General features: G+C 46.3%; 3 protein-coding genes, 1 long non-coding RNA gene, 1 other non-coding gene and 2 pseudogenes across 5 annotated transcripts; 2 read left to right on the top strand and 5 right to left on the bottom strand.

Annotated features, from left to right (window-relative positions):
• The first annotated feature begins 13,556 nt into the window (after nt 1–13,556).
• Nucleotides 13,557–14,723, top strand: LOC136536355 (uncharacterized; annotated as a pseudogene).
• A 10,688-nt stretch (nt 14,724–25,411) lies between these two features.
• LOC136540970 (small nucleolar RNA R71) lies at nt 25,412–25,520 on the top strand. The gene has a single exon (XR_010780087.1). It is a non-coding gene; the product is annotated as a small nucleolar RNA R71 (small nucleolar RNA).
• Nucleotides 25,521–47,096: 21,576 nt separating this feature from the next.
• Nucleotides 47,097–73,901, bottom strand: LOC136536354 (alpha-amylase/trypsin inhibitor-like; annotated as a pseudogene).
• An 11,832-nt stretch (nt 73,902–85,733) lies between these two features.
• LOC136538490 (alpha-amylase/trypsin inhibitor-like) lies at nt 85,734–86,492 on the bottom strand. Its single transcript, XM_066530448.1, has one exon. It carries the CDS (start codon nt 86,440–86,442, stop codon nt 85,756–85,758), a length of 687 nt encoding a protein of 228 aa, XP_066386545.1. The 5' UTR covers nt 86,443–86,492; the 3' UTR covers nt 85,734–85,755.
• A 4,332-nt stretch (nt 86,493–90,824) lies between these two features.
• On the bottom strand, nt 90,825–94,847 carry LOC136522021 (uncharacterized). Its single transcript, XR_010775762.1, has 3 exons — nt 93,072–94,847; nt 91,816–91,877; nt 90,825–91,137 (listed from the first exon to the last, which is right to left on the bottom strand). It is a non-coding gene; the product is annotated as an uncharacterized lncRNA (long non-coding RNA).
• A 3,948-nt stretch (nt 94,848–98,795) lies between these two features.
• LOC136522012 (uncharacterized) lies at nt 98,796–107,454 on the bottom strand. The gene is made up of 5 exons (XM_066515798.1): nt 106,826–107,454; nt 104,340–104,454; nt 103,363–103,481; nt 99,787–99,848; nt 98,796–99,108 (listed from the first exon to the last, which is right to left on the bottom strand). The coding sequence occupies exons 1-4, from the start codon at nt 107,074–107,076 to the stop codon at nt 99,797–99,799; spliced, it is 537 nt and encodes a 178-aa protein (XP_066371895.1). The 5' UTR covers nt 107,077–107,454; the 3' UTR covers nt 98,796–99,108; nt 99,787–99,796.
• Nucleotides 107,455–123,397: 15,943 nt separating this feature from the next.
• On the bottom strand, nt 123,398–139,493 carry LOC136522002 (threonine--tRNA ligase, mitochondrial 1-like). The gene is made up of 20 exons (XM_066515786.1): nt 139,092–139,493; nt 138,570–138,807; nt 138,371–138,430; nt 138,173–138,262; nt 137,860–137,934; nt 137,615–137,743; nt 137,435–137,524; nt 136,855–136,943; nt 136,656–136,752; nt 136,481–136,567; nt 136,274–136,358; nt 133,731–133,825; nt 133,593–133,625; nt 133,258–133,344; nt 132,558–132,650; nt 132,199–132,291; nt 131,893–132,114; nt 124,086–124,157; nt 123,860–123,931; nt 123,398–123,706 (listed from the first exon to the last, which is right to left on the bottom strand). The coding sequence occupies exons 1-20, from the start codon at nt 139,412–139,414 to the stop codon at nt 123,611–123,613; spliced, it is 2,226 nt and encodes a 741-aa protein (XP_066371883.1). The 5' UTR covers nt 139,415–139,493; the 3' UTR covers nt 123,398–123,610.
• Between the last annotated feature and the right edge of the window lie 4,686 nt (nt 139,494–144,179).

Genomic DNA, 144,179 nt, shown 5'->3' with positions numbered 1-144,179 from the left:
TCCTCACTGGCCCTGTTTGTACCAGAATAGAGGACGCAAGGCTCACCGATGAAGTTGCCAATGACGACGCTTGTGGATGAAACAGCCGGAGATAAGAAGCGGGATGGGAGGTAGGATCAGAGACATGCCCTGAGGCCTCTCACCTTCTCAGGGACCCTGGACAGGACGTTGCTTCTTACGGCAAGCTCCTGATGACCTTCCGCGCGGTAGAGTGGCGAACCGGTAGCCTGACAACACTCTTCCGGTTTGTCAGAGTGGCACTGCGGCGGCAGCCTAGCGGCGTTGTGTTTTGGCGATGGTTGGAACGACAGCCTGACGGTGTTTTGGATCAGAGAGCTGGGGTCCTTGAACGCGCGCAGTAGTCTACTATTTATAGACACCGTGCGCTAGAATTTGAACTTGAGCGCGCGGCCTAGAGTCCGGAGGTCATGCAGTACGTGGAGATGACCTGGTCGTTGCGGCCGGCGCCGCACCTTCGTTCAAAACGCATGCGCGCCAAAAATTTCCCGCCTGGCATGTGGAGCTTTCATCCAGTCCTTTTCTTTTTATATGATTAATCAAAATGATCGGGATAAGAAAGAACATATTTATCTATTTCCTATCCGGACGCCATCATCATACGCGTATGCTTGTATCCACGCACGCGGCACGCCTGACTCTCTTGTTTTCCTGCATGAGCCAGTGCACGAAGGTAGGCAGGTAGCCATAGATGTATGCATTTCGGGCTTGACATGGCCTCATTTCTTACACGTGCTTCCTCTATTTCATCCATCAGTACGTCACTTGCATGGTGGATTAGGCCATCAAATCAATCTAACAAACATCATATATTCACGTGAGTATCTATATTCAATTTATACACAGGAGGACATATGTCGCATATACATGCCTTCACTCATGCATATTTGGGTATACCAAAATTGGTGTCAACACCTGGGTAAGATATAACAAAAAATTAGCATTCCATCGTAGTAACACGATCATCAAGGCATCATATTTTCCGCTACTCTAGTCGGCTCCATGATCTATCGTTGTTCCTATTATGATATACGTGGATACAACGCAGAGACGTAATTAATCAACGGTAACCGCAACTCTTAAATATACGATTACGCTCCGGAAGCTAATGAGCCAGATTTATTGAGTAACGTACTGGTCTACGTATCCTCATCGTTAAGTAAGGCTTTGTCTCCAGAAAAATGTTCTAGTTTTAAAATCCCAAGGTGCTTTGGTATTTTATTGATTAAATATATATTTTTGAACTAGGGCTCATTTAGCTACCCTAGCAAACTGATTATTATGGAGCTACAAAAATTACAGTGAGCACCTAATAATGTTAGGAATTTACTGTAAAAGTTTCAGAGCCAACACTATCACCAATTCATCACAAAAATTCCTATAAGTTTATATCTTACAATATTAAGCATCTTAAATTAATTAGACAACTCCTAGAAATATTATAAAACTATGTGAATAAAATATACTAGCAGATAGATTACAATTTTAGGAACCTAACAAAATTTATTTCACAATTTTTGGACATCTACATGATTTTAGATTAATTACACAAAACTAGTTCTTAAATAAAAATACAAAACTATTTCTAATTTTTTACTAAAAAGACGAACCAAACTGGCCCAACATGGCCCACACGGGGCGCGACCCACGCGCGGAGGCGGCCCACGGCGGGGAGCCCGTGCGCGCTGGCATTTTAGCAAAAATGCCCCTGAGCTACCTACTATTCTCGCAGCCACTATTTGTCCTATTTACTCAGTCAGCACTTATACATCAAAGACCCCGAGAGAAGCTGTCTTCGCATCGGGGAGGTCCCTACGACCCCCGCGCTCGCCGACGCATGCGTGAACTGGTACGGCCCCATTACACCGGCCAATCGAGACCCTTGCAGACCTAGCTATAGGACCAATACTCACCTATGGGCCGACGCGCGATGATGTGTGGTGGTTGCATGAACAGAGGTGAAGCAGAGCGGGCTCTCCCCGACGGCGGGCGACCTGCGGCGGCGACAACCGCGTTCCGGTGAGCCACAATGTGCAACAGATAATACAAGTGACGGGTAAGCATTAGTGACGCACCACGATCCTACCCGTGGCGGTGGCCTAGCCGGAGACGCCCCGAGCAAGTTTGGCCATGTGCGCGCGGTGAGCTCGACGGCGAACCGCAACGACACGGCCGTGTCAGCGATGTGGAGGCGGCTATAGGGCTCGACTTGGGTGCCCACGGCGAAGAGGGGTTCTAGGCGGGGCTAGTGGTACGGTTAATTTGATGCGAGATGGCAAGGTTGGAGCTGGCCACGCTGAGGTGGGCTGGGCCTTAATGGCGCGATGGCAGGAGCAAAGCTCCAAAATTGGAGCTCGGTCTGGTCGTAATCAAGGCGGGATGGGAGCGGTTGGAGAGGGAACGTGAGGGCAGAGCGGTGGGTGCATGGAATTGATGAGGGACGACCCCTCGTAGGCAGGCGCATTGGCACGGCTCGGTGGCGGCAGCAGAGAGAAGGAAAAAGAGAGAGAGACTGGGTGCGGCCAGTGACTCCATGAGGCGAGCCTTGGTGAGACGCGGTTGACATGATCGAGGGACCTATGTCCAAGCACGAGGGGATGAGCGCGAGCGTCCATGACTGGCCATGGCCCACGTGTCGCAGCGCCATTAATGTCGTGATGATGGAGTGCACGGCCACGTGCGGACGGCACCCAACCGGGCTGGGGAGGGGGCAGCGCGATGTAGCGAGCAGACACGAGTACAGGAGTGACACGACGGCAGCGGCAACGACTGCGACCGTGATTGTGTCATGACGCGCGACATGGAGGGTAGCAGCAGCAGTAGCGGTAGCCATGGTAGCAGTGGTGGTCGGGCGCAAATAGGGCCAGCGAGGCATGGCGGCCTACGGCTAGCTGCAAGCGGTGCGACCAGAGCGGCCAAGCCATGGCCAAGCCACGGCTAGACCAAGGGCAGCCTTGGTCGGCCGGTCTGCTGCCACGCACACGCGCGCACTACACAGCCACGCAGCGATGCAAAATGGCCACACGTGGTGACCGCACGCCCGAGCCCGGTGGCCCGAGACTGAGTACACTCACGAATTTTAAAGGGCCTGTAAAAACTAAACGATTCAATTTGGAACCAATCCATCTTCACTACTCTAAACAGGGCACCTTAGGCTATCAATAAGAGCTGCAACACGACACCCCTTCTTAACTGAATTTCATAGAATAATTTGCCAAACATGGCTTTGTCACACTGCTGCTCACCTTAGGAATTTTTCTGTCTTGAGCTAGATTTGTTTTCAAGTTCCGTTTCTAGACTATTAGAAATACTAGCTAGTAACATTATTTTTCTATAGCAAGAGTTGCATTGTCATCTACAAAGTTTATACTTTAAACTTTATTTAAGTGTCACACACATGTTCTATAGTATTTTTGCTAAATAAAAATTGATTTTAAACCCTACTTGATATACATGAGCTATTGCATCAACATTGATTTAACATTTTTATTGATTATTTTAGGCTACAAGAAATTTATCAACACCTTCTATCACATGCATTATTACACAAACACGATACTCGTGACATGATTTAGTAGTTGGTTTAGGGCATAACACCGAGGGTGTTACAACCTAGCTCTTGATTGTGCCTAATGATCATAGCAACTAGAATTATTGGATAGGAGGCTTGCAACCCTTGTAGAGGTAGAGCAAATTTGTATTACGCCATTTGTGTCACTAATCAAATTGCTCTAGAGTTTTTGTAGAGTTTGAATAGGCTATTTACCCCCTCTAGCCATATTAGGACCTTTCATAGGGGTGGCGGTGCCCCCGCAGCACCCAAAACACGTTTTCGCCCCTCTCTGAAAAAATATGGTGGTGCTAGGCACCAAACAGTCCAGTGACCATGGTGGTCCCACCTTCAGCTCAAACTTGATTTCCACCACCTCAAGCTTGTAGAGCATTTCATTAGCTTTCTGAAAAGTCCTAGATCATTGAAATTGGAGTTTGGAGCTAAGAGTTATGCCCAAAATACGAAAGGATGGTAGTGCTGATTTGGGCACGTTGCAGGGGGTGGCGGTGCAACCGCCCTTGGGGGTGGTGGATAGTGAAAAGGACGGTGCCACCCCCAGGCTGGGCTATGCGTTGGCTACAAGTTTGATTGCATTTTCCGACCCTCGGACAACCCAAACTTGCTCTTTTCTTCTCCTTTTCTTATCCAAGTTGATCCAAATCAACTCCAACAACTCCTCCTTTGCAAATGTGCCAATACAACCAAATGTCCACCATCTTGTGCATGTGTGTCAGCTTTTCATAAACATTTTCCAAAGGATTAGCACTCAATTCACCACGCCACTTGATCCTAGCAATGATGCAAAGTTAGATCACTCGAGTGGCACCAGATGACCGATATACAAAAAAAGTTTGCCCCTCTTGATAGTACGGCCATCTATCCTAAACCCGATCATAAACTTATCTACACACCTATGATCGGTGAAATGAAACGCCCTATAGGTTATACCTTTGCCTTGCGCATTTCATTCCATCTCCTTCGATGTTGATGCAACAGATGCACCAACCATATCACAAATGATATGATCCACTTCATATCATCATATGACTTTGTTGGTTCATCAATCTTGATCTCACTTGCTTTTCACCATTGCCTTCATCCATCGGCGCCAAGTCTTGCTCAAGCTTTACTGCCACACGGTCCATCTCTCCAAAGCCTCCAACTTGCCCTTCACGCTTGCAACCGGTCCATCAAGCCAAGTCTTGTCTTGATCTTCTCTACCTTAGTCACGTGACTCTATGTCATGTCTCATATGCAATGAGCTCCTTCATCACATGTGTGAGCCTTGCAACAAATCCAAGCCATCTTCACCGTCATGGCATGAGTTGCTCACATAAGTGTACCTGTGGATTAATCACCTGTGAATCTCACATTTAAACACATTAGTCCACCTAGGTTGTAACTCAATTACAGTGTTATCCTAAACGCTAAACAGTAAATAATCGGTCACCTACCATTTAGCCCATTATTCAGGCAAAACGGGTGTTTAAACAGGAAAAATAGCCGTTTAAACGGTCAAAACAACCGATTAAACCGAAATGGTGTACCACCGTGTAGCGTTTAAACGGTGTGTAAATGGGCTAAATGGTTGTTTAGGCAAACAGTGTCAATTACCAAAACCAAACAAGGACCTTTCATCAGCTCTTGCACTTGTGTAGCTTTTCTTCCTAGGTGTAAAACCTTAACCTTCTAGTTAGGCGACGGCGGCACTTGTTGCGTCATTCCCCTTGTTGGAGGCGTCGCTTTGGAAGCTCATGCTATGCCAATCATGGTGGTTGCCGACAAGGTAGAGGCCTAGTTGAGGATTCAGGGTCTAGTGTCCATGGCGTCAGAAGGTGGCTAGGAAGAGGGCATTGGCGTAGTGATTGGAGTGCTTGGCATCTGCTTGTTGGAGGGCGATGGTCTTGGAGGGTCCGAGCGCTAGTCACGCCTAGGAAGATGGCGAGGAGGCCGGCGTGGGCAACACCCACGAAGTTGGTGAGGTGGCCGACGTGGGAGGTGGTGGCTAGTAGATTTGAGTTGTCAAGGTGACCTACGTGGTTTGGCGGCGAGTGGTTCCGCTTAGTGGTGGCCGTTCTGGCGTAAGAAGGTTTTTCTGACTGGCAGCTATAGGACCCATGTGGCACTTCTACCTTTGATGAGGCAACTCAGTTGCTGGAAACTACAGTGTACACGCCTTGATCTAGGTGGATGGGACCGCCTTGGTGAGCGCTAGAGGCAGCTCACGTGTTGGTTTGGCAGCTTGCAGCGGGCTACGGCGGCTAGCCCTATGTGGTTGTGGCTAGTTCGATGTGGTACATCATCTTGATAGGCGGTGCAAGCGGATTCGATTGTGGGACGACTACATGGCTTGCAACGACCTACGACGACTAGTCCTACTTGGCTGTAGGCTAGCTCGGTGTGGATCATCGTCGATAACGACAGCGCAAGTGGTGACGTCCTTAGCGTCCGGGAGTTGGCGGTGCAGTTTGGTGGTTTGGACTTGGTGGTGGTTCTCTTTTTTTCTTCTTTTTTCTATGTTGAGCTTCATGTGCAGTTTGTGTCGATGTCCCAATCAGACCGACTAGAGTTGTTTTTTTCCTTTATGTTGAGTTTGTTTCTAGCATGTTTGTTGGTCACTGTTATATCATTGTGTCCACTTTAGACTTATCTTCTTTCTAATATAATTAGCAGCTCTCTTGCCTCGTTTAAAAAAAAGAACAGTTTAACTTTGACCATAACCTTTGGAAAAGAAATCCACACCATTTTCTGTATTTGGGGCATCTCATTTTGAATACTTTAGATTACGATGCATTTGTCTCGTAGACAATGTCTGGCAAGGAAAGACTTTATTCAAATAGGTCCTGATGAGTGCTTGCATGTCATGTGTCAGGGAAGTGCTACTCTCTCTGTCAACAAAAGAATACAATTATAAGAAACACGCCGATCAAATTAGCCTAACTTTGACCAAGTTTATAGTAAATAGTATTAGGATTTATGCCTTGAAATTAATTTATTAGAAAAATATATTCTATAACTAATCTAATGATACTTATTTTATCTCACGAGTGTTAGTAAATTTTCATATAATTTTAGTCAAAGTTGAAACTGTTTGACTTCTCGAAATACGAGAAATGTATTCTTTTGTGAACGGAGGAAGTAAAAACCAAAAATGCCTCTAGTAGACTTTGCGGTCGGATAACCATCATTTCATTCGCTCCTGCTGTTGTTGAGAAACTTGACATTTCCTGCCATGGAGTCGGTTGAGGCCTTGTTTAGTTCCTCCCCCTAAAGTTTACTCCCTATCCCATAGAATGTTTGGACATATGCATGGTGTCGGTGTTCGCCGCTGTCGTAGCGCCCGCCACAACGATGGTGGTAGTCGCGGCTAGCCTCCTCCCTCTCATCGCCGCGGGTACGCCTATGGGTGTCGAGGGTGTCCCGCGCGTCACGGTGGAGGCCAAAACATTCATGCACTGGGACCATGGCGCGTGGCCTACCGCCTTGCTGCGCCTGGTGGACTGACACGTCCCTATTGGGTTGCTCTGAGGCCGCGCACTGGCTGGTGTCGAGCTCAGGTCATCAGGACAGCGAGCTCTCGGCCCGTTGCGCCGCCGCACGCTCGAGTAGTGTGCGAATCTCACGATGATCCTGACGATCCTTGTGTGTTGCAAACCCCGGAGGCCCCCTAGAGCAAGGCCGCCGCAACAGCTATGTTCTGGTTTGCTTGTGTGAAGTGTGGAGGGCTTTGTCATCCTCGATGATCCTCTAGTTCATGTCGTGGGCCACGGCGCGCGCACGCCCACCGTCTCCATGGCGCTCAATCTCTCATTCGAGCTCCACGTGTTCCTGCTCGAGCTAGAGTCGTGCTTCCTCGAGCTCTAGGTGCTGGGCCTTTAGCTGCTATACCCATAGGCGAGGTGGGGCCCCTACATCCCCCTCGACCTCGTCATCGAACCCATTCGTTGGGGTAGCCTCTCCCTCGTGGATGCTTTTGACGTACCCCTCGGAGGTACCTGCCATGAAACATTTACGAGAGGGGTGATGGCTCCCCCTGCTGGAGTCAAAGTTGGAGGGCGACTCCGATTCTCCTGCGAGGAGGTCATGAAAAGATTCCACGATATATTCGGTCATCCCCACAAACTCGTCATTCGTGGGGGATGGGGGCGTCCGTTGCGCCACAAGGTGGCCAACAGTCTCGGCGGCGTTGCGCAGACTGAACAGGAGCACTGTCGGGGTGCTTCGGATAAGGTATTCCAGAGAAAGCGGCTCTCCTTCGGTAAGCTACGTCATGACGTTGGCGAACGAGAAGGTGAGGCGGCCTAAGTCCTCTCGGGACAATTGGGGTCCCAGGAAGGCGCCGAGCTGGCGTTCTAGCCTTCCGTAATTGAAGCCGAGGAGCTGGTCGCTCCTAGGGGCGTGGGCCTCCGGTGCGTGCAGCCGTAGCTTCTCAAGCGCCTCGGCGATCGCGTCGAGGCTGGCGGAGTGGAGAGGTTGGACGGCGACGGGAGCCTGCACCAACTCTCCCCCCATCGTGACGATGAAGTCTAGGTTCCCAAAGCACACATGCGCGCCTAGGACCTAGCTGACGCCATGACTAGCCATCTAAGGACTGATGTGGACGTCGAGATGTGCAAAAAGCCCCCACCTGGCGCGCCAACTGTCGGTGTTTCGAGTTACCAACTAGTAAATTTCTAGTATTACGCGTCTGGCTCAGATGGTGTGCTTAGAGGACGCGAGGTTTATACTGGCTCGGAGAGAAAGTCCCTACATCCAGTTTGTCGCTGCTGCTCGTGTTACTAGCACTGAAAGTTTGTAGAAGGGGTTACAAATGAGCGAGAGAGGGACAGGTCCCAAGTCTTTGATGTGCGTGTGCTCCTAAGGCGTGTTAGGGCGTGTGTTTTGATGTCTACAGCTGTGTAGAGTGGTGAACCGCCGGCCTCCCTCCTGGGGTGTCCTGCTTCCCCTTTTATAGACGAAGGGGAAGAGCGGGTTACACAAAGAGAAAGAGGGAGAAGAGCCAAGGAGAGGAAGGCTTCTAGGACCGCCGGACCTTTCTTCTCCTTTATGCGGGTCCCGTCGACACTGCAGATAGTGACATGGATGGCTCCACGTCGGGCGCCTGTTCGCCGCTGATGCCACGCCCCCGTGTTGTCAGCGGGTCGTGACGTCCCATTCCGTCCCGGCGGGCGACGCGGCGAACCATTGTGCTGGTCAGCGGTCGTACAGGGAGTAGGCAGCATAGTGACCACGCGTCCATCACAGTTGGTGATGTGAGTTCCCTGGAGTGACATGTCTTGGGCACGGGTCTTATTGAGATGTGTCCGTTCCCTGCACGATGCCAGAAGTGTGACCTTGGGTTGTAATTTCTGGCCCGTAGTGGTTGGCGGCGGTATGGGCTTCCGTCAGGAGCCGCACCTGAGGGGTCGGGCGAGACGGAGCCCCCGCCCTAGTGGTCGGGCGAGGCAGGGCCCCCGACCCAAAGGTCGGGCGAGACGGAGCCCGCCCCTAGAGGTCGGGCGAAGCGGAGCACACGCACCTGGGGGTCGATTGGAGCTGTAGTCGCGCTCTTGACTGCTCGGATGAATCAATGTTGATGACCATTAGCTCCTTCTCTTCGGATACCCTAGTATTGGTCCCCGACACATGAAGTATTAAATATAAACTACAAAATAACTAATTGCACAGTTTGCGACTAATTTGGGAGACAAATTTTCTAAGTCTAATTAGTCTATGATTTGACAATGTTGTGCTACAGTAATACATGTGCTAATGATGGTTTGATTATGTCTAATAAATTCGTCTTATGAATTACTGATGGATTTTGTAATTTATTTTTTTATTAGTATCGAAACACATACGATATCTCCGTTTTACACCGGTGTGAGACAACTTTAGGCCTGCATTTAAAAAGTCCTGAGCGCGTGGCTCAGAATTCTCTCTTGTTTATTTCCGTGGAAACTGCCGGCCGGCGGGGCCGGGTCTCCTGCACCTGCACCTGCACTGCACGTACGCCGCACGGCATGGCCCTGTACCAAGCCCGACTCGCGAGGGCTCAAGTCTCGCTGCCTGTTATGTCATGAGACCCGCGTGACGGAGACGGCCTGGACCTGGTGACACGGAAAGGGAAAATGAGAATTAGAGAAGTCACAACCTCCATCCATCTACTAAGGTAGTGTTTGGATTGGGGGATAGGGTGGGTTGGAGATGGGATGATCCCACTTTTTAGGTGTTTGGTTGGGAGTCACATGGAACTAGGATATCCCACTTGGAGCATATCCCGTGGAATATTCGCTGAAATCAGGGGCGACCCCATCCCAGAAAAAACCACGGGCAGGATCATCCCACTTCCACGCCGTCTTCGTTCTCGATCGAGCCGTCTCTGGGTGGATCCTATCTCCCCCGACGGCATTCTTCTTCCTCTGCTCTGACGGTCGGACGACCTACCTACGCGGGCATGGGGGCCACGGCGGTGACCTCCCCGCACGGGCGTTGGGGGCGCGGCGGCGAGGGCCCGCGCGGGCGTCAGGGACATGGCGGCGAGCTCTCGCGCAGGCGTCGGGGATGGAGCGACGAGGGCAAGCGCAGGCGTGGGGGCCACGGCGGCGCCTCCCACGCGGGCGTGGTGTAGGCGGCGCCCAGGGCCGCGTGGGCGCGGGGGTGTGGCGGCGAGCTTCCGCGCAGGCGTGGTGGAGGCGGCGGCGAGGGCGGCGCGAGCGTGAGAGTGCAGGGGGCGCGGCTCCCAGCGTGAGCGAGCTCCCCGGCGCAGGACTCACTCGCCGTGGGCGAGCTCCCAGGCTTGGGCTCCCCGGCGGCTTCCCGGATTGGATGAACGGCGCGGCACCGAGGTGGAAGAAGAGAAATGAGACTGGCAGGTGGGGCTCGCACAGGGAAGAAGGAGAGAGAGGGAACTGGCAAGTGGGGCCCATTAAACAGTAGCTAACGATGTCAAATCCATCATCCATTCCATTCCTATGTATCCCTTCAACCAAACACAAAATGGGTCGATCCCATCCCTTATCAACCAAACAAAAAATGAAGTCATCCCGTTCTCGTCCCATCCCAGAAATCAGAGATAGGACCGTCCCACCCCAGTTTGACATCCAACCAAACGCTACCTAATAATCTACAGTACGACCACTGTGTTTCATCGTGTGTCACGTTGCCGGCCAGGGATTCTCTACCTCGTCGACATCAGATAGTACTCAGATGAGTGCGTGCCAGGCTTTGTTTGCGTCCTGTTCTACCGGTGATTATAGGAACAAACGAAAAATATCATTACTTAGGAGTATATCACTTCGTGGTGACAGAATTTTAACACCTTTTATTTTGTGAGATGAGAAACAGAAACCGTTGGAGCTTGCCAGCTTGGATTGGATCAGTTGACGAATCACCCAGAGCCGGCCAGAGGTTGCTTGCAGTTGCCGCAGAATCGTCTCGCTACGCGACCAGCAACTGCCACCCGGTCCACAGAAGATCTCGTGATTCGTCAACGTACTCCACGAAATCCTGATTCTCTGTCAAAATCCACATTAGTTTAGAGGATCGCGAAGCATATTAGTACTTGCATGTATGTCAACCTGCCATCGTGTCTTTCAGAAAAGAGCACCACAACTGCCCAAGATCTTGTTCGGCTTTCACGCGCAAGCATGCGAGTATGTGACGGCCCGGCTTAAAAAACTGCCGTTGACTTCTTTTAACCACTTTCAGGAGCTTTTTTTTTTTTTCCCTTCTAGAGTTCCATTGCACAACATGCATTGCTAAAATAAGGAGAACACCCGGTAAACGCAATTGCATGTGTGCTATGGTTGTATGTTTATTTTCCAATTGTTCGTAATAGGTTCCATAAAAAAAACTTTTAAAAGGCTACGGTATTTAGGATTATGTATGTACGGAGCCCTTGTATGCATCGGCTTATCTTCTATTGCATTTCAAATGTTTAAATGTGTGTCATGGCGTTGTTGTATGCTATTTTTTTAATACTCCTATTAATGCTTTTGAAAAGCTGGCCGACATATTTTAAGATTGATGAAGTCACTGTATTAACAGGAATACACACTGACAACAAATTCGAACCAGTGTAGGTCTTTAGGTTAGGATGATAGAGCTCTTGAGTGATGGTATTTGATATGAAATCTTCATTTCAACAAATTTATGTCTTTACATTGGTATAAAATAGCCGCCCAATAGCTTTCAAGTTACATTTCTCTACGCGTAGTGATAACTCTTGAATACATTTGGAATCACGATAAAACCATCATTGTTATGATAGAACAATATGTTCCGTAGTAGCATTGCAATATGCATAGAGCAAATAATTAGCTTCAGATGTAGCTGGTAGAAAGGTAAGAGCTGAAAATAGCATTACAAATGAGTAGAACCGCATGTATGAAAAAAAATTTAAGCATGTCAATATATTGCACAACTACTTGTGCTATATAATACACCTATATTATACATACAAACGAGAAACTATAATTGTTTTGCATAGAGCAGAAACAGCGTTGCTAAACATTCATCTGTACCATATGTGGTGAGATAGGACTTAGTAATTCCTCAACCAAACTATATAAAAAGTTTAGGCCGGATATTATCTCTGTTGTATATTTTGTAGGGGCAATTTTGAGCAGACCTTTTTAATTGATGCCATAAGTTAGCTAATTGAAGAAATGATCCAATATGTTAGGATCTCTGGGGTTACCAAATAGAAAAAATAAGTCACAATATTAGAAACTACATTAGAACGTGAACCTAAGAACATTACATAACAAATGAAGATGACGAAAGGGTAATAGAAAGGTTCAGATCAGGAAGATATCTCTAATTCTCCGATGTACTATTTTATCTGGTCTTTTAGGAAGAAGTTTGAATTGATGCCATGAATTACCTACCTAAAGAAATAACTCAAATATGCTTGGATCTCTAGTGTTACCGTGTAGTATCAATCAATCCTTAGCACAACCATGCTTTGGTCAACTTTTTTCTATTCTGGAGTACACAACTCTACTATGGAGCTCACAACCTCACTCTTTGCACGAATCTCGGGAGCTTGCAAGAGAACAAGATTGATATAATGGTTAACTAGAGCACGAATCTCGGGAGCGTGGACGGTAGCACAGTGCGAACCATGGCGAATTGCAGCATCGAGAAGACACAACATGGGCCGGCGCAAGGTGACGCAACGCAAGCCAGCGTGAGGCGTGGTGTAGGCGGTGCAGTGCGAGGGTGTAGGTGGCCTCAGTTGCAAAGCCGGCCTACACGCCTCCCATCCCCTTTGATTTGGGGGATTTCCCATGCGGCATCATGGAGCACTCCGATGGTTGAATCCTCATGGAGGACGACTCTCAGTGGGAGCATGGCTCATCCTAGCGGCAAAGGGAGAGGGGCAAAATCGCCATTTTGAGAAAAAATAGTAGTATCCGGTCACAATGAATATTATGCCTAACAAAACTAATGGCAGTGGCACAAAGGTCACGAGCAAAATTTGACGATGGTATGTTAGGCATGACAATTTTCTGTAGTTGCGGTTATAGAATCTTGATCTTTTAGAGTGTCGTTTATAGTGGCGTGTAGGTAATTGATCCGATAACCAATGAGTACTGTGTTGAATTAAGAACAAACAAGAGAGCAAAGTTTTTTTTAAAAAAGTAATTTTTATTTGTTGTTGGCCCAAAATTCATCCACAAAATTCTAACTTTTAGAACTATTAACATGTTTAGGAGCGATAGGCTGATTCCATGTTCTTTCGACACAGCCACCGTGCTCTTCCACAACCGCTCCCAGCAAAACCATCCCAAACACGCTTCCCTTCCATCCATTTCAAACTTAGCCAATCACAAAAACCCGGCTCCATTTATTCTTTTTCTAAGAGCCCAAAAAATAAGAATAAGACAAAGAAAAGTTGAAAAGAAAACAAAACCCACTCGGCACTCGCGCTCGCCGTCTCCCCCACGGTCTCCGCACGCCCCAAAAGCGGAGGGGCTGCGGACACGAACTCGCTCACCCACGGCAACCAACCCAGAGAGGAGACAGCACCAAACTGCACCGAAAAGCCAAGAAACCCCTCCCAATCAACCTCCCCCCGGCCCGCGCGCCGGCGCTCCGTCCTCCTATGCTCCCCGGCGACGGGCGCGGCCGCCGATGCCCAGCCCGCCGAAGGACCGCCCCTCCGACCGCCTTGGCCGCCTCCTCGCCGCGCTTCGCCCCTCCCGCGCCGGGCCCCTCCCCGTCCAGACCGGCTTCCCCACCTCCCTCGCCGACCTCGTCGTCAAGAACCATCGCCTCCTTCTCGCTCTACCTGCTGGAGTCCGTGAGGTCGTCGTCCTGGCTGCCCCCCAGGAGGCGGCCCCGGCCCCGGCCGGCGGTGACCGAGAGGCGGCTTTGCCTGGAGGACGGCCGCGGGCGCGTCTCGCCGATCCGGGAAGTTGACGCGGAGACCGAGCCGTCGCGGCCGAGCTGCTCGGATTCCGACAGGGCAAGCGACGCCTGCATCCTGGCCGTCGAAGTCGAAGAAAAAGAAAGCAGCGGCGGCGTCCTCGACGAATCAAGCAACCCGAAGGCAAAGGCAAAAAAGAAGTCCTGGAAGAAGCTGCTCGCGGCCAGCGCCAAGAAGCTGCACAGAGGACGGAGGAGTAAGGAGGCTGGTTCGTCAGGTTCCTCTTTCCGCAGCGAGGGCGACCATGCGGACGATGCCACGGCGCGCGGCGGTGGCAATGCCAAGGCGGCGGATTCCTCGGGCTCCCGCCGTGTCTCCGCCGGTCAAACCGGTGTCGCCGCGGAGGACGACGCCGCTGCCAAAGAGGCGGATTCTTCGAGGGGTTCTCGCCGCAGCCAAGGCGTAGAAGCAGATGCTGCCGCGCCCGTAGAAATCGATGCGTCGGTGGACGACCTCATCGAGGAGGAGGAAGAGGAAGAGGAGCAAGCAGGGATCCGGTTCCCTGCTCTAGTTCTTGTCGCCATCGTCCTCATCGGCCTGGTCGACGGGAAGCTCCTGGCCTTGGAGCTCACGGTGCTCTGCGCCGCTTTCCTTAGCTCGGTTCAGAGATCGCCTTGCGAGCGAAGGACTCGCTGGCAGAATTTTAGTTTGAAGCTTAAAAATATTGTTCTGCTGAATTTTTGTGAGAAAAAAAATACTATTTTAGCTAAAAAAAAAAAGTCGAATAATAGTACTTGATATTTGTTCAGTGGCGTTGTTGCTGCATTCCTCGTTGCATCGGACCAACAAGTGCGAACATTTAACTTACTCTTCGCTAGATTCATGGTGATTGGATTAGATGTACTAAGGGGTGTTTGGATCCAGTGATACTAATAAAAAAATTAAATTACATAATCTGTTAATATTCCGTGAGATGGTTTTTTTAAAACCTAATTAATCCGTCATTAGCATATGTTAATGTAGCACCATATTATCAAATTATGGATTAATTAGATTTAAAATATTCATCTTGTAAATTAGTCGTAAATTGTGTAATCAGTTTCGTAATTAATCTATATTTAATACTCTATGCATGATGAGACAACGACTAAAATTTAAGAGAGGGAACATAACACAACATCCACTTGGTACAATCTGCTGGCATTGTGACGGTTCTTCCGTGCACGTTCACCCCGGGCCCGGGAAACCCGTACTCCAAAGACAAAACGAGGCTCTTGCATTGGATGTTAAGATGAACAGAGGCACGGACTGTTGATGCTCGCCTGCCTGCCGGGCTCGTTCACCCGACCGGCACCAGTAGCAGGCGGTAGGAACTGGGCCGCGTGCGTTGTTTGTTTGTCCGCGCCTAAACGTCGCGAGACTTTGGATTCTTCTCCCTTCCTGCCGCGGTTCCGCGCGGGCGCTTGCCGGTGGACCACGGCGCCACAAAGGCTGCAGACGAGCGAGCAAAGCCTGATCTGACCTGACCGAGTGGGAGGGCGCATCATTCGAGAGCAGCAGGAGCAGCGGCAGCGGCGGCACTGCGGAAGGCAGCAGAAGCAGGCCCAGCTTCCCTGAATCATGAAGCGTAGCGTTCTGCTGCGGCGTGCCCCCGCCGACCCGCGCTCGGGGGCCACGTGACCGTGTCGGCCCCCTCCGCCACGCCACGTCTCGGCTCGCCGACGAGGCCGCGTAGCCGCATCATCGATCCATGGACCATGCTACTCCGTACTCCAACTTGCACGGCGGCGGCGCTCTGACCTGCCGCTCCCAGCCGAACTGGAAACGGCATGGCCCTGTCCTCCTGCAAGTTTTGGTCTCGCCCGTTTCCGTGCATTCGGCGGAGTGGGGGAAACGCGTCCGCTTTTTCTGGCAGACATGGCATTATGGGGCCCTTTTTGGCATGGCTAATCATGGGACGGAACCAAATGTGCCGCTTCACTGTGGCTGTTTCATTTCATTGCCCTGGCAGAAATAATGCGCATCGCGGTTATGGTACTGGTGGGGGAACCTTTCTCCTGCTGCCCTGTGGCTGTGGTGGGCAGGGCTCCGGAAGATGAGACGCACGCGGCATGCGTTTGCGTAGTTCAAGCGCTGAGTTTGTGAGTGTGTGTGAGCGGGTTCACGACGGAAACTGAAAACTGAAACCCCAGTGCCCTGCCATGCCATTCTTGTGAGGAGAGGAGAGATCACTCAGCTCAGGGACTCAGGGGGTCAGTCACCGGCCTGCGTCTTTGAATTCCTCGCGCGGAACGCATCAGGCGCCTAGCTGGTTTAGAGCAAGTATAATAGCAGGTTGTAAGCCGACTAAATACTGAGATGGAGGAGAGAGAGGAGGAGAGAGAGGAGAAGCGGACTGTAAGCTTATAGCCGGCTTGGGCACAAAAACCAAGAAAGTCTGTGAGAGAGATAAGTGGGCCATATATTAACTGTAAAGAGCTAACTACTGTATGAGTAGGCTGAGAGAAGGCTGTAAGGAACCTTACAGCCAACAAGTCAACTGTATTATTAGCCTTGCTCTTAGTGTGAGAGAAAAATACTATTTTAACTTATAATGTACGATCGTATACAGGCTGTATAGCCGGTAAATTGAGCCGGAAAACTGAGTACGCCGCCGTAGGTGTACCTGCTGCATCAGTAGTTGTCTCTTGTAGTCTTGCTCTACTATTCCCAGAGCTCTACTATTCCCACTCTCCGAGACTGAGCTACTTGTAGGCTGCAGCCAAATTTCCTGCATTGCACGTGATCTGGTCAGACGCGCAGAGTACCTGTAGGCTGCTGTAGCCCTTTCGTTTTCGTGCAGTCAGCGCTTGTTTAGTTGACCCCAAAATTCAAAAAGTTGCTACAGTACCTGTCACATTAAATATTTGCGGCCTGTGTATGAAGCATTAAATGTAGACGAAAAGAAAAACTAATTGCACGGTTTGGTGGAAAATTGCGAGACGAACGTTTTAAGCCTAATTAGTCAATGTTTGGACACTATTTGTCAAATAAAAACGAAGGTGCTACAGTAGCCCCAAAATCCAAATTTCGCGAACTAAACGAGGGCTCAGCGTCTGAGCGAGCGGTGGAAATGCATCAACTCAAAAACTGTCGCTTTCCTTTCGAGTCATTGTCAGAATCAGGGTTAGTTAGCCTATAAAATTAAATCAAATACTAATCCAAACCAATGTTAGTTCTTACTTCGTACTCCCTCCGTCCCATATTATCTGTCGTTTCCGATTTTTATGCCACAAGTCTAACTCGATTTGTAGAAAATACGTACAACATTTGTATCTCCAAATAAATTTATTAAAAAACTAGATTCAAAGATCTTTCCAATGATACTAATTATGTACCATAAATATTAATATTTTTTAATATATATTTTATCAAAGTTGTTTCTCGGGAAGCGAAAGCGACAGATATTTTGGGACGGAGGGAGTAGTTTGCAACTAGCAAGTAGTACTGGTCCTAGTACAACAATTCAGCCAGAATAGTATTTTTCAGTCAGTTTCAGTCAAGATTCAGCAAGCCGAACGGGGTAGTTTCAGCCGTTCGGCTTGCTGAATCTTGACTGAAACTGGCAGAAAAACACTGCCCGTTCGGCTTGCTGAATCTTGGCTGAAACTGGCTGAAAAACACTGTTCTGGCTGAATTGTTGTGAGAGAAAAGCACTATTTCGGCTGAAAAAACAAGCCGAATATGGGATAAGCCGAACGGAACCGATAAGTTTTGATTTGAATTATTTGTGCGGTTACCTCAAAATAATAAAAAAAAGAATTATTCGACGAAGGCCCGTTGCTCGGCTAAAATTGACTGAAAAAACGAGGAAAAACACTGTTTCAGCTGAATTGTTGTGAAAGAAAAATACTGTTCCGGCTGAAAAAACAAGCTGAATAGTACGGATTATAAGGTCAAGCGAACGGCGCCGAAGTGCCTTTGTTGGTTCGTTATATGTTGCTAGGAAAACAGCTTCAATGGTGAGCTGTGTCAAATGGGACCAATTACGTAACAGGAGCCCTAACCTTCTTTTGAATAATAAAAAAAGAAAGTTGAAAATGATTAGCAGTAGGACAAAGGCTGCTGAAGAGCTTGTCAAATGGGGCCAATTACGTAACAGGAGCCCTAACCTTCTTTTGAATAGGAAAAAAAGAAAGTTGAAAAATGATTAGCAGTAGGACAAAGGCTGGTGAAGAGCTTGGTAAGTCAGTGGCATGTGGCGGGTTTTTTGTCACGGCGTGTTGGTGAGGAATCTGAATGACAGACGCGTCCGGCGAAAGTGCGGCGGTTCGCTTCCAAGACGGCGACGATGATGGAATAGGATGGTTTGTTTCCGCGGTGATGGAGCGATGGGTGGAGTGGAGTGGAGCCGTGGAGGGATGGAACGGAGGACCGGCGCCAAGAGAGCCCTCTGGGAGAACCCACCCAGAAGGGCCTCGTGAAACTAGGGACGGGCTCATGGCCGCCGTGGCCTTCGGATGAAGCAACGAACGGTCCATCAGTTATTCAGTTTGCTACCCATCAAGGCGTTGGAGCCCGGCCCAAGTAATACTCTCTCTTTTTTGAAAGGCGGCCCAAGTAATACACACGACTCCTCCGGTGCCCACATCCCACCTCACCCACCTGTTCTCTGGGCGAAAGATTGCGTCTACTATATAGAACAGCCGGCGTGGTCTCAGCTTGCATGGTCATGCGAGGTGGGATTATCCAGCAGGCGCACGAACGACACAGCAAACACTTGAGGTGCCAAGGGCATATGTTAGCCCATGGCCCATAGGAGAAACAGAGAAGCGTAGCAAAGCCCATGCACTGTTCCAAAAAAAGGAAAGCCCATGCACGTAGCAACATCTCTTTCTTTTCTATTTCCAGTTATTTTGTTTTCTTTTTTATAACTTCTATTGATCTCAATTATATTGCTAGCCGAACACCTAGAATTTCATTTGCAAAAAAAACAAAAAAATAACACCTAGAATTTAGAAACTTATGGATTTACTTACACCTGCTGTTATCAAACCGTGATGCATGGATGATGTAGACATGTAGCCACCTCTTTCATGTATATGTTTGTAAGTTTGTAATGACTAAGGCCCTATTTGGATGCGCATGTATTCATCTCAATCCATATGTGTTAAAATAGACTGGAGTGAAATTAAACTAAGTTTTATTTCAATTCACTCCAACATATGTGGATTGAAGTAGATACACATGCATCAAATAAGGCTTAAGTATATTATCTCGTATAATTAAATGTAGAGAGAATAACTTGTATGGCCTAAAAAACTATGACTTCCTTGTATGGTCTTTTTTTTTCTTTTGTGAAGTTACCTATAAGACCCTAAAAGGAATTTCTCTTACCTGTATGGTCTTCAGTCTATTTTAGCCACTTAACAGTATTAAATGAGGGGCAAAATGACGATTTTTCCTCTGACGGAAAAAATTAAAGTGCAGAGTTTAGTTTGTTTGTTTTAGATTTGTTTGTTATGGTCTCCTGCGTGTTCGAGAAAAAAGTGTTCATAATTGCATAGTATTAAAAATCTAAAATAGACAAACTAAACTTAGCACTTTAATCTTTTCCCATTTTACCCCTCGCTTAACACTGTTAAGTGGCTGAAATGGATGGAAGACCATCCGGGTAAGAGAAATTTGTTTTCGGGCCTTACAGGTAACTTCAGAAAAAATAAGACCATATAAGGAAGCCATAGTTTTTTTAAGGCCATCCAGGTAATTCTCTCTTAGATGTAGGAATGTGCCAACTCAAATATGGTCATGCTGTTGTGGTTCAGTTCTTTTGATTTTTTCAATTATAGATGGCCAAAGGGTTGTGTTGATATTTATTAACGTGTCACTTGTTTTAAGTAGTCATTCTATGTTGTTGACATTTCTTAGCATCTTTTACTTAGTTGTCATCCCTAGTGATGGTGCCAGAAATGCTTATTGATACTACCTAGAGCCACTTCTAAAATGACACTAAGAAGTACTTTAATATTTCACGTGACTAGAAAGAATATATATAAATAAAAATAATCTGCAAGCATAAATATAATATACCATTGTAGCACTTTACCCGAGATTATTTCATGTATCGTTATTTATATTTTTACCACAAGGAAGGACAGACAGTTGGAATATATTGATAACTTATACACATCATGGAAAAAATAAACCATAACCAACTTCTACGCACAACAGGGGTAAGTCAAGAGATAAATGAATATGAATGGTAAGTAATAATTAATCATTGATCACTCAGAGTACTCCTTTCTATGGCATTAGCATGGCTAAATAGAATATTAGAGGAATAATTCATAAGATTAAGAACAGAGCTTGTCTTCCTTCGTAACCGCATCCTACTTGTCCTATATTCAGGGAGTGGACTACAAAGGCCTCAACGGGAGTGTTACATCCACGATTCACCACATGGCCTGGAATATAGGGTGCATCCGTAGGTAAATAACGTACAAGCACCACACTTACACAATGTCGACCACTCACCCCGTGTATATTAGAGTGAGCGCTATACGAACTTATGTTTGAATATAATGATAATCTAGCTATACTAAGAGTATAATTAAAGTAAACGATGAACATTATAACTAGGAATATAAATGTTATAAAGAACATTGTCATAACAATTGTAGCAAATATATAAAAGTAATGAGAGATACAAACAAGAGAGGGGTACAAGAACTATACCAAACCACGCTCTTGACAAGATCGGGAATCCAAGCAAAACTTGCCTCCCTCTAGACCTAGCCTAGATAGCTATGCCCTAAACTATGGTAGAGCTCTGAGGATGATTAGGGTTTCTATCTTCTCTTGATTGAATGCAATTACTAAGGGAGGGGGTAGGGGCTGGTATATATAGGCCGGAGCGTCAATCCTGAGCTCTCGGATTAAACCGACTTGAAAGGACGGCGTAGATGCAAACCCTAAGGCGGTGGAGAACCGACATTGCAACGGAGAGCTGACATGTGGGCCCTAGGGGCCGACTAGCTAGCCCCACCTATCATCCACATGCGGTCTTCTTTGGTGTATTGCCTTCTGGTGTCCTCTGAAACCTTCTAGAGTTATTTTCGCTGCGGATAAGCGCGATTAATTATGACATATAGGTCCACCTTGATGGTTTTCTGAATAAACCCTTCTGAAAACACAGATTTACCAAAATTTGTGGAATTTGTGAGTTTAAACCCCTAAACCTATGTTGGCGATCATATTCATGCCCTTATACATGTTTTATTAATGGTTTATAATGTTTGTTATCTACCGTCAACAAACTCCCCCAAGCTTAATCTTTGCTCGTCCCTGAGCAATGCTAAACTCAGCAAATGGATCAGGAGTTGCTTCGATATCTCCTCAAAAGTACACATGCATTGAAACATGAATTGTCCTCTAGATTAGAACAAACTATTCTGACTTTCAAACTTATCCATATTACCTTCAACCATGGGGCTTCTTAGCCTTCTCTAGGTCTTGAGCAATTGAAAGACAGAACGATCAAGTCAAGCACTATGTCTCAAGTTCTTTGCTCAACCATTATTCTGGAGTTTTTATAGGTTTTCAAAACAAAACTCAAAGCTTCCTTTATATGGCACTCTCAAGTCTCTCAATGTATGTGGTATTTATAGATCCTCACCAAGGCAATAATGATGTTATGCCTTTCTCTTCCTACACTAAAGCTTATGTGGAGCTCATATGAGTGGAAATAGCATGAAAGAACATACTTGTAATACATATATTATAAAGTCAAACCTTGGATCCAAAGAGAGTTGAGTCATACAATCAAATCAAGATATGCATATGTATGGATATATATGGTGGCTAACCTAATTCTACTATGCTCTTTGAAAACATATCTCTCTTTTGAAACTTGGAAATATTTTTGTAAGAGAACAGGGGCTATCTTATTCATCTTTCTTCTCTCTTTTTTTCAGGCGGGCATCTGAGTACACATTGTTTTAAATATCTTGGACACTTGTCTATTTTTTTTCTCATTTCTCTTTTTTATGAAAAACTTTTGCATAGCCCCATGCTACTTTCTTTTACAACAAAACTTTTGAGAGATAGCAACAAAAACTTGGAGCATTTATTTGGTGAATGTCCTATTAAACATATTTTTTTGTGTAGGAGTAAAACATTTTGGGTGGATCTAGATGAAATGGCATGGTCTTACGCCTATCTCCAGTGTAGGAGTAGTGGATATGTGGATGGTGTGTACGTGATCATGATTTTAAGAGCATGACAAAGCTCTCATAAGGGTCAACAAAGCTTGACTAAACTCAATGCAAAATAAGCAACATATATGAGTGGAAGTTTTTCTAGTCTAAATATCATATATGGCTCTGGTAGGAATTCATCTTTGTCATACAGGAGCTTATCATGTAGAATTTTTATGTTGTCAAAAGATAAATCTCCAGAACTTTAGTATCACTTGAAACAAGATAAACAGGAGCTTAGACCTTCTTATATCATATCCATCAATTACCTAGACTTAGTTCAAGCATGTGCTACCAACGAGTTTCAAGCTCAGAGTAAATTCTTATATCAAAACAGTCTTATCCAAAACTCAGGAGAATTCAAGGCTAAAAACTAGGTACTATAAAGGAATTACAACAGAGCAACTATTTATCATTTCCATTTCAAGAGAACATCTTCAGAGTCCTTTTTATTTTAGCTCTTAAAAACAAACTTAAAACTAGACACGCATTTTTTATTTTGTTTTCAATTTTTAAGATCACACCTTTACAAATATATATATCTAACACAAAAATAAATTTTTATTTTATTGTTTTATTTAGTTATGCATCTTTTTATAAAGCAAATTTAGAATAGTAAAATAAAAGGGAAAGAAATACTTAGCTAGATACATGGGGATGCTCTTCCCCCAAGCTGGATGTTGTCGTGGTCGATTGTTGAAGTTGAGCGATCCTTCTCAGGGCAGATTTGCCAGCGGATGTCCTTCTCGTGCTGGAGTGGAGCGAGATGTAGTCGATCGGGTGAACTTGCTCTTGACCATCCTGCAAAAACTTCAACAAGAACAACAAAGCTCGTGGAACGGATTAGGATAAACGGTTAGTGGTCAACCGTCCAGGGGTTAGTCATTCTTGGAGTTAGAAAGATTTTTGATCTGGCATAATTTTAGTAGGATGTCTGTCTAATATATTTTTGGATTTTCTTATATAATTGTATGCATGGTATTTTTATGCCACCACAGTAAATATTCCTTCGGTTTTCACTCTGAGGAATTATTTACATGGGACTTAGGTTTTTATGATGCAATAATGAAATTTTTATTTTATTTTCTAAGTGTAAAGCAAATGCAGAAAGGTAAATATGCTAAAGTAAAAATAATTCATGCAATGCGGAAAAGTAAATATAGATAACTACCGATGTTACCTCTCGGCGAGTGTTTGGAATTTTAAGTCCTCCGGACAGGGCTTTTCTCCAGTCTTGTTCATTCTTTGGGTGCATCTATCGGCCTCGGAGATGTAGACCTTGATGGTTGCACCTCTTGTGATGGTGACCTTGATGTTGTTACCTTTTCCTTCCACACTTGCTTGGTCTGTGGACTTGACTTTGGGTAGAGTAGGTTTATCTTTTACAACTTCTTCATCTTCTTCCCATCCATTCTTTGGGGATTAATTCTTCCGACGTTAGGATGATCGACGTCTCCTCCTAGAGCAGGATTTCTTCGCCTGTTCATAAGTGGTATAACCATTGAAATAGCAGCGCACCTTTTCTCTAGGGAATTGGAAGTGGACTTGTCCAGATCCAACGTAGATAATCGCGTTTGTTGTGTTGAGGAACGGTCTTCTAAGGATGATAGGTGTATCATCTTCTTCTTCCATGTTCAGGACCATGAAGTCGGCAGGGGCATAGTGACCATTTGCTATTCCCTCTAGAAATCAGATTGATTGGTCCACCATCTGCAATTGCATATATGTAGGGAACAAAGGTTCATCACCAAATAAATATTTATACGTTACCTTGGACATTATGTTGACACCCGATCCAATGTCACAGAAGGTCTTGTGGAATATTCTTTGCCTAATTGTACACTCGATCATGGGTATGCCTGGATCGTCTTTCTTGGTAAGGTATGGTGAAGCGAGTAGGTGGTCGCACTCTGATCGAAGTGTGTTGATCATGTTGACTGATTCTTCTTATGGCTGCCTGACCTTATTCTTCCTTCTTCTTCTATTATTTTTCTTCTTGCTTACTATTGTCTCTTCGGGCGGGTACGGCGTCTATGGATGACCAGAAGATTGCAAGATGTGATTCTTCAAAGAAAACTTCTCTTTTTTATCCTTGATCGTGAAATAGATCTTGGCACTATCCGCGTAGATGATGGCTTTCATGGTGTTCAAGAAGGGTCAGCCCAGGATGATGGGTGCCCTTACATCTCCACCTATTTCCAAAACCACAAAGTCTACGGGTACATATGATTGTCCCACTCATACACAGATGTCTTCAAGAATTCCCTTGGGGTAGCAGAGTGACTGATCTACAAGTTGCAAACGCATATTTGTGTTCAACAAAGCATCTCTATTAATTTTATCATAAATTACCTTAGGCATGATATTGACACTTGCTCTGAAGTCATAGATAGCTTCTTGGAAAATATGAGGTTCAATGGCGATAGGGATGACATGTCTTCCTGGATCACCTTTCTTTTTAGGTAAGGAATAATCTATCCATCCTCCAGCTGATGTTTGTATATAGTAGTATGCTGTATTGTGAATGTCGACAAGATTTGTAGTTTTTAGATCTTTCGGTTGCCCTAGAATCTTACCTTTGTCGGTAAGAGGAACAGCGGCCACCAGCTGAGCTATTTATGATTATATCATTTTATTAAAGCTATGCTGGTTCTTAATGGCAGAGGAGAAGCTATCCATTCTATTATTTATATTTTCTAAAATTTTATCATTGGGAGCTAGTTTCCTGTATAAGCCCTCCATTATTTTAGCTTGGCCAGAAATTAACTCTCTCAAGGGTGATTGATTATTGAAATTATTATTACCTTGGTAGTTTGGCCTCTGTTGCTGATTCTATCCTTGATTCTGCTGAGGACGATAGTAGTTGTTGTTGACAAAGTTCACATCCTCATGGTTTTAGGACAATTGTTCCCTGAATGCCTAGTGTTTCCACACTCTTCACACGTCATGCGAGAATCATGAATGTGCATGACTTCTTGCTTTTCATTAGCTCGATCTTCGAGCTTCTTCATCAGCAGGTCCATCTTAGCAAACAACATGTCTACCTCCTTAAGTTGATGCATACCTCCACCTCTCTTGTGGGTCTAAAGATGTTCTTTATTCTAACCTTGGTTGGAGGCCATCTTCTCTATGAGAGCTGTTGCACCTGGGACTATGAGTGACATGAAAGCACCTCCAGTAGCAGCATCCATGTTCTCACAGGTACTATTAGTCAACCTATGGTAGAATGTCTACATGAGTAGCCACTTCTCCATTCCATGATGAGGACATTCTGATATGTAATCTTGAAAGCGTTCCCATACGTCAGGAACAGATTCATTGTGTTGCTACTAAAAACTTGAAATTCTCCCACATAGAGCATTGGTCTTACCTATAGGAAAGAACTTCGCTAGGAAGGCAGTGGAGCAGTTATCCTATGTAGTGTTTCTATCTTTGTTGGCATAGAACCATTGCTTCGCTTTCCCCAAAAGTGAGAATGGGAAGAGATGGAGTAGTATGGCGTCTCTGGTAACTCTTTTGATGGTGAAAGTGCTGTAGATCTCCACGAAGTGTTGGAGATAAACACTCATATCTTCATGTGTCTTTCCACAAAACTGGTTGGCTTGCACCATATTGATGAGAGCTGGCTTGAGTTCAAAACTATTGTCTCCGACATTGACCGCCGGTCCAGTATGGATGTTGGCCATAGTTGGAGCAGAGAACTTACGGAGGGTTTTGTTAGCCATGGCTTCAAAATCTAGAGTTAAGCTGCGCCTTATCTGGTTGTCTTCTGATTCTAAAGCTGAGACTGTCTAGAGTTTATCTCTAGTTCTCCTGATTAATGCTTCTAGATCTTCAACGTAATTTGTTGGAAGGTCAAAACCAATCATACATTGCCCTGCATAAAATACAAAAATAGACAGAACAAGGGTAAGACTGTTTGAGCAGATGTTAATAGTTGTCTCGATCACATCAATAAGTATAGGTTAATCAATATTTTCTTTGCCTAGCTACCTTCCTCGGCAACGGCGCCAAAAATGCTTGTTGATATTTATTAACATGACACTTGTTTTAAGTAGTCACCCTATGTTGTTGACATTCCTTAGCATCTTTTACTAAGTTGTCATCCCTAGTGATGGTGCCAAAAATGCTTGTTGATACTACCTAGTGCCACTTCTAGAATGACACTAAGAAGTACTTTAATATTTCATATGACTAGAAAGAATATATATAAATAAAAGGAATATGCAAGCACATAGAAAATATACCATTGTAGCACTTTACTCGAGAGTATTTTAGGTATCGTCATTTATATTTTTACCACAGGGAAGGACGGGCAGTTGAAATATATTGATAACTTATACACATGATGGAAAAATAAATCATAACCAACTTCTACTCACAACAGGGGTAAGTCAAGAGATAAATGAATATGAATGGTAATTAATAACTAATCATTGATCACTCAGAGTACTCCTTTCTATGGCATTAGCATGGCTAAGTAGAATATTAGAGGAATAATTCCTAAATCATTCTTAATTATAAGTCAAAGCATACGTTGATTAGTGCAATTACACTTATTAGTCATGGCTAAGATCAACTTCATATCTACATATAAGGGATATTACTAAGGAAGATTAAGAACATAGCTTGTCTTCCTTCGTAACCGCATCCTACTTGTCCTATATTCGGGGAGTGGACTACAAAGGACTCAACGGGAGTGTCACATCCACGATCTACCACATGGCCCAGAATATAGGGTGCATCCGCAAGTAAATAACATACAAGCACCACGCTTACACAATGTCGACCACTCACCCAGTGTATATTAGAGTAAGCGCTATATGAACTTATGTTTGAATATAATGATAATCTAGCTATACTAAGCATATAATTAAAGTAAACAATGAACATTATAACTAGGAACATGAATGTTATAAAGAACATTGTCATAACAATTGTAGCAGACATATAAAAGTAATGAGAGATACAAACGAGAGAGGGGTACAAGAACTATATCAAACCATGCTCTTGATAAGATCAGGAATCCAAGTGAAACTTGCCTCCCTCTAGACCTAGCCTAGCTAGCTATGCCCTAAAATATGGTAGAGCTCTAAGAATGATTAGGGTTTCTATCTTCTCTTGATTGAATGCAATTGCTGAGGGAGGGGGTAGGGGTAGGTATATATAGGCCGGAGCGTCAATCCTAAGCTCTCGGATCAAACTGACTTGAAAGGACGGCATAGATGCAAACCCTAAGGCGGTGGAGCACCGACGTTGCAACAGGGAGCTGACATGTGGGCCCTAGGGGCCGACCAGCCAGCCCCACCTATCATCCACCTGCGGTCTTCTTTGGTGTGTTGCCTTCTGGTGTCCTCTGGAACCTTCTAGGCGGTGGATTTTGTGAGTTTAAACCCCTAAACCGATGTTGGTGATCATATTCATGCCCTTATACATATTATATTGATGGTTTATAATGTTTGTTATCTACCATCAATAGGTTGTTCGACACAACTTGGCCCGGGCCCAGAAAAAGCACAAATCGATTTGACCATGGCAGGCATGGCACGAGCGTGTCACCGGGCCGTACCGAGCTCTCCCACGGGCTTCGTGGTCATCCAGGCGCAACACGTGGACAACCTGAAAAGCAAGGCACACATGGCAAGCTAGACCAAATCACAGCTCACCCATTCTGCAAGGACGAAGGGGATAAGACTTAATGAGCCCCTGGTGTTACGAGCTTGCTTAGCACCAAGATTTAGGTCTGAGAGGGATTAGCCAAACAAGTTTTCGAGTTTTAAAAATTTATAACGCACGTGAAATGATAAGTGAATGATATGTGACTCACTTTTGTGGACTCAAATAAATATCCAAGTTAACTTACTTGTTGCGTAAAAGTGCTAATGAAAATCCTAACAAGAAAAATGGGATAAGTCGTTTTAATTGTTTGGCACAAAAAATAATTTATATAAACAAAAATAAAATATAACTTGTGTGTAGTACTTAAGTAAAGAGGATGAGCAAGTGGTGTAGTTGAAGATGCAACTTTAATTTGTGAAAACCATTGTTGTTAACTAGTGTTCTTGAGAGCTCAAAAATCAAATTTGACGTTAAGATAAGTTCTTTTCGTTAAGTCGGAAAACACTTGAACTATTGTGTAAAATACCATTTTTGGTGAATTATATTGAGCAAACTAGTTAAATGGTGCTTAAATATTTTGCTCCTATGGGTTAGTATAAGGTATGGACTATTGCATGAAATACTTGTTGGTAACAGTTAATAGGGTTTAGGCCTTTTAAAAATTGTAACAAAAGTGTTAATGGCTGTTAGTTCGAATTGAACCTTAACTCTTCTAAGTATGGGAAAAGTAGTAAGACAATGCTATCTTGACATTTAAATTCTAGCTAAAATGTTTAAACACTAGCTGCATGCTTTGGTATTGTTGATTGCATCAAAGTGAGCACTTGAGCATGGCATAGGTGGTTGTTATGTTGGGTGTCATGTGGCTCTCATAAAAATTCTCCAAACTTCGTTGGAACGCGTTGTAACCCATGTCGTGGGTGCTCCGTTCATGAACCAGCGCTCAGCGTGATGAACCCCCATTGGCACCTCTCTATCTCCCTCGATGCTCACACTCCGGCCATGCTCATTGTTCGGACGAGAAGCCCTAAGGGTCTACTAGAATATTGAGCTCGGTTTTTAATCTCAACTGGGCTCTAAGCGGTTGGTTTTGATGCTTTAAAACTCATGCATAGCATGTTGTCTGGCCATTCCGCCTAGAGTGCGCGGTCACCGCGTTTCGGTGCCCGACGTGGCTGCACTTGGCCATGCGCATGAGGTCACAGGTTGGTGGGGGCCTCCCTCAGCCTAGCCACGGCGTGGTCGTGGCTTGGTCATCTCTGGCTGTGGCGTCTGCTGCTGGCCAATGGCCTCGGCACCCCCCTCAGCCGTCGCTACCGCCCTGTCACGCGGCTACCCCACCTGCTGCCCCCCTGTCGTGCGCACATGGCACACCTACGACACTGGCACTTGGCCATGCTCATAGCTACGGCTCCCACATTCGCATAACCTCGCCGCGACAGCCGTACCACCCCCAATGGCCCTCGCCTTTATGAACGTCATGCCGAGAGCAGGCCGAGGTGCTCACTGTAATTTTTGTAGCACCATAATAATTAGTTTGCTATGGTAGCCCTAGTTCAAAAATATATATTTAATCAATAAAATGCCGAAACGGCTTGGAGGCGGAGAAAGGTGGAGGTCTACGCACCATACTGAGACCGGGTCTCAAGTGTGGGGGCTTGGAGTCCAAGTTTGGACGGGGACCTGGACCCCTCGACACGAGTGGAATGGGTTGGTCTTGTTTATGCCTAGGGTACAAATGAGGCGTGTGTTTCGAGGTACCCAGCTGGGATACATTGATTCGTGAATCACCGTTTCTGTGAGACGGTACCGACTTGGCTATGGTCTAGCGCCGTAGTAAGAACTGGAACTTGAAAGGTTATAAAATAGTTCTGATTGCTTACCAGCTGCTTGAAAGTAGCATAGGTGCTTATATAGAATGGTTAGTTAATGAACTAATGATGACTGTTAATAAAATTGAATATAAGGATGCACGTTTAGTAATCCTTCCACAGATGCAATAACTCATAAGCCAAATAAGCCTTGCATATCCTTGGAGTCTTTTATTTTCCTCCAGTCGGGTAAGTCTTGCTGAGTACAATCGAGTACTCAGGGTTTTATTCTCACCGTTGCAGGTGATCGGATGATACTTAGAGCTGACTCTTGTGTGTGGAAACCTCCTAGTGGGCTCAGAGAGGATTCCTTCATGCTACGACCGTAGTGTTTATTTATAACCCACACTAAAGGTTTTTATAAGAAAAGATATAAAATCTGCTAGCATCTTTTGTATATAAATATTCACTACGTTAATGCTCCACTATGTCATTAAATTAATCTTAGCTTCCTCTATAACTCTGATAACATTGTTATATTCCACTGTTAAAATCAATTGAGTTAATATTCTACTATTGTAATAAAGTGATGTAAGAAATGACTTTAGAATGTTGTAAGCTTTATTCTCTCATTTACGATCCTGATGAAAAAATGTGAATTTTTGAGTTCTCCCTTGGGGTGTGCTCGACGGAACTGCATAGTTTAGTGTCCTCTCTTGAGTACTTAGTGTCTAATGGAAGACAAGTACTCCTAGGAGGCATTAGATTAGGCGGTGGTGGCCATGGTGGCACACGGGCCCAGGCGCAGCCTCCCTCTCCTCCGAGCGCAGCGCGGTGTCCCTCTCCTCCAAGCACGGCACAACACGACCTTCCTCTCCTCTGAGCTCCCGACGCAGATTTGGCCTCCAACCGACCACCGGTGGCGGATCTGGCCACCGGAGGTGGTGCGGGCGTAGATCCAGTCACCAGCAGCAGCGGATCCAGCCACCTGCGGCTGCAGGTGCATGGATCTAGCCACTGGAGGATGCGGTGGCATGGATCCAGCCATGACCAGCGGCGACTTAACTCAACCGCCTCCGTTAATAGCATTAACCGAGGTGGTTGCCTTATGCCGCCTGCCTCGGTTAAACGATTAACCATCTCGGTTAAGGCCACGATTAACCATGACCTTTAGACCAAGGCAGTTGGCTTGCCCACTGAAAGCATCCAGGCCTCTAGTTGGGTTTTGGTGATTAATGACAATACATGATTACTGTGACTAATGTGTGTTTTGCAGAGGCAATTAAGTTAGGTCACGGTAATGGAGATCGATTGGGCAATCAAGGTGGTCATGCCCCTACGATGGAAATCGTTTTGGTTTTCAAAGGATGGACGACAAGGTTAAGGATGGACTAGTTCTAAGTGTCGATTGGAGTTGGAGAGACACTTAGAGTAGTTTAGGACTTTGTTTTTCCTTTGGCCGTACTATTAAGGGGGGTATGGACGGGTAGCTTGACCTAGGTGAGTCTAGTGAGTTAGGTGTGGTGCACACTTGTTAAAACTAGCACTAGGTAGTTCCAAAACAGCCCTTAGATCCAATGGAGCAAACTTCATTCGCATATGATCGAGAGTTGGAAGTGAATGGAGGGTCAAATACTGATCGAACGCTGGTTCTGGGTTGACCGGACGCTGGCGCAGAGTCTGGTCAGTTCATTTGACTAAGGTGAAATCGTCTGGTACGATTGGACGCTGAGAGGTGAAGTGACCGGACGCTGAGAGCCTATGTCCGGTCGACTCCAGTAAGGTTCCAGGGAGGGAAAATCATGACCGAACGCGTCCGGTCACACTGTAATCACTGGAGTTCGGGGTGTACTGACCGGAGCGCCCGGTCAACATGACCGGAGCGTCCGGTCACCCCGTAGAGGCACATAACGGTTCGTTTTTCAGCCGGTGTTATAAATACAACCTCCACTCGTGTGTGGGGTACTTTTGCTCATTCCAACAGCTGAGAAACACCTTAGAGAGTGCCATGAAGAGCAAGGTCCTAGTGAGGTGATTGAGATTTGAGAATCCCAAAGACAGCCCTCATTAGTGAGATCAAGAGTAGCAAAGTGTGCATACACCCTTCTCATTAGGCTTGTCGTTGTCAAGTGAGAGTTCGTGCTTGTTACTCTTGGTGATCGCCATCACCTAGACGGCTTGGTGGTGATTGGGAGCTTGGTGATCATCCGAAGAGCTTATGGATGACCCAACTCAAGTTGTGAGCGGTTGTGGGTGATTCACCGCGACGGAGTGTCGAAGAATCAACTCGTAGAGAGCACTTGATCCTTGCGCGGATCAAGGGGGAGCTACACCCTTGCGCGGGTGCTCCAACGAGGACTAGTGGGGAGTGATGACTCTCCGATACCTCGGCAAAACATCGCTGCGTTCCTCCTTCTCTATTTACTTTGAGCATTTACTTTGAGTATTTACTTTGAGCAATTCAATTCTTGTCTTTACATTCATAGAATTGCCATGGTATAGTAGGATTGGAACTTAGGTTGCAAGTCTTTTGTGCGGTAGAACAATTAGAAACACTTTCTAGGCACAAGGGGTTAATTGGGCTAACTATAAGATTTAATTATTGCAAAGAAATTTAGAATTAGCCCAATTCACCCCCCTCTTGGGCATCTTGATCCTTTCAATTGGTATCAGAGCCTCATGCTCACATATTTAGGCTTGACCACCTAGTGAAAGATGTCTCACGGGGATGGACCTCCTCCTATCTTTGAGGGGGATGATTTTCCATATTAGAAAATTCACATGGAGGCATATCTAGAAGCTCTAGATGTTGGAATTCTTAGAGCCGCCTCACAAGGTTTCCCAAAACCTCGGGATGCCGCACACCCACAAGGCGATGAGTTGAACTATGAAAAATGGAATGCAAAGGCTAGAAACACTATATTTAGAGGCCTTTGTAAAGATGTGTTCAACCGGGTGAGTAACCACAAAGACGTCCATACACTATGGTCAGACGTTTGTGCGCTCTATGAGGAAACAAAGAGTGAGCGTGAGGAACGCTATCATCTTGTCATGAAAAAGCTTAACTCTTTTGAAATGCTTCCTAAAGAATGTGCTAATGAAATGTATTCACGTTTAAATGTTCTTGTAGAGAAAGTCAATGGGCTTGGACTCACTCAAATGTAACTATCTGATGTTGTAAGAAAGATCTTGAGTGTCCTCCCCTTTGACAAATATGGGCATATTGTGACCGTGCTACATCAAGGTGATCTTTCCACCGCTACACCGACACAAATCTTGGGAAAGATCAATGCTCATGAGATGTACATGCACATCACACCTCAAGATGGCTCATCCTCTACAAAGAAGAAAGAAAAAGACTTAGCATTCAAGGCTAGCCAAGAGAAGGGCAAAGCAAGACTTGAGTATGAGAGCTCAAGTGATGATGAAGTTGATGATGAAAGTCTTGCTCTCATGGTGAAGAAAACCGCCAAGATGCTAAAGAAGCTCAACAAGAGTGGCATCAAGTTTGATGGCAAGAAGAAGAAGTTCTTCACTAGTTCTAGAAGGAAGCCAATCTCCGAGATGGATTGCTACAATTATGGAGAACTTGGTCATCTAGCTCACCAATGCACAAAGCCCAAGAAAGATAAGTTCAAGAACAAGAACAAGGGCAAGAAAGATGACTCAAGTAATGAAGATGAAGATGAGAAGAAAAAGAACAAGCCATACAAGAAGAGAGATGGTAAGAAGAAGGACTTCCACAAGAAGAAGAAGAGTGGAAAGGCTTATATCGTTGGTGATTGGCTCACGGACATTGATTCATCTAGTGAATCATCCGATGATGATAGTGACAACGAGAAGATGGCCGCCATTGCTATTAACTCATCATCTTCACCGCCACCACCACCATCATCCTCTACACACCTATGCCTTATGGCCAAGGGTGAACGCAAGGTATCAAATGATAATGATAGTAGTGGTGATGAACATGCTAGTAACGATGATAGCGATAGTGATGATGATGAATATGAGTCACCTACTTATGATAATCTTGCTAGATTGCTAAAACAATACACTAAGATCATTATAAAGACAAGAGCTAAAAATGAAAAGCTTGAGGCTAAAAATGATGCACTTTTAGCAAAATGTGATATAGCGGAAAAGGCTAGTGTTGAGCTTAGAAAAGCAAATAATGTTATGTCATCCAAACTCAAGGAGCTCAAATCTTCTAAGAAAGAGCTTAAAGATAAACATGATAAACTTGAGTGGGTGCACAAAGAGCTCATCACTAGCCATAACAAGCTAAAAGATGAATATACTACTCTCAAGATTAATCATGACAATCTTGTTATTGCTCAAGAATTTTTACCCAATGAGCCACATGATGCTACTAACGATGTTGTTAAGATTGATATAGCTACATCATGTGATGATTTAATTGATGAGAGCATTGAGCAAGGATCTAGTGGCAAAGGCAAGCAAGTGATTGAGTGCAATGACTATGATGAGTATGTCAAGCTCAAGCATGACAATGAAAATCTCAAGAAAGAGTTTGAGGAGTTCAAAATCAACAACACCATTGTGCTAGAAACTCTTGATCATGATGGTGACTTGATTCTTGAGAATGAGAAGCTAAAAGAAGAAAACAAGAAACTCAAGGAAGAGAGAAACAATGTTGCACTCAAGGAAGATAAAAGTAGTGATGCACTCAAGGAAGAGAATAAGAAGCTCAAGTTGGAAAAAGAGCATCTTAAGATTGGATTGAGCAAGTTTACAAGAGGCAAGCATCTTCAAAGTGAACTACTAATGAACACCATCATGAAGATGGATAGAAGTGGCATTGGATATGTGGCAAATGTAGAGAAGAAGAAGGCTCAAGCTCAACAACAACAATCAAAACTGAAGCTAAAGCCAAAGAGATGCTTTGAGTGTGGACAAGAAGGTCACTTTGCTCATGAGTGCCAAACTCCACCACCACAACCCTTGCTCAAGCATGCTAGACCTTTTGCCTTCAATGCTCATTACATGCTTAGAAAGGACACTAGTGGTAAAATGAAAGTCATGTTCTTAGGACCTCCCAACAAGAATAGGTATAAGAAGATTTGGGTTGCAAAGTCACTTATTGAGAAGGTGAAGGGCCCTCAACAAGTTTGGATTCCTAAAGCTTGATCTCTTGTGTGTAGGTGAACTACAAGACCGGTGGGAGTCATTGGGTTATTGATAGTGGTTGCACACAACATATGACCGGTGATCCTCGTATGTTCACCTCACTAGATGAAGAAGTAGATGGACAAGAAAAAATCACATTTAGAGATAATTCAAAGGGCAAGGTTAAAGGATTGGACAAAGTGGCAATATCAAATGATCATTCTATCTCAAATGTGCTATATGTTGCTTCATTGAGCTTCAACTTGCTATCCGCTGGATAATTGTGTGATCTTGGCTTCCAATACTTGTTTACCGAGAAGGAAGTTGTTGTATCTAAGAAGGATGATGATCAAGTGATATTCAAAGGATTTAGATACAACAACCTATATCTAGTGGACTTCACCTCCGAAGATGCAAACTTGAAGACTTGCCTATTCACCAAAACAACACTTGGGTGGCTATGGCATAGAAGACTTGCTCATGTTGGGATGAGCTCACTCAAGAAGCTAATGAAGAGTGATTTGGTGAGAGGGTTGAAGGATGTGAAGTTTGAGAAGGACAAGCTTTGTAGTGCATGTCAAGCCAGCAAGCAAGTTGCAAATACTCATCCAACCAAAGCTTTCATGTCAACCACAAGAGTGCTAGAACTCCTTCACATGGATTTATTTGGACCAACAACATACAAGAGTTTGGGAGGAAATCTTTATTGTCTTGTGATTGTTGATGACTATTCAAGGTATACATGGGTATTCTTTCTTCATGACAAATCCAAAGTTGCATCTTACTTCAAGAAGTTTGCCAAGAGAGCACAAAATGAATTTGAAGCAAAGCTCAAAAAAATTAGAAGTGACAATGGGAAAGAATTTGACAACACAAACATAGAAGCCTATTGTGATGAAGTTGGAATCAAACATGAGGTCTCCACAACATATACTCCTTAACAAAATGGTGTAGTTGAGAGGAAGAACCGGACATTGATCACTCTTGCAAGAACAATGCTTGATGAGTACAACACCCCCGAAGCTCTATGGGTAGAAGCAATCAACACCGCATGCTATGCATCCAACCGTCTATTCCTTCAAAAGTTCCTTGGCAAGACACCTTATGAGTTGCTCAATAGGAAGAAGCCGGACGTCTCCTTCTTTAGAGTGTTTGGTTGCAAATGCTACATCTACAAGAAATGGCAACACCTAGGGAAGTTCTAAAGACATTGTGATATTGGTTTTCTTGTTGGTTACTCATCAAAGTCCAAAGCATATAGAGTATTTAATCATGCCACCGGCTTGGTTGAAGAAACATATGATGTGGAATTTGATGAATCTAACGGCTCCCAAGGAGCACATGAGAATCTTGATGATGTAGGTGATGAACCATTGAGGGAGGCTATGAAGAACATTCCGGTTGGAGACATCAAGCCTAAAGATGATGAAGATGATGTACAAGTGATTGATCCACCTTCTTCATCAAGTGTGCCACAAGATGGTGATAAAGATGGGAGAGTATAAAATGAAGACACTCATGTCTCCATGAGCAAATGGTGGTACAAGCACAAGATGTTGATGCTCCACAACATCCTCCCCAAGTGGTCAATAGAAGAAATACACCTCTACTACAAGATCATCCACAAGATCTCATCATAGGGAGTCCATCAAAGGGTGTAATGACTCGCTCACAAAAACTTGCTTCATTTATTACTCATCACTCTTTTGTCTCTTGCTTTGAGCCTACTAAGGTTGAAGAAGCTCTTCAAGATCTGGATTGGATAAATGACATGCATGAAAAGTTGAACAACTTCACCCGCAATGAAGTGTGGACTCTTGAAGAGCGGCCAAAAGGTGCAAGAGTCATTGGAACAAAGTGGGTGTTCCGGAATAAGCAAGATGATCAAGGCGTAGTTGTGAGGAACAAGGCAAGACTAGTAGCAAAGGGGTTCTCTCAAGTTAAAGGTTTGGATTTTGGAGAGACCTTTGCACCGGTTGCAAGACTAGAAGCCATTCATATCCTCCTTGCATATGCATCACATCATGAAATGAAACTATATCAAATGGATGTGAAAAGTGTATTTTTAAATGGCTTTATTAATGAACTAGTCTATGTTGATCAACCTCCCGGGTTTGAAGACCCTAGATATCCTAATCATGTTTATAGGTTGTCCAAGGAATTATATGGGCTTAAGCAAGCCCCAAGAGCGTGGTATGAGCGCCTTCCGGACTTCCTCATTGAGAAGAGCTTCACCATTGGGAAGGTCGACACCACACTATTCACCAAGAAGCTTGATGGGCATATCTTCATTTGTCAAGTGTATGTTGATGATATCATCTTTGGATCATCAAATGAAGATTCTTGCAAAGAATTTGGTGAATTGATGTCAAAGGAGTTCGAGACGTCAATGATTGGAGAGCTTACATTCTTTCTTGGTTTTCAAGTCAAGCAAATGAGAGAAGGGATTTTCATCTCTCAAGAGAAATATACAAATAATCTTCTCAAGAGATTCAAGATGGATGAATGTAAGCCAATCAAGACACTAATGCCAACTAATAGACATCTCGACCTAGATGAGGGAGGTAATATGGTTGATCAAACTCTCTACCGTTCTATGATTGGTAGCTTGTTATATTTAACCGCATCTAGGCCCGACATCATGTTTAGTGTGTGTATGTGTGCTAGATTTCAAGCTAAGCCTAAGGAATCACATTTAATTACCGTAAAAAGAATCCTTAGGTACCTTAAGCACACACCAAGCATTGGCCTTTGGTATCCCAAAGGAGCTAGATTTGAATTAATTGGGTATTCCGATTCAGATTACGCCGGATGCAAAGTTGATAGAAAAAGCACATCCGAAGGGTGCCATTTGCTTGGTAGATCACTTATGTCTTGGTCCTCCAAGAAACAAAATAGTGTGGCCTTATCCACCGCCGAAGCGGAATACATTGCCGCGGGTGCTTGTTGTGCACAAATACTTTATATGAAACAAACTTTTGCTAGACTATGGTGTAGTTCTAGAAAAGGTACCTCTTTTGTGCGACAATAAAAGTGTCGTAAAACTTGCAAATAATCCGGTTCAATACTCTCGCACCAAGCACATAGATATTCGCCATCACTTTCTTAGAGATCATGTTGCAAAGAATGATATATCATTAGAAGGTGTAAGGACCGAGGATCAATTGGTGGATATCTTCACTAAACCGCTTGATGAGGCAACTTTTTGTAGATTGCGGAATGAGCTCAATGTGCTTGATTTTAGCAACTTTACTAAAAGATAAGCTTGTATTGTCCCTTGCATTGCATTGTAAAATACAACATGTTTAATCTTTGGTAATGCATATAGGGCTTGTCTAACATGGTTAAGATAACCGCTGAAAAGCATGTGAAGAAGCTTAACTTGGATCAAACTTGACAAGCAACTAGATTTACTTACAAGTATTGCATTGCATAAGCATGAATGTTGTTTTTGTCGTTTGTCTTCAAATTGCCCTCTTATTGCCTATTTTCTTAAAAAGAATTATAGCCTAAGGCAAAATATTTTGAAAAACTTGAGGGTTTGAGAGAGGTCACTCACATCAGTTCCAATTGGTGTTTATTTGGATCTTATTCTAGTTAGGACTTGATTGGGAACAGGCAGCACGAAGAACTTTGAAGATTTGCTGAAGAAAGAGTGAGCGGACGCTGCACCGGACTCTGAAGTCCAGCGTCCGATCAGTTCATAGGAGGTGAACTTGCTGCGAAGGAGTGACCGGACTCTGCCTTTCAGTGTCTGGTAAGAAGGCTTTTAGCGTCCGGTCATGTGGAGAAGATGAAGGCTATATTGATCGGACTTTGGCTGCGTGCGGTCGGTGTCCACCGGACGTGTCCGGTCACGATTCCAGAGGTTTTGGACCTCTCTGGAATCGATTGGACGCTGGGTGGCAGCGTCCGGTCGCTGCCACCGGAACGTCCGGTCAACAAGAATCATGCGGTTTCAGGTCTCTTTTCCTGTTTCCTATTCTGACACGCCGGGGGCCACCATATAATCTAATTCCTTCGTGCGCCGCCTGACCTAACCCATCCTCACGCTGACTTCGCCGCACTCACGTAGAGCCACCGTGAGCTCATGCCCTAGCCACCGCCTTCTTGCCGCCGCAGCGCCTCTCCGCGTCCCCGTGCCGCTGCACGGCAAGCCCACGCCGCCGCAGCACCTAGCCGCGCTCCCGAGCCGCCGCCTGCCCGTAGCTTCCCGCACCGCCGCACGCGCGCCGCCCGTAGCTTCCCATGCCGCCGCGTCGCCGCACACCACCGCAGCACCGCCCTGCGTCCTAGTGCCGCCGTGCTGTGCCACCCTAGCGCCGTCGTGCTGTGCCACCCTAACACCGCCATGCTGTGCTGCCTTAGCGCCACCTTTGCCACTGCAAAGCTCCAGGGCCGTCATTGCATCGCTCGGCCTTCGCATCTCGCCGTCCAGCGAACCCTAGCCTTGCCGATCCAGCGGTTCCCCATTCGTACCTCTTCTCGCCATTTCACCGGTTCGCCAGGTAGCAAGCCCGCGTTTCAAATTTGTACCTAATTGCTTGCTTTCTTAGGGTTTTGTATCTCTAGATGCATAATCTAAATTATTTGTATATCCTATCTATTCCATCGTGCAGCGAGTCGGTGCCGTTGAGGTGTTAGTGGCAGTTGTTAGTTAACTCGGAGCCAAGCTCACGAGTACGGAACGAGGCCAAGCCTCGAAAGTGACAGTTGATCTTTGTCAGCCGCAGTTGATTCTTCTCAGATCCATTAGATGGCTCATACGAAGAATGTTGGAGGTGGTCCTGGTGATGAGGATCCGAGGCCCCCGCCTTGCCAGCCTGTAGATCCAAAAGGCAAGGCGACAAAGAAGATGGCAGTAAGGAAGCACAAGTATCCAGATGCAGAGACAGCGAGAGCCGCCGCAGTTGTAGAGGCCACAGAGCATGCCAAGAGAGGAGGTGCTCGCAGCAGAGTCCAAATCACTGATCAGATTTCACCAGACGCGAGGGCTACACTTGAGGAAGTTGAGCGCCTTTATGGTGGTCCAGCTGGGACTCTCATGATTGGTGGACGGTGTCATGCTATTGATGAGGGTTAGCCTCAGGGGGAGTCACAGCAGCAGGCACCACCAGTAGAGCAGACTCAGGAGGCACAGCCAGCATAGCAGACCCAGGAGGGTGAGCAGGCCAAGCAGGCCGAGGAGACAGAGCCGGCACCTCAGCCACAGTTACGCCACTCTGGTCATACCCGTGCTCCAGTTACACCCAGGCTAGATACTCAGCGGAGGGGTTCTCGTCCACCGCCTAGACCACAGGGTCCGCCTCCAGTGACCTATCTTGACCTGAGGGCCGCCACGGCCAAGCAGGTGCAGCAGCTGAGGTTCATGGACTTTGAGGTGTGGTTTCCACCCAGGAGGGATGAGAGGGCATCAGAGGGCTTCTACACACCACTCCAGGAGGATTTCTATAATGCCTATCTTAACAGTGGTGCAGTATTCAGATCACAGAGGGTGTGCAACATTGAGTCTATAGTTGCAGCAGCTGGAGAGCACATTCGCCCGTATCTATCCTATTTACTAGGGCTGACAGATCTGATCAGACGGACCGGCCTGTATGTTCCATCTTGGGTTTGACAGTTCTATGCTACTCTCTGGATTGACCCGCAGCATAGATATATTCACTTTGCATTCAGAGGTAGAGACTATAGGCTGACGAGTACTAGGGTCAGGGAGATTCTCAGGCTTCAGGAGCAGCCTGTTAGATTACATGAGGTTTGCTATGGACAGACAACACCCCAGACGCCCTCATGGTGGTATGGTGCCCCCTACAGACTTGGTTCATCACTGTTTCTCAGAGCCCTTTGGTGAAGGGTTGAGAAGGAACCCCAGTGATCTTACTCCTACTACTCGCGTGATTGAGGCCATCATGAGGAGGACATTACTTCCGAGGATGGGATATAGAGAGGGATTGACTTGCATACAGCTATGGCTTCTCAACTCCCTGATGCAGCAGACCGTTTTTTATATTTAGGATCTTCTTCTGTCAGAGATGGAGGACACTATAGCTGAGGGCTTCAGAGGTCACAGGCAGCTACCCTATGCTCATTGGATCACATTCCTTATCCATAGAGCAGTCACAGTTAGGCCACCTGAGATGCTTGCAGAGTATAGTGGTGCAACGACAGAGTTCCTTGCTTATAACATATCTCAGATGATTCGTCATAGCACACCACAGGCACCTAGTCAGCCGCGTCGTCGTCCAGAGGTGCCAGAGACTGTAGCCCAGCAGGATGATATCATCAGGGGTATTGTAGCTACAGAGGAGGAGCAGCTTGCTCAGCAGGAGGGGATGGTCGCGAGCGACCCCAATGACAGTTCTGATGATGACTATTAGCCCATTCCTCAGATGCCTCCACGACGACATGACCATGAGGCCGGTAGCTCCAGTTTAGCGCCACCTGCCCCGTAGACAGACCCCGCTCTTCTTGCTGTACTTGAGCGGATGAGGCAGGACCAAGCACGCTAGGCTTAGGAGACAGCTGCTACATTTGCACAGTTCTAGACTCGACATGATGAGTTCCAGCAGCAGCAGCAGCAGGCGATCCAGCAGCAGCAGCTGGCTATTCAGCAGCAGATGCAGGCTCTATAGCAGCAGTAGCAGACCATGCATTAGCAACAGATCCTCATGTAGCAACAACTACTTGAGTTCATGCAGCATGTTGTGACAGCTATTGGGGCTCTACCGCCACAGGCTTCGCCCCAGCTTGGTCAGACTGCCACCACTTCTATGACTCCAGCGTTATAGCCTAGTGGGCTTCAGAGTCAGGGACAACCACCAGCACAATTTGCTTCTCCTATAGAGCAGGTGTCCTAGTATTTTGCTTCGCTAGTGATAGCCCCACAGTTCACACCTCTTTAGACGGGCTTCACACTAGTTGAGACATCGTCGCTGCTAGTGCCAGACACTTCAGTCTCCAAGAGTCTTGGAGTGACCTTCAGCGAGTTGACAGGACAGCCTACTCCACCATACCTGCATGTTCCAGGACCTTCCATAGCTGCACCTATCACAGCGACTATAGAGACGCTCCCTTCCTCAGTGGCATCATCAGAGCCGACTGCTTCAGTTATACCGGCACAGCCTACAGCAGCTCCAGTCCTGGATATGACCCAGACTGCTTCAACATCGCTTCTAGCTACAGAGGGTCAGATAGCTCAGAGCTCCGGATCAGATGATGATGGCACCCAGTTCCGGCTCGCTCCTCGTACCTCAGCGCCCGGCTCATCCGCTGCAGCCCCGCCGACCAACCCTTAGGTTTTGGAGTTTGACGCCAAACGGGGAGAGGGTTCGAGTATGTTAGCCTTAGGGGAGCGACATATCTAGGGGGAGCTTAGTTATTATATTAGCTTATCTATTACATTTGGAGTTTTTATGTGTGATACACTATTATGCATTCATCGTGTGTTTACTTTCATGCATTGAACTATGTGATAGTGATATCTACGTGACCGTGATATATGACATGTGTGCTCTCTACTTTGAATCTTTTATATGTCATATCACTTGTGCTATGCTCATTTGCCTTTGCTTCCGCGTTTTACTCCGATGCAAATGAGCTCTATTTCTTGTACTCATGCTTATTTCATATCCTTTGAGTACATTATGTTGGCTTGGATCATATAAGCTTGTCTAACACTTTTGTTCTTATTGCTAAAAGCTTATATGAACCAAGCATGTTAAAAACCTCATCTCTTTCACATACTCGAGGTAGTATTGTCATCAATCACCAAAAAGGGGGAGATTGAAAACATCTAGGCCCCTAGTTGGGTTTCGGTGATTAATGACAATACGTGATTACTGTGACTAACGTGTGTTTTACAGATGCAATTAAGTTAGGTCACGGTAATGGAGATCGATTAAGCAATCAAGGTGGTCATGCCCCTACGATGGAAATCGTTTCGGTTTTCAAAGGATGGACGATAAGGTTAAGGATGGACTAGTTCTAAGTGTCGATTGGAGTTGGAGAGACACTTAGAATAGTTTAGGACTTTGTTTTTCCTTTGGCCATACTATTAAGGGGTGTATGGACGGATAGCTTGACCTAGGTGAGTCTAGTGAGTTAGGTGTGGTGCACACTTGTTAAAACTAGCACTAGGTAGCTCCAAAACAGCCCTTAGATCTAATGGAGCAAACTTCATTCGTATATGATCGAGAGTTGGAAGTGAATGGAGGGTCAAATACTGACCGGACGCTGGTTCCGGGTTGATCGGACGCTGGCGCAGAGTCCGGTCAATTCATTTGACCAAGGTAAAATCGTCTGGTACGACCGGACGCTGAGAGGTGAAGTGACCGGACGCTGAGAGCCTACGTCCGGTCGACTCCAGTAAGGTTTCAAAGAGGGAAAATCATGACCGGACGCGTCCGGTCAGGGCTGACCGGACGCTGGCCAGCGTCTGGTCACACTGTAATCACTGGAGTTCGGGGTGTACTGACCGGAGCGTCCGATCACCCCACAGAGGCACATAACGGTTCGTTTTTCAGCCGGTGTTATAAATACAACCTCCACTCGTGTGTGGGGGTACTTTTGCTCATTCCAACAGCTGCGAAACACCTTAGAGAGTGTCAAGAAGGGCAAGGTTCTAGTGAGGTGATTGAGATTTGAGAATCCCAAAGAGAGCCCTCATTAGTGAGATCAAGAGTAGCAAAGTGTGCATCCACCCTTCTCATTAGGCTTGTCGTGGTCAAGTGAGAGTTCGTGCTTGTTACTCTTGGTGATCGCCATCACCTAGACGGCTTGGTGGTGATTGGGAGCTTGGTGATCATCCGGAGAGCTTGTGGATGACCCAACTCAAGTTGGGAGCGGTTGTGGGTGATTCACCGCGACGGAGTGTCGAAGAATCAACCCGTAGAGAGCACTTGATCCTTGCGCGGATCAAAGGGGAGCTACACCCTTGCGCGGGTGCTCCAACGAGGACTAGTGGGGAGTGGCGACTCTCCGATACCTCGGCAAAACATCGCCGCGTTCCTCCTTCTCTATTTACTTTGAGCATTTACTTTGAGCAATTCAATTCTTGTCTTTACATTCATAGAATTGCCATGGTAGAGTAGGATTGGAACTTAGGTTGCAAGTCTTTTGTGCGGTAGAACAATTAGAAACACTTTCTAGGCACAAGGGGTTAATTGAGCTAACCATAGGATTTAATTATTGCAAAGAAATTTAGAATTAGCCTAATTCACCCCCTCTCTTGGGCATCTTGATCCTTTCACCCGCCTCGGTTAAGCCATTTCATCCGCCTCGATTAAGTTTCCTGTAGCAATGAAGCTAGCAATCCTTTAATATCGATCTCGAGCTGCCTATTATATGGTTCATCCTTCGGCAAAACCATATTGGCAGTCAATAGCAAAGCACAAATTGTCTAATGTCTTGAAAGGAAAGGCCTCTTAGGGACAGTGTGATGACAATCTCTGCCCTAGCCGTCAATCTCAAGCCTAATAAGCACTGAAACACATGGGTAAGGGCTCTCCTCCATCGAGTTTAAGACACCATCTACAATCTCAGAGACGGCTTGCAACCAACCTGCGTCCCGAGTGCGTCGGTGCGTGCGGCGCCTTTTCTTCGTGCACTGAACGCCACGAGCCCTGTCGCCTGACGTGAGACGTGCCGACGTGTGAGCCGCACCGCACCGCATGCAGCGCCGGCCACACGCTACCCACACCCACGATCGTAACACGCATGCATCATACTATGTTGTACATACAGGGTTCTTTCAGTTTATTATTGGATCGATCATAAACTGTTTTGTCATACTATCAGCTCTCCTGTTATCGTGGGCAGTAGTATGACTATATATGACGTGAGCTTCGTTGCTTTCATTGTTGTACGTGTGTGTTAACCTTATCCGCATACAAGTACGTCCGCCATGAATTCAATTCTCCACAGTTCATATGGATCAGTCTTCGTGTGGGTGCCGTTGAACACAGTTACGTGCAAGCAGTGTCAGCACCCCAAAACAGCATCTTGCAATCCTCACAAGTCACAACGACAGAAGCATATCGATCTTATTCCACACAAGAGAAGCTCATACATTATTCACGACTTTACAAATCTAATTATGGTGAATATGGAGGTGTCCTCTCATTAATAATTCCATGTTCCTCGCAAAACAAAGTAAACTAATTTTTAAAATGTTATATCATGATTTGACCGTAGCCATTTAGTCTTTTCTCTCAAGTACGGTTTTCTACTTCAACTTTATTTGTAGATCTTAAAATCATGTAATGCTTCATCTTTTGATTTTAGTAGATACCCTTATCAGGTTTTTAGATTTTAGAAGTTTAGGAAATTATGACATATTTTAATCTAAAAATAACTAAGACAACTGTGAGATATATGTGCGTGTGTGTGATCTTTGTTGTATAGCAATGACTAACACTCCTATCATGCTAAAAAGATACTGGTCAAATGAAAAAAAACAAAGCAACTAAAAGAGCTACAGCAATCTAGAGGCAGGACTAGTGCTGAAGACACTGGCGACACCGCTTCCACTAGTTGATATCTGTGGGCTGTTCAACACTTGACGTGGTGCAGTGGTGCGAGAAGAGCACAAGATTGGAGGGCACCCTTCTGTTGTATTAGGCACCATGGGGGGAACACACACCTAGACTAGACACCGTCAGGGTTAATTTGGAAGCAAGGGGAGACACACCCATGGATAGAAAATCCTCAATGAAGAACTAAATAATTATTCAAATTATTTCCCTATGGATTCTCCACCCTGAAAAAGTTAGGGATCTCAAGAGGATTTGAGTTTCCAAATTAGCCCTCAAGGGATGCAGCTGTTATCGATAAGACTATAACCGAGCTCGTGCACGTCACGGGTAGCATGGCCTCCTCCTCTCTCATCAACATCATCATAACATGCGCACGCCAAAGTCACCCATACAAGTCGAGTGAACCTTTCGTCAATTTTTCATGTGGAACTTATAGCACCTAACATTTACTACGGCCCATGAGATTTATTTTTATTTAATTAAATATAAAATAGACCAAGCCAAATTAAATTTAACACGATAATTCATATTATTATATCTCGGCCTAATATTAAAGAATGAATGTTTTTTTCGAACATGTTTTTTTATTCCTAAAATACTCCTGCGTCCTCCATGTCCCATTTATATGTGACTTGGACTCGCTCATGTGTTCTTATGAGTTAGAACGACTTAAGTCCAACGATGGTACAAGATCTAATTTCAAATGTATTGGGTCCTGTTGCGGCGCAGGACACATTTTAAATGTTAGTTTAAAATAAATTCACCAAGGGAATCGATTAGATGTACGGGGTGACATTCTAGCTAGCTTTTTTTGTGAAAAAATTGTGATATTTCTAATAAAAAGATTATGCATTATATAGTTTTTCATGATCATATTCTAGATCTGAGCAAGTAGTTGTGGATGTGATAGTTGTACAACCACACAAATGTTGTTGATGTGCCCTGTCCCAATTGCCGTGTCACAAGTCGTTTACTTGCACGACTTTACTGCTTCCTCTGCCCACGCCACAAAAGAATACAATTATTACTTCCTGAGAAGTTAAATGATTTAAAAATTAATCAAAGTTACATAAAAATTTATTAATATTTATGATATAAAATAAGTGTCATTAATTAATTATGAAATATATTTTCGTTGTGAACCTAGTTAGAGACATAGATGTTAATAATATTACTATAAATTTGGTTAAAGTTAAGAAAATGAACTTACACAAATCTCATATTGTATCATTTTATGAACGGAGGGAGTATTTACGTATATCCTCCCGACAGTGGTCAAAGATTCCAATCAACAAGTACCATGCTCTGATGTTTCAAATTAGTGACTTCATGTGTGTACAGTTGAACTATGTCAGCATGCCATCACTATATGCCTGGAAAAGGTGGTGGAGCGAAAGTTCGATCGATCTCGTTCGACACACACAGAGAGGAGACGTATTTTATTGCTTCACGAGTTTCATTTGTTGAATAGGCTATACTACATGTTTGGTATATGTTTACACCAATATTTGAAAAGTCAAATATTTTTAAATTTTGCCAAACCTATATAAAAGGATTAATATTTATAGTGCATAATTAGTATCATTAGATAAATTGTTGAATTTATTTTTATAATAAACTCATTTGAAGACACTTCTTTTTGGGATGGAGGGTGTACAAGCCTAGAACAAATCAATAGGGGTTCTATTTGAGTAAGTACCTGAATTGGAAGTTTATTTATCAAGGTACAGGACATCAGAACGATACAACTTATGTTCGTCCATATGCTAGACACACACGTACGCTAAGGCCAAACCGATCACTTGCTCCGTCGGCGGCTCAGCTCGCCAGCTATAGCTAGCTCGTTCATGGGCAGAAGGTGACGACGTAGTTTATCCCTGCCGGGCACGTGTAGATGGTGTTGCTCGTGTCCCTGGGGTACGTGATCGTCTGCGGGCAAGCCTTCTTGAAGTACTCCCGGTTGTTGCACCCGGCCTTGGCGCGCTGCTCGAACGGGCAGTCAAAGGTGATCTCCTGCACGGGGCACGACGGCCCTCCCCTGGCGCCCCTGCTGGCGTCGCCGCCGCCGCTGGGGAGGAACGACATGGGCGCGTTGAAGCCGTGGACGAGGGAGACGTCGAAGTAGTCGGCGCCGGCGCCGCCGCCGCCGGTGCCAAGGGAGTAACTCGGCCAGCGTGGCGGGCGAGAACCCGACCTTGCTGCACGCCAGCGTGCCGCCGCAGTCGCCCGTCTGGCACTGCCCCAGCAGCGTGCCGTTGGCGATGAAGCCGCACCCTGTGCGGCCCCAGACGCGGCCGTTCCGCGTCCCCGCTGGCACGTGGATGGACCATGACTCCCCGGTGTTGAGCACCGCGCCGCCGCCTGGCAGCGCCGCGGGCCATACGGTGTACCCGCACTTGTTTGTGACCACTATGGTCACGGCGTCCGCGACGACCGCCGCGGCGAGGAGGAGGACGGCGAGGAGGCGCAGGACGGGGCACAATGTGTGGAAGAGCTCTGTGAAGATAGTGCGGTGGAGTGAAATGGACGGACTTGGGATCGGTACTTATAGTGGCAGATAGGTAGGGGCCGCCGTAGGGCGTGGAAGTCAGAATTTGCATGCGGCAATTTTCTTGAAAACTTCTATGAGTCGGCTTATGTAAAAGGCATCTTGATGCTTAACGGTACCCAGGTTAGCCTTGTGGCAGTGATGTACAAAGTGAGCTGAACCAACAAATGACGCCCAAAAGGAAAAATCACAATGGACACTGCTGTTCTGTTCAAGCTTTAACTTGTTGACTTCCACTTTATCGTCTGGAACAATTGAAATTATAAGGTAACTTCAAACCGCAAATGACCAGTCTGACTAGTCATATGGATAGTGACCTATTCTTGTTCAAATTCGGAATAGCCTGAATATATGTGAATGAAGTTGTGTACTTGGATCATGTAATGTAAAAACGATAATGATACTTAGCGGTCGTCCGTCCCGTGTCGGACGCGGCTAGCTGGGCCTGCGACCGACCCACATACAGAGTTCCTCAACGAAATAAAATAGAGCGACGTCGTTCCTCATTTTGCATGGCTGCTGCGGGCGCCTCCACCGCACCGCTTCTTCTCCACCACTGTGGTCGTGGCCCTCTCTCCCCACTCCATGGTGGCCACTCCCCCCACTCCATGGCAGCTCGAGCAAACCTCCTCCCCTCCCCTCCCCTCCATGGATCCATCCACCCCTCCTCCACGTGCGTCTTCCCTCAAGTCCGGCGGCCTACATGGCATCCCCTCCCCCACTCTATGGCAGCGCCGGCTTCGACGGGGTAGGTCGTTCCTGCTCTGGATCTAAGCCCTCCTCCTATCCTCCTCCTCTGGATCTGAGGGACACGGCGGTGGCTAGGGTTCCAGCGAGCTCTGGGGGTCCTATTTCCTCCTCTCTCCGGCAAGCTCAAAGGTGATGGGCTAGGGGCTAGAGCAGCCTGCATCTCGAACCATAGTTTTAAATAGCGGGCTATTGAAAATAGCGGGCTATTGAAAATAGCGGCAACTTTTTTTCAACAGCTATGAGGCTATAGCAGTGCTATAGCGACTGTGGGGGGTACAACCCCAGATACCCACGGCAGACCACACGGGCTACGCCCTAGGGGCGGCCCAGCCCACAAGCGAAGCCTTGCGGGGCACGACGCTGCTCAGCGTCTCCCGCAAGACACCGGGAAGATATCCTGAAGATACTACGAGATCTGTTAGGATACGTATGATCTCATGATTCCTGTAATCTGTTATTACTTTCTAGTTATCTCTCAGATCTAACTGACTTGTAACCCTGCCCCCCGGACTATATAAGGCGGGCAGGGACCTCCTCCAAACACACGCAATATCATACGAAAGCCAATACAATCCAATAGAACACAGGAGTAGGGTATTACGTCATACTGACGGCCTGAACCTGTCTAACTCGTGTGTCTCTGTTGCCTTTTTGTTCTTGATTACATGCCTCTCTGCCGATCAATCTACCTTCGTGGGATACCCCTCGGAGGACTGCCATGATATTCTGTCGACAGTTGGCGCGCCAGGTCGAGGTGTGTGTGCTGTTTCTATATTGAACAAGATGGTACGTTCTGCAAGCTCTTCGTCCCTCCCACAGCCCGGCCAGATCTTCACGGTTGAATCGATCTCGTGGATCATAAACGCTGACAGAGTCAGAGAGCTCCTCGAGCCGGTGCAGATCGATTCTGCGCCGATCACCCCAACACCTACGACTGTTGATCCGATCTCGGAACCACTTCCGAGGTCGCCTTCATCGACAACTCACCTCCCGCTTCCTCGATACTAGAGGAGGCAGATCAACAACGACGATCTGATCGCATCCATCGATCAGGTTGGTCAGAAACTCGTCGATTGCCTCTCCATCGCCGAATCGGCTCTGGACACTCTCGTTCAGCACCGACCACCCTCTGATCCAGATCTATCGGAGGCTGCTTGAAAAACTCAAGGGGTTACGGCCCTACCCTTCGGGTTCACCAACGTCGCCGCCATCTACCAAGATGCCCTATTGTGGCAGAACCGCCTAATTTAATGCCTCACAGGAGCGCTTGTCTTCTATTAGACACTAAGCACTCGAGGGAGAACACTAAATTACTCGATTCCGTCGGGCACACCCCAGGGGAGAACCCGAAAATCCACATTTTTGCCATCAGGATCACAAATGAGAGAATAAAGCTTACATCATTCTTAACCATTTCTTACATCACTTTACATGTATATCAGAGTATAACATTTATTTTTATAACAACGGAATATAATCATATTATCAGAGTTATGAATAATTTAATGTACAGCGGAATAGAAACATGTGAACAGAGTTACAGCGGAAATAAACATCTATTAATGACATGATAAAGTATTGATATATACACTACGACAACAGATTATGAACTTTCATTTATAAAAGCATTTGGTGAGAGTTATAAATAGCAACTACGATCGCAGCGTAAAGGAAATCCTCTCTGAGCCCACCAGGAGGAATCCACACACAAAGGTCAGCTCAAGCCTCCACCGGTTACCTGCAATAGGGGGAATAAAACCCTGAGTACTCAATTGTACTCAGTAAGACTTACCCGACAGAAGAAAAGAAAAGACTCCAAGGATATGCATGGCGATCTGGCTTGTGGGTTCATTGCATTGCAGGAAGCATTACTAAGCGTGCGTCCTTATTTTTGATTTTTAATAATAGCCGCATTGGTTCATTAACTAACCATTCTATGTAAGCACCTGTGCTACTTTCAAGCAAGTGGTAAGCAATCAGATTTCCTTTTCCATCTTCCATCTTTCATCTTCAGTTCTTACTACGATGCTAAACCGTAGACAAGCCGTACCGGATCTCCCGGCGATTCGCGAATCAATGCCCCCAGCTGGGTACCCCGAAAAACACACGCCCCGCTTGTACCCCAGGCACAAGCAGGACCAACCCATCACTCTCCTGTCCCGGGTGTCCAGGTCCCCGTCCAAACTGGGACTCCAAGCCCCCGCCCCTGAGTCCCGGACTCAGTGCGGTGCAAGGACCTCCTCCACCAAAACAAAACCCTGACAGTCGGTCCGGAAAGAGCCGGATCCGCGACAAGAGAGCAACAAGTCTTCCAAGCGCCCATACCCAAGTATGTGCTCGAGATAATAAGTCTGTGACCTGCCCAGAGTCATATGCAACGATCGGTCCTTAACCGACCAGACAGGGAAAAACGGTGTAACCAAGCTATGACCCGCCTCCGCGGCGACACAACTTCTTACACCCACCAATACCCAAACCACATCCCTGCCCGGTCACCATTTTCCTTTCCACCATTTTATATATTCCAAGTGATAATCATATAGTAACATATTTCCTATATCTCGCGAGTGACAGGCAATCACTCGACTTCTACTGGAGTCCTATAGCATAGCAATCTACACGATCCTGTCATACTAGTAAGACTCATAGGATAAAGATATATATATGCAAGTGTGTTTCATTCAACTTCTTAAAACTTAATGCACAAATATAATTTAAACTGCAGAAAGTAGGGGTTATGCACCGGGGCTTGCCTGGGAAAAATATAATCAGAAGTTAGCTTTCTATCATGGCGACATGATCTCCAAAAGCACCATTCCTCCAGCAACTCCCGACGACTCCGTGATCCATCGACGTCCCTATAATGATATGCAATGTAATGAATTGCAAGGGTATGATCAATTGACTGCAATCGTGACTCATATAAATACGCTCTACGTCTCTCAAGTGAACGAGCTAGTTCTAACGATGACCGTACTTAGGCTACACATACACGTTGTCGGATAAGGCGTTATTTCTCAATAATTCTTTTCGTTATATAAACCAACGGTGTTTCTTTATTTTATTCTATCGATTTAATCAGTATTCAAAATAAGACATCATTATCTATTTAGCAACTGATTATTCTGGAGCTACAAAAATTACCACGAGTGCCTAATATTGCCAAGAGCCTACTGTACGAATTTCAGAATCAACGCTATTACCAATTTACCACGGGAATCCCTACAAGTTTATATTTTTACAACATTAAGTATCTTAAATTAATTATATAGCTTCTAAGAATATTATCCAACTATGTAAATAAATTATACTAGCCGGTAGATCATGATTTTAGGAGACTAACAAAACTGGTTTCATCATTTTTGGACACCTACATAATTTTATTTGGATTTTGCAAATTAAACTAGAAATCGATATTTGAAAAGCATTTAAATAATGGAAAAGCCGGCGGCAACTAACCGGCCCAACGGCCCAGCACGGTCAGGTCCAGCGGACGCAGGCCAGCGGCCCACGAGCGCGCGCAGCATGGGCCGGCCCAGGCGGGGACGCGGTCTGTGGCCTAGTAAGCCGAGAGCACGCTGGCCCAGGCAAAGCAAGCGGCCCAGCGCGGCAATCAGCGACGGCGCGGACGGCCCAGCAAACTGGCCCACGCGCGGCCTGCCCATATCGATCTCGCAAAAAATGCAAAAAGGACCCTGCGCTATTCGCTAATCCATCCTAGGTTCAGAGTACTGTTCAATAAGTCATGTATTTTTGTAGCAAAGACCTCGTATAACGTTTCTTCTTGGATTTTTACCCTTCCTCACCTTGCTTCTAAAGCAGAGCATCGCAGAGGCAGGGGAAACCGGCCGGTGGCGGTGCTGGCAGGGCGGCTGCGACGATGGCCGAGCACGGCGCGGACGAGCCGGCGAGGCGTTGAGTCGCAGCCGGGTGCGGTGCCGGGGTGCCGAGCGGGTCGTGGGGGCGGCGTTGGCACCTGAAGCTGAGCTGGCGGGACAGCGCAGCGGCTCCGGCAATGGGAGGTCCGTGGCCACGGCGCATGCTCGGTGGCGAACCAGCGCAGGCCAGGACGGAGTAGCGCGCTTGTCGCGGGCGGGGCGAGGCGCTGCGGCTGCGGAGCTCGGCCGACGGTGAGCGTGAGCCAGAGGTGGAGCGGTCCAGCACGAGGACCAGGGCGTGGGCGCGCTCACGCTAGCACGGGGATGGCCGGCACCAGGTGGATAGCGGTGCAGCAGACCGCGAACGGGTCTCATCCAGCTGAGCGTCGCGGCACAGGCGCGGCGGCGCGCGTGGGAGCGCCGGTGCGGAGATCAGCGCACCCGAGGTGCGCCTAGCAGCAGTAGGGCCACACGCGGCCGGCGGAGGAGAAAGAGGAGGGGCGTCGGCGCGCAGGGGGAACGGAAGGAGCCACGGAAGGCACGGCCGCGGCTGTCCACACGCCGGCGACTGGCGTGCGGTGGCACTGGAGGCTCGGGCGTCGGAGGGCGCGACCACTGCGACGAGAGGAGCGAGGATGATGGTGGCGCCTGGGAGGGGCGCGCGGGGCTGACGGCTCAGGAAGACACAGCGATGGCTGTCTGGCTGATTAGGCAAACTGAGAGAGAGCATGGAGGGTGAGCCGAAGCTAGGACCGTGGTCCAGCGAGGGCGCGGGAACTCGCCGTGGGGAGGAAGAGGAGCAGCGGACAGGCGCGGGGCCGAGGGGCGCGCAAAGCACGGAGGGGCAGCGCCGCGGGGCTCGGGAATGGAGCGGCACGAGGGGGCGACGCGGACGGCTGCGTCGGCATGCAATGGCGCTGGCCAGATGGCAGAGCAGCGCGCGGGGAAAACAACATGGACTCAGTCAGCTTGGAGCACCCTGGCGACGGCGCTGTAGCAGAGAGATAGAGTGGTGCTGTGGGATGCGCTGCAGCAAGGGGCAGCGTAGGGAAGACACGCGAGGGCTCGGTTGCGCCTGTGCGTGATGAAGAAGAGGCAAGGCAGAGTAGAGCGCTGGCCTCGGCGAGAGAAGAAAACAAACGAGTCGGCAATCATATGAGAGAGCATAGCAGGAGCAGCAGCACGTGGGTCGGTCGACTTCCATCACGTCAGACAACAAAGTGATGAGACCATACGAGCAGCGGGCAGACAAGCAAGACAGGCAAGGTAGCAGAGGCGCAGCGACGGGGCTGGACAGCAACGAGTAGAGCAGAGCAGGCAACAGCGTTAATCATCAAAGGAGATCGTGCTGGCCCCTGCATGCTGTGACTCTTCATTTCGTCCCTACCCTCTGGCCTGTTGAAGTACTGGTTACGTAACTTATATATATATATATATATATATATATATATATATATATATATATATATATATATATATATATATATATATATAATGGTTTACTAATTTACACAATTTGTAACGTCTAGGCACAGGAACATTTTAGCAAGTTCGAATTTTAAATTTGATTCAAAAGCTATATATATATATATATGTATATCGTTCTATTTAATTAATGGATTTTATTTGATTTATACAAGTTACTTAAAGAAATTGTTTTCCGTGCCAAACGATTAAAACTACTTATTCTATTTTTCTTGCTAGAATTGTCATTAGCACATTTACGCATTAAGTAAACTAACTTACAATACCTATTTTGATTTTCTCAGCCACAAAGGTGAAATCACATACGATTCGTTTATCATCTCATGTGCATTTAAAATTCTAAAACTCGAGAACTTGGTGTGTTAATTTCTTTTAAGCCTTAATCTAGGTGCTAAGCGAGCTCGTAACACCGGGGGTGTTACAACCAACCCCCCTTAAAAAGAATCTCGTCCCGAGATTCGAAACAAGAGCCAGAAGGGGAAAACGCGATTACATTTCGGAGATTGGGGATTACACGAAACATTACACGACTTCGAATACTAAACCACACGGGGATCTAGGGATACATGGTTAGGAGCAACTTGATACAACCGAGACCTACTCTAGAAGTCGAGATAGATGAGGACAATGGAGAAACAACAAGATAATGATTATCCAAAACATGGCGTAGCACCAACAGATCCAAAAACAGTCGACTGAGAAGTAAAACATCATGAACCCGAAGATTGACTACCCAAAATGGGAGCTTGAACTTCTTCGACGAACCGGCTCCTTTCTTCTTCTCAGATCACACCATCACCTCAAACTGACGAACCTAGCTTCAAAATGACGACCAGATCTCGTAGCTATGCGTCGGAACGCGAGGGGAATGGGGATGAAGAAGAAGAGCAAGGACCAAGGGTATTTATAGAGGTGAACGGAGGTGGGGAGCAACACACCGGAGGCGGATGCGGCGGGGATGGGATACACAGACGGTGTATGCTGTGGAGATAAGGTCAGAAACATGGTGTGCTCCCTGCGCGAGCGGCGGAGGGGGAAATAAAGGAGAGTAGAGGGGGTCCGCTCGACGAGGCTAGCGTGTAGGCGGTCGTGTCACCAAAAGAAGAAGGAAAGGAGAGGAAAGGGGAAATGGGGGGTCCGGTACGAGGGACAAGGCATGAGAGTCAGGAGCCGACTGGATGCTGGAAAAAGGAGCAACGCACAATGCACAAAGGCGGCGAGCACTGCACGATGCCGCGGCCACGCGAAAACAGGAAGCTAAAGACCCGATATAGACAACGTTTGTAGGACACGCAGCGAAATGACCCAGCATGCGAAGCATGGTCAACTAAAAACAGGGTTGCGACAAGACGTCCACTCTGACTTTTGCAATTACTCCCGAATATCCACTGCTAACCTTCCTTTACTATTCTTCTTTTGCTTTCCTTCTTTGACCACATCCGTCTTTTATGTAAACCCAGATCATGTCATACTTTCTTTCTCCAAACCATCTCTTATTTACCTTGAGAGAACACTTCTGCATCAACCCATTGTGGATTTCCCGTTTGAACACCTGAACATTTCCAAGGAGAAAATTTTTAAAACAAAATGGTACGGCGGTGTAGCTTGGTAAAGGTACTTGGTCAACAACCTCGATACCAGCGCGTGCCGAGTAGCATCACATGTGACAGCTGTTCCACACGGAGCCCTCGGTTTTGTCGTGGTACCATAAGCTTTTAACCAGTCAACTACTACCAACTTACACGCCATGAAGGCAGTGGGGTCATAGACCACAGAGTAAGGGGGTATCGCAAGGGAAAAATTCAACAACAAAGGTTTCCCTCCACAACAAGGGACAAGGAATTCAAATCCAACGACGGATTTGTTTAAAAAAATTCAAGTGTTCTGTTGGGACATCCACAATTTGTCGATACAGTGTCCAATAACACCCAATCACGGCTGATCTGCTGGCATCCGAATGTCAACTTCTCTTGTAACCTGCTAACTATCTCCCTTGACAACTTTAAGTACGGCTAGCAAAACTAAAGTGGACGAACGCAACAAACACAGCGAAATAAACAAAATGCATATTCCGAATGGTCTTACACGGGTACAACGTACAAGCATTCAAGCTCCCATGCACGACACAACATTCACCTACGGTCAGACGATCTCAACAACTATGGATGATGAACAACAGGCAAGGGTACAATACCGGAGGACAGCAACGAAAAACACTACTACTACGGGTACAACTTCCCAAGGCAACTAATCCACATCTTCTCGGGGCAATGGTTGAGTGAGAGGAACCAAGGGTTCTTCTTCTGACACTTCTGAGGGTGGAGGTGCGGGCGGTGCTGCAACACTTGTTCTTCTTCTTTCTGGCGGGTGGATAGGGATCCCTTCCAAAATCGGGGCATCCTGCCTTTCAGCAGCCAGCGTCCTCCGCTCGGCCCTAGTGACAAGATAGGCCACCCGCAGCTGATGGACATGCCGATCTTCGGCCTCCTTTAGAGTTTCCTCCATGGCAGCCTCTCGGCTCTCAGTAGCTGCAGCACTGGCATGCGCGTCGGCGAGCTGCACCTGGAGCATCTGGTTGAAGATCTCAGCTTCCTCGACGCGCCGAAGGCACGCCCTCAGCTCCAAGGCTTGACGGTCATACTGCTCATCCAGAGCGAGTAGGTACGTGGTCAAGTGCACCACGGTGGGACTGTCCTCTTGCACATCTCGTCCTTGCAAAGCCTCCATGCGGGCCCTCCATGCCCGCCGATTCTTGTCCAAAGGAGGAAAGAACCGCATGGGGGTTCGGGCAATGGGCTCCTCATAGATCTGGCAGAGGTACCGCAAGGCTTTACGGGCCACAACCTGGTAGGTGTCGATGAAGCGAAACCCGGTTGCGATCACACTCCAGGCTTCAGTGAGGTCGGTGAACTCTTCACTCTTCCCGATGTAGACGGTAACCTCACATCGCTCGGTGCCATGCTCCTCATACTCACAGCCCTCATACTCGGGACGATCATTGACTCCGAGCTTTTGCAGGGTGGCATGCAGGATTCTAGGAAAACCCTCAACGTTCAGGCAGTAGGTACTAACCCAGGCTCCTGCCATCTTTGGCGGTGGTTGCAAGGAAGGCTGAGCGAAAAGCTGGCTCAAAGGAAAAGCTAAGCGAGCTAAAGTGCGCCAAGTGGTGGTACCAATGGCTAAGCCAGGCTCTACTTATAAAGGCGGAGCGTTCAGTGGTCCTGGCGCGGTTCACCAGGATTCCCGCACGAGATTACTACGGCAGATCGACCAAATTCCACGCGTTCGAGGCGAGCGATGTGCGATGCCATTACTGACAAGTACGTCTGTAGGGTAAGGGTCCGACAAGAGCGCAGAAAGGGGTATGGGGAGACGTGGGTCACGACCGGCGTGAACCACGGGCGAACGCGAAACACGAAGTCATAGTGCAGACCTAACTCTAGAATAGGAACGAGCCATTCGTGCACAATACGACGCGCGTGACACCTATGGATGGCGTATCTCCTAGCAATACGAGCGCTACAATGCACAAAAGGGATATGCATGAATGCATGTCCTACACGTCCTTCCACTGTTGCCAACATATAGGGCAACCGTTCTCACATTTTTGGCACATCGTTCTCTCCCTGTAACTAGCCAATACTATCGGACTATGCTCGAGTCAGTGTACCTGCAAAAACTTGATTAAGTCTACCTAAGTTAGCAGAGTGCCATCTATCCTAGATACATAACCATAGTAATAGGGCTACTCATATAACATCGCATGTAAACGTCCTAACTTTTTGCAACAATGGGTTGTCAAATTTTTGTTTAGAAAAGGTTTTCGAAGCTTTATTTCCTCATTTATGCTCTGATACCACCTGTGGCAGAACCGCCTAATTTAATGCCTCACAGGAGCGCTTGTCTTCCATTAGACACTAAGCACTCGAGGGAGAACACTAAATTACTCGATTCCGTCGGGCACACCCCAGGGGAGAACCCGAAAATCCACATTTTTGCCATCAGGATCACAAATGAGAGAATAAAGCTTACATCATTCTTAACCATTTCTTACATCACTTTACATGTATATCAGAGTATAACATTTATTTTTATAACAACGGAATATAATCATATTATCAGAGTTATGAATAATTTAATGTACAGCGGAATAGAAATATGTGAACAGAGTTACAGCGGAAATAAACATCTATTAATGACATGATAAAGTATTGATATATACACTACGACAACAGATTATGAACTTTCATTTATAAAAGCATTTGGTGAGAGTTATAAATAGCAACTACGATCGCAGCGTAAAGGAAATCCTCTCTGAGCCCACCAGGAGGAATCCACACACAAAGGTCAGCTCAAGCCTCCACCGGTTACCTGCAATAGGGGGAATAAAACCCTGAGTACTCAATTGTACTCAGCAAGACTTACCCGACAGAAGAAAAGAAAAGACTCCAAGGATATGCAGGGCGATCTGGCTTGTGGGTTCATTGCATTGTAGGAAGCATTACTAAGCGTGCGTCCTTATTTTTGATTTTTAATAATAGCCGCATTGGTTCATTAACTAACCATTCTATGTAAGCACCTGTGCTACTTTCAAGCAAGTGGTAAGCAATCAGATTTCCTTTTCCATCTTCCATCTTTCATCTTCAGTTCTTACTACGATGCTAAACCGTAGACAAGTCGTACCGGATCTCCCGGCGATTCACGAATCAATGCCCCCAGCTGGGTACCCCAAAAAACACACACCCCGCTTGTACCCCAGGCACAAGCAGGACCAACCCATCACTCTCCTGTCCCGGGTGTCCAGGTCCCCGTCCAAACTGGGACTCGAAGCCCCCGCCCCTGAGTCCCGGACTCAGTGCGGTGCAAGGACCTCCTCCACCAAAACAAAACCCTGACAGTCGGTCCGGAAAGAGCCGGATCCGCGACAAGAGAGCAACAAGTCTTCCAAGCGCCCATACCCAAGTATGTGCTCGGGATAATAAGTCTGTGACCTGCCCAGAGTCATATGCAACGATCGGTCCTTAACCGACCAGACAGGGAAAAACGGTGTAACCAAGCTATGACCCGCCTCCGCGGCGACACAACTTCTTACACCCACCAATACCCAAACCACATCCCTGCCCGGTCACCATTTTCCTTTCCACCATTTTATATATTCCAAGTGATAATCATATAGTAACATATTTCCTATATCTCGCGAGTGACAGGCAATCACTCGACTTCTACCGGAGTCCTATAGCATAGCAATCTACACGATCCTGTCATACTAGTAAGACTCATAGGATAAAGATATATATATGCAAGTGTGTTTCATTCAACTTCTTAAAACTTAATGCACAAATATAATTTAAACTGCAGAAAGTAGGGGTTATGCACCGGGGCTTGCCTGGGAAAAATATAATCAGAAGTTAGCTTTCCATCATGGCGACATGATCTCCAAAAGCACCATTCCTCCAGCAACTCCCGACGACTTCGTGATCCATCGACGTCCCTATAATGATATGCAATGTAATGAATTGCAAGGGTATGATCAATTGACTGCAATCGTGACTCATATAAATACGCTCTACGTCTCTCAAGTGAACGAGCTAGTTCTAATGATGACCGTACTTAGGCTACACATACACGTTGTCGGATAAGGCGTTATTTCTCAACAATTCTTTTCGTTATATAAACCAACGGTGTTTCTTTATTTTATTCTATCGATTTAATCAGTATTCAAAATAAGACATCATTATCTATTTAGCAACTGATTATTCTGGAGCTACAAAAATTACCACGAGTGCCTAATATTGCCAAGAGCCTACTGTACGAATTTCAGATTCAACGCTATTACCAATTTACCACGGGAATCCCTACAAGTTTATATTTTTACAACATTAAGTATCTTAAATTAATTATATAGCTTCTAAGAATATTATCCAACTATGTAAATAAATTATACTAGCCGGTAGATCATGATTTTAGGAGACTAACAAAACTGGTTTCATCATTTTTGGACACCTACATAATTTTATTTGGATTTTGCAAATTAAACTAGAAATCGATATTTGAAAAGCATTTAAATAATGGAAAAGCCGGCGGCAACTAACCGGCCCAACGGCCCAGCACGGTCAGGTCCAGCGGACGCAGGCCAGCGGCCCACGAGCGCACGCAGCATGGGCCGGCCCAGGCGGGGACGCGGTCTGTGGCCTAGTAAGCCGAGAGCACGCTGGCCCAGGCGAAGCAAGCGGCCCAGCGCGGCAATCAGCGACGGCGCGGACAGCCCAGCAAACTGGCCCACGCGCGGCCTGCCCATATCGATCTCGCAAAAAATGCAAAAAGGACCCTGCGCTATTCGCTAATCCATCCTAGGTTCAGAGTACTGTTCAATGAGTCATATATTTTTGCAGCAAAGACCTCGTATAACGTTTCTTCTTGGATTTTTACCCTTCCTCACCTTGCTTCTAAAGCAGAGCATCGCAGAGGCAGGGGAAACCGGCCGATGGCGGTGCTGGCAGGGCGGCTGCGACGATGGCCGAGCACGGCGCGGACGAGCCGGCGAGGCGCTGAGTCGCAGCCGGGTGCGGTGCCGGGGTGCCGAGCGGGTCGTGGGGGCGGCGTTGGCACCTGAAGCTGAGCTGGCGGGACAGCGCAGTGGCTCCGGCAATGGGAGGTCCGCGGCCACGGCGCATGCTCTGTGGCGAACCAGCGTAGGCCAGGACGGAGTAGCGTGCTTGTCGCGGGCGGGGCGAGGCGCTGCGGCTGTGGAGCTCGGCCGACGGTGAGCGTGAGCCAGAGGTGGAGCGGTCCAGCACGAGGACCAGGGCGTGGGCGCGCTCACGCTAGCACGGGGACGGCCGGCACCGGGCGGATAGCGGTGCAGCAGACCGCGAACGGGTCTCATCCAGCTGAGCGTCGCGGCACAGGCGCGGCGGCACGCGTGGGAGCACCGGTGCGGAGATCAGCGCACCCGAGGTGCGCCTAGCAGCAGCAGGGCCACACGCGGCCGGCGGAGGAGAAAGAGGAGGGGCGTCGGTGCGCAGGGGGAACGGAAGGAGCCACGGAAGGCATGGCCGCGGCTGTCCACACGCCGGCGACTGGCGTGCGGTGGCACTGGAGGCTCGGGCGTCGGAGGGCGCGACCACTGCGACGAGAGGAGCGAGGACGATGGTGGCGCCTGGGAGGGGCACACGGGGCTGATGGCTCAGGAAGACACAGCGATGGCTGTCTGGCTGAGTAGGCAAACCTAGAGAGAGCATGGAGGGTGAGCCGAAGCTAGGACCATGGTCCAGCGAGGGCGCGGGAACTCGCCGTGGGGAGGAAGAGGAGCAGCGGGCGGGCGCGGGGCCGAGAGGCGCGCAAAGCACGGAGGGGCAGCGCCGCGGGGCTCGGGAATGGAGCGGCGCGAGGGGGCGACACGGACGGCTGCGTCGGCATGCAATGGCGCTGGCCGGATGGCAGAGCAGCGCGCGCGGGGAAAACAACATGGACTCAGTCGGCTTGGAGCACCCTGGCGACGGCGCTGTAGCAGAGAGATAGAGCGGTGCTGTGGGATGCGCTGCAGCAAGGGGCAGCGTAGGGAAGACACGCGAGGGCTCGGTTGCGCCTGTGCGTGATGAAGAAGAGGCAAGGCAGAGCAGAGCGCTGGCCTCGGCGAGAGAAGAAAACAAACGAGTCGGCAATCATATGAGAGAGCAGAGCAGGAGCAGCAGCACGTGGGTCGGTCGACTTCCATCACGTCAGACAGCAAAGTGATGAGACCATACGAGTAGCGGGCAGACAAGCAAGGCAGGCAAGGTAGCAGAGGCGCAGCGACGGGGCTGGACAGCAACGAGTAGAGCAGAGCAGGCAACAACGTTAATCATCAAAGGAGATCGTGCTGGCGCCTGCATGCTGTGACTCTTCATTTCGTCCCTACCCTCTGGCCTGTTGAAGTACTGGTTACGTAACTTTTATATATATATATATATATATATATATATATATAATGGTTTACTAATTTACACAATTTGTAACGTCTAGGCACAGGAACATTTTAGCAAGTTCGAATTTTAAATTTGATTCAAAAGCTATATATATATATGTATATCGTTCTATTTAATTAATGGATTTTATTTGATTTATACAAGTTGCTTAAAGAAATTGTTTTCCGTGCCAAACGATTAAAACTACTTATTCTATTTTTCTTGCTAGAATTGTCATTAGCACATTTACGCATTAAGTAAACTAACTTACAATACCTATTTTGATTTTCTCAGCCACAAAGGTGAAATCACATACGATTCGTTTATCATCTCATGTGCATTTAAAATTCTAAAACTCGAGAACTTGGTGTGTTAATTTCTTTTAAGCCTTAATCTAGGTGCTAAGCGAGCTCGTAACATCGGGGGTGTTACACCTATGGGGCAAATTCACCGACCAGGTTGAAGATGTCCATCCTCTCGCCGACCAGATCGCTGACCAGCCTCCGCCGGCCGTCAACATGCTGCACGTCGGCCAATGCCCTGGAGCATCCCTCCCAACCATCCTGGAGGAGAATCCGGACTCTGAGTCCTAGGGCTCTACGGAGACCGTCGCCAAAACCACCACCAAACTACTTCCTCTCCCACCTTTCTGTGGGGGCGCAATCTTCAATGTCAGCATCGACAGCCCCCCCGTGGGAAGGGGAAACCGAGGAGGACCGCACCGCTCGCATCAACAGGAATGTCAACCGAGCGCAACGCCGAGCAAACGAGGTTGCCCTTGCGATGGCCGAGGCTCAGCTCGACTCGCAGGGAAGGCCACGCCAACTCCAACGCAACCTCGACGATGAGTTTGTCCGTGTTGATGGCCACGATGTCTACAAGACCCCAAGCACCAATTTGGCCATGGCCACCAGCGAGCTCGCCCGGCTCCTACAGACACCAGAGGTCGCCAAGGTCGCCACCATGCTTAAAGCGGTGCACTGTCAGGTCAATGAGATCCACCAGGATCAGAGACCTTCATACTCTACAAGCTCGATTCGCCGATCAAGCGCGCCAAGATCCGATCGCCGCCCAAGTCGCTTCACCGACCAGCACCGCGACGACAGGCAACCCCTCCAGGGGGGAGCTAGGGGCAACCACATCAAACATCACCGCCAACATGACCAGGAGGTTGATCAGGACGTCCGAGTGCACCTCAATAATCTCTAAGATGCACGACGATGTATCAACGAGCGCCGCTTGGTCACCATGAAGAAGAAGTACGCCACCGCTAAGAGTATGGGCAAGAGTACGGTATCCCGAACTCAGCTCTCGAGCTGCTCAACGCCGGCAACACTGTGGATCATTGTGCCGACAACCCCGAAGGGCCCCCAGCTTTCACGAGGGCACTCCGAACACTCCAGTGGCCCCACAGTTTCAAAATCACCGGGGTCAAGCCCTACGAGGGAAGGATGAACCCCATATAGTGGCTACAGGCTTACGCCACTGTTGTGCGCACCGTCGGAGGAGATACCAGTGTCATGATGAATTATCTTCCCATCATGCTCACGCCAACTGCCATGAACTAGTTCCCAAGCCTTGCCCCAGACTCCATCGGATCCTAGGAAGAGCTGAAAAAAGTCTTCACCGACAACTATATGGCTACGTGTACTCGGCCGGGCACCAAGCATGATCTGAACCGCATCTACCAAAAGCCGTCTGAGCTCCTCGTAGCTACATCAGACGCTTTTCCGAGATGAGGAATTCTATTCCCAACATCACAGAAGCTGAGGTCATCACCACCTTCATCCGAGGACTCCATCACCACGAGCTTCGCTCCAAGTTCAACCGCAAGCCGCCCACAGGGATTGGCGAGATGATCACGACCGCCAACCAGTACGCCGACGCCGAGGAAGCCGAGGTGCGCTTCAACAAGGATGCGGGCACTCATCGCCCAACTCGCCGTAGCGACGATCGCCCCGATGACCGGTGCCACCGTGACCATCGCTACGACGACCGCGGTCATCATCGGGATAGTGGCCGTGATCGGCCAGAAGGCTCCAAGTTAGGTCAATATCGCCGCCACCGACCAGACCATATCATCGCCGTTGTTGACGAGCCACGAGCCAAGCGCAACTACGACGAGCAGTATAAGAAGATCCTCGACAGGCCCGTGCCCTCTCTACAAGAATGCCAAGCATAAGATAAAGGATTGCCTCGGCTTGGCCAAGGAATTCTAAGCCAAAAAGTCAGACGACGACAACAATGACGGCGCCGGAGGCCGCCGACCACCTAGGGCAATAACAATGCCTTCTAGGATCACGACAAGGTGGTCGTCACCACCTTTGGGGGCTCACCTTCACCGAGAGCAGAAGAGAATGGAAGCTCGCTGCCCGCTAGGTGCTCGTTGTCACTATGGAAGATGCCGCCACCAACCCCAGCTATCGCCCTTGGTCTGAGGTCCCCATCACCTTCAGCAGGGCCGACCAGTGGGTGGACATCCCATACATAGGGTGTTTCCCCCTTGTCCTTGACGCAACTGTCTAGAAAGTGCTTTTCAGAAAAGTGCTCGTCGACGGTGGGAGCGCTCTAAACCTCCTCTTCACCGGAGCCCTAAAGGAGCTGGGCCTCAGGATAACAGACCTCACACCCTCAGACTCTTCCTTCTGGGGTGTGGTACCTGACAGGGCATCCAAACCACTTGGAGAGATCACCCTACCAGTATAGTTTGGCACGGCAAGCAACTACCGCGTCAAGCACATCAACTTCTACGTCGCCAACTTCAACATCGCCTATCATGCCATACTTGGTCGGCCTGCTCTGGCCAAGTTCATGGTTGTACTGCACTACGCTTATCTGGTGCTGAAGATGCCTTCGCTTGTAGGAGTCCTAGCCTTGCGGACCAACCTCTCCACCGCCTACGCCTATGAGACAGAGAGTCTCACCCTCGCCGAAGCCACCAACCTCTCCATCATCTAGATGTCCAGTGTGGTCACCGACACCAAGACGGTGTCCACCGATGACCTAGAGAAACCATCGTTGGATCCTCCTTGCGCCTCCACCAAGTCCAAGGAAACCAAGGAGGTCAGCCTCGGCCTTGATGACCCCTCCAAGACCGTGAAGATTGGGGCTCACCTCGACCCCAAATAGGAAAGCGCGCTCATCTCCTTCCTATGGCCAGCGCCGATGTGTTTGTTTGGAAACCTACAGACATGCTAGGGGTACCATGGTAGAAGATCGAGCACTCCTTGAATGTCTCGCCGACCGCCAAACCGATCAAGCAGAAACTCCGACGATTCATGTCAGACAAGAAGGAGGCTATTAGGGTAGAAATAAAACAGCTCCTAGCTGCCGGATTCATAAAAGAAGTGTATCATCCTAAGTGGTTAGCAAACCTTGTTCTCATTCAAAAAAGAATAAAGAATGGAGAATGTGCGTTGATTACATTGATCTTAACAAACACTGCCCTAAAGACCCCTTCGGTCTACCTCGAATAGACAAGGTTGTAGACTCCACCGCCGGCTGTGAACTGCTCTCCTTCCTCGACTGTTACTCCGGCTATCACCAAATTTCCCTCAAGGAAGAAGACCAGATCAAGACATCGTTCATCATGCCTTTCAGAGTGTACTGCTACACCACCATGTCCTTCGAACTCAAGAACACCAAGGTGACCTATCAAAGGGCCATCCAGATGTGACTCGATCAACAGATCGTCCGCAATATCGAATCTTACATCGACGATGTGGTCGTCAAGTCCAAGACCGCCGATAATCTCATCGCCGACCTCAAAGAAATGTTCGCCAACCTGAAAAGGTATCGATGCAAGCTGAACCCTTCAAAGTGCATCTTTGGAGTTCCGTCCGTTATACTCCTAGGCTACATCGTCAGCGCACATGGCATCGAACCCAACCCCAATAAGGTCTCTGCCATCACCAACATGAAATAGCCAACATGCGTCAAGGATATACAAAAGCTTATAGGTTGCATGGTTGCTCTCAGCCGCTTTATATCGTGCCTCGGCGAAAAGGGACTACCTTTCTTCAAACTCCTCAAGGCCTCCGAGCGCTTTTCCTGGTCGGAGGAGGCAGATACAGCTTTTGAGTAGCTCAAGTTGTTTTTAACAAAGCCTCCGATCATGATGGTGCCTCGACCAGATGAAACTCTACTGATCTACATCGCCGCCACTTCTCACGTCATTAGCACAGCTATTGTTGTCGAACATGTGGAGGCTGGGCACGCCTATAAGGTGCAACGTCCGGTCTACTTCATCAGTGAGGTCCTTAACGAGCCCAAGACTCATTATCCTCAAGTTTAGAAGTTGTTATACACAATCCTGATCATGTCACGCAAGCTCCGTCATTACTTCGAGTATTACAAGATCGCCGTGATCACCGAGTTCCCTCTGGGGGACATTCTCCACAACAAAGAGGCCAACAACTGCATCATCAAATGGTCTATTGAGCTCAGCACATACTCCATCGAATTCAAAAGCAAGCCTACCATCAAGTCTTAGGCGCTCACTGATTTCATCGCTGAGTGGACCGAGATTCAAGAGCCCATCCCTGCTACTTGCCCCGAGCACTGGATGATGTACTTCGACGGCACCCTCAACATCAATGGTGCTGGTGCGAGCATTTTGTTCATTACGCCAACCAAGGATAAACTTCGATATGTTCTCCGAATACATTTTCTGGCCTCCAACAACGCCGTCGAATACGAAGCGTGTCTCCACGGACTCCGTATAGTCATTGAGCTCAGCGTCAAATGCCTCATGGTATACAGGGACTCCACTCTGGTCATCAACCAGCTCAACAAAGACTGGTCCTGCTCTAGTGACAAGATGGATGCATATTGCGCCGAAATCAGGAAGCTTGAAGGGAAATTCTACGGTATCGAGTACCACCACATGGTACGAGATCAAAATCAGCTCGCCGACCACCTATCCAAGTTAGGCTCCTCTCACGCTGGAATTCCATCGGGGGTCTTCGTTCAAGATCTTTTGGCGCCATCCATTAAGGAGGATAAGGAAGTTCAGGAAATTCCCCCCCCCCCCCCCGAGTAGCTGGTACTTACGGTACCTTCGCTGGCCGCCGATTGGAGGGAACAATTCATCAAGTACCTCACTAGCATCGAAGTACCCACCGACAAGACTGAAACCAAATGCCTAATCTGTCAAAGCAAGCATTACGTGCTAGTGGACGGCAACTTGATGAGGAAAAGTGCCAAGGAAGGGATACTGCAAAAATGCATCACCCAAGAAGAGGGAGTGAAGCTACTTCTCAAAATTCACTCTGGTTCCTATGGCAACCACGAGGCCTCGAGAAACCTGGTTAGCAAAGCTTTCCGAGCTAGTTTTTACTGGCCCACGGCCATCTCCGATGTAGAAGACCTCGTCCGACATTGTGAAGGGTGCCAATTTTTCGCCAAGCAAATACACGTGCCGGCACAAAGAACTACAACTATCCTAGCTTCCTGGCTTTTTGCATGCTAGGGACTAGACATAATCGGGCCTTTCAAGCCACTGCTAGGTGGTTTCTAGTACGTGTATGTCACCATTGACAAGTTCTCCAAGTGGATCGAGTATAAACCGCTTGTTTTGGCCACTGCAAAGAAAGCAGTCGAGCTCTTCGAAGATATCATCCACAGATTTGGTCTCCCGAACAACATCATCACCGACCTCAGAACCACATTCACTGGTCATCATTTTTGGGACTTCTATGAAGACCGATGCATCTCCATTAAATACATCTCTGTTGCCCATCCTAGAGCCAATGGCCAGGTCAAACGGGCGAACGGCATGATCCTTGATGCCCTAAAAAAGAGGCTATATCAGAAAGAAGAAAAGCATCCGAGCAGATGGCTCAAAGAGGTACTAATGTAGACTAGGCCCGATCTTCCGAAAGGTATGATAGCGTCGATTGGTGGAGACTCGATGTTCACAATCTAGGCTTCGAACCAAGACTGATTTGGACCCCCGCAACTGTTACACCACTGCTCCGTTGCTTATCAACCACGCGAACGCGATTGACCTCGTCGAGAAGGCTTTCCTGTAAGCGAATCGAGAACACAAGCAAGAACAGGATGAACGCAATATGAAATTACAAATAAATATGAGGCTTATGATAACAAGAAGGAGTTCAAGTCTTTATTTGAAAGGACTAATCGCCACAGGCGAACAAGATCAAGAACTGGGGCCCTGGTTCACAGCAAGCAGCCTTGGCGGTACAGTTGCAGCAAAACGATGTCTGTTTCACGAGGAAATCAAGAATTAAACAAAATCCAAACCCTAAGGAGAGTGACGGCTGCTATTTATAGAGTCCTGGGCGTCACCCCCTGGACGCGCCCCCTAATGGGCCCAAACACGATACACGGTCCAACGGACCAAAAGATGGTGTCGTAGCACCCTGGCAGATTCTAGATGCTGACTTGTTTCGATGATTACCATTGATTCCAAAGTTATTTTAACATGAGACCACTTGGATTGGCTTCCTTATCAAATTATCTTTCCAACCATATGTGGATCATCGAAAACGGAGTCCGGATGCATCCTGGGTGACCAGTTTAAGGCAGACTGGTCCTGTAGGCTGAGGCAGACTCAAACTTGAGTTGCTTTGGGCCTCCACCTCGGGGACTCGAATCGAATTAGCCTCGGACCTCCTTCTTGACCTAGACATCCTTGCTGGCCTCCTACCCCTCCATACCATGTGCCAAACATGGTCATATACATGGGTGTCATGTCCTCATCATCCTCCCCTTCTTGACGAAAAGCCATCCCCGGCGTCGATTGTGCTTGAAACTAATCCTGCACAACACAAAGGAGAACAGGGTTGCAAAGATAAAGGAAACTGAAATAATTGTGAGAAGGAATGTGACCATGTTTCCAAGTTTCTAGCATGTCATCTCGCATAAAATTTTTAGCAAGTATATAGACTCCATGATCCGAATGCACACGATGTATGTCAACACTATCCTGCAAAAGATTAGAACTAACCAAAGACAATATAGGAATAGATGGTCTAACAGACATAGGTAGCAACCAACAATGCTCCCCTTCTTGGAAGTGAACTTGTTTCTTTGAGGAACATGAGAAAATATTTGTATTATTATGGCTGCCCTCTAAATGATCATAATATTGTACAACAAAAGGAGAATTCATATTACTACGAATGTATACTCGATGTATCATATATTGGCCATTGTTGTTATATTTGCCAATAACATAATATGTGTGTTTAGAAAACCAAGGCAAATCAACATATTTAAAAAGGCTCTCCTCCAAACAATCTAGGTTACACAAAACATCAAATTTAATGTAACCCAAAGTATGTAAAGAAGACAATAGTTTGAGCTCATCAGTTTTAGTAGCAATATGAATAACATGTTTATTTTTAGCACAAGTGACTGGTTCCAAAACATATAAAATTGAAGCATCATCAACCAATTCATCTTTATCACAAGGAACATCAAGCAAATTATCATGGGACAAAGATAAATCAAGAGAGGGTTCCACTAACAATTGCTCTATGATAGCATGGTTTATGAAAAAATTTAGTACATTAAGACAATTTTCACCTTCCGTGAGTGTAGCACCATGGGTATTACCTGTGTTTTCAGCAGGAGTAATAGGTGCATTGTGAAGTGATGGTTCTGAATTTGCATATGAGGTTGTGAGCTCCTCATTTTCTTCCATGTCATCCTCTCGCTTATGTATATTATCCTACAGAAGGTTAGTCATAGCAAGAGGAATAACAATAGACTCTTCCTCTAAATGGTGCACCTCATCATATGAAGTCAAAACAGGAGGTGGATTAACAAAGGTTTCTTGCATAAGAAGTTTCATATCATTCCAAGTTTGAGGTTTATCAGAAGGATCTAAAGACTCGCACAAAAAAAGCAGAATGTCGCAAAACACTAGCTGTATTTTTTACCTTCCTCCTTGGACACATAAAGCGAGTAGCAAAAATGTTATCGATGGTAATTTCCCACTCCATGTACTCATCAGCACCTATATCATCATAAGTCGGTGGATACGAACAACCTATCATTGTTAGAAGACAGCAAAAGACAACACAAAAGTATTATCCCTATCAACTACTTAGGTTGTGGACAAGGAAAAATAAGGCACTCAACTCTCAAGCGTCTTACCACGGTCTTACAAGTGTTCTTACTAAAGCAACAGGCGGTGCAATCGGTCGGTGACTGTGATACCATCGTAACTTGAGTGTAACAGTTGCAAGGTGAACATGTACTTGGTTATAAGAAAGTGGAGCTTGGACAGACACAATATAGTAGCAAGGAATAGCAAAATTCGCAACTGAATAGCAAAGCTGAATAAGTATCCCAAGTACTTGTCTTAGTTGCTGGCCTACTCACGTTCCAAGTACCAGATGTATCAAGTGATGTGAACCGCAGGAATATGATTAGGAACAAGGCAAAAATCAGCACATGCAAACACAGCTCAAATGACGCTCTCTATGTGCTCCTCTAGATATTGTTCCACTTTTGCCCCTCTTTTTTCTTTATTTTTGGGCTATCGTTGTTCTTTTATGATTCTTTGACTTTTTCTTTTTATTTTTTTGATATTTTTTCTTCACTTAGGAGCACAAAAGAAGTAACCACAGAAAATATGAGCTTAAACAAGTGAAAGGCGTGGCCTGTGAAAATTTCAGAAGACGTGCTCAAAATTGATAAAAAGCTTGTGACCACGAAAAGAGGATCTTGTGACCAGTTTTTGACCAAAATAAAAATCTCTGACCCCTGCAAAGCCAGAGATAAATGGATCCAAAAAAAATTTCTGATCGATTTTGATATATAAAACGTCGAAATACAAGTTCGTATGCGAAAACTAGACCAGTTTTATGAACTGACTCCGAATTAGAGGACAAAACAGGAATAATGCGCGTAAAATTGGTCACGGCAGCAAGGATTTGATGGAAACAGTGAAGACAAGTATAACAAATTAGATGGCGTGGACTAGGGTTTGATGGATATAAAGGAAACACAGCAAGACTTGAAGGTGTTCATGGATTATGATGAAAAACAAAGAGAAAAACACAAACTGGACTCAAAATTGATCTAAAACCAGCAACCAGAGTTTGACCGAAGGCATAAACTCAACCACGCGACACAGAGACAAAATTGCACAGCACAACAAGGCTATAGGACAGGGAATATGTGGCGGTGTATTTTTTTGGCTTTTGGTGGACTATAGGTAATGCAAAAATAGTAACAATCTAAAGGGAAAAACAAAGTTATACCTAACGGGCAACAAGGGCTCTGAACCACTTGATGTAGACTAGGCCCGATCTTCTGAAAGGTATGATAGCGTCGATTGGTGGAGACTCGACGTTTACGATCTAGGCTTCGAACCAAGACTGATTCGGACCCCTGCAACTATTACACCACTGCTATGTTGGTTATCAACCACGCGAACGCGATTGACCTCGCCGAGAAGGCTTTCCTGTAAGCGAATCGAGAACACAAGCAAGAACATGATGAACGCAATATGAAATTGCAAATAAATATGAGGCTTATGATAACAAGAAGGAGTTCAAGTCTTTATTCGAAAGGACTAATCGCCACAGGCGAACAAGATCAAGAACTGGGGCCCTGGTTCACAGCAAGCAGCCTTGGCGGCACAATTGTAGCAAAACGATGTCTGTTTCATGAGGAAATCAAGAACTAAACAAAATTCAAACCCTAAGGAGAGCGACGGCTGCTATTTATAGAGTCTTGGGCGTCACCCCCTGGACGCGCCCCCTAATGGGCCCAAACACGATACATGGTCCAACGGACCAAAAGACGGTGTCGTAGCACCCTGGCAGATTCTGAACGCTGACTTGTTTCGATGATTACTGTTGATTCCAAAGTTATTTTGATGTGAGACCACTTGGATTGGCTTCCTTATCAAATTATCTTTCCAACCATATGTGGATCATTCGAAAACGGAGTCAGGATGCATCCTGGGTGACCAGTTTAAGGCAGACTGGTTCTAGAGGCCGAGGCAGACTGGAACTTGAGTTGCTTTGGGCCTCCACCTCGGGGACTCGAACCGAATTAGCCTCGGACCTTCTTCTTGACTTGGACACCCTTGCTAGCCTCCTACCCCTCCATACCATGTGCCAAACATGGTCATAGCCTCGGACCTCCTTCTTGACTTGGACACCCTTGCTCGGAGACTTTTCGCGGCTGCTCGGACTTGGTCTTCATCTGCTCGGAAGCACCCATTAGCTGCTCAGAGATAGTGGCCAGCTGCTCGAACTTGCCCCATAGTTGCTCGGACATGGTCGCCAGCTGCTCGGGATAGGATGGCCTTCTGGTATTCCAGGTCCCGCACATTGGACTCAGCAAGGTCTCGCTCACGCTAGGCTCGCTGGATGTTCTTCTCCTTAAGGTTCATCACCTCCTTGAGCTTTTCATTCTCCTCGGCGAGGTGCTCCATCCTCTTAATCAGCTGGCAGCGCTACTTGGTAGTCTGAGTTATCCCCTACAAACGCACAATGACAACGACGAACTCTGATCTTCGATGTGAAAGAAGAGCACTCCAGATGCAGTACTAACCTTGATTTGTTTCATCACTCCGGCAAGGGCGGACTCCAGTCTCCTCAGCTCCCTGGTGGTGTCCTCCTTCTCAACAACCACCACCTCGTCGCCGTGTTTGCGAAGGATTCGGACAACTTGAGTTCAAGATTCCTCACGTTCGATCTCTTCCACCTTGTCCTCCTCCGCCATAGCTGGAGGCACCACCGGGGGGCTCCATGGCCGGACAGCGTGTCCGACCACGCCCGTCGACGCCTCAAGAAGCTCTGTCTGCTCCTCGGGCGCTGTAGGTTTCTCCGCTCTGGCCTTTGGCATGGCATCGGTGACTCTAGCCTTCGCTCCTAAAGACCCGGTGGCTTCCGTCGTTGACCTAGGCACCATCGCCAACCCATCAGCCATCGACGCTAATCTCTCGCCATCACCAAGTCCATCAGTAGTGGCGGATGACTCCTCCGCCAGCTACCGAGCACCCAGGGACACTGGGACAGGAGCCGTCGGCATTGCCTTCGCCCTGGGACTAGCCCTCGGCTACTCGTCAGTTTAGATGGGCAGGGTCAGATCCTCCGCATGCCTCGTGCTACATCAGACCAGCTTGTTAGTCACCAAAAGAGATAAGGATATGACAACAAAATAACTCTGAGGCAAGGATACTTACGTGTCGACCTGCCGGTACACTTTTCTAAACTGGCGCTGCCTACCAGAGCCCCCAGCCGCGGCCTTGGGGTCGATTCCTGCACCTTGGGGTGGAGGTCTCGCGGTCTTTGCTGTCATCCTCTCCTCCGCCCACTGCTCCAGGACTCCCCTCACCTGCTGCTCGGAGACTCCCTTCGCCTGCTACGTGGGGACTCCCGTCGCCTGCTACTCGGGGACTCCCTCCCCTCCCTCCGATTGCCCCTCCGCGCGTGTGTTGCACGGAGGCGCCTTAGTGCTCGGTGGAGGAGCCACTGGCACTTTGTCATCATCGACCACTCAGACATCGCGGTGCTCCACGTTCGAGTGATCCGGTCACCGCCAAGAGAGATGTCGCCCGGCTTGACGGGAGCGGCACCCACTGTCTTTCTCTTCTTCCGGGGTGGCTCGTCTGCCGCTGCCCTCTTCCCTCGAACTTTCTCCGACACGAGGGGTGGACTCTCTGTCCAACCAGCGTCCACGCCCCTAGACTCTGACAAGATGCTGACAGCTCCCTCCTCAGGCTACGTTGGTGGCCAGGCATCTACTGCCTACGGCCAATCGCCCCTCGGTATGCCTGAGAAGTACACCGCTCTTTCCTGCGAATGGATCTTCGCATAAGTTAATCAGTCTACTACACAGCAACAACAAAGGATAAAAAGCATCAGGAACACACAATTGAGATATTTACCTGAGGAGGCGGATTCTTGTAGTTAAAGGGTCTCATCATTCCTGACACGTTGAACGAGGCAAATGGAGCGAATAGCTCTGCGGCTTGCTCTTGCACATCGTCCCTCGATAGCATCTTCGTTCTCTCCCGGGTACCGTCCGTGTTGCCCTTGAAGTCATAGCCCATGTGGGCCCTCTCCTTGTAGGGCTAGATGCAGCGCACTATGAAGCTCGCTGCCACCAGTCCACCATTAGTTCTCACACCCTTTATTAAGTCAAGGAGCTCTCTCACCTGCTCCAAATCAGCACTGCTTGACCTCTCCAACTAGCTTTTCTGGCTCTCCGGAATGTGGTCGGCATCGCAGTGGATGACAGGGTGGCTCTGCTTCATATAGAACCACCTGGCGTTCCACCCCTTTAGTGATGTGTTCAACAGCACAGTAATGTACTCGCCCACCATTCCATCACGCATCTGAAGATACACGTCGTCGACCACCTTGGAACCACCGCCACCCTTCTTCTTTAGCTAGAATAGGTGACGGAAGAGGTTGAAGTGGGGAAGGATTCCGAGATACGCCTCACTGTGTAATATGGTGTTTGGGTGGAGGTTACACAGACTGACTCTCCAGAACTCCAACAAATCCCTCAAGAACGGATGAACAGAAAAACCTAATCCACACCAAAGTAGTCCTCAAACACCACAGCTTCATCGGTATGAGGCATTGGGAAGGGCTCACCGAGGGCCAGCCGCCATCCGGTGGTGACGCGGTCAGGAAGAACGCCCGCCTCCACCAATCTGTTGAGCTCCGCCTCCCCCATGCGTGACGACACCCACTCTTCGTCATGCCTGGCTTCGGCACTCGCCTTCTTTGCGTTCACAGCTCTCTTCTTCAGTGCCATCTCTTAGATCTAGATTAGGGCTGGCGGTGGAAGCGCGTGCGGCTATGAATCTAGAAGCACGAGGGCTGAGGAGGAAGATGAAATGGCAAAGTGGCAAAGGTGGGAGCGCGGGGTGCGGCGGCATAGTTATAAAGCACTCCCCCACCCTTTCGCATTCGAGGGTTTTTGGGAAATCGCTCCCACGATTGGCGCCTCTCCGAATTCTCCGTAATAGCAAGGTGGGCGTTACCTGGGCTTTTGCACAACCGCGGCCCGTATCGCCGATTTATCTCCGCAATTTGTTATGGCTCGCTGAATATTTGCCGACTTCTCTGCCAACCGTTACGGCTCAGTAATTACTACTGTACAACCATTACTCCGGTATTTTCTCCACGATTTGTTTTCTCCAAGATTTCCTATTGTGGCTCGGGGACTGTGTCAGCATTACGTCTTGGTTCCTCACAGCATTGGGGTTTTTCTTCTATTGACTGTTGTTTCTGACCCTGGCACCATGTGACCACATCACCTACTGTCAGTCTCAGGGACTAAGTGGGCACACTTCACCTTGCGGTGAATGTGCTTTTTCTCATCTCGGGGCTATGCCCGAGGACTGGTTGACTGCTCGATTGGTCTTTTACTATTCTTCTACTTTGGACCCTGGCACCACATGACTACGTCATCTACTGTCAGGTTCGGGGACTAAGTGGGCACACTTCACCTCGTGGTGAATGTGTTTGCTTTATTCTAGAAGACTCCACGCCTCTTGAAGCTGAAGACTATCTGCCTTTCTCGTGGTCAAACTCTAAGTGGGCACACTTGGTCCATTGCGAAGAAATTTTCGATTATGAACTTGAGCTCCTTACACTCTTATGGCAAGCCATACTTAGGTTATACTGCTCGGCAATGGTTCACATTGCTCGACGACGGCTCATGTTGCTCGGCGATGGTTCACACTGCTCAGCGACGGTTCACACTGCTCGACGACGGCTCACACTACTTGGCGACGGTTCACACTACTCGGCGATGGTTCACACTGCTCGGTGACAGCTCACACTGCTCGGCGATGGTTCACACTGCTCGGCGACGGTTCGCGCTGCTCAGTAATTACTCACAACTGCTTGGCAACTCATCATGTTGATCGGACCATGAGTTTGACTGCTCGGCTTTGTTCGTACCTGCTCAGACAAGTTCAAGACGGCGTTGCACAACGAGTACAAGGCGCTCGGGGACTAGCTGTGGGGGGTACGACCCCGAATACCCACAGCAGACCACATGGGCTGCGCCCCCAGGGGCGGCCCAGCCCACAAGACGAAGCCTTGCGGGGCACGACGCTGCTCGGCATCTCGCGTAAGACACCGGGAAGATATCCTAAAGATACTACGAGATCTGTTAGAATACGTATGATCCCATGATTCCTGTAATCTGTTATTACTTTCTGGTTATCTCTCGGATCTAACCGACTTCTAACCCTGCCCCCGGACTATATAAGGCGGGTAGGGACCCCCTCCAAACACATGCAATATCATACGATAGCCAATACAATCCAACAGAACACAGGAATAGGGTATTACGTCATACTGACGACCTGAACCTGTCTAACTCGTGTGTCTCTGTTGCCTTCTTGTTCTTGATTACACGCCTCTCTGTCGATCAATCTACCTTCGTGGGATACCCCTCGGAGGATTGCCGATGATATTCTGTCGACAGCGGCGCTATGATAGATAGCGTTTTTATAAAGAAAACATGAAAATTTCCAATGATTGATGCAAAAAATATGATAAATATGAAATTCGATGAAACAAAAATATGTTTCTAAGATTCCACAAGTCTAGGTAACATTACTAATATGACATTACAACATGGTACATGAAAGTCCAGTGTTTAATTATAAAAAACACCAAATTAGTAGCAAATGATAAGTAGGAAATAACAAATTGAATTGTCAAAATCTATTAGTGATGGCAAAATCTGAAATAGCACCGCCATTAGAACGCTAAAGCTATGCAATTAGTGGAGCTATAGCACACAATAGCAGTTAAAGTTGGCATAGCGGCACAAAAAAAAATAGCTTAGCGTTGAGTCTCTCCGGCCACTATAGCGACGCTATAGCCGCTATTTTTTCTATGCCTCGAACCCATCCCATTGCTGTTGTATGTCCTAGCCTATATGTCCGATGATGTTGCATTATCTGATTTATAATGTTGTGTTTACTGTTTCTTCGTGTTGCAAGGGGATTTTTGGGATGTTGCAACAGATGATTTCGAATGTTGCAATAGGTGATTCATGTGTTGCAGAAAGGGAGTTTTAATGTTAGGATTGTATTTTTCCTTTAATATTGCAACTCGTGAGTTTTAACTTTTTCTACGTGTTGTGGCAAGCCAATTTAATTGTTGAAGTTACCTTTTTCAAATGTTGCAGCACTGAAAGGTGATTTGAGATGTTTCCATTTTCATGTTTCATGGTTGATTTTGCGATGTTGCATTACTACTGTTTGAGATGTTGCAGTATGATATTCTTTATGTTGTACGAGATTATATTGAGGAAACCCAATGAGAAAATATGACCTCTAGGACGGACGGGGATAGGGGCGTGGTGGGGTACGTGGTGCCACGGAGATGAGGGTGCGGTGTCCTGCTGCGTGCTCTTTGGTGCGGACCGAAACGTGTGTAGAGGAAGAAGCGGGATCTAACGGTTTGGTCGAATTGGATGTCTAGGACCTGCGTCCGGATGCAGCTAGGTGCCGGACGTCTGGGTGCTAGTAGCGCCGATGTAAAAAATGCCACGTTTCAAATCATCTCAGACCCCAGAGAGAAGGTCAAAGGGACAATGCCACTATTACACTATTTTGTTAGCCTCTTTACTTGAATCATACAAAAACCACAAATTAGGAAAGTCTGGATTATATATTTTGAACCGAAGAGAGGAGGTCAAAGACTCAAAGGAGGCCATATATTTTGTTGATTGGAACGGATATTGTATCACGTTGCCACATATCCTGAATACATGTGATCTGATAAACAGGTTCATGTGCCAAACTGCCAAAAACAGAAATAGCTATAAGTGCCCTCTTCCATTGTTTTTTCTTGTTCTAGACTAGAAAGTGGATTTTGTTTCTGTGACGTTCTTTTAGTTGTAGTCTTAAGTTGGTAGAAATGATGTGACTTTTGAAAAAAAAAAAGATTGTACTCATACTTGCAGGTTATCTTCAGCATAACTTATTGGATTTGGAACATCCTACAAAAGGAAAGTAACAGGTCACTTGTGAAGTGGGCATGTTACACGTTAGAGACTTTAACTCTGGAGATCTTCGCGGATAGTCGTATTTTAAAAGGATTAGTGCTTAGTTAGGCGTTCTCTCGTTTGGTTTCGCTTTTGTGAGCTTTATAGAAACAATTGATGGTTGAAACTGTAATAAGAATTGGTTGTTTGCAAACCTCATGCAGAGGCCGAAATTTAAAAGAATTGTAAGCTATTTTTTTTTCTCCTTGTGGCGGGGTTAAGGGCGTAGCGAGTGTGTTAGAAACTGCATAATATGAACTGGAGCAGTTTTTCGCTTCAGTGAACTGAGCTTAGCTTAACTGGTTAGATTGTTTGTTGTGAAAGCTGTCTATCTGGTTCAAAAGTCAACGATTTGGTATGAGTGCTCGTATTTTCGGAAGTGCTCACAGAGATAGCATGTATTAAATTCCATTTCTGTTTGGAAAAACTGAATTCCGTTTATGACTTGTTATTATTTTGTAATTCCACTTCCTGGTTTTATGTGAACCTTCGAGCCTTGATGGGCTCCGTAGGCACCAAAACGAAACAGGCCGCGGTGGGCGAATCATTTCATTTCTGTGGGCTGAGGCTGACTTCGTAGCTGCGGCCTTCAGTGCGGTTAGCAAGCGCTTCCACGGTTTCCACAAGTTGTTGCCGTTCCACTGAGCCAGGCGGCGGCGGACCGCAGGCCGTAGCGGCGTTGAAGACGCAAATCGCGAGCGGGGGCTGGGTCTCCCGGCCGGTGCGGTGCGGTCGAGCTGACCATTTTATTCCGCGTCCACTGACCGGGCTCAAGGGGAAGTATCGCGTGCGCGGGCAGGGTACCTGCTACGTGCAGGCGCGTGCACGCATGGATCATCTCCTAATGTCAAGCCTGTGGTTTAGGCCTGTGATGATATTCTAACAATCTAATCCCAGCTAGAGCAGAGGATATGCACAGAGATTTTGCTGCACTGGTCAAAGTCGGTTGGATGCCGGATATCCCCATATCCCATATGGGATTTGCTTGAAAGCAAGTATGCACAAACTCTTGAAATCTGGATATCCCTATCCATGCTGAATCACTGGTATCCCCCGCTTCATCCGTCACTTCCTCTCCCCTCTCCATCAAATTAATTAGTTAAGTTGAATGGATAGTTTGCATCCATGCCTTCCCATCTCCTACTCTCTTTTTTTTGTCACCTTTTTTCTCTATCTCGCATTTCTCTCTCGTTCCAACTTAAGTTTATACATATATAAAGTTATAAACAACAAGAGATCTTCCATAATCTCACTAATTGGTCTATCAACTAAGTTATATTAATATCTTCTGCATCCAAGGAAAACATAAACTTGTTCTTTTAATGTCCATTTCTCCCCCCCCCCCCCCCCACCCCCCCCCCCCCCCCCCCCCCCCCCCACACACACACACACCCACCCCACCACACACACATACACACACCACACACACACACTTATCTGTCCATCTCCCTTTCTCCATTGTCCTCTCCACTCTCCATCCCTCATCTCCTCTCTCTCTGCTATCACTCTCCCTTCCTCTCCTCTTTCTTTTGTAACAAATGGAACAAAGTTCTAGCCTCTACCATCCGAAGATATTACACGGCCGAGTGTCAAACACAAAACAAAGCAATAAGGCTTAAGTTCTCACAACTAGGAGATGAAAGAAAGCAAGTAATAGAGTTCAGCCCAACAAGGACGAGCGACCAACAACTAGAAAAGAACAAAAAGCTACGCTTCAATTCGATTCCGGAAACACCACCCAAACTTTGTGAAGAACTGAAGACCCTCCCCTCTTTGTTACTTGCTAGCTTAGAGGAACGACATATACGTGTTCCTTTTGATTAGACAAAAAAATCCATAAAATAGACATGCTTATTAGACTCTTCTTTTTGTCCTATCTAAAAATTAATTAGTCGTTAGCTAGTTTCTCTACCTAATATAAATTGAAATTATCATTTAGCTGGTTTCTCTTGGTCTGTTCCAAGTATTGTTTAACACGAATCCACACATATAAACGAATCCTGCTAGAATAAACAAAAATAGTTATTGACATTTTTTTATTTTTAAGGTCAGACCAACAAGTTTTGTGACTGGAGGTAGCACCAAAATTTAGGGTCAATTTGGTAAAGCTCCACCAGCTTTGGCACATTTTGTGGTAGCGGTTTCGAAAGACATTTACAAAAAAATGGTTCACCTGTAGTTTTGTTATGATTTATATCAAGTTTGTGAGAAAGGAGTCTTGAGAGGTCACGTTTTCGCAGCTCCGACTCTTTAGTAGAAAAATGACTTCGACTCCTCAGGATTTCTTCGTAAGAGCTATTTTCAGGTGCAGCATTTAGCACGGCTATGTGGTAAGAGCCACAAGAAGCTAGAGCAGACGCAGTGCCAAACGACCTCTAATTAGTATGTTATGTTATAAATTGATGGTGCCTTTTATATTGGACTATATAAAATATAAATATATTCACTACTGGAAACGCGTACTTTGCCGAGGGCCTGAGGCTTTGCCGAGGGCCAAATATCGGGCACTCGGCAAAGAGACTTTTTGCCGAGGGCCAGACAAAGGAGCCCTCGGCAAATAACGGCCCTCGGCAAAGAGGCCTTTGCCGAGGGTACGACCCTCGGCAAAGACAGGCCCACGGCAAATCAAATCTTTGCCGAGGGCCTCGGCCCTCGGCAAAGATACCCTCGGCAAAGTAGGTCCGTTGGGTCACGGCGGCCATTTCCCGTCAAACTTTGCCGAGGGCCACCCGTTAGGCCCTCGGCAAAGGTTCGGCAAATTTTTTTTTAAGTCTTTGCCGAGGGCCCCAGACCAGGCCCTCGGCAAAGATTTTTTAAAAACCAGTTTTCGGCCAAATTTTTTTTTTATAAATCGGCTTTGCCGAGGGCCCGAGGCTAGGCCCTCGGCAAAGAGGACCTTTGCCGAGGGCCAGGATAGGCCCTCGGCAAAGATTTTTTATTTTTAATTTTAAAATTCTTTGCCGAGGGCCACAGGTTAGGCCCTCGGCAAAGAGCCCTCGGCAATTTTTTTTTTTGGTTTTTTTAGCCCAGTTTTTTTGTGGTGCTACAATACATTGTTTTGAACTCAATTTTAAAATTCAGGCCAATTTTGATTTTGTTTTGTATATTTCCTTAATTTATTTCGATTCTTCGATTTTTTTTGAATATGTCAAATTTGAACTGCAGGTGCATGGAATATTGCAATGTAGTGTTTCGAAAAATGTTATTCATGTTAATTGGTGCATGTTGAGTCCCTATCCACGAGCTCGCATCAAATTTTCACGCATCTTGTTCGCGTAACATGGCGACCGACTTGCCGAGAAAGTGTTTTAAAATTATATAAAATCCATACGAAGTTCGAAAATCACGAAACTTGGCGAGATGTCATGTTATCGCATGTGTAGGCTGTGGTAAAAAATTGAGAATGGTTCGAGCGAGTTGCGACGTCGGATGCCTGAAACCCAGACATCTCCATACCAGACATCTCCACATGGAGATGTCTGGGTTTCAGGCATCCGACGTCGCAACTCGCTCGAACCATTCTCAATTTTTTACCACAGCCTACACATGCGATAACATGACATCTCGCCAAGTTTCGTGATTTTCGAACTTCGTATGGATTTTATATAATTTTAAAACACTTTCTCGGCAAGTCGGTCGCCATGTTACGCGAAAAGATGCGTGAAAATTTGATGCGAGCTCGTGGATAGGGACTCAACATGCACCAATTAACATGAATAACATTTTTCGAAACACTACATTGCAATATTCCATGCACCTGCAGTTCAAATTTGACATATTCAAAAAAAATCGAAGAATCGAAATAAATTAAGGAAATATACAAAACAAAATCAAAATTGGCCTGAATTTTAAAATTGAGTTCAAAACAATGTATTGTAGCACCACAAAAAAACTGGGCTAAAAAAACCAAAAAAAAAAATTGCCGAGGGCTCTTTGCCGAGGGCCTGACCTGTGGCCCTCGGCAAAGAATTTTAAAATTAAAAATAAAAAATCTTTGCCGAGGGCCGTGGATCTGGGCCCTCGGCAAAGGACCGAACACAAAAAAATTGCTGAGGGCTCTTTGCCGAGGGCCTTCCCCGTGGCCCTCGGCAAAGAATTTTAAAAATAAAAATAAAAAAATCTTTGCCGAGGGCCGTGCATCTGGGCCCTCGGCAAAGGACCGAACCCTAAATCGGGACGCAGCCCAAATTCCCGATCGAAAATTTTAAAAAAAAAAACGTCGACCGTCGTCTCCCTCCCCACGCGCCCGGCATCGAGCCCCGGCCCCCGCAGCGTCCACGCACACGCCGCGCGCCCACCCCGCCGAGTGTCGCGAGCGCGCTGGCGAGAGCTTTGGCCCGCCCTCCCCGGAGACCCGGAGCACCGGGCCTCCAGAACCGCCGCCAGCTACCCGCCGCAGCCGCCGCGCTGCCGCCTGGCCCCCGAGCCGGGAGAGGCCCCGCGCTCCCCACCTCCGCGCGTGCATGCGGTCACCCCTGCGTCACCCACCGAAAGCACACGAGGAACGACAACCGAGAACGCGACGAACCGCTGGCGTACCTCTCAAGAGCGACACGTTCCCTCAGACGCCAGAGAAGAGGCTCGCCAAGACGAGGCCGCTCACGGTCGCTCAAGCCCGCCCGGAGAGCCGATGCAAGACCCCTACGCTCCACCCCACCGCCCGCTCCGCCATCCGCCGCGCCCGCAAAGAGCGCCCCGCTCAATCATCCCCCACCGCACAGAGGGGGACGCTGCCAGAGCTCGCTCCGGCGCGCCAGCTGCCAGAAAGCGAGCGCACCCGCGATCAGACTGCGCCGGAAGGCAGCACGCGCCCGCCCCGGCGCCCAGCGCGCCCCGGCGCCCCACCAGCGCGCCCCGCCGCCCCACCACGGCCCAGTGCCGGCCGAGGTCGCACCCTGCCTCCGTCCCCGTCTCCGTCGAGCACAGGGGAGGTCGACAGCCCCGGCCGGCCCTCCGGTGCTCCCCTCACCGGTCCTTTCCCGCCCCGACCCCAGCCCCCAGGCCGCCTCCGTCGTCGGCTGCTGTTGGAGGGGAGGAGGCAGAGGGTGAAGTTGGAGGAAGAAGAGAAGGAGAAGAGGAGAAGGAGGAAGGGGAAGAAAAGGAGAAGAAGAGGAGAAGGAGGAAGGGGAAGAGAAGGAGAAGAAGGGGAAAAGGAGAGAAGAAAGGGAAGAGGGGGAGAGGAGTACTCCGACGCCGCTCGACCTCGCCGGAGAAGAAAGTGACCTCCGCACCGCGACGCCCGACTCCACCGCAACCCTAGGTAAAACTCTCGTTGTCGGCCTTCGTGCCGTATGTGGTTGTGTGGGCCTTCGTGCCGTAAGTTGTTATGAGGGCCTTCGTGCCGTTGTGGTTGTCGGCCTTCGTGCCGTTTTGGTTGTGTGGGCCTTTGTGCCGTAAGTTGATATGAGGGCCTTCGTGCCGTTGTGGTTGTCGGCCTTCGTGCCGTTGTGAATGTCGGCCATCGTGTCGTTTTTTTGCAGGTTTTGGAAATCTCCCCGTGCAGGGGAGGTGCTGCCAAAATTTTGAACAAAAAATAACCTATTGTCTTTTTATGCAGGAGAAGAGTACGTCGGAGGGGACCCGGAGGACCCCGATCGTCTTCGTCGACGTCGCGGTTCTGCCGTCGACTCCACCACTGTTCCCTCCCTCGACGCTATCCGAGCACGGAGCACGAGCTCCAGCCAGCCCATACGTCCACGGCCGTCTCCAGCACTGCAGCAGGTCCAAGCACTCCAGGTAATTCATGTTTTACTCATCGTACGTACATATTTAAACACCTAAATTAGATTTGCATTACTGATACATTGGAGTGAAATATTGCAGGCCGAGCTGCAAGAAACAAAAAGGCAAAGTCAAGAGCAGAACGCGGAGCTGACCGCACAGCTGCAGGCCCAGAAGGTCGCGTTCGAGGCCGCGCAGAAGCAGATGGCGGAGATGATGGTGATCATGCAAAGTCTTGGGCAAGCATCGGGTGTACCTATGCAGTTTTCAGCTCCTCCACCTCCTACTCCTGCAGCTACTCCTGTAAGTATGAAAGTTCACTTTTCGCTTGTGCTTTGCATGTATGTCGGCCTTCGTGCCGTTGTGGATGTCGGCGTTCGTGCCGTTATGGATGTCGGCGTTCGTGCCGTCGTTTCTTGCAGGTTTTGGAAACCTCCCCGTGCAGGGGAGGTGCTGCCGAAATTTTCAATTTAGTCTAATCTTTTTGTATTCCTACAATACTAAATGCAATCTCTAAGTTTCAAAACTGTTTTCCCGGATTACTCACACATGCAATCTCTGCTCCTTTGTGCAGCTTCAGTCCGCGGGTTCCAATCAACCCGCTAGTGCGTCACCGGGTGATCCTGCTTTTCCTTCACCATCGCCTCATAGGCTAGCTTGATGAGGACTCGTGCTAGGTGATGTGGTTGGATTTTAGCGTGATTTGTGATTTATGGTTGTGACTTGTGCTTGGATTTTATTAACTTGTCGTAATAAACATGTGAATGATGATGAACATGTGACTTGTCGTTGTAATATATTGTGATTTGTGGTTCACAATTATGGTTGTCATATATTGTGAGAAAATGGGTTCTGTGTGATATATATATATGTATATATATGAAATGCTTGTGTCGATGGAATGCAAAAAACAAAAAAAAAATTTAAATTTCTGCCTCTTTGCCGAGGGCAATGACCAAGGCCCTCGGCAAAGAAGTGCCCTTTGCCGAGGGCCCAAGCAATAGCCCTCGGCAAAGATTTTCTGGAAAAAATCCTGTCAATTTCTTTGCCGAGGGCCAGGGAGTAGGCCCTCGGCAAAGGGTTAAAAAAATTCAAAAAACCATTTCTTTACCGAGGGCCGGCCCTCGGCAAAGAATTTTTAAAAAATCCTGCCAATTTCTTTGCCGAGGGCCAGGGAGTAGGCCCTCGGCAAAGGGTTAAAAAATTCAAAAAACCATTTCTTTGCCGAGGGCCGGCCCTCGGCAAAGAATTTTTAAAAAATCCTGAAAATTTCTTTGCCGAGGGCCAGGGAGTAGGCCCTCGGCAAAGGGTTAAAATTCAAAAAAACCATTTCTTTGCCGAGGGCCGGCCCTCGGCAAAGAATTTTAAAAAATCCTGAATATTTCTTTGCCGAGGGCCATAGAGGAGGCCCTCGGCAAAGATTTAAAAAAAAATAAAAACTTTTATTTGCCGAGGGTCGGCCCTCGGGAAACAAATTCAAAAAAAAAACCATTTCTTTGCCGAGGGTCGGCCCTCGGCAAAGAAACCGCCTACGGTGCCGGCATCTGACGGCGTCTTTTCTTTGCCGAGGGTGATCCTGGCCCTCGGCAAAGGCTTTGCCGAGTGCCCGATAAAGGGCCCTCGGCAAAGACCCCTTCGCCGTCTAAAAATTCCCCGAGGGATCTTTGCCGAGGGCAGCCCTCAGCAAAGCCTTTGCCGAGGGTTTCTAGTCAGAGGCCCTCGGCAAAGCATGCGCCTCTAGTAGTGATTGCTCCATACACCTGATCAACGTCGTCACCACAAGATCGAGGTCTTCTGTGGACAAGGACAACCCTCCCTGCTTCGAATGGAAAAACAGAGGGAATAATTGAAGAGAAGGCAAGGGAATCAAAGAGACGATCGACTATTAGAAGCTTCCCTTGCTTCATCTTGCAAGCAAGCCTACGCCACAACACCAAGATTGGCTGACGTGGAAACTAGCTAGAACAATGGAAATAAAGGGTACATAGAAATGTCCGACGTACTCGCGTGTAGTAAGTGTACATACCATGTCATGCTACGTGGAGCATGGTGTATCAATTGTTCTTGCACAAGTTATTCATAACTTATTCATTTGTGCTAGTTTATTTATTTTTCACGTCTAGTGGGTCAACTAGGTACGTTCAGCTCGATCGAGCTCACGCTTATGGGCAGAAGACGACGTTGTAGTTGGTGCCGCCGGGGCAAGTGTAGGTGCTGGTGGCGTCGTCCTTGGGGTAGCTGTAGGCGTCCGGGCACAGCCCCTTGAAGAACCTGGAGTAGTCGGTGGGCCCGCAGCTGTTCGCCGCCGAGCCGGTGCAGCAGTACTCGTCGGTCTTGAACACGGTGCAAGGGTTGTCGCAGCCGCCGGGGGCCTGCAGCGCGGCGGGGCACTGCGACGTGACGTCGGCGTCGCACCGCGGCCCGCCCTTGGGGCACCCGGAGCCGTCGCCGGCGGGGAGGAAGTCCAGGGGCACGTTGAAGCCGTCCACCAGGGAGATGTCGAAGAAGTCGAGCCCTTGGAACTGGTTCAGCCCGTACTCGGCCAGCGTGTTGGGCGGCTGCCCGTACTGCGTGCACTGCAGCACGCCGCCGCAGTCGCCCGTCTGGCACCGCCCGTTGCCGCTGCCGTCGAAGGAGCAGCCCGTGCGCGCCCACACGCGGCCGCCCGTGGTGCCCGCCGGCACGTCGATGCTCCACGTCTGCCCGTTGTCCAGCTGCTGCCCGCCGCCCGGCACCGCTGCCGCCCACACGGTGTACGGGCAGTTGTTGGTTACGGTGAAGGTGGCCGCGTCGGCAGCGGCAGCGGCAGCGAGGAGGACAAGGACGAGCGGGAGGACGGAAGAAGCCATTGTTTCTCTGTCTGCTGCTCCGATTCCCCTCCAACTGTCTAGTTTGTATGTTGCAGTGATGCATAGTGGAGGGAACGGATGAGTATATATATAGCTGTGGCGGTGTGCATGAACTGGAAGAATTCAACATTTGCGTGCTAGAATTTTCTCGCCGAGTTTCTAAGCTTCCACGAGTTTGGCAAGGCAGCTTGATTGGATAATCCGAATCGTCGTAGCTTTGTCTTCCTGGCATACATACGCTCGTCTGCAACTGTTAAATAGTAGTACTATACGTATGGCATTGGAATTATAGTTATGCACTGGATCCAATTTACACTGCCAAACTCGATGTGGATTTTGTCGATCGATATTACGTCCATTACTGCTTGGTTTTTCGACAATCAGCATGTTCGTTTGGCTGTGGCTTGTCGTAAACGATCGTAGCCGGAACTGTATTTTTCTCTCACACAAACCAGCCAGCAGTACTTCTTCACGAACCAATAACGATACGAACCAACCAACCGAACAGGCTGAATAACGCATGTCGAGAAAGTAGCGACTAGTATAATGCTCGCTCCTTCATGCATGATTCACTTGCACAACAGCTCATCTTTACATATTAATCCTGCCTCCAAACCGTGGCCGGCGAGCGTGCCACGTCACGGGTTTTTCCCGGCCGTTCGATCGGGCGTGCGGACGGCCCAGATCAGGCGATCCGCGGTTATTTTACGAAAAACCCCTTCTATTTTTTGGAAATCAACCCACGCTCTAGAGGCCCTCTCAGAATATTTTGCAAAAAACACCTCAGATTATTTCTAAATCAACCCGCAGTCCAGAACGGATGGGCTCCAGGTTTTTTGCAAAAAAAGACCTTCACTTTATCGAAAATCAACCCGCGCTCCAGAGACACTCAGTAATTTTTGCGAAAACCTCCTCAGATTTTTCTCAAATAAAAATACAGGCCACCTTTGATTATATCTCTTTTTTTCAAAAAAAAAAGCTGAAACTTTAAAATTGCATAGTAAATCGCAGAAAAATTGTAAATTAGAAAATCAAGTTGATCTGAAATCCTAACGAGTAGAACTATGCAGTGCATCCATAATATCACATGTTTTAGTAAGGATTTTTTCATATAAACTTTTGCCTATGCTTTTAAGGGGCAAATAAAATTATACCTTCACGATGATAAAGTCTCGAAAATACATAAAAATCATAAAATAAACAAAAAAATGCTGAGTTTCTCATCACTACACCTATATTCTTATTGCCACTGGCCTAATCGAAAGGGAAGGCGCGGCTTTGCCGCGCCCGCGTTTCTAGTGTAAAGAAATCTTGCATTCTGTACTTAATAGACGAAATTATTATTGGATTTCTGCAATACCCATTCGTTCCAAAATGTTCCAAGTCAAGCTTCTCTGCAGTTTTTTTTTTTTTTTTTTTTTTTTTTGATGAAAACAGGAGGGGCTTGAGCCCCTACTGCACTTTATTAAAAAAAAACAGTTCCAAGTACAAACTAAGGAGCTTCTCTGCAGTTGACTAAGTTTATAGAGAATTATACTAACATCCATGATACCTAATAAATGCACTATCATCAAGACATATGTTATGATGGATTTAAAGAAACTAATTTGATGTTGCAGATGTTGGAGTATATATAATTTAGTTAAAGTTATAAATGTTTGATTTAGAACAAAACGAAAACGATCTAGGCTATGGAACATACAGTAGTGGGTAAAGTAAAATTTTCACCCTCAAACTTGTGTGGTAGTCTAATTTTCAACCTTAAACTACAAAACTGGGTAAAAAAACACCCTCCAATTATGAAAACCGGATAAATTTGGTCCTCCGGTTTTAAAGGTGGTTTTATTTTTTTAAATAATAAAAATCTTATATACTATCTCAAAATTCAAAATTAATTAATTTATTTTAAATCAGAAAAATATGAACTAGTACCAATTATTTCTAAAAATGTTCACTACTTGTTTGTGATCTATATACAGGTACTTAGAATTGGTTTATTTCTATTCCTATTGCTTTATTGATCATAGTTGCACTCATTGTTTATTTAAAACAAGATATGAATAACTCTAAATATAGCATCAACATATAGATGACATTTTTAGAAGAAACTGGAACTACTTTCATTTTTATGATTTAAAATAAATTAATTATTAATTTCTAGAGATCAAACCTTATTTCTATTATTATTGTTGTTAGAAAATAGAAAACCATGTTTTGAAGCTGGCCAGAGGATCAAATTTATCGGTTTAGACAGTTGAACGGTGTATGTTACCCGATTTCATAGTTTAAAATTCAAAATTGGACTACTCTGTAAGTTGGAGGTAAAAAAATGTACTTTACCATCTAGTAGTTGAAATGGTAATATGTCGCTTCTTCCAGGAATGAAGTCAAATTACAAGATAGAAAATATGGGACAATGTTGAAATTAAATGAACTGTTCGCCGCGGGCACGTTGAATTTCCACACATGTTGACGAATCAGCACGAGTATACAAGACTTCTACGCTGAAGTTATTGCATTTGATGACTCTAAAGTTTATCCAGAATTGCTTGAACATTTGCAGTTGCATGTGCGCGGAGATTTCTGCCAAACAACAGCGTGCAGTAGACGTCAAATTGGTCAAGAAATGGCTGAAATGGGTGCACGCACGGATGATGGACGCGCCAAATACTTGGTCCTTCCGATGATTGTGGCGAGTGCGTCGCTGGCAACTGGCATGTCAAAATTAATGATAATCGTGCTTCGAGTGACAAGAGAAAAAGAAAGGTCTTACTTTCCAAAACAAAGCGGAAAGCAATACACTTTCTGACAAACATTGTGCGATGGCCTCCATGTGTTTCATAATTTGCGCTCTGAATTTTTTTAAACGAAATGGTCCAGATTTTTCGTGATCTCCAAAGTTCAAACCTGCTGCCTCTTGGCAAAGCTCGCTCTGGGATGGAGATCAGCGTGCAGGTATGGACTCCTTGTTCGCGTTCGACTCTTGGCAAATTTAGAAGGAGCGAAACACACGGTGCTTCCGAGCGACGCCATCCACGATGATCGACCTGATTCAACTCATCAAGGCTAATATAAAGCTGAACGGTGGATTGAAGCTGGCGCATGGGGGACTTCATATGCATCGCATAACTGCAAAGGTTGTTCCAGTCAAGATGTAGCCCCAAGGAGAAACTCCGCGGCCGGCGACGTCATTCTTGTAACATATAACTTCTTTCTTCTTAATACTTGATACGCAATGCACTTGCGTATTTGAGGGGGAAAAAGTTACTTCCTGCTAACTAATCTTCATATTTACTATATTACGTCTCCCTATCTGGGTTTGCTTATCACCAGAAATTTAGTGTAGCACCTTTGACCATTCATTTTTTCTACAAAATAATCATATACAAAATAACTATATTAGTGTAACCCTAAAACTTTTATTTAGAAAAAAGCGCTCGGTCAAATTTGCTAGGTAAAAACGTTGTAACAAGTAGACAAAATAGTACGAGAATATGACTATGAGATGGACCAAAAATATGAGCATGGTTTTTCTAGTTTTGCATATCGAGCCCAAATCCTACTATCTCCATTCCAAACTATATGACATTTTGGTTTTTTTTTTTTAGATTCATGGTTTTTTTTTGTTATGTACTTAGATATATATTGTCTAGATACACTGTAAAAGCAATGTATCGAGAAAAGCTAAAACATTTTATAATTTGACTGAGGAATATTCTCTAACAAGGATTCTGCTTTATTCTCTGTTTTCAAGTTTTACATGGCACTTATTTAATGTGCATGATGCAATGCACTGTCACTAGCTAGTCTAATTATAAGATTTTGGGGAAAAAATAATAGCCTTACGAAGTGTTGAGTGAAAAGCATACTTAATCCACTCCTTTGCATTAAGTAACTAGAGGACCAAAGAAAAATATCCTTATTATGAAGTGATCCATAAGCGAAGAACACAGAAACAGTCCGTAAAGATCATCTGACTAAGTCAAAATAGTGTAGCCAGAAGCTTTGACCGCGTCCGCAATTACGCAATATTAGGTCCAGAACTTAATCACCTAAACCCAACGCAACGCCAGAGTTGTTTATACTGTATGATCCCCTGCCCATTTTAGCTCAGTTTTGAGATATAAAGCTCTAATGTGAGGTGGGTTAAAATTTAGAGCTCAACTTTAGCCCACTTGTTTAGAGACTTTAGCTCTAAAATTTAGAGCTCTAAAGTTTAGAGAAAAAGATCCAAACAGAAAATATGCTGTTTATAGCTAAATTTTAGACTAGGCTACTACGCCTTAAAGCTGTAATGTCTCAAACAGAAAATATGCTGTTTCATTTGTTAATCTTCAGTCTAGTCATCTTCTGATAATTAATTGACGAGGAACCCCTTGAACAGTGTCGCAATAACTCGTGGATTAACCATATATATGGAGATTTATCACATTAGAAGAGACAATGCAGTTTCCCTGTCGAGTGCATCCGACATGATCAAACAAACAACTGTTCACAGTAGAGCTATCAAATTTTAGTCAGTACACAAGACAACAGCTTTGCACCATGGTGCGGCTGTGCAAGCACAATGAGAATAAAACATTTTTTCCACCAGAAAAGTCTACCACCCCTGAGAGTCTGAGACGGCGCTTCCACGAAATGGTGACATCATGAAATGGTCCTTTTTTTCCCCCTAATGCCTCACCAACCCATAGCCTGCAACGAAACATTTCAGCAGTGATAAGTGTGTGAAAGAAATATGTATATGTATATAGGCAGCTACCATGCGGCCTGCCTTCTCGGTTGTGCCAGTTCTAGACAAACAGTATGACCGCATTGTGTGAAACTGGAACACAATACGGAGCTGAATAACCAGGACAAAGGGGAATGCACGCCTAGACATCTTAGCATAGCAAATACTATGTTTCACTCTTGATGGCTCTCTGACATAGTACCAAAAATAGAACACCCCGCCAACATGTTTAGTTTGAGCTTCTAGACACTTTTGGACTGCTAGTTTTTGGGAGGTCCAAAAGGTAGAAGCTCCCAGAAGCCAAAAGGCTGCACCTTCCAAAAGCTAGCAGTCCAAAAATGGCCAGAAGCTCAGATAAACATGGCCTAAATTATTGACAGATCCTTAGGGGCAAGTAAAACTCGGTTTCCAGATGATAAAAGGAAACATAATAAAAGCATCTGAAATATTTTTAGTCACGATTTTTTTGTCAACTCAATAGAACTTCTTTACAAAAGGTTCATACGAAACAAATGGGAATGAGCAAAGACCCCCAAGTGTATAATCACATAAAAAGATTGTCAAACATTGATGCAAAATACATATGAATTCAAAGAATTACTATTTGAGGCGCTGTAAGAAACACCAAGGATAGAAATTACCTCAATGACATCAAATTAATGTTCTCACGTATTGATCGAGATGTTTATTGAAAAGTTCGCACCTGCAAATAAGAGATGCTCAGGAAATTAGTGAATTGAGATAAAGAAGAAACAATGTGGCCAGTAGGAATGAAACAAGAAATACTGGTTGTGTATGGGTAACTGGGTATCATCTCAATTCCCAAAATTAATGATATTCAGGGTTTATATCCACTACAAGACTGTTATCCTCAACTAGAAAGAACACTACAAGTTATGGAACAGTGAGAATTAGGCTATGGGGGTGTTTGGTTCTTCAGTCGCTCCTAAAATTCATGTCACATCGAATGTTTAGATACTACTAAGGAGCATTAAATATAGATTAATTACAAAACCAATTACATAGATGGAGGCTAATTTGCGAGACGAATTTTTTAAGCCTAATTAATCCGTCATTAGCACATGTTTACTGTAGCACCACGTTGTCGAACCATGGACTAATTAGGCTTAAAAGATTCGTCTCGCAAATTAGTCGCAAGTTGTGCAATTAGTTTCGTAATTAGTCTATATTTAATACTCCATGCATGTGTCCAAATATTCGATGTGACAAGAATTTTAGGAGCTCCTATAGAAACCAAACAGGCCCTATAGCTTATCAATAACTCAGTTGAACATGCTCAAAACAATCATGATATCTGAAAACGACAAATTCATGAACAATCATGTGAATTAAAGAAAGAGCAGTAAACAGTATCACTGAGTGCCACTATCACAATTTGAATTTTTAAGCTTAGATTTCACAAGTTTCAGTATGTTTGGGAGACTAAAGACTACTAGATGTGAAAAAGATCTAGGGAAAATTGGTCTCATAGCACCTAAAGAACGTGTGATCCGGAAAATATCATCGAAAGTTCATCGCACCGTAAAATACCATTGAAAGTGAGCATCCGTTCCGCAATCTAGCACTCTGTTACTTTCGCCGTTAACGTCGTTTGTTGGAGTCGGTCCGAGGCTCCAACAGTGTTTTCAGATCGGACGACTAATCGCGATTAATCGCGATTAGTCGTCCTTATCGTAACCAGGTGCTCGATAAGGGCCCTCGATTAGTTTAGACCGATTAGAAAACTTATCGTCCGATAAGTTGCGACTAATCACGATTAGTCGTCCGATCAGACTACCCGGACGACTAGTTCGGGGGAGGGAGAATTTGGCCCAGCTAAAGAATTCGGCCCACCTTTAGCTGGCCCATTAGGGTAAGAAGAAGAGGAGTGAGTGACCTGGTGGGAGTTGCTCTCTGCCTCTCTCTGCTCTCTGCCTCCGGCGGCCTCTCTCTCGCTGCTCTCTGCCTCTCTCTCGCAGCCGCCGGCGTCCTGCCTCTGGATCTCCCTCGCCGACGTCCGCAGCTTCGTCCGCTCCCCTCGCCGGTGTCCGCAGCTCCGCCCGCAGCTCCGCCTGCAGCAGCTCCGTCCGCAGCTCCGCCCGCAGCAGCTCCGTCCGCAGCTCCACCTCCGCTCGCTCCTGTCTCCTCCCCTTCTTTGTAATTTCAGATTCAGAGTTCAGACATCAGCAAGCAGCAGCAAGCAGCTAGTTTTTCTTTGGTCAGCAGTTTCAGAGTTCAGACATCAGCAAGCAGCAGCAAGCAAGCAGCAGCTAGTTTTTCTTTGGTCAGCAGTCAGCACTCACCATGACACCATCAGGCATCAGCAAGCAGCAGTTACAGGTAAGTGGCCAAATCACCATGATAATGATTCATTGCAAACATGATTACATGCCAAACTGTGCTTGGTTGCTTGCCTCTAACATTTACCTATTTATTATGGCCATGTTTACATATATTTGCATCATATATATAGTATATACATGGTCGATCAGGCCATCTAGGCACAAGGACGACTAAATGTCCGACTAGCCGATTAGACCGATTAGGACCGACTAATCGACCCTTATCGACGACTAATCGCGATTAGTCGTCTGATCGGTGGTCAGACGACTAGCCTCGATAATACGATCTGAAAACATTGGGCTCCAAGCTGCACTTCACCTCGCTCCCCGACGACGAGCAGTTCGTCTACCCCTCTGCCAACATGCCATCACAGCCGGGACTGACTTCCTGTGCGACCTCACGGCCCCGCTCGGCGGACACGCTGCCATGCGCTGGTGGTCTTTCTCCGAGGAGTTCGCCGCCAACTGCTCCCGCCCCGTCGGCCGCTGCCTCTACTGGCCCCTCGCCCCACTCGCTCAACGCCGGCAGCTGCCACGTTTGCGGCCTCTCCGACGACCACAGCCCCACCTGCTGGGAGTGGCCGCACCTCGACGGCTCGACCTCCCAAAAGGCCTCGAGGCCCTCGACTTCTCCCGCATCGCACTGGGCCACGACTTCCTCTGCGGCATCAGCAAGCTCGGCAAGACCAGCATGAGCTGCTTCGGCGCCGTCGCTCACGCCCACGGCCGCAGCCTTCAAGAATGTCGCCACCAGCCACTGCCACGCCTGCGCCGTTGACGCGGAGGGCGGCTTCACCTGTTGGGGCGACGGCGCCGTCCCCGAGGTACCGACGCACAAGCTGTCGGGCGACATGCTGACCATGGCGCTCGGCAACGACGCCACCTGCATCCTCTCGGGCAGCGGCCGGGTCGAGTGCTGGACTGCTGGGGCGCCGGGTGCCGGACTAGTACAGGAACACGGATTTCCTGGCCATCGAGGCCGACGCGACGTGGTGTGCGGCATCCTCAAGAGCAACTACCCCGTCGCATGCTGTGGGAAGGGCGACCGCGCGCTTCGGCAGCCGGCAGCCTGGTCTACAATAGCACCATGCCCGGCGCCGGCGCGCGCAAGAAGAGCTGCCAGTGCAACATCATCTCCGGCTCCGGGATCCGGCGCAATCTGCAGCACCGGCGGCGCCGAGGGCGGCGACGTGCTCGCCGTCTGCCAGGCCTGCATGATGCCGCTGAACGCTTCCAGGATCCTCATTGCCAACGGCAGGGCGAGTACGGACTAGCTGCCGCATGAAGCCACAGCCCGAGCAGCCCGTCACACCGTTCAGCAGCAGCAGGCCTATGGGCATGTTCTTGCTCTACCACTGCAGGCCTGCCCAGGTTGATGCAGTCTACAGGTTAACCAACCGAACAGGCTGAATAACGCATGTCGAGAAAGTAGCGACTAGTATAATGCTCGCTCCTTCATGCATGATTCACTTGCACAACAGCTCATCTTTACATATTAATCCTGCCTCCAAACCGTGGCCGGCGAGCGTGCCACGTCACGGGTTTTTCCCGGCCGTTCGATCGGGCGTGCGGACGGCCCAGATCAGGCGATCCGCGGTTATTTTACGAAAAACCCCTTCTATTTTTTGGAAATCAACCCACGCTCTAGAGGCCCTCTCAGAATATTTTGCAAAAAACACCTCAGATTATTTCTAAATCAACCCGCAGTCCAGAACGGATGGGCTCCAGGTTTTTTGCAAAAAAAGACCTTCACTTTATCGAAAATCAACCCGCGCTCCAGAGACACTCAGTAATTTTTGCGAAAACCTCCTCAGATTTTTCTCAAATAAAAATACAGGCCACCTTTGATTATATCTCTTTTTTTCAAAAAAAAAAGCTGAAACTTTAAAATTGCATAGTAAATCGCAGAAAAATTGTAAATTAGAAAATCAAGTTGATCTGAAATCCTAACGAGTAGAACTATGCAGTGCATCCATAATATCACATGTTTTAGTAAGGATTTTTTCATATAAACTTTTGCCTATGCTTTTAAGGGGCAAATAAAATTATACCTTCACGATGATAAAGTCTCGAAAATACATAAAAATCATAAAATAAACAAAAAAATGCTGAGTTTCTCATCACTACACCTATATTCTTATTGCCACTGGCCTAATCGAAAGGGAAGGCGCGGCTTTGCCGCGCCCGCGTTTCTAGTGTAAAGAAATCTTGCATTCTGTACTTAATAGACGAAATTATTATTGGATTTCTGCAATACCCATTCGTTCCAAAATGTTCCAAGTCAAGCTTCTCTGCAGTTTTTTTTTTTTTTTTTTTTTTTTTTGATGAAAACAGGAGGGGCTTGAGCCCCTACTGCACTTTATTAAAAAAAAACAGTTCCAAGTACAAACTAAGGAGCTTCTCTGCAGTTGACTAAGTTTATAGAGAATTATACTAACATCCATGATACCTAATAAATGCACTATCATCAAGACATATGTTATGATGGATTTAAAGAAACTAATTTGATGTTGCAGATGTTGGAGTATATATAATTTAGTTAAAGTTATAAATGTTTGATTTAGAACAAAACGAAAACGATCTAGGCTATGGAACATACAGTAGTGGGTAAAGTAAAATTTTCACCCTCAAACTTGTGTGGTAGTCTAATTTTCAACCTTAAACTACAAAACTGGGTAAAAAAACACCCTCCAATTATGAAAACCGGATAAATTTGGTCCTCCGGTTTTAAAGGTGGTTTTATTTTTTTAAATAATAAAAATCTTATATACTATCTCAAAATTCAAAATTAATTAATTTATTTTAAATCAGAAAAATATGAACTAGTACCAATTATTTCTAAAAATGTTCACTACTTGTTTGTGATCTATATACAGGTACTTAGAATTGGTTTATTTCTATTCCTATTGCTTTATTGATCATAGTTGCACTCATTGTTTATTTAAAACAAGATATGAATAACTCTAAATATAGCATCAACATATAGATGACATTTTTAGAAGAAACTGGAACTACTTTCATTTTTATGATTTAAAATAAATTAATTATTAATTTCTAGAGATCAAACCTTATTTCTATTATTATTGTTGTTAGAAAATAGAAAACCATGTTTTGAAGCTGGCCAGAGGATCAAATTTATCGGTTTAGACAGTTGAACGGTGTATGTTACCCGATTTCATAGTTTAAAATTCAAAATTGGACTACTCTGTAAGTTGGAGGTAAAAAAATGTACTTTACCATCTAGTAGTTGAAATGGTAATATGTCGCTTCTTCCAGGAATGAAGTCAAATTACAAGATAGAAAATATGGGACAATGTTGAAATTAAATGAACTGTTCGCCGCGGGCACGTTGAATTTCCACACATGTTGACGAATCAGCACGAGTATACAAGACTTCTACGCTGAAGTTATTGCATTTGATGACTCTAAAGTTTATCCAGAATTGCTTGAACATTTGCAGTTGCATGTGCGCGGAGATTTCTGCCAAACAACAGCGTGCAGTAGACGTCAAATTGGTCAAGAAATGGCTGAAATGGGTGCACGCACGGATGATGGACGCGCCAAATACTTGGTCCTTCCGATGATTGTGGCGAGTGCGTCGCTGGCAACTGGCATGTCAAAATTAATGATAATCGTGCTTCGAGTGACAAGAGAAAAAGAAAGGTCTTACTTTCCAAAACAAAGCGGAAAGCAATACACTTTCTGACAAACATTGTGCGATGGCCTCCATGTGTTTCATAATTTGCGCTCTGAATTTTTTTAAACGAAATGGTCCAGATTTTTCGTGATCTCCAAAGTTCAAACCTGCTGCCTCTTGGCAAAGCTCGCTCTGGGATGGAGATCAGCGTGCAGGTATGGACTCCTTGTTCGCGTTCGACTCTTGGCAAATTTAGAAGGAGCGAAACACACGGTGCTTCCGAGCGACGCCATCCACGATGATCGACCTGATTCAACTCATCAAGGCTAATATAAAGCTGAACGGTGGATTGAAGCTGGCGCATGGGGGACTTCATATGCATCGCATAACTGCAAAGGTTGTTCCAGTCAAGATGTAGCCCCAAGGAGAAACTCCGCGGCCGGCGACGTCATTCTTGTAACATATAACTTCTTTCTTCTTAATACTTGATACGCAATGCACTTGCGTATTTGAGGGGGAAAAAGTTACTTCCTGCTAACTAATCTTCATATTTACTATATTACGTCTCCCTATCTGGGTTTGCTTATCACCAGAAATTTAGTGTAGCACCTTTGACCATTCATTTTTTCTACAAAATAATCATATACAAAATAACTATATTAGTGTAACCCTAAAACTTTTATTTAGAAAAAAGCGCTCGGTCAAATTTGCTAGGTAAAAACGTTGTAACAAGTAGACAAAATAGTACGAGAATATGACTATGAGATGGACCAAAAATATGAGCATGGTTTTTCTAGTTTTGCATATCGAGCCCAAATCCTACTATCTCCATTCCAAACTATATGACATTTTGGTTTTTTTTTTTTAGATTCATGGTTTTTTTTTGTTATGTACTTAGATATATATTGTCTAGATACACTGTAAAAGCAATGTATCGAGAAAAGCTAAAACATTTTATAATTTGACTGAGGAATATTCTCTAACAAGGATTCTGCTTTATTCTCTGTTTTCAAGTTTTACATGGCACTTATTTAATGTGCATGATGCAATGCACTGTCACTAGCTAGTCTAATTATAAGATTTTGGGGAAAAAATAATAGCCTTACGAAGTGTTGAGTGAAAAGCATACTTAATCCACTCCTTTGCATTAAGTAACTAGAGGACCAAAGAAAAATATCCTTATTATGAAGTGATCCATAAGCGAAGAACACAGAAACAGTCCGTAAAGATCATCTGACTAAGTCAAAATAGTGTAGCCAGAAGCTTTGACCGCGTCCGCAATTACGCAATATTAGGTCCAGAACTTAATCACCTAAACCCAACGCAACGCCAGAGTTGTTTATACTGTATGATCCCCTGCCCATTTTAGCTCAGTTTTGAGATATAAAGCTCTAATGTGAGGTGGGTTAAAATTTAGAGCTCAACTTTAGCCCACTTGTTTAGAGACTTTAGCTCTAAAATTTAGAGCTCTAAAGTTTAGAGAAAAAGATCCAAACAGAAAATATGCTGTTTATAGCTAAATTTTAGACTAGGCTACTACGCCTTAAAGCTGTAATGTCTCAAACAGAAAATATGCTGTTTCATTTGTTAATCTTCAGTCTAGTCATCTTCTGATAATTAATTGACGAGGAACCCCTTGAACAGTGTCGCAATAACTCGTGGATTAACCATATATATGGAGATTTATCACATTAGAAGAGACAATGCAGTTTCCCTGTCGAGTGCATCCGACATGATCAAACAAACAACTGTTCACAGTAGAGCTATCAAATTTTAGTCAGTACACAAGACAACAGCTTTGCACCATGGTGCGGCTGTGCAAGCACAATGAGAATAAAACATTTTTTCCACCAGAAAAGTCTACCACCCCTGAGAGTCTGAGACGGCGCTTCCACGAAATGGTGACATCATGAAATGGTCCTTTTTTTCCCCCTAATGCCTCACCAACCCATAGCCTGCAACGAAACATTTCAGCAGTGATAAGTGTGTGAAAGAAATATGTATATGTATATAGGCAGCTACCATGCGGCCTGCCTTCTCGGTTGTGCCAGTTCTAGACAAACAGTATGACCGCATTGTGTGAAACTGGAACACAATACGGAGCTGAATAACCAGGACAAAGGGGAATGCACGCCTAGACATCTTAGCATAGCAAATACTATGTTTCACTCTTGATGGCTCTCTGACATAGTACCAAAAATAGAACACCCCGCCAACATGTTTAGTTTGAGCTTCTAGACACTTTTGGACTGCTAGTTTTTGGGAGGTCCAAAAGGTAGAAGCTCCCAGAAGCCAAAAGGCTGCACCTTCCAAAAGCTAGCAGTCCAAAAATGGCCAGAAGCTCAGATAAACATGGCCTAAATTATTGACAGATCCTTAGGGGCAAGTAAAACTCGGTTTCCAGATGATAAAAGGAAACATAATAAAAGCATCTGAAATATTTTTAGTCACGATTTTTTTGTCAACTCAATAGAACTTCTTTACAAAAGGTTCATACGAAACAAATGGGAATGAGCAAAGACCCCCAAGTGTATAATCACATAAAAAGATTGTCAAACATTGATGCAAAATACATATGAATTCAAAGAATTACTATTTGAGGCGCTGTAAGAAACACCAAGGATAGAAATTACCTCAATGACATCAAATTAATGTTCTCACGTATTGATCGAGATGTTTATTGAAAAGTTCGCACCTGCAAATAAGAGATGCTCAGGAAATTAGTGAATTGAGATAAAGAAGAAACAATGTGGCCAGTAGGAATGAAACAAGAAATACTGGTTGTGTATGGGTAACTGGGTATCATCTCAATTCCCAAAATTAATGATATTCAGGGTTTATATCCACTACAAGACTGTTATCCTCAACTAGAAAGAACACTACAAGTTATGGAACAGTGAGAATTAGGCTATGGGGGTGTTTGGTTCTTCAGTCGCTCCTAAAATTCATGTCACATCGAATGTTTAGATACTACTAAGGAGCATTAAATATAGATTAATTACAAAACCAATTACATAGATGGAGGCTAATTTGCGAGACGAATTTTTTAAGCCTAATTAATCCGTCATTAGCACATGTTTACTGTAGCACCACGTTGTCGAACCATGGACTAATTAGGCTTAAAAGATTCGTCTCGCAAATTAGTCGCAAGTTGTGCAATTAGTTTCGTAATTAGTCTATATTTAATACTCCATGCATGTGTCCAAATATTCGATGTGACAAGAATTTTAGGAGCTCCTATAGAAACCAAACAGGCCCTATAGCTTATCAATAACTCAGTTGAACATGCTCAAAACAATCATGATATCTGAAAACGACAAATTCATGAACAATCATGTGAATTAAAGAAAGAGCAGTAAACAGTATCACTGAGTGCCACTATCACAATTTGAATTTTTAAGCTTAGATTTCACAAGTTTCAGTATGTTTGGGAGACTAAAGACTACTAGATGTGAAAAAGATCTAGGGAAAATTGGTCTCATAGCACCTAAAGAACGTGTGATCCGGAAAATATCATCGAAAGTTCATCGCACCGTAAAATACCATTGAAAGTGAGCATCCGTTCCGCAATCTAGCACTCTGTTACTTTCGCCGTTAACGTCGTTTGTTGGAGTCGGTCCGAGGCTCCAACAGTGTTTTCAGATCGGACGACTAATCGCGATTAATCGCGATTAGTCGTCCTTATCGTAACCAGGTGCTCGATAAGGGCCCTCGATTAGTTTAGACCGATTAGAAAACTTATCGTCCGATAAGTTGCGACTAATCACGATTAGTCGTCCGATCAGACTACCCGGACGACTAGTTCGGGGGAGGGAGAATTTGGCCCAGCTAAAGAATTCGGCCCACCTTTAGCTGGCCCATTAGGGTAAGAAGAAGAGGAGTGAGTGACCTGGTGGGAGTTGCTCTCTGCCTCTCTCTGCTCTCTGCCTCCGGCGGCCTCTCTCTCGCTGCTCTCTGCCTCTCTCTCGCAGCCGCCGGCGTCCTGCCTCTGGATCTCCCTCGCCGACGTCCGCAGCTTCGTCCGCTCCCCTCGCCGGTGTCCGCAGCTCCGCCCGCAGCTCCGCCTGCAGCAGCTCCGTCCGCAGCTCCGCCCGCAGCAGCTCCGTCCGCAGCTCCACCTCCGCTCGCTCCTGTCTCCTCCCCTTCTTTGTAATTTCAGATTCAGAGTTCAGACATCAGCAAGCAGCAGCAAGCAGCTAGTTTTTCTTTGGTCAGCAGTTTCAGAGTTCAGACATCAGCAAGCAGCAGCAAGCAAGCAGCAGCTAGTTTTTCTTTGGTCAGCAGTCAGCACTCACCATGACACCATCAGGCATCAGCAAGCAGCAGTTACAGGTAAGTGGCCAAATCACCATGATAATGATTCATTGCAAACATGATTACATGCCAAACTGTGCTTGGTTGCTTGCCTCTAACATTTACCTATTTATTATGGCCATGTTTACATATATTTGCATCATATATATAGTATATACATGGTCGATCAGGCCATCTAGGCACAAGGACGACTAAATGTCCGACTAGCCGATTAGACCGATTAGGACCGACTAATCGACCCTTATCGACGACTAATCGCGATTAGTCGTCTGATCGGTGGTCAGACGACTAGCCTCGATAATACGATCTGAAAACATTGGGCTCCAAGCTGCACTTCACCTCGCTCCCCGACGACGAGCAGTTCGTCTACCCCTCTGCCAACATGCCATCACAGCCGGGACTGACTTCCTGTGCGACCTCACGGCCCCGCTCGGCGGACACGCTGCCATGCGCTGGTGGTCTTTCTCCGAGGAGTTCGCCGCCAACTGCTCCCGCCCCGTCGGCCGCTGCCTCTACTGGCCCCTCGCCCCACTCGCTCAACGCCGGCAGCTGCCACGTTTGCGGCCTCTCCGACGACCACAGCCCCACCTGCTGGGAGTGGCCGCACCTCGACGGCTCGACCTCCCAAAAGGCCTCGAGGCCCTCGACTTCTCCCGCATCGCACTGGGCCACGACTTCCTCTGCGGCATCAGCAAGCTCGGCAAGACCAGCATGAGCTGCTTCGGCGCCGTCGCTCACGCCCACGGCCGCAGCCTTCAAGAATGTCGCCACCAGCCACTGCCACGCCTGCGCCGTTGACGCGGAGGGCGGCTTCACCTGTTGGGGCGACGGCGCCGTCCCCGAGGTACCGACGCACAAGCTGTCGGGCGACATGCTGACCATGGCGCTCGGCAACGACGCCACCTGCATCCTCTCGGGCAGCGGCCGGGTCGAGTGCTGGACTGCTGGGGCGCCGGGTGCCGGACTAGTACAGGAACACGGATTTCCTGGCCATCGAGGCCGACGCGACGTGGTGTGCGGCATCCTCAAGAGCAACTACCCCGTCGCATGCTGTGGGAAGGGCGACCGCGCGCTTCGGCAGCCGGCAGCCTGGTCTACAATAGCACCATGCCCGGCGCCGGCGCGCGCAAGAAGAGCTGCCAGTGCAACATCATCTCCGGCTCCGGGATCCGGCGCAATCTGCAGCACCGGCGGCGCCGAGGGCGGCGACGTGCTCGCCGTCTGCCAGGCCTGCATGATGCCGCTGAACGCTTCCAGGATCCTCATTGCCAACGGCAGGGCGAGTACGGACTAGCTGCCGCATGAAGCCACAGCCCGAGCAGCCCGTCACACCGTTCAGCAGCAGCAGGCCTATGGGCATGTTCTTGCTCTACCACTGCAGGCCTGCCCAGGTTGATGCAGTCTACAGGTTGTTCTCCACGTCCTCCCATGGTTCCTGCTCATTTTTTAGTGAAACGAAGGCTCGGACGGTGCCAACAAATGACATTAACAGCAAAAGTAACAGAGTGCTAGATTGCAGAACAGATACTCACTTTTGATGGTATTTTATGGTGCGATGAACTTTCGATGGTATTTTCCTGATCTCGCGTTCTTTCGGTGCTATGAAACCAATTTTCCCAAAGATCTAACACCTGCTGCTGGCTACATCTATCATGTTATCTTACTTGCAGCATCAATATGCCTCCCAAATAAGTTACACACTTATATCTGTCTAACGTCTGCTCATTACTTAGGTCAAATGCTCAAATATGAATTCTGGAACAAATCATGCCCTTCCACAAATAGTCTAAAAAAAAGAATCCCATACTTCTAAAAGTTATAATGTTAGCAAAAACAACAATATTATAGCTAAACATGCAGTAAAAACAGATTTCCATTAAACCAGCGAAACTTACTTGATTGGTGTTCCAGGAGCGTACAGAGGATTTTTTACAACATATTCCACATATAGGTTGTAGATATGCTTCAGCGAGTCTCGTTGATCACCAGTCCTTGGATGTGTAATTAGTATAAGCTACACCAAGAGGGTAGAGTACTAGAGTAAGTCATAGAGTATAGCTCTGGAGAAAGGAATATTGTACATCTATCTGCTCGATCACTACTATGCTAAAAGAAATGACCAAATTACAAAGAACATTCAATTGGTACAGCGCTGCAGAAAAACAAAGATTGAACAGATGTCTTTCATACTAAAAGTGAAAATGCAACACCATATATTTAGTATACAAATGGAAGGGAAATGGATTTAGCTTTTCAAAGGAGAAAGCGTAATCTAGTGTAAGAATATATCACATCAACAGCTTTCCTGATAGAAGGATGCTGACAGGACTAGGACATTATGGATGACAATTAAATGAAAATAGTCAGCACGCACGGAGGTAGACTACAAGCCATGGTATCCAGTGTCCTAAAACCTGTGATGCACACATACTTAAGAGTGCTCACGTATTGGCTATCAATACTCTGATACTCGTCGGACAAGCATCAGATATTTCGGCATTTTTAAATAAAAAATAGTTCTGATACTTGTCAATACTTCTTCGATTCTTTCATGGGACCACCAAACCCTAAGCTCTCATCATGCTCATAAAACCACCCTCTCCATGCTGCCCCCATCGTTCCTCACAATACAAAGGTACAACCCATTGGTCATACCAGGCAAATTATTAAATCAATGGCGAAACGATCTGGTAGTTCGATAGCATCTAAAGCAATATTTATTTCTGCTGCAAGTCACTGTAACCAATCAAATTCATCTGGCCCAAACACAAATGAATGTTGGAATACATAAAAAGAAACTTTGATCTTAACAAGATGATCCAAATATCCAAATTAGTTAAGGCAGCAGGGCAAGAACATAGGCAATACTAACCTTTATACCAGAAGGGCTCTCCATGAGGTTCAGTTTGTATGTGTTTGTCTTGAAGCTATAAAACGAACAACCTTGGCCTGGCAGTAATGGCACGCCAAGGTTTCCCTTTTCAGCCCTGCATTTGATATGTGAAAAAGGTCAAAAGGAAAATAAGAGAATTAAGCGTCTTAGAGACTCAACATTTGTCACTTGCTACACGGTCTAGGTTCTCCAGCTATTTGTAAGTGTTAAATGATTGTCTTTTACAATAACCCTGTTATCAATCGAGCAATGCACAGATTGGAAAAAATATATAATACAAAACTAATGCAACTGGTGTGAAAATACAAAAAACATCAAGCTGTTTGCGAATCCAAGCGAAACATCAGTGGCTTAACATTTGAGCAATTGATCAATTTCCATCCATTTTTGTACCTTTTGTCATATCATGTTAACACTCCAGTAATTACTGTGTCGAACCATCAAACCCCAACCCTTTAAATTGTTACAAGCTCATGTAAACTAACCAGAAAGTCTATATATACACAGGTAGCTGGCAAGAAAGCACCAGCCTGTCCCTTTAGCAATGTTCATAAGAGATGGAGATACTTGTTGTATTACAAGGATAAACCTCGGTTACCCTTTCCAGCTCTCTTCTTCCATTTTCTCCGCTAAATTCTTCTACTACAAAAGAGCATGAAATCTTCTCCAAACTCATCATGCTGTGAACGACTACTTGGACTGATGAAGTGATGATGGAACTCTTACTCATCTCTATAATACTAATCAAGAACCAAGCTTCGGGCAGAGAATCAATCCACGTCGCCTGCTAACCGTCAGATCTGGCAAGGACACGATGTAGACCGTTCGATTTGGGTCATAGCAGGTCTATCGCCCATTAATCCGTAAACTCATGCGCTCACGAATCATCGTGAACCTGCACAATTCTTCCGCCTCTGCTCCTGCTGCCATGCCCATCTCTCTCCTCCGGCTACCCTCCGACGTCCCCTGCTCTTCCCCTCTGCTGGGGTGCTGAACAGATGAAATCACTGTTGATCCCAACCTCGCAGGCCTCCAGCGCTAGTCCTCTGTCTCCTGCCACTAAATCACCACCTCCATCGCGCCTGCCCTCCTCTCCTGCATGGCTGAGGTGCGGGGCAAGGAGGTCGCCTCCTCCTAGGCAAGGAAGCTACAGCGAGCTGCTGGGCTGGATGCGCAAGGACAAAGCAACCCCTGGGTGGAGACTCAGCAGCTACATTGAACCCATCGCCGTGCTGCCACACGCTCCCCCTGCCTTCTCTCCCTAGCGCAGCATCACCCTCGCCGCTGCTCCTTTCCTGTCCCTCTCCCCTACCTACACAGAGTGGAGGCGGAGGCAGCGACGGCGCAGCATGAGGAGCAGATCATTCATGGGTGGCGCAGGCACATGGCGCAAGGAGGATATGAAGCGCAGATGTGCCACAGGGGGGTACTGGCATGGCGCTGATGGTGGGCTGGAGCTGCAAATGCTCAACAGACGCCCCCATAGTGTCCGATGAAATGGTCGTTTGGAACGCCATGACCTATCTGCCGCTCGGTCTCTTCCTCTAGCCCCTCCACCGTCGAACTGTCGTGTCTGGCAAGGGTGTCTTTTATTTGCCGTCAACAGCACTGGAGGTCGACCCGTCAGCGTGCTTCAACGAGGATTTGTTCGGAGGATAGACTGCGTTACTTTGTGACACGGATTCATTTTTGTATGTAGTTTCTGCTTCACAAGTAACCTCATGCTATCAGTTTAGGCTGCTAAAAAAGTATTTTATATATACGGACTCATTTTTGCAAGTAATTTCTGATTCACAACTAACCTCATGCCATCAGTTTAGGCTGCTGAAAATTCATTTTATATGCTCATTTATTTCTAGGGACTAGTTTCAATTTTGGAAGTACATCAATTTTCAAAAGTACATCAAGACGTCCTTGGAGGATGAATCCAAGAGTTGTTGGCATTAGGTAAGAAATGCAGATAGTTTACTTACTACTTTACCCATTTGTATCATCAATTAATTTATCAGTATGCCTTATGGGCTTCTGCTGTGGATGTCATGCTGTTCAGTGTTTATGCTAAGATATAGAATATTTTTATTTTCTGACCATATTCCATAAAACCATTGTGAGTTTTCTCTGCTTTCAAACTGAACTATGAACTATCAGATCACACAAAAGTTACAGTTGCCACTCTAAATATTCAGCCATTTGGTATATGTGATTTGGCAGGACTATCGTGCTCTGCAGAAACAGTACTAGGCCATCATACATACTAAGTGTACCAAAACCTAAATGTGTGGGCTGACCAAAACTGGCCCAATCTAGCTTTGGCGGGGCAAGGTCGCACCTGCCTTTCTAGTCTAGTTTCTAACAGATACATTGGCCAGATGCAGGATTGATGCGAAATTATTTCCGACTAATGGCCGCCTCAATAGATAACCGCTAACACGAGGAGTGCTAGAAGATCGAGATGCAGGACGTACGTGGTTGGGTCGATCTTGGCGGTGAAGGAGCGAAGGGAGAAGAGGAGTCCGAACATGAGCTTGTGGTCCTGGGTGGGGTCGAGCGTGCGGAGCGGGCGGTGCCACTCGCGGTAGAGCAGGCAGACGCCGTTGCGGTTGAAGACGTAGAGAACCTGCGCGCTGGCGCCCGTGCCCGTGCCGGGGGGCGCCGCCGGGGCTGGGGTCACCTCCGGCGCGACCGACGTCAGCGACGAGCCGCCAAAGAACTGCATCGGCCGCCGTTTGCCCGGATCTGTCGCGGAGATGCGAGGCGGATCTCCGGCCGGAAAGGGAGGTTGAAGTCTTCGGATGCGTTTTCCAGGCGAGGCTGGGGTCGTCTTCCGCGCTTCTCGTCCTCCAGGCGCCGATGTGCAGGCGGCTCGGCGAGGGCGTCGTGTGCAGGCGAGTGGCCAGGCAGCGGTGTGCAGACGGGTGGCGCACTGGGGAGGGGCAGCCGGGCGGTGGCAGCTCCGGAAGAGGGTCGCCGGGGAGGGGGCGGCTGAGCGGAGACGGCTCAGGAGGAGGCGGCTGGGCGGAGGCAGCTAGGGAGGGGGCGCCGGTGAGGGGGAGGAGCCGAGGGGGTCACCGTGCAGGCGGGCTCTGGGAAGGGGACGACGAAAAGGAGAGAGCAACGGAAAATTATACTCCTATAAAGAAACTAGAGAATGACAGGTGGGGTCGATTAAAGGACAGTGGGCCTACAGCCCTACAAGATGACTTCTAGTTAACGGCGTTAAGAATTATCATCCTCATCCTGTACTTTCAATTCACTTAACCAAACCAAAAAAAAAATAGGATGAGCATGTCCTCTTAACCAAAACTTACTAAGGTAATGTTGTCTCATTTCTAAAATCAGAGACAGAATGATACTTCTCACTTCGTCTAACATGAGAAGCAATTTTTTCTAATAAAGAACAAAAAGAGGAAAAAACATAAAGAGTATCATGAATATTCAAAAAATTTTAAAATCCAACATGAGAAGCTATTTTACTAAATGCTCTTTTAGAGTAGTTACTTAGAGCCAAAGAAAGTTATTCCAGAGCAGTTTTAGCTAAAGTCGGAGCTCTAAATACATCCTAGAGCAGTCCATGCCGCTATAGATCGGCAATATAAAATTAAAAAGAAAAATATATTCCCATCTTATCCTATCACGATAGCTCTCGATGGAGAGAGGCATTAAGTGAGAGCATCACTTTGGCAAGCTTGAACATTTGATTTCTTCGATTCCCCCTTTCTCTAATCTTCGATTCCCTTAGGGTTTTGAGTGAAAGAAGAGTGGATTAAGTGAGAGCATCACTTTGGCAAGCTTGAGCACTTGATTTCTTCGTCAAGCCGGTTGATTTTGCATCTATTACTCTTGGGGCTTTGCCCCTAGCCGGCTAGGTGTTGCCCAAGAGCTTCCATCTTGTGAAGAGCCTTGGGAAGTTTGTATCACCCTTCGATTTCTTAGTGGAAAGCTCAAGTGATCTTTGTGGTCGCTTTGAGAGAGGCAAGGAGGTGAAAGAGACTCCGACCTTGGTGGTCACCTCAACAACGAGGACGTAGGAGCTCCTTTGTGGGGTTGCCGAACCTTGGGATAAATCCTTGTGTCCCGCGTGCTTGTTGTTGTGATTGCTAGAGATTACTTGTATTTGTTTGTCTCTTTCTCTCCCAAACTTCCATTTTAGGGTTTGGACTCGATCTACGGTTTGGAGACATTACAGCGTCAAGGGAGTGACTCAACATCTTCACCAAACCACTAGGAAGTGAGGTTGTAAGATTATTTATCCGTAAAGTTAAATTTGGCACTACTTTTGTAGTTCACTTAGGCGTCGAAACTACTGACGTTTGCGCTAGAACTTCTGACAACATCGGGAGTTCCGACCCAAACGCCAGGACTTCCGACATTGACTGACAAATTTGAACTTAGCATTTGCAGTAAATTTTTAGATACGCCTATTCACCCCCCCCCCCCTCTAGGCATTGTTAAATCCTTTCAACACTGACCCCGAGCATAGTCCGATAGTATCGACTAGCTACAGGGAGAGAACGATGTGCCAAAAGTCTGAGAATGGTTGCCCTATATGTTGGCAACAGTGGAAGGATGTATAGGACGTGCATTCATGCATATCATGTTTGTGCATTGTACCATTCATATATCTTGCAGATACGCCATCCATAGGTGTCACGCGTGTCATAGTGTGCACGACTGCCCCGTCCTTATTCCAGAGTTATTTCTATACTGTGGCTTCATGCTCCGTGTTCACCCATGTTTCACGCCTGTCGTGATCCACGTCTCCTTGTACTCTTTTCTACGCTCTTATCAGACCCTTGCCCTGTAGTCATACTAGTCAGTAATGGCCTTGGACATCGCCCGCCTCAAATGCGCAGAATTTTGGTCTATTCATTCGTAAGTAATCCCGCGCAGGAATCCTAGTGGACTGCGCTAGGACCACTGACCACTCCACTTTTATATGCAGGGCCTGGCTTAGCCATTGGCACTACCACTCGACGCACTTTAGCTCATCTAGCTTTTCCTTTGAGCAAGCTTTTCGCTCAGTCCTTCCTCACAACCACCACTAGGGATGGCAGGAGCCTGGGTTAGTAGCTACTGCTTGAACATTGAGGGTTTTCCCAGAATCCTGTATGCCACCCTATAAAAGCTCGGAGTCAAAGATCGTCCCGAGTATGAGGTCTGTGAGTATGAGAAGCATGGCACCGAGTGGTGTGAGGTTACCATCTATATTGGGAAGAGTGAAGAGTTCCCCGACCTCACCAAAGCCTAGAATGTGACCGTAACCGAGTTTCGCTTCGTCGACACCTACCAGGTGGTGGCCTGCAAAGCCTTGCGGTATCTTTGCCAGATCTATGAAGAGCCCATTGCTCGTACCCCCATGAGGTTCTTTCCATCTTTGGACAAGAATCGATGGGCATGGAGAGCTTGCATGGAGGCCTTACAAGGGCGGGATGCGCAAGAAGATAGTCCTACCGTGGTGCACTTGACCACGTACCTGCTTGCTCTGGATGAGCAATATGACTAGCAAGCCTCGAAGCTGAGGACATGTGTGGCAGAACCGCCTAATCTAATGTCTCATAGGAGTGCTTGTCTTCCATTAGACACTAAGCACTTAAGGGAGAACACTAAATTACTCAGTTCCGTCGGGCACACCCCAGGGGAGAACCCAAAAATCCACATTTTTGCCATCAGGATCACAAATGAGAGGATAAAGCTTACATCATTCTGAACCATTTCTTACATCATTTTTAATACAACATCAGAGTATAATATTTATTAATATAATAGCGGAATGAAATCATATTATCAGAGTTATAAACAATTTAAATGAACAGCGAAATATAAACATGTGATCAGAATTACAGCGGAAATAAATATCTAATCATGACATGATGAAGTATTGACATATAAACTACAACAACAGATTATGAAATTTTCATTTATAAAAGCATTTGGTGAAAGTTATAAATAACAACTATGATTGCAGCGTAAGGAAATCCTCTCTGAGCCCACCAGGAGGAATCCACACACAAGGGTCAGCTCTAGCCTCCACCTATCACCTACAACAGGGGGAATAAAACCCTGAGTACTCAATTGTACTCAGCAAGACTTACTCGACAGGAGAAAAGAAAAGACTCCAAGGATATGCAAGGCTATCTGGCTTGTGGGTTTATTGTATTTGCAGGAAGCATTACTAAGCGTGCGTCCTTATATTCGATTTTTATTAATAGCCGCATTGGTTCATTAACTAACCACTCTATGTAAGCACATGTGCTACTTTCAAGCAGGTGGTAAGCAATCATATTTCCTTTTCCATCTTGCATCTTGCATCTTTCAGTTCTTACTACGATGCTAAACCGTAGACAAGCCGTACCGTATTTTCTAGCGATTCGCGAATCAATGCCCCCAGCTAGGTACCCCAAAAACACACGCCCTGCTTGTACCCCAGGCACAAGTAGGACTAACCCATCACTCTCCTATCCCGGTGTCTAGGTCCCCGTCCAAACTGGGACTCCAAGCCCCCGCCCCTGAGTCCCGGACTCAGTGCGGTGCAAGGACCTCCTCCACCAAAATAAAACCCTAACAGTCGGTCCAAAAAGAGCCAGATCCGCGACAAGAAAGCAACAAGTCTTCCAAGCACACGTACACAAGTATGTGCTCGGGATAATAAGTCTGTGACCTGCCTAGAGCCTTATACAACGATAGGTACTTAACCGACCAGACAAGGAAAATAGTGTAACCAAGCTATGCCCCGAGTCCACGGCGACACAACCTCTTACACCCACCAATACCCAAACCATATCCCTGCCCGGTCACCATTTTTCCTTTCCACCATTTACATTTTCCAAGTGATAATAATCCATTATGATATTTCCTATCTCTCGCGAGTGACAGCCATCACTCGACTTCTATCGGAGTCCCGTAGCATAGCAATCTACACGATCCTGTCATACTAGAAAGACTCATAGGATAAAGATATATATATATATATATGCAAGTGGGTTTCATTCAACTCCTTAAAACTTAATGCACAAATATAATTTAAACTGCAAAAAAGTAGGGGTTATGCACCGGGGCTTGTCTGGGTAAAATATAACCAAAAGTTAGCATTTCATCTTCGTGATATGATCCCTGGCATCATCTTTTCAGCTACTCCAGTTGATACCATCGATCCACCGTCGTTCCTATTATGATATGTATTGATGCAAATGCATAGATGTAAATAATCAACGACAGCCAAAATTCTTAGAAATCCAATCACGCTTCCAAAAGTATCATTTCTCCAGCAACCCCCGATGACTCTGCGATCCATCGACGTCCCTCTGTCGGCGTCGAACTCGCGATACTTGGCAAACAGACACAAATAAATATTCATATAAATTCAAATGCGTTCCAAAAATCATGAAACTTTATGGATAGGTAGGGTTCGATTTTAGATGAATTTAGGAAGAAGTGATGGAATCAGAGTTAGCATAGTGGAGATATTAATTATGCAAGGTGGCCGCTAATTAATCACAAGGAGAGAAAATGAAACGTGATTAGTGGCCACATACTGCCGCTGGTTTATTAGAAAGGGAAAAGGAATAAAGAAATGGGTGGAGTGGATTAATAGCTCACGACTCTTGACTTTACGTGTATAGGAGCTGAGTTGGTTCTTGGCTTTGCTACTAGCACATGGCATAGGACAAGCTGCTACTATGGACTAAACAAAGAGCAGAGCAGGTATATGGCTAGGACTCTTCGAGAGAGACACAGAGAGCACCGGGCGTTTGTGCTCCTCAGCTCGTCCGCCATGGACAGCTGCTGGACTTTCGCCTGATGGCGATTCTGGCCATGGCTTCCAAATCCAAGGGCATGGGGAGGTAGAAGGGAGGTAGGGGATGTATGGGGACTATCTACCTTGGTCTATTGCAGCTCGAGGAAGGAGATCAATAGACGTAGCTTTCACGGGCAAGAACATAGAAACTTGATTTGAGAGAAGCAAGTGAGCAGCGGAGCGGAACGGCTCGGCGTATCCTTTTAAAGGCAGGAGACGCAGGGATGGAATTAAGCAAGAGAAGGATAAGGAGGATGGCGAGAAGGTTAGGCATGGCTACTGTGAATGAACTGGAGAAGCGTAGACGCGACAGCGACGCGTCGTAAGGTTAGTGGCAAACTAGCTTGCTTAAAGGTAATAAAGCGCTGCCTGTGCACGACGTGATGCTCGGATGAACAGTGTTTTCTGCGGGGAACAGTGTTTTCCACGGTGAACCGTGTTTTCTACTGTGCTACAGTGATTCTGCGGTGCTACAGTGATCCTGCGGTGCTACGGTGCCCGTCGTGCAAGACGCAGTGACCATGTTTGGATTTCAGGCGATGGACTTGAGTGGTCTTTGGTCTTTCGACGTGTCAACTAGGCTAGTTGATTCATGATGGACTTGGACTCGAGTGTGTCCTTATCGTGTCAACGGGGCTGATCAGCAATAAAGAGTGTATGTGTGCTAATTAAATTAAGAAGGGAGAAGGAGAAGATCATTCGTAGACTAGCTCAAGACGAACAAGCAAGGAGATGCGTGCGGGCTCGGTTACTTTTTAAACACGACGGCAGGACGCCTAGGCCCAATGTGGCCGGTAGGGCATGCCGGTTGGCATGGACAAGACCGCGGCCGTAGAGACAAGCAAGGCAGGCAATCAGAGAAACAGAGACAAGCAGTGAGGGAGGAAAAACAAGGAACGGCTCGGCAAATGTAGACAGAAGTAATCAAGTCAGAGAGAGAAGCAAAGCAAAAGCCAGGGAGCATGGATGCGGATGGATGAGGAGACTTTGCAATGCAGAGAATTGCAGGGCCACGATGAGAACGAGACCGTGATCAAAAGTAATGCCAGGCGAGTACGTTGCACGCCGGAAAAATAAACGAAGCTGCTGCACTCTCTTTCTCGTCAGTTCATGCTTAACAAAATAAACCCGTGAGTTTATATATATGTATCGTTCTATTTATTAATGGATTTTATTTTATTTATAAAAGTTGATTTTCATGCTTAATCTAACCGAACAAACCGTTTGCTAGAATCATCGTCGGACATTCCTAAATATTTCTACGCACTGAGTAATTTAACTTGGGCGTTTATTCGAGTCCACAAAACTGGGTCACCAGATTCACTTATCGCATCAAGTACATTTTAAATCCAAAAAATCCGAGAACTCGTTTCAAAAATTTTACTTAGGCCTAAATCGCGGTGCTAAATGAGATCGTAACACTAGGGGTGTTACAACGTGCCTCCGTCGAGCCGAGGAAGCTAAGATCTTCTCTAGGATGCTCTAGGTGCAACTTACCGAAGCGTGTGCCAGCGCGGCAGCCGTTGAGAGTCGGGAGACTACCATATCGGAAGTCCTGAAGGAGGCTAAAGATCGACATGCCCATCAGCTGGGTGAGGCCTATCTTGTCATCAGAGCCAAGCGGAGGATGCTGGTTGCGGAACGATAGGATTCCTTGATCTTGGAGGGAATCCCTATCCACCCGCCAAAAAGAAGGAGAACCGGTGTTGCGGTACCCCCAGCACCTCCACCCTCGGTAGTGTCAGAAGTAGAACCCTTGATTCCTCTCACTCAACCATTGCTAAGAGAGGAGACAGATCCATAGCCAGGGCAGTAGAAGAATCCGCCGAGCCAGGAATGAAGATGCGTGGTCCCGAGTAGATTAGTCGCATTGGGATGTTGTACCCGTAGTAGTAGTGCTTTTCGTCGCTGTCTTTCGGTATTGTACTCTTGCCGTTGTTTTTCGTTCGTAGTTGAGATCGTCTGCCAATAGGGAAGGTGAATGATGTGCCGTGGATGGGAGACTAAATGCATGTACGTTGTACCCATATAAGACCGTTCAGAATATGCATTTTGTTTATTTCGTTGTGTTTATTGCGTCCATATACTTTAAGTCCCATTAGACATAATTATGGTTTTCAAGGGCAATATTAAGAGGGTTACAAGAGAAGTTACCATTCAAAGGTCAGCAAACCAATTGTGATTGGAGAACATAGGACACTGTATCGACTAATTGTGGGATGTCCCAGCAGAACACTTGAATCTCTTTAAACCAAATCCACCATTGGATTTGAATTCCTTGTCCCTTGTTGTGAAGGGAATTCTTGTTGTTTGAATCTTTTCTTGCAATACTCCACTTACTTTGTGGTCTATGACCCCACCGCCTTCATGGCATGTAAGTTGATAATAGTTGTCTAGTTAATAGCTTATGGTGCCGCGATGAAACCAAGGGCCCCTGTGGAATAACTATCACATGGTGACGTTGCTCGGCACGTGCTGGTATCGAGGTTGTTGACCAAGTACCTTTACCAAGTTACACCGCCGTACCGCTTTTGCTACAAAAATATTCCTTGGAAATGTTCAGGTGATCAAATGGGAAATCCACAATGGATTGATGAAATAGTGTTCTCTCTTAGTAAACAAGAGGAGGTGGTTTTGGAGGAAGAAAGTATGACATGGTCTTAGTCTACATGAAAGACGGATGTGGTCGAGTAATGGAAAGAAAAGGAAGAGTAGTAAGGAAAGTTAGCCTTAGGTAGTCGGGAGTGATTGTAAAAGCCTGAGTGGATGTCATGTCCCAAGCCCTGAGTTGACCGCACTACGCATGTTGGGTTATTACGTTGCGTGCCCTGCGGACGCTATCTATGTTGGGCCCATTAGCACCCCATTTTCACGTGGTCGCGGCATCATGCCGCACTCACCGTCCTTGTGCACTGTGCACTTTTCCTTTTCCCCGACATCCGGTCGGATCTCGACCCCCACGCCATCGTCCCCGTATCGGACCCCCTGATCTCTCTCTTTTTCTCCTTTTGGGGACATGACCGCCCGCATGTCTGCCTCGTCGAGAGGACCCTCTCTCCTTTCCTCCCCTTATCCTCTACCCGCTCACGTAAGGAGCGCACCAGGGCCGGCTCTATCCCCACTGCATGAACTGTCTGTGTATGCCATTCACGTCGCCTCCACTTCCAGTGTGTTGTGCCTCACCACCGTTCGCCACTATAAAATGCCCTTGGTCCTTGCTCTTCTTCTTCATCCCCACCCCCTCGAATCCAAAGTAGAGCTATGAAATCCAGCGGTCATCCGAGGATATAGGTTTGTTAGTCTAAGGTGATTGTGTAATCTAAGAAGAAGAAAGGATCTGGTTCGTCGAAGAAGTTCAAGTTTCCTTTGGTTAGTTCGGTTTTAGGGTTCACGATATTTGACTTCTCAGTCTCCTGTTTCTGGATCTGTTGGACCTACGCCATATTTTGGATAATCATCTTCCTATTGTTTCTCCATTGTCCTTATCTATCTCGACTTCTGGATTAAGTCTCGGTTGTATTAGGTTGCTCTTAACCATGTATCTCTAAATCCATGTGTGGTTTAGCATTAGAAGTCGTGTAATCTTTCGTGTAATTTCTAATCTATGAAGAGTAATCGTGTTTCCCCTCTTCTGGTTCTTGCTTTGAATCTTGGGATGAGATTCTTTTTAAGGGGGGTTGGTTATAACACATCTGGTGTTACGAGCTTGTTTAGCACCGAGATTTAGGCCTAAGAAAAATTTTCGAAGCGAGTTTCTCGGATTTTTGATTTAAAACATACTTGAGGCGATAAGCGAATCCTATGTGACTCAGTTTTATGGACTCACATAAACACCCAGGTTAAATTATTCAGTGCGTAGAGATATTTAGGAATGTCTCACAATAATTCTGGCAAATAAATAGTGAATGGCTTGTTTATTTGATTAAGCATGAAAAGCAATTTTTATAAACAAAATAAAATATAGTTTGTATTTAGTACTTGAATAAATCTGGAGTGCAAGTTTAATAGATGAAAATGTAACTCTTGTTTTGGTAAGTAAAAGTTATTCAATAGTATATATATATATATATATGATAGCTCAAAAATCAAATTTAAAATTTAAAAACTAGCTTTTTGCGTCAACGGTAAAAATTGGAAATTATATTTTAAAGTATTGTTGTGGCCATTTGTTTTACGCAAAAATAATTACTTGACACCCTAATATTTTGTTCTATGGCTAGGTATGGAGTAGGAGCTGTCGCGTGAAATGTTTAGTGATGGAAGTTGAAAGGATTTAGATCTTTTGGAGTACCGACGACGTATCGCTGTTCACATCCATGTTGCACGCGTAGGCAGCCAGCCCGCAAAGCCACGCGATGCCCATGAGTTCAGCTGCTGTCCTTGCCTCACTGTTGTCCTAGCCGCTTGAATACGGTGGTGCCCCTGCTCTGAATCCATCAATCATTGGAGTTATTCGCGTCGCGCCGCGTTGTCGAGTCCCGTCGCCATGCCGCTGCTCCCTCTCCCTCGCGTCCTTTCTCTGAGAGCATCTTAAAGAAAGTTGGCCAGGCTGCGGCTGCCGTGTACTGCTCTTCCTTGCCTCCATCTGTTTCCCCTTTCTCTGTCGTGCACCGCTGAGTAGCCACTGCCTCTGTTGTCCCGTCGACCTAATGACCTTGTCTTGATGCCGTTGCTCTCCCCATGTCGCCTTGTGCATTGGTTTGCGTGGTGGGCTCTGCACACGGCCGCTGTTCTGTTGCCACCGTTTGCACGCAGACATAGATGGCCGAGCTATGTAAATGTCGTCGCCTAGCTAGCCCAGCTCACTCGCTCACTCTGTCCTCCACCATGGCCGCGAGCCTCGAGCTTGACCACCGTTGTCTCTCCCCTTTCCCCTCTAGCGAGCGCGCCCCTTGGCCCCACGTTGGACCCATGGCTCCACTGCGTGGCCACCTCATCATCGCACAAGTCCCCGCTGTGGCTGCGCCCGCTGTCGATGGCCTTCGCGTGTGCGCGTGAGCGCTCGAGCCCCACGGCCATGCTGGAGCGCCGCCCCCTTCCACGCTCCTTCCCTGGCCCTGCTGCGCCCCATAGCACCGTAGTTGCCACTACTGCGCAGTCGCCATGCTCCTTCCCGCGCCGCTCCGTCGCCTATGGCGCTGCCCCGTCCGTGTCCGCACCGGTACGGCTTTACCGCGCGTAGCTCCATCTCACCTCGAGCCTCCTCTACGCCCGCTGTTGCCCCGCAGCTATCCGTGTGCGTGTGTGGCGGGTGCTTCACCGGTCCCACTCAGCCATGTTGTTGCCGTCCTCGGGTGTGGCCGGAGTCGTTGATGCTCCGCGCGCCGTCCCACGATAGTCCTGCCACCGGTGAGCAGTCCACCAGCCAGCGAAGTGTTTTCCCCGGCCATGCTCTGCTTTTGAACGTAGAAAAGGGACTCAAGCATAAATAGCACTTTTTACCATGTTCTTTTTGCAAAAATGCTAGACTCATAGGTTTACAAATAGGGTCTTAGTTGATTTAAAGGAAGTTCAGGGGCCTTTATGCAAGTTGTCACCGCGCCTGGGCTCGTCCTCGTGTGCGCTAGCCGCTCATCCGCGCTTGGGCCGTTCTCGCCCGCGCGCTGTGCCGGCTTGTGCCGCTCGCCTGGGCCGCGTTGTTAGGCCGACTCGCGGGTTGTGGGTCGTGTTCGCCGTGGGCCATTTGGGTTGCGGTGTTCTTTTTGTTTTCCAACGAATTAGTGAAGATTTCCTAATATAAATTCTGAGGTGATTTTGTTATTTATATATAAAATCATTTAGGAGCCTAAGGCTTCTAAAATCAGGATCTATTTGTTAGTATAATTGTTCACCTAGTTTTAAGTTGTTTCCAGGGTTGCTCTAATTGATTTAGAATGCTTAATATTATGAAAAGGTGAACTTGTAGGAATTTCCGTGATAAATTGGTGATAGTATTAACTCTAAAAATTTTACAGTAAATTACTAACATTATTAGCTGCTCAATGTAATTTTTGTAGCTCTAGGATAATTAGTTTGCTAAATAGATAATGATGTCATATTACAAATAAAGATTAAATCGATAGAATGGGATAAAGAAACACCTCAGAATTGTATAACTAAAACACTTGTTGGGAAATGGCACCTTTCTCGATGATGTTGATACATAGCTTAGTACGTTAGTCGTTAGAACTAGCTTGTTAACTTGAATGACATAAATCGTATGTTACGAGCCACGGTTGCAGTTGATTAATTATGCCTTTGTATTGCATCGCATTGCATATCATAATAGGGACGTCGATGGATCGGGGAGTCATCGAGAGTTGCTGGAGAAATTGTGCTTTTGGGAGACCATGTCGCCATGATAGAAAGCTAACTTCTAATTATATTTTTACCCAGGCAAGCCCCGGTGCATAACCCCTACTTTTATGCACTTTAAATTATATTTGTGCATTAAGTTTTAAGGAGTTGAATGAAACCCACTTGCATATATAAATCTTTATCATATGGGTCTTACTAGTATGACAGGATCGTGTAGATTGCTATGCTACAGGACTCCAGTTGAAGTCGAGTGATTGTCTGTCACTCGCGAGAGATATGAAATATATTACTGTATTATTATCACATGGAAAATATAATTGGTGGAAAAGAAAAATGGTGACCGAGCAGAAATATGGTTTGGGTTTTGGTGGGTGTAAGAGGTTGTGTCCTACGGCCAACGGGACATAGCTTGGTTACACTGTTTTCCCCTGTCTGTGTCGGTTAAGGACCGGCCATTGCATAAGACTCTCGGCAAGTCACAGACTTATTATCCCGAGCTCATACTTGGGTATGGACGCTTGCAAGATTTGTTACTCTCTTGTCATGGGTTCCGGCTCTTTCTGGACCGACTGTCAGGGTGGTTTTTGGGTTATAAGGTCCTTGCACCGCATTGAGTCCGGGACTGAGGGGCGGGGGCTTATAGTCCTAATTTAGACGGGGACCTAGACCCTGTGACAGGAGGGTAGTGGGTTGGTCCCGCTTGTGCCTGGGGTACAAACGGGGCGTGTGTTTTCAGGGTACCTAGCTGAGAGCATTGATTCGCGAATCGCCGAGCGATCTGGTACAGCATATCTGCGGTCTTGCACCGTAGTAAGAACTGAAAGATAAAAGATGGAAAAGGAAATCTGATTGCTTACCACCTGCTTGAAAGTAGCACAGGTGCTTACATAGAATGGTTAGTAAATGAACTAATGCACTGCTAATAAAAATCGAATATAAGAACGCACTTTAGTAATGCTCCTGTAGATGCAATAAACCCACAAGCCAGATAGCCTTGCATATCCTTGGAGTCTTTTCTTTTCTTCTATCGGGTAAGTCTTGCTGAGTACAATTGAGTACTCAGGGTTTTATTTCCCCTCATTGCAGGTGATAGGTGGAGGCTAGAGCTGACCTTTGTGTGTGGATTCCTCCTGGTGGGCTCAGAGATGATTTCCTTTACGCTGCGATCATAGTTTTTATTTATAACTCTTACTAAATATTTTTATAAATGAAAGTTTTATAATCTATTGTCCTAGTTAATTTATCAATGCTTCATCATGCCATGAATAGATGTTTATTTCCGTTGTAACTCTGTTCACATGTTTATATTTTGTTGTTTAATTAAATTGTTCATAACTCTGATAATATGATTACATTCTGTTGTTATAACAATAAACATTATACTCTGATATTGTATTAAAAGTGATGTAAGAAATGGTTAAGAATGATATAAGCTTTATTATCTCATTTGTGATCCTGATGGAAAAATGTGGATTTTCGGGTTCTCCCTTAGGGTGTGCCAGACGGAACCGCGTAATTTGGTGTCATCCCTTGAGTACTTAGTATCTAATGGAAGACGAGTACTCCTGGAAGGCATTAGATTAGGCAGTTCTACCACACCGTCCCTCGGTCGTCGGGCGAGGTGGAGCCAACCTTCGGGGGTCGAACGAGACGGAGTCCGCCCTTGGGAGTCAACCGAAGCAGAGCTAGTCCTCGGACGTCAGGCGAGGCGGAGCCAACTTTCGGGGGTCGAACGAGACAGAGTTCGCCTTTGGGAGTCAGCTAAGGTGGTGTGACCCTAGGGGGTTAGACGAGGCAAAGCCCAGTAAGAGGTGTAGTCGCGCTCTTGATTGCTCGGTTGAATCAATCGTTGATGGTTATTAGCTCCTTCTCTTTGGGTACCCTAGTATTGGTCCCCGACACATGTTTTGATAAAACACTTTGAGGGTTAGCAATGCTTGGAAAAGAGTGTTAGACTGCTTGTGGATAGAATCGAGAAACAAAATCGTAGCTATTGGAGGAGTTTGCCTCGGGGTGGTCACCGCCATGTGTGTGGCGGTGCACCGCCCTGGCCTATCCGGTAACCGGCTGGCTAAGGCAGAGAAGTGCTGGTGCTGGGGCTAGCACCGCCACTATTCCGGTGGTACCGCCACCCCTAGGGCGGTGCCCACCTGGAGGTGGCCGAGAGCGGCGTGTTGGAGGGTGGTCACCGGCGTGTCCGGTGTACACCGCCAGGTGCACGACAGTGCACCGCCTGGTCACCACCATAAGCTGGGCGGTCCCACCGTCTCTCTTTACCTGAGAGCACCGAAAGCAAAGGGGGGCACCGCCATGGGTGCATTGGTGCACCGCCCCTTTTATCCAGAGCTGGGAAATCGGGGGGCATGGCTAGGTGGTCACCGCCACCCCTAGGGCGGTGCCACCACCACCCTATTCGGTGCCCCAATGGCTAGTTTGTGACCGTTAAAATTCGACCGTTGGGCAGGTCATCGCCATGTCCGGTGCCAGGCACTACCCTGTCCGGTGACCTCGCAGAAACAGCTTCAAGGGGTATAACGGCTCTATTTGCTTGTGGCTATAAATAGAGGGTGTGGTCGGCCTTGGCCACTCTTGGCACCTCATACACTTGTGCACACTCTTTGAAAGCTGAGCAACACACTCCACTCACTTGTTCACTTGATTTCATCATCTTGAGTGAGATTGGAGAGTTTCTAGTGCATTGCATTGAGTTGCATCATCTTGTGGCACTAGTTGGGTGATTTGAGCTGGTTGTGGCTTGTTACTCTTGGTGTTTGCCGACACCTAGACGGCCCGGTGATTGGAGGGTCATTGAGCGGAGTTGGTGATTGTCTCCGGCCTCGATCGGTTGCTTGTGAGGGGTCTTGTGCCTTCCTCGGCGGAGCGTCAAAGGCAACTCAAGTAAATTGCTCGTGTCATTGAGCTACCTCACTTGTGGGTAGGTTTTTGCGGCGCCTCTTGTGGTGGGCTAGGTGTGTGATACATATTAGCCGCCGAACCACCAAGTGTTGGTCGACACAACGGGTACTAGCTTGCCGGCAAGCACGTGAACCTCGGGAGAAAAATCTTGTGTCTCTTGTCTGATTGGATTTCTCCTGATGATTGGATTGTCTTCATCTTGTGATTGGTTCATTCCTCGACGCGGCGGTATAATCACCATACTCACTCTTTTACAATCCTTGCAAACTAGTTGTGAAGCTCTTTAGTGTAATTAGTTTTGAGAGCTTGTCTTGCTTGCTAGTTTAATATCACCTAGTGGAGCTCTTTAGTGTAGACTTGTTGAGAGCTCTTAGTGAGTAGTGACATAGCCATTGTTTGTGCCTAGTGATCATAGCAACTAGAATTGTTGAATATGTGGCTTGCAACCCTCGTAGATCTAGAGCAAAATTATATTTTGTCATTTAGTGTACTAACCTCTTGCTCTAGTGTATTTGTAGAAATTTTTATAAGTTATTCACCTCCCCCTGGCCATTTAAGGGCCTTTCAGCAGTTTTTTTTGTTAGTGGGCCCTACTTATATAGTCCATCTCTTTACATATTGTGACAGGTTTTTTATTTATAACTATAAAGACTGTTTTTTTAATCCACTTATGTAGACCACTTTACAATATATATTGCTCATGCACTAAGTGCTATTGCTGAAATGCTGACGTTGGCCGTGGCCCCGCTGACCCAACAAAATTAGCAGGACTGACCGATCTACATGCGCCTTATGAAATCTTAAGGGTGTTTGGGACTGCTCCGCTCTTGTTTTTGTAGCTCTGTTCTAGCTCTGCATTGCCAAACACCTCCAGCTCCTAGAACTCGGCTCTACGAAAAGGTGAAGCTGAATGCCAACTCTACGTTCTTTCTAGAGCACCTCAAGAGATACTTTAGTTTTTGGAGTTTTATACTTCCACGTAGAGTTGTAGGATAATTACCCACCTTACCACTCATTAATTACATGCACGGCTGTACCGGTTTATTTTTCTAATGTGTTCGACTCCCTCTACACTTTTTTTCCTACGCTCGCGACGCTCCGCTCCATATGCACACTAGGTAATATACAGTTTGTACCATTGGTCATGGGTGGTTATGGCAAGTCAAGCTATATCATTCGGACTTGCCATTTTTCTGAGCCACGCCGGTGGCAGGACGAGTTTGGAATCAATTCCATTGCTGGAATTGACAGGCCATGAGAAAGGAACTTTGTTTAATTTTCTATCACTCACGTTGCAATCGACAGGCCATGAAAAATTAAGTGCAATTTCTTATATTTTATTTACATCGGATTTTATTTGGCAATTTACAAACATTAATCAGGGCCATAATAGACTATTTATAGGAAAACAACCCGTTCGTGGAGCTAGAACTAGGCTGTGTACCAAACAGTATCACCTACTCTACGAACTCCACGATGAAGCTGCTCGAGTTCGTGGAGCGGAGCTGCAAAAACGGGAGAACAAACCCATTTTTTGTGCTCTTACTTATACGAATTACGAAATCTAGGTTTGGCCCATGTTCCGCCAGGTTTGTTAACCAACGAACAAGTCCGAAACACCGTGGCTCCACCCAAGTCCAGTGGACAAACAGTCCATCCAAGCCTGGTTATTTATATCTATCTATCTATCTATCTATCATCAATACTAATATAAAAAGAGTGAAAAGGAAGCAACTTCGACTGATTTTGTTAAAACGGCTAAAGGCTTGTTTGGCTGCACTGTGAATTTGGATAAAAAATTAACTAGTTTTCCACCCCAATCCAACTCAATACATATGGATTGAGATGTATTAGAGTCCAGCCAAACAAGGCCTAAGCCGGTATTATCGACCTAGATCCAAATTGAAGTTGTATCTTGGCACGGTTTCTAGGGTTTTCGACCCCAATCGTAATAAATCGCAACCACAAAATGATTTTGGTCAACGTGGTTATGATGGTGCGTGGTAGGAGAGGGTGTTGACACCGTCAGTTACGAAAATCACTGGAAGTCGACAAGTATTTTTTTACTAGTGGCAGTATTTAACTTCACATGTGCAATTAACAACAAAAATAGAACCTTTTAGTAGCTTCCCACCATACAAACAAGAATTACACGAGGAACTCAATGCTGGTCACTAAGAGCTCGTCGAAATCACAAACGAGTAGTCAGCGACTGAAAGTATGAAATTACGCAGCATCAAAATCATCTGAAGGCTACGATTTCCTCCTTCAAACGTGTGATGAAGCCATCTACGCTCATTGTGGCCAGGTCAGCATTGTCTCTTACCCTAACGCAGATCTGCAGTACACAAGGGATCCACGTCAAACAGCAAGGAATCAAATCTATTTTGCGAGCATCAATATCAGAGGGTGATACTGGTACAGGGTGATACTGGTACAGGTACACGGCATGTCGAAGAAGAAAAAATGTTACGAGGTAAAGAGGACTTACATTTCCAGTCTCGGCCTCCTGTGCACCTACGACAAGAATGTAGTTGAATTGGGCTAGTTGGGCTTCCCGTACCTGCAAGATTTATTGAGAGGTCTCAGAGTTGGCTACATGCAATTCCTTCTTTTTTGATTGAAAATTTTGTATAAGGACACGCAAACAAATATAAGAACAAGAAATTAAAAGAAACGGTGCCAAAGCCTAAAAGAGCTTGGTAACTGGGAAGTACCTTCTTTTGTATTGTCCTGTCACTCGCGTCAATATCAACGTGAAAACCAGCTTCATGTAGAGTGGCAAGAACCTGGTATCAGAAACAAAAAGATCATCAGCACCATTATTAAATGAGCAAGGTCCAATTTTGTGTACAGCGCTAAAAGGGAACACATATAACATGAACCCATAAGGATATGTGTGGACTCATCAACCGACTCAAACTCAATAGATATTTGTTGTTTGAATTAGAGACAAAAACTAGGCAATTTCACATTGCTAACCGCAAAGAATCATCTAAAAATGTTTATTTGGATTAAACACTTAGTTCTAGGTGGCTCTGTGGGAGTCAATCTAAATGGGGAGGAGAGTAATTTCTTTAGACCAGGTAAGGGACTTAGACAGGGAGATCCTATCTCTCCTCTCTTGTTTAATCTAGTGGGTGATGTACTTACTAAGATGCTACAAAAAGGGGCAGAGGGGGATCATCAAAGGTAGCTGAGAACTTTAGGGAGGGTGGGATCATCTCATTGCAGTATGCAGATGACACCATCCTCTTTTCTAGAATTGAAGAGGGATATACTAAGAATCTCAAAGGAATTCTTATGTGGTTTGAACAGCTCTCAGGTATGAGAATCAATTTCCACAAGAGTGAGCTGATACCTTTAAATGTTGGTTTAGCATATCTTTTCTCCTGTCCTGTAGGTAAGCTACCTATTAAGTATCTAGGTGTCCCTTTACATTTTGACAAACTGAGTAGAGAGGACATCCAGCCTCAAATTGATAAGATGCTGAAAAAGATGGCTGGATGGAGAGGCAAACTTTTATCTTATGCAGGGAAGTTAGTTTTGATTAAAGCCTGCTTAGTTAGCATTCCTGTGTACCTTCGTTCATTTGTTAAGTTCCCTAAATGGGCTATTAGAATTCTACATACTCACTTAGCTAACTGTTTATGGGATGATGACCCCTCTGCTCATAAGTACCATTTAGCAAATTGGGAGAGTGTGAGTATGCTTAAGGATTATGGTGGTTTAGGAGTTCCTAATTTGAGAGATCTAAACATTTGCCTACTAGCTTCCTGGATTAAAAGGTATAATTTAGATGGTAACAAGTTATGTAAACAGTTCTTAGATTTCAAGTATAAGACTGATGAGCCAAATATTTTCTATATTTCCACTGCTGGTGCCTCTGAATTTTTTAAAGGAATGATGTGGGCTGCTTCTGCAGCCAAGATGGGCTATAGATGGAAAATAGGAGATGTTAAGTGTAAATTCTGGTAAGATAATTGGCTAGGTACTTCTAGTTTAGCCATACAGTACTGGGAGGTTTACATTCTGGTAAATGAGAAAGATGCTACAGTTGCCTCTATTTGGGATGGCAGTAATCTCAAATGTACTTTTAGAAGATGTTTTGACGCTAGGTTGCTTAATATTTGGAATGAAATTGTCCAACTTGCTTCCACTATTGCTTTTACTGAAGATGAAGATGCTTTAGTTTGGCAGTTTAATTCACAGGGTGAATACTCCTCCCAATCCCTATATAGAGTCATTAACTTTAGAGGTATTTCATGTAGAAGTTAAGTCCTGCTCCCAGTTATCACTTAGTTATCTGTGCTTAATTATGTTTCTGCTATTAAGGCCTTGGGCAGCACAAGTGACTGTGCAAGTACCCAGGCAGTTAGCTGTTTAGTTAATGCTCTAATGAGCCATCAATGTAATCAATGTGCTACTTATCTCCTATATATGAAAGAGCAGTCGCCTGGGTGTGTTATCCCTGGCTGATTAAAAACACTCTGTACCTCCAACAATTGGTACCAGAGCCTAGGTTAGACACCTCTCTCTCATCTTCTACTCGAGCCCCCTTCCCTGCTTTCTCATCCATGGCCTCGACATCTTCTGAGCGCCGAAGGAAGGCTGCCAAGGGCGTCAGCGATGCGGAGGACTCCTCTGGCCGGGCCGCGCGCTTGAAAGCTGCAGAGGAGGCAGCTGCGCAGGCGGTCCAGGCGGCGCGGCAGGCGGCGGCGGCTGCAGAGGAGGCGGCAAGGACCGCGCGGGTGCTGAGGGAGGAGATTGCAGCAGAGAAGGAAGAAGAGGAGCTGGAGTATGAAGAAGGAGAGGAGGAGGTCAAGAGCCCGCGCCGGAGGTCTCCATCTCCGCCAGTCCGCAGGCGTGGCCGCGGTGGCGGGCGTCGGGAGTCGCCTGTGTACGACAGGGTCGTATACAGGGACTCGGGCAGCGGCACGAACTGGCCGATGCTGTCCAAGACGAACTACCACGAATGGAGCCAAGAGATGAAACTGCGAATGCAGGCCCGCGATCTGTGGGACGCAGTTGAAGGAGAGCGGGTCTCGTTCCGCGACGACCGGCGGGCTATGGAGGCGATTGTCGCAGCGGTTCCCAAGGAGATGGGGATTCCGCTCATCGACAAGCGGACGGCGAAGGAGGCGTGGGACGCCATAGCTGCTGCGCGCATCGGCGTGGACAGGGTCCGCCGCGCGACGCTGCAACGCCTCCGCCGCGACTGGGAGAACATGAGTGTCAAGCCAGGAGAGAGCGTCGAAGATCTTGCCTTCCGCCTCTCAACTCTGCATCGACAGCTTGTCCTTCATGGTGATCAGGACATCGATGAGAGGCGTGTGGTGGAGAAGTATCTGCGTACAGTACCGTCGAAGTATGCGCAGATTGTGGTTGCTATTGAGCAGTTTCTGGACTTTGACATGCTCACGCTTGAGGAAGCCACTGGGAGGCTCAAGGCTGTTGATGACCGTGAAGAGCAAGCGCCTACCGAGCCAATCACCGTCGGCGGCAAGCTCATGTATACTGAGGAGCAATGGCGCGCACGCTGGAAGAAGGAGAAGAAGGGCGGCGGGGATGATTCTGCTGGCTCTAGTTCAAAGAATCAGCGCGGCGGCGGCCAAGGCGGCGGTGGTGGCCGCGGTCGCGGCGGCTGGCGAGGAAAGGGCCGTGGCGGCGGCCGCGATGGTGGACGCTGTGGCGATACCTGCCACAATTGTGGCCAGGAGGGCCACTGGGTAAGGGACTGCCCTCATCCACGCCGAGACAGAGATGGTGACCGTGATGGTGGCGGTGACCGCGGCGGCGGACGGGGCAGAGGCCGTCGTGGCAGCGGCCGCGGTGGCAATCAAGGCCAGCACGCTGGTTGCCGAGGGGGCGCAGGCGGCGGTGACGGCGGCCACAATGGCCGTGTGCAGTATGCAGAATGCGAGGATGATGGGGCTCTGTTTCTGGCGCATGGGCTCGTTGATCTTGATAAGTGCGCGCCGGCATACACCTATGCTGCTCAAGAGGTGAATCTGGAAGAACCAAAAGCCCGCGCCTTCCTTGGTGCCAATGGCGATGAAGAAAAGGCAGATGTGTGGTACCTTGATTCAGGAGCTACACACCATATGACTGGACGGCGTGAGCTCTTTTCTGACTTGAACACGGACGTGCGAGGCACGGTCCGATTTGGAGATGCGTCCAAGGTTGACATCAAAGGCATCGGTTCGATTGCTTTCGAAGGAAGAACTGGTGAGCATAGGGTGCTGCAGGGTGTGTACTATATACCAGCCCTGAAGAATTCCATTATCAGTCTGGGTCAGCTTGACGAGACTGGCTCCAAGGTGGAGATATATCACGACGTGTTACGTATCTGGGAACACACTGGCCGTTTGATTGCCAAGGTGAAGAGAGGGGCTAACAGATTGTACACACTCCAACTTCATGCAGCCCAGCCACTTTGTCTTGCAGCATGCAGAGGAGATGTAGCGTGGCAGTGGCATGAGAGGATGGGGCATTTGAATTTTGATGCACTCCGCAGACTTGGGAAGGAGGAGATGGCGCGCGGTGTCCCGGTTATTGACCATGTGGAGCAGGTGTGTGACACCTGTGTCACCACCAAAATGAGAAGGCGCCCGTTCCCAGCTGCAACACAGTACCGTGCCAAACAGCCCCTTGAGCTGGTGCACGGCGATCTTTGCGGACCAGTGACACCTGCAACACCTGGAGGGAATCGATATTTCCTGCTGCTCGTCGATGACGCTAGCCGTTTCATGTGGGCAGCACTCATACCAAGCAAGGATGCAGCAGCAGAAGCCATCAAGCGCATCAAACTGAGCGCAGAGGCGGAGAGTGGTCAGAAAATCAGGGTGCTTCGCACCGATAATGGAGGAGAATTCACAGTTGCTGATTTCGCTACCTACTGCGCAGAACAAGGCATTAAGAGGCACTTCAGTGCTCCCCACTCACCTCAGCAGAATGGGGTAGTTGAACGGCGCAATCAGTCAGTAGTGGCCATGGCAAGGGCACTGCTTAAGCAGAGGGGCCTGCCAGCTCGGTTTTGGGGGGAGGCTGTGATGACAGCAGTCCACATACTGAACCGATCACCGACACGTGCGTTGAAGGGGATCACCCCATATGAGGCCTGGCATGGACGTTCACCAACTCTGGGACACATGAAAGTGTTTGGGTGTGTGGCATACACAAGGAAGCTCAGTCAGCTGCGCAAACTTGATGACCGCGGCGAGGCCGGCGTGTTTATTGGTTATGCAGAAGGAGCTAAGGCATATAGGGTGTTTGAGCCTGTGAGCGGGCGTGTCAGGATCAGCCGTGATGTTGTATTTGATGAAGAACATGGCTGGGATTGGTCCTCGCCGGAATCTGGGCCATCAGCTGTGAACAGCAGTGAATTCACAGTTGAGTATATCTGGTCAGAGGAGGTGAGCGAACCAGCGCCGCCGTCGTCGCCTCTGCTCCCGGATTCACCAAGAACACCCGCACCAAACAGCCCAATTGGAGTTGAAGGAGCAGAGGGCTCCGCATCAACTCATCCTCAAGCTAATTCTGCTCCAGCGGCACTGGAAGTGTCACCACCGCCACCAAGTCCTCAGATTGAGCATGCCACGCCTCTGGAGGATGATGATGATCGACTGGATGCTTATCACGAGGATGAACCACTTCGCTACAGAACTGTCAGCAATATCATTGGCCAGCAGCCCACACCGCCACCTGCAACTCGCCTGTTCGCAGAGCTGCATCTAACGCACTCTGGCGAACCAACTTCGCATACTGAAGCCAAGAGAGATCCAGCGTGGTGCGCAGCAATGAAAGAAGAGCTGCGATCAGTAGAGAGAAACAAGACCTAGGAGCTTGTGAAGCCTCCTGCTGGTCACCGTCCAATCACCCTGAAGTGGGTGTTCAAATTGAAGAAGGACGAACACGGTAATGTTATCAAACACAAAGCCAGACTTGTCGCTCGTGGCTTTGTCCAGCAAGAAGGCGTGGATTATGATGATGCTTTCGCCCCTGTCGCACGCATGGAATCCGTTCGAGTCTTGTTGGCTCTGGCGGCACAGGAGGGCTGGTCTGTTCATCAGATGGACGTCAAGTCCGCATTTCTGAATGGAGACCTCAACGAGGAGGTATATGTGCATCAGCCGCCTGGCTTTGTTGTTGCTGGACAAGAAGACAAGGTGTATCGCTTGCGCAAAGCTCTGTATGGCCTACGGCAAGCACCAAGAGCATGGAATGCAAAGCTTGATTCAACATTGAAGAAGAAAGGTTTCAGACAAAGCAACCATGAAGCTGCAATCTATAGGCGAGGTTCTAGAAACTCTCTGTTGCTTGTCGGTGTGTATGTGGATGATTTGATCATCACAGGGGCCAAAGAGCAGGATGTTGAAAGCTTCAAGGCTGAAATGAAAGCAACATTTGAGATGAGCGACCTCGGGCTCTTAAGCTTCTATCTGGGCATTGAAGTACAGCAGAGCACCGATGGCATCACCCTTAGACAGACTCACTATGCCAAAAGGATACTGGAATTGGGTGGTATGGTGGACTGCAACCCAGCAGCCACTCCTATGGAGGAAAGGCTAAGATTGAGCAAGAAGAGTACAGCCAAGGAAGTTGATCCAACACAGTACAGGCAGCTGGTTGGAAGCCTGCGATATTTGGTTCATACTCGACCTGACTTGGCATTTGCAGTCGGGTTTGTGAGTAGATTTCTGGAGAGGCCCACCATAGAGCATCAGCAGGCAGTGAAGCGTATCCTTCGGTATGTGGCAGGCAGTCTGGAGTATGGCCTGCACTTCACCAAGGCATCCAGTGAAGCCAGATTCATTGGCTACTGTGACTCAGACTTGGCTGGAGATATTGACTCAAGCAAGAGCACTACAGGTTGTCTATTCTTCCTAGGCAACAATCTGGTCAGTTGGCAGTCCATTAAACAAAGAGTGGTTGCCTTATCTAGCTGTGAAGCAGAGTATGTTGCCATGACTACTGCTGCAACACAAGCTCTGTGGCTGTCCAGGTTACTTGCTGAATTGTTGGGAAAGAAAGTGGAAGTAGTAGAGCTGCGAGTGGATAACAAATCAGCAATAGCACTTGCAAAGAACCCTGTCTTTCATGACAGAAGCAAGCATATCAGAATCAAACAACACTTCATCAGAGATTGTGTTGAAGAAGGCAGCATCAAGACTGAGTTCGTCGCCACAAATGATCAACTGGCAGACATTCTGACTAAGGCCTTAGGCAAGGCCAAGTTTGAAGACATGAGAAGCAAGATTGGGATCATGAAGATCAAGGATGGGGGAAGCAGGTCTTAGGGGGAGAACTGTAGAAGTTAAGTCCTGCTCCCAGTTATCACTTAGTTATCTGTGCTTAATTATGTTTCTGCTATTAAGGCCTTGGGCAGCACAAGTGACTGTGCAAGTACCCAGGCAGTTAGCTGTTTAGTTAATGCTCTAATGAGCCATCAATGTAATCAATGTGCTACTTATCTCCTATATATGAAAGAGCAGTCGCCTGGGTGTGTTATCCCTGGCTGAGTAAAAACACTCTGTACCTCCAACATTTCACCTGTCTATACCCCTGCAGTGTGGGCCTTGAAAATACCTCCGACGGTTCATTTTTTCTTGTGGCTTTTGTCAAAAAATAAACTCCTTACTAGAGATAACTTAGCCATTTGAAGAAAAGTGAAGGATCCTTCTTGTTTGTTCTGCTCAGAGGCAGAATCCATCCAACATTTGTTCTTTGAGTGTGTGGTTGCTAAGCAAGTCTGGTTCTTCATGTCTGAGGTCTTAGATAGACGAGTTGGAATGGATTTTATTTCATTAGGCACTATGTGGTTGAGCAATAGAAGGTTCTTGGTAGCTAATATCTTTTGTGCTGCAGCCCAGTGGGGGCTTTGGAAGCTAAGGAACAACTTATGTTTTCAGGGTCTGTTGTGGAAGGATGGGCGTGTTCTGTTACTGAAGGTAGCAGCCATGCTGGAGAACTGGAGTGTCTTGTGCCCAAAGGAGTTTGTTCCGGACTTCTTAAGGCGCCTGGACAAGCTGAAGGATTTGGCTACAAGACCTCACAGGATGCCTGGCTTAACCAAGTGAGCAACAAGTGGGAACACCTCTTGTATCAGACTGGTGGTGATTGGAAGACTGGTCCGTTGCCGGAAGACGCCAGAGCTTTGCTGGTGGATGATATGGAGAAAGCAAATAGGGAGAAGAAGTGGGTCAGCTTTGAAAGGCTGAGTGATGCTTGGGGCATGTAGCCTGCTTGAGCTTTCTGGTTGTAGAATGCTAGCTCTGTTTTGTGTTTTATTCCTGCGAAGTGTGTTTCTGTTGTCGAATGATGTTTGAACGCTAAACTGATGGTCTTTGCAATATAAAGGCCGGGGTGATGCCCTTGAACTCTAAAAAAAGAATCATCTAAAAATACCACACAATTGGTGAGGAGCACGAAGTGGAATAACTCAACAGAAGTTTTTTTTTAATGTCAGCCACAACAGAGAACTATGAAGTCAAGTCAGTTTTTATAGACATAAGGACCATTTACCTGTTTCGCATATTCCACTGAACCAGAAGATACCGAGCAAACAATGGCTTGGCGAGGGCTTAGCCATAAGGGCCATTTACCATTGTAATGCTCCAAAAGAATGGCAAACATCCTTTCAACAGAACCTAGGATTGCCCTGTGTACCATCACAGGCCTTTCAATTTTGGCTTCATCCTCAGCAGAATAAGCCAGCTTGAACCGAATGGGCAGCTGAAAATCCAGCTGTAACAGATAATAATATAAGGTTAGATAAAATGATAAATGATTATCTTAATTATTTAATGACAGAATAACATTCAAGGGAACCTGTAAGGTTGCACACTGAAATTTCCTCTTAAGGGCGTCAAACACACCAATATCAATTTTTGGGCCATAGAAAGCACCATCCCCTTCATTAATCTGCATGAAGGCATCTATATAAGTCCTCTCAATACAAGGCAATGTCATGGGAAAATAATGTTGCAAAATGTGCATGCACTTTGTGATTTTAGTCAGAGCCAGTGCAGGTACTAACAATGACATGATAATTGAGTAAAAGCCCTTTTAACTGCACCAAAAATATTGAATATTGTGTACAAATGCAAATCTAGTCTAGCTCTAGTATGCATAATAAAGGCATGGAAACATCAAAGGAAAAAGGGCTATCACAGTCTTAGTGGAGGTACCTTCCACGGCTTCCCAAACTCATTCAAAGCTTCTGTCAATTGTTGCTCTGCTTTGTTCCAAGTATCAATTTCACCTAAATACTTCTCTGGTCTCTGGAAAAATGGCATCATGGTCAGGTTAGAGTATTAACTAAGAAACATCAAACTATCACAAGGTTATCAATATCCTTTGAAGCTCAGAGAATTCATTAAATCTTAGCATTTTGCCCCAAAGATATGAAAATGGGAAGTAGCAAGAATGCAAAAACAATGGAAGTTTGCAAGATCTTGTCATGAACTTTACCAACTCGAAGTTCAAAAAAAGCAAGAATGTATACTACATTATCTCAATATATTTCAGCGAGATAATAACAAGCAACTAGCAACCATGAACAAATATTAGTGCGACTGCCCAGATTTTATAATAATTCTGAAAAATATGTATGTGATAACATGCCCATAGCTACATAAATATCACATATTCAGTGGTGATCTTGTGATTCGAATTTATCAGAGGTTAGCACATAAGTATTAGTAAGAAAGTAAAAATAAAAAAGGATATATTAAAGCTGATTGTTAAGCAGTTCATCCTGCATATTAAAGCTGCAATTTACAGCTCCCAGATTGTCATCATTTCATGCCAAATGTTAAGCATATATTCTGGTTCCTATCAAGCAGAAATGCCATCAGTGTATAAAAGATAAAAAGAACAGAAGAATACCGTAGACAACTCCAACTCATATTTGAAGCCAAATATCTCGTAAACATAATTGATGAATTCCAAAACAGCCTTAACTTCATCCTTGATCTGCAACAAAAACAAACTTTTAACAAATGTAGGAGTACATCTACTGTCAGAGAAAAGGAAGAAACAGTAAACACACTATGTATGCAGGGTGCTGGTGTTATGCACTTAAGCATGTAAAAGTAATTATCATAACATCATACACTTGGAGTATGTAGATTATACAGTATAACGATTACTAATGGAAGTACAACACGATGCATTCTATTCTAGAGGATAGTAAAAAGCATGGTTTACACAATAAAACCTACTTGGTCTTCTCTGCAGAAGATATGAGCATCGTCCTGCCAGAGACGTAATAAAACATCGAAAAATTAGTATGGAGAGAAGAAAATTATTATTAAATATAACTGGACTGAAACAAACAACTCGCAGAATAGATGTCTTACCTGCTGGAATCTTCTAACACGTGTCAAGCCTGTAAGAGCGCCACTAAGCTCATTTCTATGAAGCACTCCAAAATCAGCCATGCGAAGAGGCAACTCTGTAGCAAAAGGTAAGCCAGCCATTACACATAAGGTTTGTCAAATCAACAAATGCACAGTAATGGTAGAAAATTAAGGGCCCCCCTCAAAAATGAAGATACTACAGAAGGATGACTGGAGCAGCATTAGTTAAGCTTAAATTGTTCATTTGGTTCCATTTGGAGTTAGTAGTGACAAAGCGCTGACATATGGGCTCCTTATGGATCCAATCAAGATTTGATCCAAGTTTGATTGGGGATAAGTATAAGAGGAGTTGGTTTGATTGCATACTGTTGTTACGCTTATCTTGTCTTGTCTACACGAGAGGTATGCGATGTCATCTGAAGGCAAGCTGTGAAAATTACCGAAAGTCCAAAAAAACAGCAGAAGTCTCCCCTATAATGTTCTATCTTGTGCAACAAAGTTCATGGTGTTTATAGTCGGACACAGACACACAGCAGTCGTGTTTGTTTCATGCACATAGCACATCTTACCCAAGGACCATCTAATGTGACATTAACATGATTTTGAGTATTTAATAAAATAGGCTCATACTTAATCTCTTCATAATTCTAGAGCTCAAGTGCTTTTATACCTAGAAAATTGTGCTTATTAACACATAAAAAATATGATTATAGACAAGCTCAGGTACCAAATGATGATGACACAAAGCACCAAAGATTAATAAAAAAGTGCTGAACAACAAGGAAATAGACAGAGCATTATATTTGCCACGAAACCACAGTTCAGAAAGTAAGAAGCTTTAAGCCATGAGGGATATGGGACTAGGGCCATGGCCCTAGGTGTTAGAGTACGTCAGGGGCCTATTGGGCCTGGGTTGGCTGTATAGCCCATTAGTGTTAGGGTTAATTAGAGATAAGGGTCGTTTACTTAAGGGTCAAGTAAGCCTGGCTTGGGAGTCAAGTAAACCTCTCTATATAAGGAGAGGAGATGTATCAATCTAATCGAGCAAGAATTAAGAAGGAAATCCCTTCCCTCTTGCCCGGCTGTGGGCAAGGCCCCCGGCCGGCCTCCAGCCACCCTCGCGTGAACAGTGCCCGCGGGTACTGTAGCATCCGTAGCTCCCTCAGCTCTCTCTCCCTCTCAATCCTAGCAGCCACATAACACTAGGCGTGGCCCACAAATTGGCTTGCCCATTGAAAGCTTATGGCCAAATCCATGTGGCCCTAGGCATGGCCCAGTGAACCTCCCAGCCCAGCAAGACAGCAGCCTGCCAGCTCGTGTTTGGCCTACCTGCAGCCTCTCCTCTTGATGTTTGACCTCTCCGCTCACTCTTTCCTACCTTGGCGCAAGCAGCGCTCACATGCAGGCGACTGCCTCCCTCCCTACTCCACAATGTGAACCCCAAGCGCAATCATTGGCATGGCTAAATTGGGCGGCGGCAGCATGGCCAAATTAGCCAAATGGGGATGACTGGCAAGCGATGGCACTGCCAAATCAATTAACGAGCAAGCCAAAGAGATGCAGGAAAGCAGTTAGCAGAGGCTGGATGCAGGAATGGGAGCATAATTAGACGCCTGTGTGCAGAGCGCTATGCTTGTGCCATTGTGTACATGGACAACAGCCGGCCAACGTCGGAGAGCATGGCAGCAGCCAGCACTCAAGCAGGTAATAGAATTCCCCATTCCCAAATATCTATTGAAGTCCCCGTTCCTGTGGTCATGCCGGTTGTGAGCACAGCAGTTAGGACTAGCTCCAGCCGTGAAGAGGGAGATCAGCCTCACAATATAAGGTTCTACCATCTAGATAGTGGCTAGATTGTGTCTTTGTACAAATCTTCAAGATGTCAGTGACTTAATGCCCAATTGATCACTGGTCAGCAGTAGTTTGCTGAAGCATACTTGTTTCATTTTAGTCTCTAAGTCAAATTCGTTGAGAGAAAAAAACATCTCTCGTTTGCATTTGTTTACAAGCTTCTTAAAATGGTGCTGTGTTACTACCATTTGCAGTTACAAGTGTTGATAAAATATTTTCAGCAGCGCATTTTGAGAACAAGCTAAGAAATAGTATAGGAAATCAATATTTGAATGATTCTTAGCTATATATATCTATCAAAAAGAAATTTATTCTTTTTCTATAAGTTAGTGATAGTAAAGCCACAACCTCTTGTTTACGAAAGAACCCTCATCCAATTAACTTGTAGTATCCATTTTTAGTTTGAAAAGGTTATGAACCATTATCTTGCATAGATTAAAGAACTATTTAGTTCTTTTATGAATGTTTTTCATTAATGGCAAAATATTTGGCTCTTATGTGTTTTGTACACCAAATGTGAAGTCGTTGACTATGGGTAAATGGGCCTGGTATGAGTTGCTTAGGCGCTTAGATAGTGGCCCTAGGCATGGAGATTTATCAGTTCGCAACTACTTTAAGCTATTATTGTGAAAGCAGAAAGGTTCACTTAAAATAAAGCAATTTATAATACAATGATTAGGATGAGAACTCACCTCTGTATGACCGAACCCTATTAGCAAACATTAGACAGTGGCCTGGACAATTCATTGGCTTAAGTCCAAATTCCTGTTTCTCAATCTGCACAAGAATTGATCCAACAAGCACTCAGCAGATGTTGTAACTCACTGATGAGTCTATGACACACGTAATGTACAATAAACTGACATAGATTCTGCTGCATAATCTATGGATGCACATACCTCAAAAACAAACATGTTCTCCTTGTAGTTTGCAGCGTGTCCAGAAGTTTCCCAGAGTTGCATATTGTACATATTTGGGCTCAACACCTATAAGATAGGCATAAAGAACAAAAACAGTGGAATTGAACAGATGTCTATAATCTAACTGAGTAAGTAATAACAAACTAATATAAACCTCTTGGTATCCTCTAATTCTGTACTGTTGCCGCATGAAGTCCATCAGTTTGTTATATATCCTAGCACCATGTGGAAGGAAGAAGCAGCTTCCAGGACTGCACAATTGTAAATACAATCAGCAATTCACCATTAACCAGAGATGTCGCAATGGGATATGAAAGCAAGAAAAGAAAGAAACATAAACGAGTTCTATGTACCTAAGTTCATGGAAAAAGAAGAGTTCCTGTGCTTTCCCTAGTATCCTATGATCACGTTTCTTAGCTTCCTCTAGAAAATGTTTATATTCCTGCAAAGTGTCATGTAATAAACATAGACGCAAAAGATGAGAATAATAACAAAAGAAAATGCAAGCATATCATTCAGGGACGGTCGGAGATAACACAGATCTGAAAGGCATGGCCTGTCTTGATATTCATAATTACTACAGTTACCTGAACTTATCAGTGCCTCAGAGACTAACTCAATTAAAGTTTCACACGATTACCATGCAGCGTGTTGTGCAAATTATCCGTAACCCCATAACCCATGTTAACCAACAGGTTCCGAAAAACACAAGGAGAACTTAGACACGGTTTCAAGGTATTCATTCAGAGAAAAGTGTATCATGTATGAAACTTTCTGCCAAAAGTCAGATGCAGCACATGAATCATGAACAAATAATTTATGCTAGTATCTAAAGTGCAAATATAAAAGACATGATCAGCAGGGTTATATATTAGTAAACAGATTGTCCATGTCATTAGTGATAGCAACATAAGCAGAAATTCAATTCTATACCGTGAGACGTCGAGAATCAGGGAAAGAAATTCCATATACTCTCTGCAGGCTTTCGCGGTCTACTTTTCCTCTCCAATATGATGATGAAGCCTGAATATTTACATGTGTGTATACATATGAAATAGCCAGTTCCACTAAAAAGAGAACCAGAAGAATAGTGCACAATCAAAGAATCATTACCTTCAGACAAGCGAAAGCTTTGACGAAGGAAGTATTTGGGATGTGTGGCCCACGGCATAGGTCAACTAATGGACCACACCTGTATACTGTAATGGTCTTGTCCTCGGGCAACTCATTAATGATTTCAACCTGAACATATAATCCATTTTTTTGTAAGAATGGATGGAAGTCATATATATATTTAACATAAGCAGCAAAATAATATAGAGGAATGAAACAAACAAGACAGGAGCAAGGAAGGTTGCCTTGAATTCATTTTCAGCAAACATTTCAAGAGCTTCTGCCCTGCTGACCTCGATGCGTTCAAATGGTTGCTTTTCCTGCACCAAATGATTTAACCATCTATAAGAACACAATGTTTCTAGCTAGAGTGCTTCACTGATGCCACAAAAACAATGCAAGACATGGATACATTATTAGCAATTTCAAAATTCTGAATCACCGCATGTACTTTGTGACCCACATATAATGCATTGAAATAAGCCATCCAGGTAGATAGTGCCCACAAAACAAGTTTAACATAATCTTAAATGAAATGAGTTAAAATTTAAAGCATACCGCAACAGCCTTTTTAGCTTGGCTTTCAATGATACCAAAGTGCTCCTCGTTCAATGTTTGATCATTGTAGTAAGCATCATAGTAGAAACCCTTAGCATGTCAAGTGGAAACATTTTAGAAAACAGTTTAACAACAGATAAGATGGTTACATTAAATTCATTAAGCTTTAAGTTGATGATCTTCGGATCATTTTCATACCTCCCCTCTTGTGGTGCAAGGCCCAATACACAGCTTGCAGCCATATGCTCTCTCAATAGACTGCAAATTTACATGAAAAAATGAATTGTCACATACAAATACTGAAACTCATTGAATAACAAAATAGTATGAAAAGGTATGACGATGTTTTAAATAAAAAACATGCTCAAAGACATGAACAAGCGAAATGCCAACTCACTTCTCCAAGAATATGAGCACTCGAGTGCCAGAAGGTGTCACGGCCTTCATTGGTATCAAACTTGAACATTTGCAATTTACAGTCACTTTCGAGTGGCCTCCCCATATCCCAGAGTGTTTCGTCCACTTGAGCTATCAAACAACTAGCTGCAAATCCACTTGATATCTCCTTAGCAATATCCATTGGGGTTGTGATCCATTTCTTCCCTTCCTTGATAGCGCCATCAGGCAAAGTTACCCTGAAGGACATGGAACAATGGTTCAGAGTGAGAATCCATAAGCGTTATCAAGCAAGCAAACAACAGCTACAGCGACATGACCCCAAACAAAGGTTCAGAGTGAGAATCCATCAGCGTTATCAAGCAAGCAAACAACAGTTGGTACAGCAAAAACTTCGAACAGTCAGCAGTTCAATCTCATGGTGCCATATGAATTTCATAAGCTAAACTTAAATGTGGATTATGATTCACCTGCATGACTCTAATTCGAGAATAACCCCAAAAGCGGATCGTTAAGCACTCACTTGATAACTTCGCCACCTATATTCAGCCGCTCGACGGCCTGCCTTGCCTGGATCTCCTCGAACAAGCGAATCCTCTTCTGTGTGACCGCCTCTAGGTAGGAGTCGTCGCGAGCGACCAGGACCGAATCCGCGGCGGGGGCCTTGGCCTTCCCCTTGCCCTTTCCCCTCGCGTCCTTACCAGCAGAGGAGCCCTCACCCATCGCGTCGGCGGCGAAGTGATGGAGGAAGAGGCGGGCAGGGTGGAGATACGGTTTGACGAGGACGCGGGAGGCGGGCTGCCGGACGAGGACGAGCGAGAGGCCTCGACGGAGGCACTGTAGCATTAAGCGTAAGCGGCGGCGTCGCGGGGTATGGCGCTTGCCGGTCGCCCCTAGGGTTTTGTTTTTACTTTACGGGTTTACGGGCCTGTTCTATAATCCATAGCAACGATACAGCAGCCGGCTTTTAAGGTATTATTTACATATTTATCAATAATGTGAGTAATATAAAAAGTACCATGTCAGTGACACAGTGTAAGATGTCATCCGTAACCATGGTAATATGTAAATACCCCGCTTTTAAGACTATCTCCAAAAAGATCACCGAAAATACGCCACCTTTGGGTCATACACAGTGAAAGCATCCCCACCCAAAACCTATCTTTCTCCAACACCGAAGAGAACGTAATCCCCTCCCCGTAGACCTCGGCGAACCGGCGCACGGCGTCATGCATGGGGAAGGAGCTCGCGCTGGCCATGGGAAGAGCTCGCACCGGGCAAGGGGAAGGAGCTCGCGCGCCGTCGGACTTGGGGAAGGAGCTCACGCCGCCGCTGGGAAGGACCTCGTGCGCCGCCGGGAAGGAGCCGTACCTACGCGCGCCGCCGGGAAGAAGCAGCGGCCGGTGAGGGAGCAGAGGCCCACACGCCGCCGGGGAGGGGAGGAGCCGGACCTTGCGCAGCCGGATCTGGGACCTCGCGCGGCCGGTGACGGGGCGGCGGAGCTCGGCCGCCCGCCTGCGAACCCGCGCGACCTCCCCTTCCTGGCACGCCAGCTGGAGATGCGTCATGGAGAGAGAACGACCCTTTTTTGGGTTCCCTCTCTCTTCGTAGGCAAAATAGGTAGCTGCTTTGCGTAGTCCGTTGGATGTATTTTTCTACTGTGCATCATGCATTTTGGGTCTGGATACCCTTATGCATAGGCTGTTGGAGACAGTCTAATACTAGCCGAACAAGCCCTTCGAGACCAAACCATACCCGTTTGGATCCTTTCCTTTTAGGAAAAATAAAACTACTTTATTTATGAATGGACAAGCTATTTGACTTAAAATTTATCGAACTTTTCAAAATTTAGATATAGCCTTTTCTTAAATTCATAAAGACGAGGGATATAAGGTGGTGTTTGGTTGCCCCTCCTAAATTTTAGTCGTCGTCCCATCGAATGTTTGGACACATGCATGGAGTATTAAATATAGACTAATTACGAAACTAATTGCATAGTTTGCGACTAATTTACGAGACGAATCTTTTAAGCCTAATTAGTTCATGATTTGACAATGTGGTGCTACTGTAAACATGTGCTAATGGCGGAGTAATTAGACTTAAAAATTGAGAGAATTCCTTATTTGACACCAGACAAATGACTCGTTTCTTTTTTAGTCCTAAAAAAAATTTGTTCCCTATTTGACACCGAGTTCAACTTTCGTTTCTTATATAACACTCCGTTGGATTTTCCGTCCGTGGACCGTTAACTGCCATGTGAAAAAAGACGATTTTGCCCCTATGGGCCCCACCACCCTTCTCCCTCCTCTTCTCCCTTCTCCCTCCTCTGCTTGGCCGCCGCGCTGCCGCTGGCCTCGCCCATGAGGCCGATGACCATCCCGGCGACACCGCGGGAGCTGAGGCCCGAGGCCGTCACGCACTGGCGCATCGGCGGACCGCACAACGACGGGTCGTTGCCTAGGACGGAGTCCGCCGTGAAGCGGGAGCCCGCGAAGGCCGAGGGCAGCTGGCCGGAGAAGTTGTTGTAGGAGACGTTGAGCGCCTGGAGCTGCTGCTAGGTCGCCATCCCGGCAAAGGCCTCCGGTATGAGCCCCTCCAAGCGGTTGGCGCCGAGGTCGAGGCGCTGGAGGCCTCGGAACGCGGTGAGGAACGCAGGGAAGCCACCGGAGAAGCGGTTGGCGCCGAGGTCAAGGACTTTATTTAACGGTTGATAGTCAACACATAACCTTAAGGTTTGGTCCTTCTTCTTCACGAAGATTGCAGGACATCCCCAAGGTAATAAACTGGGTTGAATGAAACCCTTGTCTAACAACTATTGTAGTTACATTTTTAATTCTGCTAGTTCTTTAGGTGGCATCCTATATGCTCTTACTGGTGCTGTTCCTGGTTTCAGATCAATTCTGAACTCTACGTCTCGGTCTGGTGGCAGACCCGGCAGATCATCGGGAAAGACATTCGTAAACTCACATACCACTATTAAGGGGATTTATTATGCAATGTGCTTAAGCATGATGCATGAATCGATCTTACGAATCTAGGTACAAAAGATTTTATATAATCATAAGTACTAGATTTTTAATACATAGGACAAACCTAATCATATTATCCGCCACAAACTTTCAAATAAGACAAGATTGAGGCTAGATCAAAGGTAAGAAGAAAGAAATTTGAACTTTAAAATATCAAGTTTAATTTCTTTGATCCAAATCAATTTGAAGGTTTTCCAAAGTAACCTACAATGATCTTAGATGGAAACTGCTCTGATACCAGCTGTGGCAGAACCTCCTAAGGAATCGGGCCCACATGCACCTATCATTGTCTTAACAAACCTCGGATAGCGTACACGAGTTCCCAACAACTCAATAGGTCTGTCAGGTGTCCTCGAGAAACCCGAATCATCCACGATTCTCTTTTCAAACAGGATCCCAATCACAGTCATTGCAAATTACAACAGTTTATTCAAATATATACCAGAGTAAAAGATAGCGGAAGTCTTAAGATAACATAGTTACAAACCAGTTGTTTTCAAACTTACAATACCATAAGTGTCATACAACCATAGTAGCGGGATAATATTACATTAACATTATTTATCATACAAACTAGTGCCTTGTCCAAAGGCCATTCATCACTCCTCATCGTTATTGACTTCAAACACAGACATGCAGCAGGGACCAAAACAAGCCTGCGCATGCGACTCACCTACAATAAGGGTTAACAAACCCTGAGTACAAAGGTACTCAACAAGACTAACTCGACGTAAAAGGGAGTGAAGGACTTTAGAGATGCAGGTGTTGGGTCAAGGTAAGGATGTAGCAAGATTCAAAAGTTCTTTGCCAAAAGCTTACTATTCTTAATTCTATTTTCAAGTTTTACCCCTAAGTACTTTAGTTCATTATCTCAAACTAAGTGTTCATATCCCATGTTCCATTCCTTCTCATTCTTTTCCTTTTTCTCATGTTTTAGTAATTCACCAGTCCTGCATTGCTTCTGTAATGAATCGAGTCTCCATATCCGCGGAGCACCGGCAATTCGAATTGATCAAGTCTCAGCTGGGGATTCCTTATCACACGACATATGTAGAACTTAATCTTGCATATATCAACCTCGCTACCGGATCCTCCTATACTAAGCCGTCTCCACGCCACCCGAGAGCACAGCACACCTCAAATCCGGCCACATTCCAGCCACGAGGGTACACGCTACTCCCGCCATCTCTCCACTCTCAGTGCGTGGGCATTCGTCTTAGTATCGGATTAGCCGAAGTAGGCTTACCGGGGTATGTGACCAGTACTACAAAGTGTCTCGTTCAGAAGATCCATAATGAGTGGCCTTTAAGCGACATAGTCGGCAACGTTACCCAACATTCAAGATAAGTCACCCGACTAGTCTCTAGTTCATTCTACCTTCTTTCTTTCTTTGGCCAGTATGCCATCTTTGATTGTATCAAAACTTTTTCTTTGAAAGCCTACCATAAAGCATATTAAGCATTCTACGCCTTTGTAAAAAAAACATCTTCAAGGATGGTAAACAATTAACAAGGTAGGCAATGCATCAAGTAGGTACATTTGAATTAAACAATTTAATGCAATAGGTAACATAGGTGATAAACTTTTCAAAGTAAACAAGGTAATGGTTTAATGCATAAACCGGGGCTTGCCTTCGTTGACGATCTCAGGTTCCGGATCCGTACCACAAATATCGAATCCCGTGACAACCGGGGATTCTTCCAGAACTTGCTCAGCTAGAATTGTTTCACTCTCGGGTTCTACACGAAATAATAGCATATGCTTCAACATGATGATAATGTAAACATGATGCTTTCATGGTGCATGGAATATAACAACACCTTGAATACAACTTTCCTCCATGGTACAGTTACAAGCCAAACTAACCAAACCATATTCATAATGGATGCGACCACTCCAGCACCGACCACTTCGGTGAGCTCTTCGACCACTTCGGTGAACTCTCCGACCACTACGGTGAACTCTCCGACCACTACGGTGAACTCTCAGACCACTACGGTGAACTCTCCGACCACTATGGTGAACTCTCCGACCACTACGGTAAACTCTCCGACCCTATGGTGAACTCTCCGACCACACTAATCTTGAAACCCTACTGGTCACAAAACATGACCAAAACAAGATCAAGCACTAATCTAACACTTAGGGTTTGTTTTTATTTATTTTTGAATTAATTTGGAAATAAGCCCAAAAATGAACTTGTTCCAAATGACCTCAAAATTTTATGTAAGCTTCCCCATGACAAATTAGTGTACCAAAACAAATTTCATAATTTTTGGAATTATACAGTGACCTACAAAAATCATGGAAATTGCATTTATCAATTAATGGACTGAATATTTGAACATTTAAAATATACTCAAATTTCAAGTTTTAAATTTTTGAACCATACTAGACCATGTACAGAAGCTACAAACAAATTTTCAGAATTTTTGGAGCTATGGTTATTTTCCTACAAATTCCCAAAGTTTCAGCACTATTCACAAATTCAGAAAATAAAAATTTTCACTGTTCTTCTTTCTCACTCGCACTGACAGCCAGGTCCCACTGTCAGTGACTCAAAGAAGTCACGGCGGCGCTGC

Source organism: Miscanthus floridulus, chromosome 2 (assembly GCF_019320115.1).
Source record: "Miscanthus floridulus cultivar M001 chromosome 2, ASM1932011v1, whole genome shotgun sequence".
Lineage (NCBI taxonomy): Eukaryota > Viridiplantae > Streptophyta > Magnoliopsida > Poales > Poaceae > Miscanthus > Miscanthus floridulus.
This window is presented reverse-complemented; position numbering and strand designations above follow the sequence as displayed.

Bases quoted from the DNA above. Each gene is read 5' to 3' on its own strand.
- LOC136538490 (XM_066530448.1), bottom strand. From the start codon at position 86,442: ATGGCTTCTTCCGTCCTCCCGCTCGTCCTTGTCCTCCTCGCTGCCGCT.
- LOC136522002 (XM_066515786.1), bottom strand. From the start codon at position 139,414: ATGCTACAGTGCCTCCGTCGAGGCCTCTCGCTCGTCCTCGTCCGGCAG. The intron at 138,808-139,091 runs GTGAGTGCTTAA...CATGTCCTTCAG, and splicing joins ATAGGTGGCGAAGTTATCAA to GGTAACTTTGCCTGATGGCG. The intron at 138,263-138,370 runs GTATGAAAATGA...TGACATGCTAAG, and splicing joins CTTGCACCACAAGAGGGGAG to GGTTTCTACTATGATGCTTA.
- LOC136522012 (XM_066515798.1), bottom strand. From the start codon at position 107,076: ATGCAGTTCTTTGGCGGCTCGTCGCTGACGTCGGTCGCGCCGGAGGTG. The intron at 104,455-106,825 runs GTACGTCCTGCA...TATCAAATGCAG, and splicing joins GCCAAGATCGACCCAACCAC to GGCTGAAAAGGGAAACCTTG. The intron at 103,482-104,339 runs GTTAGTATTGCC...CTCTTGGTGTAG, and splicing joins AGAGCCCTTCTGGTATAAAG to CTTATACTAATTACACATCC.